This window comes from Pholis gunnellus, assembly GCF_910591455.1.
Source record: "Pholis gunnellus genome assembly, chromosome: 7".
Classification (NCBI taxonomy): domain Eukaryota; kingdom Metazoa; phylum Chordata; class Actinopteri; order Perciformes; family Pholidae; genus Pholis; species Pholis gunnellus.
Window position 1 is genome coordinate 20,762,674 of NC_136533.1, and position 140,336 is coordinate 20,903,009.

The 140,336-nt window shown below is 41.7% G+C and overlaps 18 protein-coding genes across 19 annotated transcripts in view; 7 read left to right on the plus strand and 11 right to left on the minus strand.

The window, feature by feature from the left end:
- Positions 1–1,732: 1,732 nt before the first annotated feature.
- Positions 1,733–16,243, minus strand: LOC306698776 (matrix metalloproteinase-15-like). The gene is made up of 10 exons (XM_079163250.1): positions 15,452–16,243; positions 13,197–13,345; positions 11,766–11,888; positions 11,354–11,676; positions 10,702–10,863; positions 7,661–8,082; positions 7,258–7,396; positions 5,832–5,982; positions 5,521–5,636; positions 1,733–4,498 (listed from the first exon to the last, which is right to left on the minus strand). The coding sequence occupies exons 1-10, from the start codon at positions 15,569–15,571 to the stop codon at positions 4,023–4,025; spliced, it is 2,181 nt and encodes a 726-aa protein (XP_079019376.1). The 5' UTR covers positions 15,572–16,243; the 3' UTR covers positions 1,733–4,022.
- A 9,632-nt stretch (positions 16,244–25,875) lies between these two features.
- Positions 25,876–28,852, minus strand: zpd (zona pellucida glycoprotein d; the record flags this gene model as incomplete). The annotated part of the gene is made up of 9 exons (XM_079163551.1): positions 25,876–25,997; positions 26,082–26,187; positions 26,346–26,529; positions 26,627–26,754; positions 26,832–26,946; positions 27,197–27,351; positions 27,474–27,682; positions 28,596–28,647; positions 28,832–28,852. The coding sequence occupies 9 exons, from the start codon at positions 28,850–28,852 to the stop codon at positions 25,876–25,878; spliced, it is 1,092 nt and encodes a 363-aa protein (XP_079019677.1).
- Positions 28,853–33,736: 4,884 nt separating this feature from the next.
- nup93 (nucleoporin 93) lies at positions 33,737–59,232 on the minus strand. The gene is made up of 22 exons (XM_079162233.1): positions 59,110–59,232; positions 57,691–57,871; positions 56,940–57,057; positions 47,306–47,368; positions 45,154–45,282; positions 44,020–44,094; positions 42,748–42,840; positions 42,462–42,601; positions 42,146–42,278; positions 41,695–41,852; positions 41,430–41,595; positions 41,202–41,295; positions 37,579–37,770; positions 37,356–37,482; positions 37,116–37,188; positions 36,642–36,686; positions 35,527–35,643; positions 35,310–35,428; positions 35,100–35,217; positions 34,646–34,729; positions 34,415–34,543; positions 33,737–34,138 (listed from the first exon to the last, which is right to left on the minus strand). Exons 2-22 carry the CDS (start codon positions 57,867–57,869, stop codon positions 34,028–34,030), a joined length of 2,463 nt encoding a protein of 820 aa, XP_079018359.1. The 5' UTR covers positions 57,870–57,871; positions 59,110–59,232; the 3' UTR covers positions 33,737–34,027.
- Positions 59,233–62,999: 3,767 nt separating this feature from the next.
- On the minus strand, positions 63,000–63,947 carry mt2 (metallothionein 2). The gene is made up of 3 exons (XM_079162502.1): positions 63,805–63,947; positions 63,622–63,687; positions 63,000–63,239 (listed from the first exon to the last, which is right to left on the minus strand). The coding sequence occupies exons 1-3, from the start codon at positions 63,827–63,829 to the stop codon at positions 63,148–63,150; spliced, it is 183 nt and encodes a 60-aa protein (XP_079018628.1). The 5' UTR covers positions 63,830–63,947; the 3' UTR covers positions 63,000–63,147.
- Positions 63,948–66,042: 2,095 nt separating this feature from the next.
- On the minus strand, positions 66,043–67,114 carry steep1 (STING1 ER exit protein 1). Its single transcript, XM_079162433.1, has one exon. It carries the CDS (start codon positions 66,997–66,999, stop codon positions 66,322–66,324), a length of 678 nt encoding a protein of 225 aa, XP_079018559.1. The 5' UTR covers positions 67,000–67,114; the 3' UTR covers positions 66,043–66,321.
- An 807-nt stretch (positions 67,115–67,921) lies between these two features.
- On the minus strand, positions 67,922–68,876 carry LOC306698287 (metallothionein). Its single transcript, XM_079162532.1, has 3 exons — positions 68,740–68,876; positions 68,559–68,624; positions 67,922–68,163 (listed from the first exon to the last, which is right to left on the minus strand). Exons 1-3 carry the CDS (start codon positions 68,762–68,764, stop codon positions 68,072–68,074), a joined length of 183 nt encoding a protein of 60 aa, XP_079018658.1. The 5' UTR covers positions 68,765–68,876; the 3' UTR covers positions 67,922–68,071.
- Positions 68,877–71,729: 2,853 nt separating this feature from the next.
- Positions 71,730–76,702, plus strand: LOC306699088 (lathosterol oxidase-like). 2 transcript variants are annotated; one of them, XM_079163593.1, is made up of 6 exons: positions 71,730–71,787; positions 74,300–74,517; positions 74,658–74,790; positions 74,963–75,063; positions 75,709–75,837; positions 76,065–76,702. In XM_079163593.1, exons 2-6 carry the CDS (start codon positions 74,308–74,310, stop codon positions 76,332–76,334), a joined length of 843 nt encoding a protein of 280 aa, XP_079019719.1. In that variant the 5' UTR covers positions 71,730–71,787; positions 74,300–74,307; the 3' UTR covers positions 76,335–76,702. The 2 variants fall into 2 exon arrangements, with proteins under 2 accessions (XP_079019719.1, XP_079019718.1); XM_079163592.1 differs by lacking the exon at positions 71,730–71,787 and adding an exon at positions 72,527–72,634.
- A 262-nt stretch (positions 76,703–76,964) lies between these two features.
- On the minus strand, positions 76,965–78,338 carry anapc13 (anaphase promoting complex subunit 13). The gene is made up of 2 exons (XM_079163594.1): positions 78,031–78,338; positions 76,965–77,306 (listed from the first exon to the last, which is right to left on the minus strand). Exons 1-2 carry the CDS (start codon positions 78,127–78,129, stop codon positions 77,181–77,183), a joined length of 225 nt encoding a protein of 74 aa, XP_079019720.1. The 5' UTR covers positions 78,130–78,338; the 3' UTR covers positions 76,965–77,180.
- Positions 78,339–80,998: 2,660 nt separating this feature from the next.
- rspry1 (ring finger and SPRY domain containing 1) lies at positions 80,999–94,706 on the plus strand. The gene is made up of 15 exons (XM_079162487.1): positions 80,999–81,320; positions 81,838–82,457; positions 84,831–84,883; positions 86,336–86,448; positions 87,437–87,563; positions 87,767–87,825; positions 88,827–88,893; positions 89,418–89,549; positions 89,686–89,801; positions 90,080–90,223; positions 90,313–90,424; positions 90,697–90,799; positions 91,002–91,154; positions 92,150–92,254; positions 92,478–94,706. Exons 2-15 carry the CDS (start codon positions 82,060–82,062, stop codon positions 92,572–92,574), a joined length of 1,779 nt encoding a protein of 592 aa, XP_079018613.1. The 5' UTR covers positions 80,999–81,320; positions 81,838–82,059; the 3' UTR covers positions 92,575–94,706.
- Positions 94,707–95,240: 534 nt separating this feature from the next.
- Positions 95,241–98,221, plus strand: arl2bp (ADP-ribosylation factor-like 2 binding protein). The gene is made up of 7 exons (XM_079162211.1): positions 95,241–95,273; positions 95,651–95,717; positions 96,083–96,144; positions 96,591–96,697; positions 96,871–96,956; positions 97,171–97,267; positions 97,502–98,221. The coding sequence occupies exons 1-7, from the start codon at positions 95,255–95,257 to the stop codon at positions 97,589–97,591; spliced, it is 528 nt and encodes a 175-aa protein (XP_079018337.1). The 5' UTR covers positions 95,241–95,254; the 3' UTR covers positions 97,592–98,221.
- Positions 98,222–98,301: 80 nt separating this feature from the next.
- On the minus strand, positions 98,302–106,751 carry pllp (plasmolipin). The gene is made up of 4 exons (XM_079163356.1): positions 106,252–106,751; positions 101,801–101,974; positions 101,011–101,130; positions 98,302–99,919 (listed from the first exon to the last, which is right to left on the minus strand). Exons 1-4 carry the CDS (start codon positions 106,414–106,416, stop codon positions 99,812–99,814), a joined length of 567 nt encoding a protein of 188 aa, XP_079019482.1. The 5' UTR covers positions 106,417–106,751; the 3' UTR covers positions 98,302–99,811.
- A 2,999-nt stretch (positions 106,752–109,750) lies between these two features.
- Positions 109,751–117,174, minus strand: LOC306699052 (protein-glutamine gamma-glutamyltransferase 2-like; the record flags this gene model as incomplete). Its single annotated transcript, XM_079163552.1, has 15 exons — positions 109,751–109,925; positions 110,378–110,514; positions 110,898–111,058; positions 111,204–111,333; positions 111,528–111,673; positions 111,970–112,069; positions 112,195–112,337; positions 112,621–112,724; positions 112,867–113,008; positions 113,515–113,692; positions 114,053–114,181; positions 114,575–114,693; positions 114,952–115,182; positions 115,963–116,133; positions 117,159–117,174. 15 exons carry the CDS (start codon positions 117,172–117,174, stop codon positions 109,751–109,753), a joined length of 2,082 nt encoding a protein of 693 aa, XP_079019678.1.
- A 5,668-nt stretch (positions 117,175–122,842) lies between these two features.
- On the minus strand, positions 122,843–123,253 carry LOC306698714 (histone H3.2; the record flags this gene model as incomplete). Its single annotated transcript, XM_079163170.1, has 1 exon — positions 122,843–123,253. The coding sequence occupies one exon, from the start codon at positions 123,251–123,253 to the stop codon at positions 122,843–122,845; it is 411 nt and encodes a 136-aa protein (XP_079019296.1).
- A 4,426-nt stretch (positions 123,254–127,679) lies between these two features.
- Positions 127,680–128,371, plus strand: LOC306698715 (histone H2B 1.2-like). Its single transcript, XM_079163171.1, has one exon. The coding sequence runs from the start codon at positions 127,689–127,691 to the stop codon at positions 128,067–128,069; it is 381 nt and encodes a 126-aa protein (XP_079019297.1). The 5' UTR covers positions 127,680–127,688; the 3' UTR covers positions 128,070–128,371.
- Positions 128,372–129,842: 1,471 nt separating this feature from the next.
- On the plus strand, positions 129,843–130,223 carry LOC306698716 (histone H2B 1.2-like; the record flags this gene model as incomplete). Its single annotated transcript, XM_079163172.1, has 1 exon — positions 129,843–130,223. One exon carries the CDS (start codon positions 129,843–129,845, stop codon positions 130,221–130,223), a length of 381 nt encoding a protein of 126 aa, XP_079019298.1.
- A 3,585-nt stretch (positions 130,224–133,808) lies between these two features.
- LOC306698717 (histone H4) lies at positions 133,809–134,658 on the plus strand. The gene has a single exon (XM_079163173.1). The coding sequence runs from the start codon at positions 133,821–133,823 to the stop codon at positions 134,130–134,132; it is 312 nt and encodes a 103-aa protein (XP_079019299.1). The 5' UTR covers positions 133,809–133,820; the 3' UTR covers positions 134,133–134,658.
- Positions 134,659–134,923: 265 nt separating this feature from the next.
- LOC306698713 (histone H1-like) lies at positions 134,924–135,553 on the minus strand (the record flags this gene model as incomplete). Its single annotated transcript, XM_079163169.1, has 1 exon — positions 134,924–135,553. The coding sequence occupies one exon, from the start codon at positions 135,551–135,553 to the stop codon at positions 134,924–134,926; it is 630 nt and encodes a 209-aa protein (XP_079019295.1).
- A 4,076-nt stretch (positions 135,554–139,629) lies between these two features.
- setd6 (SET domain containing 6, protein lysine methyltransferase) overlaps positions 139,630–140,336 on the plus strand; it is a 2,683-nt gene continuing 1,976 nt past the window's right edge. The window contains 3 exon segments of the mRNA XM_079163167.1: positions 139,630–139,700; positions 140,117–140,197; positions 140,325–140,336. The exon segment at positions 140,325–140,336 is cut by the window's right edge and continues 133 nt beyond it. Of these exon segments, the coding sequence (XP_079019293.1) occupies positions 139,674–139,700; positions 140,117–140,197; positions 140,325–140,336 (120 nt within the window). The 5' untranslated portion in view covers positions 139,630–139,673.

A 140,336-nucleotide genomic window follows, 5' to 3' on the forward strand; every position in this document is an offset into this window, starting at 1 on the left:
AGGAGAGAGGGGCCAACTGAGCTCAAATAGGGGTTTTAAAAAGAGTGCACTGGCACACAGGACCCCATGTGTTGCCAGTGTCGCTGATGAGCTCAGGTGTTTCCACTCTGCTGATGAGCCTCTGCCACGCCCACCTCCCATACCCGCAGGGAACGCAGCCACACAAACGGAGTAACAGGCAGACAGGACAGAGAGGGTTATCACACTAACACAACAGTGATGACGCTAACATGCGCTTGTTTAATGGGTATACACTGTTAACCAGTTTAGTGTGTTAGCTAACATTTTCCAATTTGTGTTTTCTATTTTTACCTGATGATGACACCAGATTGAAAGTTAAGGAATCAACAAAGTTATTATAACTGAGGGGAACATGAACGTCTGTAGGCTACAAAATTTCATTCTAATCAATTCAAATCCCATCAATCCAATCGAGATATTTCAGTCTAAATACCTCTGTCACCATAGTTTGACAGTGAACGTGCTAACAGGCTGCATTAAAGGGAGACAAACAGTATTGGGGATGAGGGGAAGAAATAAGGATTAGAAATCAAGATAAAGATGGAGAGGATGGGGATGAATGGCATGATGCTTGATAATATTTAGGATGCAGGACTGCCCTCATTACCTGATTTTCTGGTAATAGGATTTGACACATTTGAAGTCAAAAGTAGAACTGTAACAGTGAAAGAATAGCTGCTTTGAAGGAAAGGTTTATGGGGTTCCAAACAAACAACCTGTGTAAGCATCAGTCAGGGTAAATTATACACGTTTGACAGACAGACAGGTAAAGATCCCATTATCAGCTCAGCAGGGGATAAGCTGGGCGAGCAGGTCGATGACACAGACCCTTGGCCCATGACTGGAATATGGGCACCACCATAGCGGCCTCAATCCTAATTGGAAATCTGGATAAGACACAGGACATTATTGTTACGGGACAGGGGCCGTTTGAACACAGACTCATGGGAAAGGAGGAGAGTTAAGGTAAATGTGTGGAAACTGAACAACTGTTTCATGGGTAAACTTCTCAGGAAACCAAAGCTGTTTGCACTATTTAATTGATTGTAGAGGAGATTAAAACAAACAATGAACTGCAATGGTGTCAGGAGAGAGAATTGCCATCAAGCAAGAAAAACAGAGAGAGTAGACGAAAGAGAAAGCAGATGCAGAGGTAAAGCTGTAGTGGATGATCTGTGATGGAAGCTAATCCTGATTACCTCTGACATAAAGACATTCAGGAAGGTGCTCTCTAACACACACACACACACACACACTCTTACATTATATCTGTTTATTGGTATATTGGGATATGTACTCGGATTCTTTACTATTTCTCTATTAAATATATATAATGTTTTTAAAAACTATTGAAATGGATTATTAAGTAGCATTTCATGGAAATCGTACAATTAACTCCAAATTGTACCTATGTGCAGTGGTTATAGTGTGCATTCCAGCACTGCCTCTGTGTACACAGACATGATTTTTGTATGAGCTTTAACTTTAGTTTCTCATCATTGTGTGTGTATATTGTGCTGAAAGTGATGAACATTATTAAGATTTTGTTTTTAACATTTTCAAAGCAACCATCCCCTCTTGTGGCCAAAAGTAGAATTAACTCCTTGAACTTGATGTGTGCGCAGCTGATTATAGGTGTACAGTTACAATAACATGAAGCCAAAAACTGCACCAAAGAAGGCTTTTGTTGCTTTTACCTGTAAGTTTTATTGTGAAAACTTTAACGTACTCTACACAGGAGTGCACAGGCCTTACAGAACATGCCCTGCATGCATCAACTTTGTGATAATCTAATAATGTTCTTACAGAAAACCTGAACAAAAACAAAATTTACAAAACTACAAGTAATAAGAATTAAAAAAAGGAAAGAAAAACATTTTAAAAAATGTTCCCTCGTGCTATTTATAGTAAAAAAAAAAAAAAAAAATGCCGCCCCATTATTCACAGAAAAAAGGCACAATACTGGCAAAAAGAAAATATAGGCACAATGTAAAGACACAAGTAAAAAGGTAATGATTAGCATGTCAATAGTGGCTTTACACCGACACAAGCAAGGTATAGACAGACAGATAGATAAAGGGAGACTCAATGAACACTTTCTGCAGATGTTTCTGTACATTAAGTATAAATGCTTGAGCTAACTTTCCAGGAGAGTGGAGAAGAAAATGAATACATCTGGGAGAGCATTAGTGTGGTATGGTATACAGCAATGAGACAAAAAGAAGACTCAAAATGAAAGAATAAAAGAAAAATTGGAGAGGACGACAGATAAGGAAGGGAGGAGGGGGTCGCAGAGGAAGTCACCTACAGTTCATGACAACAAACCGAGCAAAAACAAGAAGACTTGAAAAGGAGGCGTGGACTTAGTGTCCCAATCTAGGTCAGGAGGTGCAACGCCAGCGCTGTTCCTCCCAGAGATCCTTCCTCCCTCTTTCCCTTGCTCCTCCTTTTCCAGAGAAAACTGGCCAGGACATTTTGGCAGAGCCCTCCCTCTCCACCTCCTCAATCTGGGCCTCCCCGGGTTTATTTCTTTCCCTCGTCATCTCATTCTCTCTCATTTCCCCTTTCTCCCCACCATTACATTTTATACCTCCTTCTTTTTGCATTTTCCCCAACTCCCCTCTCTCTCCTCTCCTCATGCCACTAATAAATCAGCAGCATGTGGGCTTAATGGAAACCAGACCCTGGCCCATTCCTCTCTAGCCTGCAGGCTTCTCCCATGTTCACTTAATTTGCTTCGACGCTATTTAGCCTTAGCCATGAACAACAGAAGAGGACATACAGAAAGACGGATACTGCTGCTATGATTTTACTCTCGACAGGTCGAGCTGAGATGGCTATCATTTGTAAAGTACCACAGCACTTTTCAAATCTTCTCGTTAAGTGTGAATAAATCCCCCCTTGCTGTATTTTATCCAAGCCCTGGCACTAGACGTATATATCAATGCGTCTCCACTGGGATTGTGTTTTAGTGGTGTAGTTAGAACAGTTATCGAGGCCGCGGTGGGAGGAGGGGAGGCTGGAGCCCTTGTGTCTGTGTGCAAAAACTATGTGCCTTTGTTTGGGTAAGTGGTCTCTATGTCTTAGTGTGTGCGTGTGTGTCTGCATGTGTGGACACGCATGCACAAATGAGTGCAGTTCGAGGTTTTTTGGAGATCATGTGCTGTTGGAGGGAGAGGGCAGACATAATGGGCTCAGTGGGAGACGGGCGGTCATGGACGCACACAGCTGTCTGACATTCCTGCTCTGGTCGGAGGACGTGCTAGTGTCAGTGGGTTTAATAAAAACACAGACACACACGCGTGTATTTGCAGTAAAGCAAACTCAGCAAAACAAAGACGACAAAAACAGAAATGATCTGTTTTAAAACTAAGAAAAATGTCTAGATTGGTTGAGGCATCGTCGTCAAGCATATGGAAAACCTGTTCATATAAATGCATGTATTTGTATAGCTAATTTTATAGCCTTAAGCTCTCATGTTTGTGTGTATGATGTGTACGTGTGCTTCTGTGTAATTTATGTGCATTATTGACTTGATCTGCATTTAGACTACGAATAAATCACTGGTCCCTCCTCTGTACAATTAGAATTAATAGAAACGGACCTTCCTAGTGTGACATGTGTTTTCTAGAGTACACATCTGGTGGCTGACACCAGATGTGTCTTTTTTTTTTTAAGCTATGATGGAACAAACGTGATTTTTTTCTTAAAGAAATAGAAGTACCCTTTTTAGACATTTGGAAGGCACAAAGGAGAAAAACTTCAAGAAGAGCCAGTAGAAGGAAACTTACACTGCAGCTCCACGGGCACCTATTTTACCACGTATGCATTATTTCACATGAGCGATAAAAGTTCTCACAATGAATGGGGCCCAAAACGGTGACTCATCCTCTGCTTTCTTAGACTTAAGTACTGCGTCAGACCCATAAGTAAAAATGTTGACGCCTGTAACGACTGTACCAAATGATGAATACCCGCTCTATCGCTTCTCATTCTGTGCCTCACACCCAGTCCTGCAACGAACGTTTGCAGTGCACCAAAGCCCTCGGGGTCTCTTTGTTCTGTAGAGTCCTGAGGATGGTGTAGATTAGGACCAGGATGCACAGGACCAGGACCAGAGGAACAATCACCATGATCAGAGTCATGACCTTTGATTCATTGTCGGCCACCGTCACGACTACGTTCACCTCTTTGTCCTCCTCCTCTGTGCCGTCAGGCCGAGAGGACGTGTCTTCCTCCGGGTTCTTGTCTTTGTCTCGGCCCCCGTCTGGCTCTTTGTGCTCGTCTTTGCCTCGGTCTGAAGGGTCGACCGGTTTGTATTTTGGATCCTGCTCAGTGTCTGTATCGGGCTTCGGGTCGGGGGCTCCCATACAGCCCATGAAATCCTTCAGGATGGAGCGAGGGTAGCCTTTCTCTGCTTCTGTCTTGCGGTTGTCAAACCTCCAGTAATTGGCGCCTTTGTAGAAGTAGGTGTAAGCTGCATGAGAGGAAAAATAAAACAGAATGAACTTATTCAACTAATGTACAATGGATTATGATGTAAATATACTGTAGAATATGTACAGTGTTGATATTTGGTGTCTCGGCTCTGAACTTGTCACTGACTGACAGTAATGACTTCCAAACAGGGGGAGGTCTACAGGTGGGGCTTTTGAAATGACACAAAAACATGAGATTTTGATGACGACACCTTTAGACAGAGCCAGGCTAGCCGTTTCCCCTTGTTTCCAGTCTTTATGCTAAGATAGGCATCTCGTGCCTGTAGCTTGTACAGACATGAGAGTGATATCAATCATCTAACTCTTGGCAAGAAAGCAAAAATGTGTATTTATCAAGATGTCAAACTGTCCCTTCAGAGCTTTTGGAGAAGTAGTGTTAGGCTAAATGCCTAAACATATCACATATTGTCTCATCACTTTACTATTTGTCTTGACAGGGTAAATCTAAGTAACATTTTTGTGTGAACAAGAAGCAGAATAGGGTATGTTTCGTTAGGGACCAGTTAAGTATAATACCAGACTATACCTAAAATGTAGTAATAGGAAACTACACAAAGCATAAACCAATGACATGCATTAAGATTTGACAATGGGATGCAAAATGAAGTACAAACACTCCTCTAGGTCTTAGGGTACCTTTAGCAGAGACATTCTGGGTGGAGATGAGATCTGACTGTTACAGAGTGCATGTAGAGCAGCTCTGCCACAAATCTAATTTCCAAAAGGAAGGACGGGCCAACCCCCAAACCTCTCATTCCTCCCCTCACCCTTCTTTCTGCTCTGCTTGCTGCAGCCAAAAATGTAATTTTTTCCCTTTCTGGGAACACCCAATTTCACCCCTCTAACCTTTCCCTCTTTTTCTCCCTCCCTCACTCATGTTATTCCTCTGCTGTCAACACTGTATGTACAGTGTTTGGTGTCTTTGTGATTCTCATAAACAGAAGCTGTTTATAAATGCAAATAAAGGCTGTATTTGCTTAGTTGGAAAGTCCTTATTTACCGCCGTCATCGCTGAGGAAGGCTCCCTTGGGTGATGGAGGGATCCTGCCCCATCTGTTGATTGGCTTGGGGAAGTCACGGTCTGTAGTGCGGGTCTCCTCGCTGTATCGCCAGTACCTGCACACAGACAGTAAGGTATATTAAGACAAATAGAGATTCAAAGCCCTCTTTAGATATCGAGAGTAATACAAAGTTCTAGCGGGGAAGGTGACAAAAGGTCTTCTTCTAATCATTGTCTTAATTCCTCATGTTATCATTAAATGTGTTCAAATCATGTTGCATGCATCTGTGTGTGTCTGTGATATGGTGTACCTGTCTCCACTGAAGAAGTATGTGTATCCGTTGGGCTCCCACCAGATTGCTGTGTCAATCTTGTGTGCAGGAACTCCTTGTCCGTACTCATGTAAGGGCTGCGGGTATCCCGGCAGCACATCAGCCTCCCTGAACACCCAGTATCTATCATCTGCAGGGGCAAAAGGATAGAGTTGCAATTTGTTACCTGGCTACAAGAAGGGAAAGAGAGATGAAGAGCAGGGAGAACAAAGCAATGGAGCAAAAGCAATGGCCAGAGCTACTGGGGGTTTACGCACTCCAGGAGAGGAGCAGTAAGGACAGGCAAGGTAGAAATGGTTGGCCTACTTATTTTCCTCATGAAATGAATTGGTGCACACTGCACACCTGTTTTAACATTTTGATCAGAGGTTGTTTACTACAGTAGTTCATTTCTTTTGGACTTATATGGGCAACATTTCTGCAGGGTTTCGATGCATACACGATCCAAAATTCTTTGGAGAAGAGGCAACAATGTCTCAAAATCAGCTTGTGCAGCTTTCCTTACGTGACAAAAAAAAGAAGGAATAACGACAACATCAGAAATCAACACTTACAAGAATCATCTATGAGCGTCAACCCTCGATTTGGTTAAAGAAAAACTCCCCCCCAAAAAAACTCTAACAGGGAATAAAAAAGAATCTGCGATCCAAAGCCCAGAAAATCCTGAAAAGCATGACAAATCACCTTACGGCCTGATGTTAAAAGTGAAAGCTGTGCGGCTGTGGACATCTGGAGCAGTGTGCTGGGAAGGCTGATGCAATCCTCCACCTCTCTTATGAGGCCTTTTGGGGCTCAGCTGGAGTGAAAGACTCATACTGGGCCTGCAACAGCCGCCACGCTGCACAGGCCTCATTCAAAGCAGACACAAACACTAAAATACAAATGTGAACTCTGTGATGCAGTTATACACAAAGACACACAGACTCAATATTCTCCATCTGCAGTCATATTGCCCAAATGTTTCACCAGAAAAACACGATTTTCTTGATCACATAACTTAGTTAGAGTTATATTTCTGTGTGTTTTTCTGCCAGATACCCGAGAGTTATAGCTGTGCTGAATTATTAACATATCCTCGTAAGTCACATTGTGCGGAGGGGAAAAAAAATGCTGAGTTTGCGCTGTTTCCTTTTAGTCTGCCTGGTTCAAATGAAAGCACAGAATTGTGTCTCACTCCCCATTTCATGTTTATAGAAAACAAACTCCAAGTTGGCTCCAGCTTTGCGTCGGGGTAAAGTGGCTGAAAACATTGCGGAAACTAACAAGTTGTACGCGCTTCCCTTAACCACGGTGCTGAGCCATTAAAAAAACTCAGCATGGTCTTCTAAGAAAGTTTTTCCGTAACATGTGGATGCCGGGTTTGCAAAGTGACAGGTTTTGTTGGTATTTAACAGCTTTGGCATACCTTTAAAGAAGACAAATTTGCCATCGTGGCGCTCATAGGCGGCGTCGATGTCACTAGGCAGGCCGTTCCAGAAGACAGATATTGGCATCGGGTAGTTATCCAAGACCCGGTTCCTCCGCACGCGCCAGAACCAGCGACCCTGTACAAGGAAAATAATCTCATCAGAATGATTTATTGTTTACTTTGGCTTGCATGACTGGAATGTTGTTTTGACTCTGAGCAGGGTTAAGCTAGTTCATAGATTTCTACAAATTCTTTCAAGTAGGTCAGGGGTGTTAAAAACACCAGTGACATGCTTCATGATCCACAACATGAGGGGAATTTGAGTTTATAGCTGTCCAATCCAAAGCAAACCCTTGAATTAAACACACACAAACATGATCAATAATTTTTTACTTCTCACCTTGAAAACAAACATCTCTCCCCTCAACATGGTCACCGTATCAAAGTCCCCGTCACAGATATCGGGGGCCTGGTGGTCCGGCAGCTTGGGAGGTCGGGGAGGGGCAGGGGGCCGAGGAGGAGGCCGAGGAGGGGGGACATCTTTTCTTACGTGCGGGGTGACAGGTTCCGGCTCAGGCTGCGAGTCGGTGGGGGTGGATGTGGGGAGGACAGGAGGTGAGGTAGGGCTGGGACCCGGCCCTGGGGGTGCTGGGGGATTCGGGCTGCCGTCGGTCGGGTCGGGTGATTCGGGTGGGGGGACGCTGGGAGACGTGGAGGTGGGTCCATCTTCAGGAGGAGAAGGGGAGGTGGGGGAGTCATCTTTGGGTTTGTCATCAAGGACCGGAGGAGAAGTTGGTGGAGCATCACCGTGGAGAGGGGGGCCTGAGAATGAAAAGATGGAGAGGCTAAGTTAAACAGTTAAAAGAAGACGTTTTTCCCCCTCTCATATTTTCACCTAAAATGCAAAAAATAACTTCCTGAAATGAAATAATTCTGTGTGGCAATATACCTCAATCATGTATTTTATACTCTCCTCCATTGTCCTCACAATGTTCTCTCTATCTCTATCCCTCCTTCACACAAAGAAAACCTAATTTTCCATTATGTGGCGCGGCTATAAGCTCACTTGATCGACTGCGACTGTGCCGCTGCTCGTTGGAAAAATCAACCCTGCTGGTTGCTAAGAGAGGAAAACACACAGATACAGCCAGTTATGTAATAAGTACGGACAGCTGATGGGCCTGACGACGTATTGAGTTACACTGAGCCAAAAATACTGCTCGGAATATATGAGGGCTGATGTTGGCCATTGACTCAGCTATCGGCGTGTGGAGAAATTCAGCATCTGCAGCATTTTAATCTGCAATAGAATTTATAGACTGTGAAGTCTTACTTTTTGTTGTCTTAAAGCAGCAATAGAGGCAAAAAATAAATGTCTATAGAACAAATAAAATATTCAGAGTCATGTACTTTACATACATGGCCCATCAAATTATATAAAAAAAAAGAACATTGACAGGATTGCATTAGCAATTGTTTAGTAGCCTTTCCGCGTCTCTCAGCCTTTTTGTCCATGTGCGTATAGTTCTGAGCCTGCCTGAGGGAAGGCTGGTAAACAGGAGGGCTGCCCCCTTCTTAGTCTATTAGTCGACGAATCGGTTGTTTTGGTCTTAGTCCACTTATATTTCTTTAGTCAATTCAAGTCATTTTTGTTAAGAGCAGAATTCTACAGTAGTAAACACAATATTTAAAGTGTTGCTTTTGTGTGATTCTTAGTGGAGAAATTGAACTAATTGATCAGTTGACAAAATTGTAAGAGTGTTAGTTGACAAAGAATGTCTTTGGTCGAGGACAGCCCTAGTAAACAGAGGGTGTCGGAGCGTGAGGGGTCTCTCATGACGTTAGAGGCCCTTTTAACTATCCACTGCAGGTCCTTACTGTCTGCAGCGGTGCAACCAGACGGTATGTCAGTACGTTAGGATACTCTCAATTGTCTTTTCTGCTGTTTGGGGCTGTGCAGGTAGTTGGTTGTTGAAGCTAGTTAGCTGAAAACAACAGCTTACTATGGTCGAAAAAAAGAGGCAGATGAGAGTGAACCAAAACAGTAAAGCTGCGGCGCCATAAAGTCTAAACAAGGTGCTGAAAGAGGCAACAATGCTGTGTACAGCTGAGGGGAACTGCAGAGGTGTTAAATTCATTAGGTTCCATGTTAATATACAAATATTGATGAGCACAGCTTTAAAGTAAAGATACATTTATTTAAAATAATGAAGAGCAAAAGAGTTTTGGTTTTACCATATTTATGGTATCTTTATAACAAGTATTTAAATACTTAGAATTACTTATATATTATTTCACAAGTTGGTTTGTATATAACTGACTACCTTCTACTGTTGAGAGTCTATGTCTCTCACCTAAATAGTTACGGCATACAAACCTCTACAAAGGAACTCAATGTTTATTCCTACCACCAGCGTTTATGCTGTCTCTATTTAAACACTTCAGATCTTTTTCCTCATGCAATGCAGGGCTTTTCTATTCTGTTCTGTTTGATTAAAGGAATTACTGTGTAATTTCAGTCAAAACATTTACATTTCAGTATTTACAGCAGCGAGATTATTCACATCTAGTTTCTAAAAGCTCTAGTTTACTCTGGTGCAGATGTCTAGTGTAGGCGGCGCAACAGGCCAATTTATTTATTTATTTCTATCTGTTATGTCATGTCAAAGATGTGACAACACATGAAATGCATGAAAATAAACATGTTTTTGTCTGAAGCAAAATAAATCATAAATCAGTCATTCAGTGTAAACAAGGTCTGTAATGAATCTACGTCTGCAGTTTAAGACAGGAATGAGTGTTTGGGCCTGTAATTACATCTCTTACAACAGGGCCACAGCAGAAAGAGAGACCAGCAACGACATACAGTACACCAATACACACATGAGCTTACTCTAGCCAACATGCACACACACACACACACACACACACACACACACACACACACACACACACACACACACACACACACACACACACACACAAAGATGCCATCTGTCAATTAACAATGGCGTCTATTCACCCAGGGAAAGCATGAGAACATCATCACGGCATGCTTGATATGCTGTTTTGAGCGAGGTTTCCCTGATGTATGCGTGCGGTTGGCACAAAGCTTCTTTACAAGGCTTCTTTGTTTCATTTGACGGGTGTCCAGATGTGATGTTCTGATATAACATCGAATTACAGCTGACATTCTGCACTTCAACCTCAGTGATTTTACACATTTCCTTTGTTTGCCTCCTGGTGAGTTCGCTGTCTTTCAGTAGTATGTCTTTAAGAAATGAGACAAGTATCTTTGCAATAGCTGATGTCGAACAATAAACCAATGGACTCACTGGCTCTCAAGTTGTTTAGTCCAAATTCTGCTGGTGGAGGCTTTAAATATCATTAAATATAGTGATTCAAACAGGTGTGTGTGTCAGTAGAGTGCGTGCTTCTTACCGTATATGTACTGTATTCCTCTGATGTCATCCTCGTGTAGCGTGAAGTTGTGTGTGTGAATCCACTGATAGAAAGGAGCCATTATGGCACTGGGGTTATCCGAGTGCTCCAGACCCAAAGCATGACCGAGTTCGTGGACCGCAACCAGGAAGAGGTCTATACCTGCAGTGGCACACACATCGTGTGAACATATTTGTCAAAAATATTTGTGTAAACTAACATGCAACAAAGGAATGTTACAGTAATGAATAGAATACATCAAATATAATACACTGTAACTTATATTAAAAATACACGACAGTAGACGACAGCTATTGATACTTACTAGATTAAATAGAACATAAATGAACCAAAGAGGTATCATGTCTCATTAATCCATGACAACACTATGAAGATGGTGTTTACCTAGCCCAAGCCGAGGAAAACATTAAAATAGAATTTAGCTAATACATTATTCTCACAAGCTAATCAGTTGGTTAGATTGTATTATTATGGCATCACAGCAAGTAATTGACATGCACCCAGTGAACCCTTCAGGTTGCAGCCCAGTTGACCAGGAGAGACAAGACCACAGATAACCAGCTTATTAGAGAGATGATGCCGCTACCAGAAAGTCACAGGTTCAATTCCCACAGGACATCAGCACACTAACCTTCTGGGTTTTGGTTTTCCAGTGTCCAAGGCTCATCAGCATCAAAGTGTGTATCCCCACCGATTCCTGGTCCGGGGTAGTAGGCGTGGGCCAGCGACCCTCCCTCGCCATCAAACAAAGACATGTCACCATGGAAACCAGAGGCAAACAGCAGCAGGATGTCAGCAAGCTCTGCCCGGCTGCTGTTGATGCTGATGTGGTTTTCAGCAGGTAACTCCTCAAAGGTGAGCGGCGTGACCCGTCTCCACGCGTCAAAGGCCTTGCGGATCGCATCGTACGTCCGCTCCTCGCCCAGCGAGGAGGGGATTTGCTGGTTCATTATACTGGAGCCAGAAGAAAAAAGCGAGTTAGAGTTGGTACGTTAAACACTCTGCTTTGCTGTTTTATTTTTATACATTTCAATGCTGTAAACCTGTAAGTGATGTGGTCTTTGCCCCACTGCTGTCCGGTGAGAGCGTAGCGTTTCTTCCTCGCGCCATCGTTCATCTCCTCCGCTTTTCTGTCTGGGAGGCCACAGCGAGGACGACGCATGGCCCTACACACACACACACACACACACACACACACAAAAACAAACACACACACACACAAACAACACACACACACACATTACAAACTGTTCGCTGCAAAAAGTGACTGCAGCATTTCCTCAGTTCCACAAAATGCAGCTAGCACAGGTAGTATAATTGCCATATTCTCTTGGCCATTGGATCAATCTATATACTGTACTTTAGTCCTTTTTTTTCAGGACTTGTCTCTGAAAACTGAAAATGTTTAAAGGACTAAACATCAAGTAACAAACTCAGTTTGTTATGTTTAGGAATGTTTCGACATTTTGGGGAATCCACTTGTTACATTTTTTGTTGAGCACTAGATTAGAAGATTCATACAACTGTCATATCTGTCAGCCTATTCTAAATATGAGCCTGTTAGCTTAGCTTAACACAAAGGCTGGAAAGAATGGGAAACAGCCAGCATCGTTCTGTCAAAGGAAAAAGAATACAGCAAACGTGTGTTATTCACACAATGTTTTGCACAGATTAAACAACCAAGATATTATGTTTCTTTGTGAGGCGCTAGTAGGCAGATTTTGTATCATTTGCACAAAAACCGGATAGTTATTTCCCTTTTTTTCCCAGTCTTTATGCTAAGCTAAGCTAACCTGCTGTTGTAGATTTACAGTTACACAGTGAATATTCTCATCTAACGCTCTAACAAAGCGTATTTCCCAAACTGTCAAACTTCTGCTTTAAGACCTTGTGATGATTTTTCCATCAACCTTACATACAGTGTCCACTCTGAGAGCAAAGGTCTAATAATACCATGAATCTAGTTCACAGTTGAATGTGAGGATATAACACAATAGCCGGACTCGCCTCATTAGCCAAGATGTGATATAAGCAAAATGAAACTATAATCCAAACCTTCTGGGCATAAAAGTTATTACAAGCTGGCACTGTTTCAGGAGCCCCTGGTAATACGAACACATTAATCTGACAATGTTATTATGTGACGGTGTAAAGCCAGTGCTCTGAAACAAATTGCTTCACGATGCTTGGTTTGTTGAGTTGAGGTTTATTGCCCAGAATTCTCAGATGACAAACAGAAATTTGTGGTAATTTCAAGTATACCATAGAACGCGTCGAAAATGAGAAACGTAATTTAAAAAGAAATGCAAATTATTGTAACAAAAAAAATCAGAAATGCTGTAAAACATCCCGCAAGATCCCTGGATTCAGTTTGTGGTGACTGCCCACCCACATGTTAAGTGGTGTTACATGTTTTTGAGGCCAACATCCTGCAGAAACAAAAAAACATCGCAATAGAACAATAAAACGCTTACACAGCAGTAGCAGGGTCCATCTCTCCAGTCACTTCTAGGCCATAGAAGCGCTGCATGTCGCTGATGGCTTTGGACAGAATCTGAGCCGACTGCATGGTGGACATCTGACCGCTCGCCTGAGACAGGTAGCCGAACTTACGAAGCCATGCCTGTGAGGACAAAGCGAGGAGTCAGTTTTGCATAGTCTAGCATGGGAAAAGTTGCTTAACACATGCGTCTGTTTTCGTGTGTGCGTTGCATGGTGTATCAATACGTATGACAGCTACAAACTGTTGTGCTAATCCACTGTCTAATGACTGGAGATAGCATCTGAGGAGTTAAAAGAAAAGAGAGAGAAGAGATAGAAACCAGATGGCTTCTATTAACATTACGACATTCCTGCTCTCTCATTCCTCTCGCCTTCTCCTGACTGACAGCCAAGATGAGGAGAGGAGACGAGAGGAAGAACTGGAAACAGGAGAACTAAAAGGACGATAATTGAGCAGTATGTCACTAATGTAGCACACAAGGTAAACACAAAACTCTGCATGTGTGTCCTTCAAATTATGGTAAAAGGCTGACACATGCTGGATTTACCCTCTTTGTTTCGTGTTTGCTGCCAGTGAGGTTGAGCGTGCAGAGCCACGTAGCCAGGGAAACAGGACGATGGCTCCAGGGGGGGAGAAACCTCTGTGAAGTTTTGAGTTTTGCCCTTTAAGAAGCCTCAAGAGCAGAGCTCAAAAACAACACTGCAGGCCCTCTCACACAGCTGGATCATGGGACTCGCATGTTCATGCATGTACGGGATGAAGACAGGCCCAGAGCAAAACACACACACGCAACACACTAACCCATCATGCGTGCACACACAACAGAGAAAATCCTTGAGAGACCATTTCTGCATAGCATGACAAGTCTCAACCAATGTAACATTAGAGTGGACTTGTTCACATGCAGGAACATGAAAGAAGAGCAGCAAAAGGAAAATAGCTAAATAGGAAAATAGCTAAAAATCAATGTTGTGATCTCTATATTTATCCCAATATGGCAAATATAGAAAAATGACATGAATGAAATTGGTGATCACTAAAACAAACTGTGTTCCACCATTATGTATTGAAACTGAATAAGATTTTCACATGTCAATAATAAAAAAAAGACTTATTTTGTTATTTTGACAATTTGCTCAGAATAATGGTAACTCCTCAATTAAGCATTTATCATCAGGGTATAAACACTTAATAACATACTATAATGTAATTGTAGGTAGATATAAGGACTTTAAAAAATGTTTTTTATTAATGCAACAATCAAAACTTCTATCCATCTGTAACTGGTCTTAACAGTGTGTGAATGGTTGATAGCACAGTATTTAATACAATTATATAATATTCACATGAACCGATCCTTACCGTGTGTTATAAAGCATTAATTAACTCTTTATACACATGTACATATATTCAAAGGCCAGTTTAAACCTGTCTCATGAAGACATCCCTAACTCACAAGAGTGAAGACCAAGAATTCATATTGATAAACTATTAAGACATATTTTATATTCACCCGTATTACATTATATTGTTGATCAATTATATGTTTATACCCCAGTGATGTAAACTTCATCCAAAAAGTAGCAATTTGTGAATACATTAACAAACAAAAGAAATGGAAATGTCCTTATTTCTGCTTAAAACTATGTTTCAGTGTGTTAAAAACAATGTATGTTGTTAAAACTCTGCTTATGAATTCTGCTCGCAAACATGTTTAAGCGTGAATTTCGTTAAATGTGACAAAAGTCAATCAACAATAATATTTAATTATTTTTCAACCCTACAGCTGAGTTTTAACTTGTACTACAATCACACTCCTATTACTAATTAGATAGATAGATAGATAGATAGATAGATAGATAGATAGATAGATAGATAGATAGATAGATAGATAGATAGATAGATAGATAATGTTGCTCTCTTTTCATGTGTGTACCACATGTACTGTACTGTATTATTTGGAAAAAGGTCAAAAATGTCAAAGGACATCCCTACAGTGCAACAGTAGGGATGCTTTGAGGTTTTACCAAAACACACATGAAGATTTGCACTCATAACCTATGAAAAGCTACATTTATGTACTACATTGCAAACAGAATTTCCTCTATAGGAAACATGATGACATTTGTAGATTCATAAACTATTGACAAATACCAAAAAAGGAATATTTTGACCATCTACATGGAAAATGTGGTCTGTACCGTGACCCACAAGACAGCACTGTACCTCAGCACTGAAGCCTTCTTCCTCCGGGACATCCGCCGCTGTGCTGCACAGGGTCAGGGAGAACAAGGACGACAGTGCGATGATCTGAGTCCAGGCTTGTTTGGATGCCATCTTCTTCATGATGTGCTGCCTGTTGTTGTTGTTGTTGTTGTTGTTGCGGAGTGATGACAGAAAACAGCCAAACAACTTCCTCCAGCTGGCAGGAATACAGGACAAAGTGTTGCGGGACTTCTTCTCTTCTGCTGCTCTCACATTTAAATCACAAACCTCCGCAACAAGTGGGCTATCTGCTCGTTTCTGGGGTTCGCTCAACTGAAAAAAAATATGTTGCGCAAAGAAAGGTGCATTTACAAACCCTCGGAAAAGAAAAAAAACATAGATCAAGATGATACTAATCCGTTCCCGGTTGAGGGCAGTCCGGTTTGTCCTGGGCCAGCAGCCTCATGGCTCATTCTAGTGTTCATGCCGCAGATCCTCTCGTGCAAACAGCTCAAACTGTAGCCGGCGGGCACATAAACTAGACCTTGCCCCTTTCCCACGTCCACAATGGCTGATCGGCAGCACAACAAGAAGTCTCCTGACACTTTGTGCAAACACGGGCTCCGCAGTTAGCAAAAACGAAAAGTGACTGTTAAGTGAAGCGGTTTCTGAACTTGCTGCCAAATGTTGCGCACGACAAAAGAAAAAAGGAAAAAATCGGAACTCAGTGCCAGCGATCAAATTTCACCTCCACTGTTTGGCACCAACAAACGTCCTCGACTTTTATCTCGGAGCGGAAACGCGTTGTGTAAATATTATTGAGACCGCCATCTAACAGCTGTGTGGTAGTCTATCTGATACAAGATCTGTAGCGGTCTCAAGTGAAGAGAGGGCCCTCCTCCTTCTCCGTCCTAACGCACCAGACCCACATCACACGGTCACTGGGACATCTGCTGTCGTTACAGGAAACTACAGGCTGGTCCACACGAGACGAACACGGAATAAAAAGCAAGTTTGTTTTTAATGTGTGGAGGCACTATACTTGAGTCAATGTATATGATATATGCTAAATAAACTATGGCATCATTAAGTTTGTGTTACAGTTGGCATTGTACTTACCTTTAAAAACGAGACATGTGTCACAGTGACATGTCAGATCAGATGGTGGCTCAGTTTAATTACGTCAGCTGAGGACAGTGAGGCAGAATGCACAATACGAGGCTACCAGAGGTCCAAACCCTGTTTGGAGTGCTGTGTAATGAATTTGGGATGCTTTTAGGCTTGACTAATAGTTGGGGGGCGGTATATTAATTTGGGGTCCATTATTACCTAATATTTAAGGTCATGTATATTCTTGCATATATTGTATGTATATTTGTGGTATTTAAAGGTTTTAAACGGCTATTGAACAGTTTTGTAAAATAATTTTCAGATTTTAATGCAATTAATATTGATATTTAAGGTTATATTTTATTTAATTTATCTGTTTTTATTTATTTATTAAGGCTTTTTTTTATTTTGAGAGCACATGAGGACCACCATCAACTGTTAAAAGAACCCTTTTACTATAATACAAATATTTACACACACACACACAAACAAACTGGTTTCTTCTTCTCTCTATACGAGTGCGGCAACAATCACCAGAAGCTCATTTATCATCCTGGCTGTCATCCAGGGAGAGGAAGTGGAGAAGGTGGACTCATTCAGGTACCTTGGGGTCCAAATCAATGCATAAGTGGACTGGACTTACAACACTGAAGCCCTCTTCTTGAAAGGACAGAGCAGACTGTTGTTCCTGAGGAGACTCGGATCCTTCAGTGAGAGCAACAGGCAGAGATGGGCAGTATTTCTATTACTTGTAATTGAAATACGTATTTCAATTACTTTTGAGTATTTTGTAATTTGTATTTGATAGGGCCGATTAAAAATCTAACGTAATTTGTAACAAAATACTTTAGATTGGAGTAATTTTGTATTTAAAATACTCAAAATACTTTCTCCATGAATCAAAAAACAGTTCACGAGTTCAGTCTTCAGATCTTCAAGTTCAACGGATTGTCTGTCAAGTTAATTATTGTATCTGAGTGTGACAGATGTCAACTAGCTTGATGTATAATGTATGTCTGGGTCTGGCTACATAGCCTATTGTATATACATGGTGAATATCAAGCTAGCGATCGATGCTAACATGCTAGCGATCGATGCTAATATGCTAATGACGCTAGCATGCTGTCTAGGCTAGTGCATAGCCAGTGTTTAGCAAGTTAACTTATCAGTCGAGTAGCTAGCTATTTAAGCAAAGCAACTTCACGTGGAGAATCTCCAGAAACTGAGCAGAGTGGATCTGCTTCTGTGTTGAAGGCATAATGATATGAAATGTTCTTATTGTAGAACATATGATGTGTCTACTGAACTAATCTACATCAAATTATTTTTATTAAACATGTTTCTTTTTGTTAACTTGTTTAGAACTTTTCTTCTTTTAGTATACAAGTGTTCATGACAATAAAATCTTAAACTGCCTTTAAATATTAGTCTTGGCCAACTAAAGTCCAAAGAACCTGAAATGTACCTGAACCTGATATTTCTTTAAATGTGCCTGCTGGCAGTAGGCTTAATGGAATGCATCATCCAATGAGATCTTATAGCGAAAATTATTATCTCAACTCTTTCAGAATAAGTAGATAAAAACAAGCCCAAAGAGTATCTAACTGATACGAATTAATATGAGGATATATGTACTGTATGCGCTTATGTATCATGTACTATATATATGTGTATATACAACTAGGAGTTTGAATGTGCGTGTGCAAATCTGTGTATGGGCATATCAGTATATGTATTATTCATAATCAGTAATTCAATCAATTGAAGCAGTGAAAATAAATTGTGTGTGATTCTCTCTATTCTTATCATGAGTCCACCTTAATCATTTTCTACAATAATGATATGCTATGGTGTACTAATAATACTGTCATATAATTATGAGTGCTTTCAACCATCATGTAGTTGCAACCCAGCTATCAAGAGGACATGGGAGCGAGTAAAAACTAAGCACTAAAACATTATTCAGAATGGTGAGTCAATATGAAGGCAAATCACTGTCAAATGAGATCCATGCGCGCGCGAAAATCAAACAGCCGCGCTGTTACTTTGACGAGCGCTTTTATATCACTCAGCGAGCAAAAGTCCGTCTCGCGCGAGCGAAAGTCGCTCGCGAAGTTTAAACCTGCTCGCTCGTGAGTCTTTTTCCTGCTCGCTCGCGAGTAGTTTTTCTTTTTGACAGTAAGTGGGTGGACCCAGTCTCCCTTGTATCTCTACATATAATTGGTTACAAACCTCGTCTTTGGATAAACCGGATATCACTCTGACTTTTCAGATTGCACTACAGGTCAGGGGCAAATAATGTACATTTTACTGCACGGGTACTTTTACTTTCTGCACATAAAGTACATTTTGCTGATAATAACATACTTGACTAAGGTTTTGATTGCAGGTATTTTACTCGTAGTGGATTATTGTTTCATCAGTATGTTATTAGTACGTTTACTGCAGTGAGGATCTGAATACTTTTTCATCCACTAATTACTTGTCAGTGATTTAAGTTGGGCAAACAGTTAATATACAAATAGTGGTCCCTAATCTCGGCTCCAGATCCTTGAGCGGGTCCAAATTGTTGCTCATATTATATCTCTTAACTTCTGTAAACACAACAGTATGATTAAATATGATCATCATGTTTTAATCAATTAAGATCAAAAAGTGTCTTTGAGCTGTTTGTCACAAGAGGTTTGACTATCAAACACACATTGTCTGTAATAGAATGATGGAGTGAATTTAAACCAATCTGAGCAACTTGACTTTAACACATTTTGTATTATTGTATTTAATAACGCGATTAAATTGAATTGAAAACCACCTCTATCAGACCTAGCATCTGCGTCAGAGTGATATCCGGTTTATCCAAAGACGAGGATTTTAACCAATTATATGTAGAGATACAAGTGAGACTGGGTCCGCCCACTTACTGTCAAAAAGAAAAACTACTCACGAGCGAGCAGGAAAAAGACTCGCGAGCAAGCAGATTAAAGTTTCGCGAGCGAGCAGGTTTAAACTTCGCGAGCAGGTTTAAACTTCGCGAGCGACTTTCGCTCGTGCGAGAGTGAATTTTGCTCGCGCGAGACAGACTTTTGCTCGCGGAGTGATATAAAAGTGCTCGTCAAAGTAAAATACGCTCGCGGCTGTTTGATTTTCGCGTGCGTATGGATCTCATTTGCGCTCTCGGATTTTGACAGTGATTTGCCTTCATATGCGGCGTGTGGTGTTAAATGTATGGCTTGAGAAGGTCTTGTAAATAAATGATTCAGTGTCGGCAGAATCGATAGCGCTCGTACAGGAAGTCATCGTGATGTGATAACGGATCTTGGCGATCTCGAAGAACTCTCTCCCTATAAAACGCTAATCTAACTAATATCGCTTCCTCTTCGATGGGATCTCTGAGGAAGGGAGCTGACACTTTTTCCGGGGGAGTGGCAGCTTATCCAGCTCAAGCCTGCGCTGGAGCAGGTTCAAGCATATGGATGTGTTGCTATGGTGATTTTGCCAAACTTGCTTCAAGGAACCGAAAAGCCTGATTTATGTAATCTCATCCTGAAAATGATCCTGCTAACTCAGTTAGCCACGTACGAGGAACGGGGCCCAGGGCAGGATCCCACACTGATCCTCTTAACATTAATAACAAAGTTAATTTGATGTCAAAATGAAATAAATACGTGAACAATGTGACTACATCCTGTATGGGTCACATTCTTCTGCAGAAGAATGTGACCCATACAGGATGTAGTCACATTGTTATCCCAGAACAACCCTATCCCAAGAATCCTAAGAATAACCCTATCCCAGAAGATCCCATGGGATCTTCTGGGATCACCCCAAATATGAATACAAAGCACATCACATGTATTTTACAGCATCCAAAATATGCTTTCCAGGTCAGATCAGAGTTGAATCACTGAATCCATGGAAATATTATAATGCATGTTTGATTCCTATATTTAAAAATGTTTGAAAATTATCATCCCACAAATATGAGTTGCTGTCAAGTGCACCTTTAAAATTTTAAAGTGATATTCAGAGATTATTGTTATTGGATTGTTATTGATTGTTATTAGGGTGGATATGTATAGATATGTTAATTTATTATAATCTTCTAATAAATGAAGTATATTAAGGGGTGAAGGGGTCAGTTTGTGTTTTCTTCAGGATTTAGTTTGGTTCATTTAAAATGATCAAGATTAAATAACATTTACAATGCACCGCCAGTAAACAACATTTTCCTTTATAATGTATCAAATCAGGAGTCGGTTGTTTTAAAACAGTTATGTGAATAGCTCTGAAATGTAATAGTGTAGTTAGTTATGTTAGCAGGTTGTAATGAAGTTATTTTTAAACCTTTGTTCTAATTCTAACTGATGTAAAAAGAATGACTGAAAATACAGGTGGATGGACCATAATAAAACCAACAATAACAACTTAAAGTTAAAAGGAATTTTATTCACAATGTAATACAGTTCAACAGAACATGTAACAATATGTTAGAAAATGAACAAGTACATTCAGCATTTCACATCATAATACCGCGGGCACCACTCCGCCGTCAGCAAATGTCATGGAAACGACGTGTATAGTAAAGTATGCTCATCTATTTTAATGTTGAAATGTTTACATTATTGTAAATTATGACGTGAAATGCAGAGCCGACAAACTCCGCTCCGCCGAGTCTCCAAGTTCAGATGCAAAGTGACAATCTGAGGTCCGCTGACCTTTTATAGTGCCGTGGTGTTGTCGTTTCCATTACATTTACTGAGGCGCGTCCATTGTCATACACCCCATAGCAACAGAGACTGTTTTTATTTAAAAATCTCATATTTGTTAATATATATATACATATATCAAGGTTCAAGATCAAGGTTCAAGGTTCTTTATTTGCCATTTGCACATAGACCAACAGTCCAGGTACATTGGAATTATTTGTGCAGAGCTCTCTGGGTCAACATTAGAAGATAGTGAAGATAAAAGTAAGGATAAAAACACTTTATAAATAGAAGAAGGATATACAAGTATAAAAACACTATACATAATAAATAACGTAATATGGAGAATGAGTACCTGTGTATGGGAATATTGCACATTTTGAGAGGTGGAAGAAGGTTATGGGATATTGCACAGATAAGAATATTGCACCTTTTCATAGATAATAATATTGCACATGTTAGGTGAGGTGAAGTAAAGTGGATTATTGTTTTACACATGTTTCAGCCTTTTTATTTTGCCATCATTCTGACTGTGGCAGGGAAGAAGCTGTTGAAAAAACGTGTTCTGTGGGTGATGATGCTGTCCGCTCTGCTGTGCCTCAAGTTATAGGTGCAGTGTTTGTGTCTGAGCAGAGAGTGAGCTGGGTGGAGTGATCTCTCTGATGATTCCCTCTGCTCTTTTCCGGCAGCGCTGCCCATACATTGAGTCCATGGAAGGAAGTGTTGTCCCTATGATTCTCGCCGCTGTCTTTATGACTCTTTGCAGAGCCTTCCTCTCTGCCTGTGTGGTGTTGCCATACCAGACAGTGATGCCTGTGGTGAGGGTGCTCTCTACCAGTCCTCTGTAGGCCTGGGTGAGAGGGCGACGGCTCAGACCAGCTTTCCTGAGCAGCCTGATGAAATAAAGCCTTTTCTGGGCTTTCTTTACTGTGGCTGTGGTGTTAGGAGTCCAGCTCAGGTCCGAAGTAACCTGCATTCCCAAGAATCTGTAGCCGTCGGTCCTCTCCACCTCGGTCCCCTTGATGATAAGAGGCTGTAGAGGGGGAGGATTCTTCCTGAAGTCTATTATTATTTCTTTGGTTTTGTCTGTGTTGAGGATGAGGTTGTTCTCTTCTCCGTAGACAAGAATGTTATTTACCAGGGTCCTGTAGCTACCCTGACTCGTCCCCTCTGTATATATATATATATATATTTGTGAGCTGTGGCCAGGTTTTAACACGTCAAGCACTTCTACATATCACAATTAGAAGAGCAATATACACTCTAAAAAGCACAACACAGCAAATGTAAACCATTCACCGTCAAGTCAAGGCTCCGCTCCGCCGTCAACTGCCGACAGGCTCCGCCCCGCCCCGTCCCGCTCCGCCCCACCCTGCCCCGCTCCGCCGTCAAGTGCAGACAGGCTCGACGGGCTCCGCTCCGCCGTCTAGTCCGACAGGCATGCCGACAAGCTCCGCCGAGCCACAAGCTCCGCCTGGCACACAAGCTCCACCGAACCGACAGGCCTCTGCCAATGCCAACAAACTCCGCCGAATCCGACAAACTCCGCCGATGCCGACAGGCTCCTCCGATGCCGACAGGCTCCGCCAATGCCGACAAGCTCCACCGATCCGACAGTCTCAGGAGACTGTCGGATCGGCGGTGCTGCTCCGCCGAGGCTAACGCTCGGCGGAACCTGTCGGATTGGTGGAGCTGCTCCGCCGAGCAGGCTCGGCGGAGCCATGAAGGCAAAGCTCCCGGCGTCAAGGCTCAAGCGGCCGCCGTCTAGGCTCAAGGCTTCACCGTCGACACTCAGGCTCCAGCGTCAAGGCACAAGGCTTCGCATTCAAGGCTCAAGGCTCCGCTCCGCCGTCGAGTCAAGACTCCAGGCGATCCGCTCCGCCGTCAAGGCTCCAGGCGATCCGCTCCGCGGTCAAGGCTCCGCTCCGCTCCGCCGTCAAGGCTCCAGGCGATCCGCTCCGCGGTCAAGGCTCCGCTCCGCTCCGCAGTCAAGGCTCCAGGCGATCCGCTCCGCCGTCAAGGCTCCAGGCGATCCGCTCCGCGGTCAAGGCTCCGCTCCGCTCCGCCGCCAAGGCTCAAGGCTCCGCCGTCAAGACTCAAGGCTCCCCGGCGTCAAGGCACAAGGCTTCGCCGTCATGGCTCAAGGCTCGGCTCCGCCGCCAAGGCTCAAGGCTCCGCTCCGCTCCGCCGAGTCTCCAAGTTCAGATGCAAAGTGACAATCTGAGGTCTGCTGTTGACCTTGTATAGTGCCTTGGTGGCTTCGTTTCCATGACATTCACTGACGTATGCGCGTCCGTTGTCATGCACCCGATAGCAACAGAGACTCTGTTTTTATTTAAAAATAGATAGTTACACTGACATTCCGTGACTGTTCTTCCTTTTTGTGGGGTTCACCAGAGCTTTGTGTACATTATAGCCCAAACCTGAATGCTCTGCTATACCAAATTGTGAGAAAACAGAAAATCCAGAAAAAAGTATTTCCTATATTTTAAATACAAAATACATGTATTTTGTTACATTTTCTGGCACCAGTATTTTGTATTTTGTTGTAATACATTTATTTGGGGGGTATTTTGTATTTTGTATCAAAATACATTTTGATGTATTTTTGCCCATCTCTGGCAACAGGCTCCTGTAGATCTTATCAGCCAGTGCTCTCCTCCGTCTGTCTCTCCTCAGGACACTCACACTGTTCTTCTCCATCGTCTCTCTGTTGGAGTGATTTATGTATTCTACTATATATTCTACAATTCTTTATTCAATATTTCATGTGATATTGCTGTACTATTCTCTTTATGGTTATACTGTATCTTATATCACATATGTTATACTATTATAATACATTATATTAATATTACATATCCATATTAATAGAGAAACACTGAGGATCCTAGTTTATTCATATCATATACACACCATTGACAAATACTAGACTTGCTGCTATTGATCACGGTCACTTTGCTTTGTAATTTTGTCTTGTCATATCGTCTTTAATTGTTCTTGTACAGTTTCTAATGTTTATTATGCCTCTGATTTAATAAATCCTCCAAAATATTACATAGGTGCTCAAATTTGACAAATGAACTGATGTAAAAAGAAGGGCCCTGTTATCTGAATTATTGACTATAAAATATGTTCCGGTAACCTAACAGAGAGTCAAGGAAGTCACATAACACGCAACCATTTTAGATGTCTGATGGTGTCTTTTATTGAATTAAACACTAGTCAAGTAGTAACACATAGCGAACACGAACAGTAGGTTGTGTATGAAGGCTCAGTCTGGACCAACCCGCTGTCTGAAGCCCAGCGGGGTGATGAGAGTGGCCCACTGGGTGGACTGATGTGATGCTCAAGTGTCCTGGGACGATCGGCTGGTCCACATTCACTCTCAGATGCCCCCGGAATACTATAGACACGGGAAGAGTCCTGCCCTGTGAAATGAAGACACACGAGTATAAAGTGTAACACCACATTTCCTCCTATGAGTTGACAGACATGATGTTCTGCTTTCCTGCAGACTCAATAATCTCCAAATAAAACATGTTTAATCTGTATTGTCAGATTTATACAAATGTGTAGGCTAATTATATCCTATAATATGTTTGTGTATCCATTATTACTTATAGTTTATAATGAACTGTGTAAGATATTAACGGTGTAAGACATGACGTTAGCCAGTCACATACAGATTCCTGACCAACCAACTACTTCCCTCTCTTTTCCTTCAGATGTTAAATACCACACGAACAAACTCATTAAAATGTCCAACATGTCAAATACAAGCTTTAAGTGGGAGAATGACTTTGAACTTAAAAGCTGCTTCAGCTCTGGATATATTGACGGCTCTATTTGTACTGGTACCGCAGACCATCGTCATGACGTTTCAATGACGCATGCAGGTACGTGTGCGTGAGAGAGATTTGTATATTAAAAATGATTCAGTTTTCAGGAATTTGTCACTTTCATTATTGTTTGACTGTTAAATTTACACAGTGTAGTTATTTTTTAGATCTGCAGTTGATAATGAAAGACTCTTAAACCGCAATCTTTGAATCCGTTTACATTCACTTGCAACACAAAATAAAATGGATGAAGTCAACATTGGAGCTTACTGAAGGCACTTCATTTAATAAATCTTAAGTGATATCGTTACTTCTGACACAACTTGTATTTTTCTGTTGCAAGTTAAAGGTCATCTTGTCGCAACACTGAAACTTTAGTCACAATTTAAAACTTAGATTATTAACCCTGCTATGACACATTAACACAGATTTTTTTAATTCATTTTTGTATTTTTATTATCTTAACTATACACTACAGGTGTGAAATGTGTTGGCTGGTGGCAGTCTTTTGCATGTACAGTAGGTACTGTGTGTGCGGGTATGTGGACTGCCGACAGTCTGTGTATGTAATGTATGTATGCATGCATGCAATATGTTACTTGTATTGCTTTAACAGCAGACACTATGTATGTTTCCAAGACAAATTTCCTTCGGGACAATAAAGTCTATCTTATCTTACATGTTTAAGTTTTGATTGATCAGGACAGGATTAAAAAAAAATAAAAATAATGACATGAATGCTTTTTTTAAAGTTTTATTCAAGCTGCCAACAGCAGCAACATTGTGGTCAGTGCTCCCCAGTAGGTTTGAGCCTCCTGCTGCCTGCCTTGACCACAGTGATGAGGATGATGAGGAAGAAGCCCAAAGTCCAGACACCTGCCACAGGCAGCACCACCATCGTCAGTATGCCTGAAACAAACACCAAAGAGATCACTGTGGCATCGTACAGCGACAGAAGTAAACAACAACAGTGATGGAGGAACAGGAGTTTACTGGATTGAGCTCTGTCTGGCATTTCAATCCTGATGGGTCCATACGATAGGAGGCCCAGAGAGGGGTCTGCTCGCACCGCTTCTCTCTTACTGACTGAATTACAGTTCTGTGAAGAAATAAATGAACACATGAAAGACTAAAGTGAAAAAGAACACTCAAGACAAATACTACGATACAGATCCTTTAGGCATTTTATGTTCATTTTTACAGCCTTTTCTTTGAGGGCCTCTTAATACGAGTACAGAGTAAGATGAGCGAGCTCACAGGTTTGCAGGACTTGTGGTCTTCTGGCACGCACAGTTCAACCGTGCAGTGCAGATAGAGGTCGTGAGGTTCTGTTGTGAAGCGAAACATGTCGAAGCTGTAGCGAATGGTGGAACTTTCTCCGTTACGGCCAGACTGTCCGGCGCTCACGTTATGAAAGGAGACGGTTTTGTCCTTCACACACCTGCATAGAGAGACGGAAACAAGGAGCAGGAAATGGGTTTGACTGGAGTCAAAGAGAACAGAAGTGAGATGAGCCGACGATAGAGAGCTCTTCTGACCCGTTCAGAAGCAGAGTGTAAACCAATCCCTCCGTCATGTTCGGCTGGGGAGACTGCGTGGCCCAGCACTTATCGACCCGGAGCAGGAAGAAATCTGCAGGCTCTGTGACGGTCACCTCCACATACACCTGGACACAGAAACACGGCGCAAATAGCGTCACCAAAACAGGATTAGTATGTGGATAGTTGATGAGCGTTTACCTACCTTGTCTCTGAGTTCAATGGTGGGGGCACTGCTGTAGGCCTCAGAATAGGACTGGTCTGGGTACAACATCATCTGTATGTTGGCATCAAGTTCATTGACATGCATCACCATCTCACTGTACGTGTGCAGAGAAGAGGCGAGAAAATAAAAGGGCCCGTTCGATGACTTTGAAATAACTAAATGATCATGTTTTCAGATTGCAGTGCAGGAGAACCAGAAGGCCATCAGGGGGTTCTCTGGTTTGGGACAAATTAAGGCACATGTTGAATCCTGTACGTTTCCAGGGCTTTGCTAAAGTATAAAGAAGATGGATTGGAGCAGAAATAAATGTAATTTAAGTCTTTCAATTCAACATCCTTCCTTACCTGGAAAAGTGGATGACTGGGAAAGGCAGGCTGACTGTTCTGATGGATGGATAGACGCAGGTGTAGTCCAGCTTAATGACTGGATTTCTGATGATGTTTCCAATAATCTGAGGGTCTGACTGTAGACTCAGGGAATAGGAGATGTGATTTTTTTTCTGTAAGACAGTGGGAAACAACAAAAAATGCACTATTTACAGGGATAACTGAATAACTTTTTACTCGGAACAGTGACAAGATCAGAGCTTGACATTGTACAGATTTAATGCTCCAGTTGTACCGTCAGCGGCTTGCCGCCGCACATTTGATATTGGTCTTTAGATATCTTGGACATGTAGTACGACACACCATCGATGAACTCCCTCTGAGGACGGCAAGATTTGTTGGGCAAGTGCAGGGACTCCAACGGCACGTTATGAAACTTGAAGTAATCTTCTTTCGCTCTGATTGTTATGAAGTCCTTGCTGCATATAACTTTGATCTGCGCATCTGTAAAAGAAAAAAAAAAAGAAACATATAAAAGACAAGTTACTGCTTGAGATTCACAAGAAGACACGTGCTGTTACGCAAACACAGTAAACAGCGTACGAAATTGGAAATGAAAAAGAACGAAGATCAGATTCCTTCTTTCTTTTTTGTGAGAACTTATTTGAGTTTACAAACACTTCATCAACTTGCATTTAAGTTGAAGTAGGATGTGAAGCTACAGTGAAGGCATCCATTTTACTAATTTGATGAATGTGTTCATGTCATATGTACAAAGCAAATGTTCATCATTTGCAGGCAATTGAACTACATGCTTAAAATCTGTTTAACCGTGTAGGATGTAGTACTTCTCAGCCTGAGACTGATGATGGGATCAAAGTTAGTTGTTGGCTTATTTATGTTGGTGCCTCAAAATAGGCAACAGAAAGTCTACATTACCAACTGGGGCAAAGAGTTGGAAAGATGTGAGATTGTCAGTAGTTGCATTGTGGGAAATGTAGGATGCAATGTTTTGAGAATCCGGGATTAAAAAAAAAAAAAGGAAAAAAAGAAAGCATGTCGATTTTGACCCATCTTTTTGCTATAGGTGCAATACTTAATTGCAGAGTTGTTGTTTCCTTGGAAAAGTTAATAGAAGATTCAATTTTCCACAATGTCTGTAACACAGAGCCGGAGTGAACTATGGGAACACATCCGAGTAAAAAGAATAAAATTGTGCCCACCTCTGTCACATTTTTCCGCATAATATCCACTGGCACATTTGCATCGCCTTTGGTCTTCAGACAGGACACACCTCGTGCTGTTGTTGCAATGCTCCAAACTGCAGAGTCCTATACAGAATAAAGAAATAAATCGTTCATATTTTTGAGAAGCTGAAAACACATTCGACATTTTTATAAAAGGTAGACACTCTTACCCTCAACAAGGTGGCGCGTGAAGCCGAAGAGAAGCACGAGGGCCACGCCCAACTGATAGGAAGAATGAACATTTCCACTTTAACCGTTACATTATTGATTTTTACCGAGCTAAGCTACATTAGCCTGCCATCATTTTAGCATGTCCATGCAAAAACTGCCCACCCTAAACTACACAAACATTAGTTTTCTTACATGAAGGATAAATAATGCTCATCGTATTTGTATCTGCACCCACCTTTAAGCCGTTTGGGATCATTGATGTACAGTTTTGCGTAAAAATATATAGTTAATCTGACTCCTGTTTTTAAATGTGATAATGTCAGTCATACGGGACGCTCTCCTCCGTCGTCCTCGTTATCAACACCTGCTGCTCTTCAATTACGAACACCTGTCGATTTTGACTGTGGCGCTCGTGCTTCTTAACGCGATAAAAACAACAGGAGATTATACGTTGTATTTATAATTGATTAACAATTAATTGAATTAATGGGTAAATTCAAAATTCCAAGCTAATTCTAAAACAGATAAATACATAGTAAAACTCACTGTCACTCACTTCCTGATGCTTTAATATTGTTGATTATCCTAATCAGGCCTATTATGCCTTTTTGTTCTCATTCTTAGAGTTATACAATAAACATTGTTCATTTAGGAGGCACTGGGTGAAGGATAAATGTAAAGGAAAGCCATGGATGGCCAAAAGTTTGCAAAGGGAATGCAAAAAATAAGATTTACTTTACATGAAATATTTACAATTGAGAACCATTGAAAGTGAAGAAAAATATAAATTGTATAATAGTAAACTGACTTCCATTATGAGATTACAGAGGAGTGAACACTATAATAAAATATTTTAGGATAATAAAAATAACATTCAAAGGACTTGGAAAGTAATCAGTCATATTATTTGGAATAGATGCTACAAATCAGAATTTCCACGTTATTTTCTAAACAGCTCTGATGCCACAGTGGACAATTAGAAAGCATTGTTTTTGATAACGATTATTTTGTGGGTTTTGGCAATACTCTGGCCTACAAAATTGTTGTGCCTGATAACAAAAACATATTTGATTTATAATCGTATTAATGATAATATCAATACAATGTTCCTTTGTGGAGTAAATTAAATTGAAATAATTGAAATTGTAAAACAAATTCAAAAACATAAGATCATCTGATATAAATTCTATTGACATGGAAATTATTACAGAAGTCATTGATTGTATTGAAGGACCTCTGACCTATATCTTTACAAAGAGGTGTTTTTCCTAACAATATGAAACAAGCAAAAGAAATACCAATATTTAAAAATGGAGATAAGCCGCTATCCCTTCTTCTGGAAAACATTTAAAGGAACTTTTGTTTGCTGTTGAAACGGAGCTGGAAATCATCAAAACTTGGTTTGATGTTAACAAATTGTCTCTTAATATAAAGAAAACAAAATGTAGTTTTTTGGGAAATCAAAAACATTTAGATGGGGGTATTGAATTAAAAACGTGTGATGATAGAATTGAAAGTGTTTTTGAGACAAAAGTCCTGGGGGTTCTGATTGATCATGAAATAACATGGAGACAACATATTGACAGTAAAATGTAATAGTTAATAGCAATATTGTATAAATCCAGAGAGGTATTAACTTATAAGGCCTTGCATATTGTATGCTAGATTGTTTATCGGCTATATTGTATTGTATGTGATAGCTGAATAAAAACACTACTACTAGCACTGCTACCAGCAGGGGCCTTTCCAGCTTCTCACAAGTGAAGAGTTGCTGCTTTTTCTATTATAATGAATTAAATAGTTGGGTGTTTGGACGGTTGGTTGAACATAACAAGTTCATTGACATTTTAACTATCAGTGAAAAGAGCCTGCAACTGTATAGTTTCATTTATCAATCTGGAAGGAAGGAAAAAAGCAAGATTTATTTTAGAAAGTATCCCTAACTCATACCTAGCATGCAAATGTGATTTGGGGTGTCTTTTAATATGAAAATGTAATAAGTGATACTCTCCGAAGTAGGCTACCCCCCAAACCTCTGCACTGTGCGACCAGTGGTGAGTCCACTTCATAACCTTTTGCCTTATTTCATCACTAACTTTATATAGAAACTAAATGCCAAGTACCTCCACTAGATGTCACTATTATCAACACAAACCGGTTCAGTGCTTTGGAATGTTCACCCCATCACCACCTCTAGTATTTGAAATAGCGCTCCAAATAAACAGAACAATATAAAACTACAAATCAATACTTCACTGGATCGGGGAAATCTCTAAGATGTCTTCTTTTGGATTCCACATGTACTTAATTAAACCATATAAACACTAAAGGGGAACTAGAGAAATATTTTGTGAGAGAAGGAATATAATTTATGTGTGAGCAGGTCAAAAACAGTGAGGGGCTCAACAGTGTCTTAAGGGAAAGCCATAAGTAGGTCACTGTATTTCCAACAGTGCAAACTCGACACACCCGCAGGCCACACTCCATATTCTCAGACATCATCCGGCAGGCCTCCCTCCTATTTGGTAGCAGACCATCTGCCTTCGATGGGACAGATCAGAGCCAGAATAAGTTGTTGATGGGGGAGGCCCCGTGATTGATGAGGCAGGTTTAAATCAGATCTGATGGCCTGGGATAATAACGTGTTGTATTTGTTTCTTGTCCATTAACGACGGCTCCCATCTCAAGTCCTCCTTCTCTGATGGATCATTCCAAGGAAAAGAGTAATAATATGGTCTACAAATATTCAGATGGGAAAGGTTGTTCGCACAAAGGATGGAGAAACACAACTGCTTATAGTTAATATGAACAACAACAACCAAAAACTATTCTATCTATTATCTTATCTTATCTACTCTGTTCGGAAGCCCATTAACCACAACAAAAGCATAATGGTGAGGTTCATACACCCCAAGAGTCCACTGTCTGACAGTGGCTTTAATTATCATATCAAACATTGAAATGGATCCTCTGAAACGTCACAGCACACATTTCTGGCCTTGTTCTTCCTGTACATTTTATCGTACTGATCATACGTTTTAATTCATGATTTGTAGCTGTAAATTATCATTTTATTATGCTGTTACAAACTCAACTTCACAAATAATTTGGACCCCAACAGCAACAGAACAAATCTACAGAGGAAATATTGGTAATGTTATTTATTTACAGAGCAAAGGGGTAAGAAAGATTTCACAAGTTTGTGGTTTACAACTGTGACTGTAGCTTGGTTCTGTCTCAACACGGAGAACGTATCTTCACATTATGTAATCAGTATGAATAAGCGGTTCTGATATCTGAGTGAATGCGAACGAGTCCAACTCATAATGTGGGAGGAAAAAAAAATCATGTTATGATCGGGTGGAAAGGTTATAAAGTCAGCACAGCAGGTGTAATTAACAGAGCCTGCATAGCAAAACAAACATAACAGTTCACTGAAATAATTTCCCCAGGTTTTTAAAAAAAAGCACCCTTAGTTGTGTGTGCATGTCACACCACTGAACACAGGGTTTTTCCTTGCAGCCGCTGCATCTTATCCCTCAGCAGCATCGTGTAGTCATTCTTCGTCTCGTCGGCAGTGATGCGGTGCCACCCTGGTGTTGTGAAATAGCCGGGTTATAGGAGGTGTCTGTCATCGGCCTGATTCACAACACCAGCTGCGGCACACACACCTGAGAGGCAGGTCTTCTGCTGCTGGATGTAAGGAAACACACACACAAGGCGTGTTGTACAAAAACCTCACTCCATTGTGACGGGCTAATCAGCATCTGATTTCAGTTGAGGATAGCTACTCTGATGTTATTTATATGGCAGGTGATGTCCAGATTGTCGGGCATATTATTAAGTGTAGGGGGGGGGGGGGGGGGGGGGGCACTGGTGTGTCTCTGCCTACGGCACTGGGAAGGCGTAAGACAGCATGGCTCCCATAGTACTTGGCTCAGCTTTGTCTCAACATCTCAGTACAGATATGTGGAGAAGCCAAGACAGAATGAGCCTCCATCTGTGTCCTCTCAGGCCAGACTGAAGGACAGAGAGTGTGGGCCACCAATTTAACAGAGGGGATGATGGGTGATTGTTCTTTGAAGATTTGCATGTGGTCGGTGGCTTGCAAACCTCAACCGAAGTCAGTTCCTGCTGCTAAATGTCCAGGTAGGCTGTTGCTGGATGCATTCACAGTGTTGTTAGGTTGTTACAGTGGCATCTCTCTGCAGTTACTAATGTGTAAATGTCAGCTGGGTAATACCAGTTGCTACATTGAAGCATTATACTTCATCACAGTGCAAAGTGAAACTGTTGAAAGCGTAGGGACTTGTTTAACGTTGAAATGACATTTGGAGCCAAATGATGACTCATGAAGTCCAGCAAACAGTGATTGTGAGCATTCTTCACAACCCCATTTGCACCGTTTTCAACAGTAAAGACATGTAGCGCCAAAACTGTGGGGAAAATCCAGCATTAAATTAATTAAAACAGGCTTTTCGTAAGAGGATATGTCAACCCACAACTTTTTCATCTGTCAAATAGTGATTGAACAAGACAAATGTTTTAAAAACAAATCGTCTCTCCCTTCGTTACCCCAGAAATCACCCTTCTGATACTGAGACAAACAGAAATATCCCTCCAGTCCTGCAGTCGGCTTCAAGCCAACCAACCATCTGCCGGTGTCACAGAGACGGCACTACAGCCTGTGGAGACAACATGGCGTCTGCCTGCTACACTCAGGACCAGGAATTGTAGACAGTAACTAGCTCATATTAAACCAGAGGGAGCGGAGATGTCTAAAACTGACAATCAATCGACACTTTACTCCGTGAAGAGATGAGCTCTGAGGTCTCAGACAATGTTTGAGAGTTAGCAGTGTACATTATATCGAGGCCAATGTTGCATCAGTGTTCCTATTATAAACTCTCCACTTTGAAAGCTACAATGATTGAACATTTACAAGACTTGTGTTTCATAATAGATGCAGAATGGTTTACTTGTCATACTTTGGAAATGAACATTTTTAAACTGACTGCTCTGCACATGCAACAATTACTGTGAAAACGATGATGTTTGTAAAAAGTAAGGCTAAATGGGGAAAAAAGTAAACAGAATGGACATGGAGTGGGTTAAAAAAAAAAAAAAAGACAACTTAAAAGTATACTTATTTTTTATTCCAAATCATCAAAGATACAAATATGAAACAACAAAACTGAAAAAAGAGAGAACAGAACAAAACAACAACTCAGGGGAACTCAGATGGATGATATAAGAATGTATCTGTTAACACAATGATGAACGTTGTATTCTATACAAAACAAAAATGGTCGACAAGTGAGTGTGTGTGAATATGACTGAGTCTGATAAAGCCAAAATGATTCTGTTTGTAGCTGTGTGTGTGTGTGTGTGTGTGTGTGTGCGCGCGTGTGTGTGTGTGGGGGATGTTGTCTCAGTTCATCAGTAACTCCATCTGCACCAGTCTTGCGTTGGTGTCTCCGGCCATGTTGTAGGGAATCATACCAGCAAAGGTGATCAGGGCTCTGGCCTGGCTGCGGAGTTGCTGTTCCAAGAAGAAAAAGACAAGAAGAAGAAGAAGAAGAAGAGATTAAAACACTGTCAGGATAGACTGCTTCTGTACATCTTATCGGACGGTTTGAGCAAATTTTGTTCTGTTTTTCCATTTGTTTTGAGAGTGTTTGTTACGGACTTCCTCGACGACTAGACGATACATCTCTAGGGGTTTATCCCGAAACAACAAATCTTGCTCTAATTTAATATCCATCTCTTTCAGCTGCTTCAGTTCGTCCCTCTGCTCCATCAGAGCCCGTCTTCTCACCATGTCTCTGTCCTCTATGGTCCTCTGTGGCCGTCCTGGCGTGCCTGCTGGCGCCCCCTTCAGGCGTTTGTGCTGAGTGAACAGGATGTTCATGGTGGCCAACAGCACTTCAGACAGGTTGTGGCGCACCTGGGGACACAGAGGACACTTTTAGAAAGAGTAAAAGAATAATGCTGCGTATTGTGGGAAAGTCTGAAAGTCCCCTTTTGAGCGTTCAGATCTTGATCTCACCTCATCACTGAAGTTCCTGAACGCAGCCACTCTCTCCTCCACACTGTCCTGACTGAGCGGAAGGAGCTTCAAACGCTCCATCACCTGGTAGAGGAACACAGAGAGGAACGGCATTAACAAGAGGAGCTGCGCATATTCAGCAGAATTTAAACAGATGGATCAAGGAGCTCCTGTTAGAAGGACTTTTATCTCTGCGTAACGTTTCGAGCACCAGGCTCTTACAGAGAGTCGCCACATTAAATACACAAATAAGCACACGTGACATATCAAATATTAGTAAGAAAATACATTGTATATCGATAGTCCTATCAGACTCTGGATGTGCGAGTCTTTGTACTGATTTTTAAATAAGCTTCACATATTCAACATATATCCCTTCAACATAGTAATCTTGGCATCACATAGTAGGTGTGTGACATATGTGTCTGTATCGGGACTGTTGTGCTGCACTCACGTCGTAGGCTCGGTCAACGTGACCCGCGTGGTACTCGTCAAAGAACGTCGTCAGGTCCAACAGCAGGTAGAAAGTACTGTCGACGGACTTATCTCCCGCTACGCCCTGAGAACGATACCTGCAGCGGAAAGAGGAAATGATTCAGTATTTTTTCAGATTCAGATGCTCTTGATTAGGTTTGAACTCGTGCACGGTGCGCACGTGTCCTACCTCTCGGCAATAGCCACTGCAGTGTTTTTTAGCCTCTCCTTGTTGGACTGAGGTGCGCTGACCTGGGCGATGACTGGACTCAGCAGCCTGTTCATTAGCTCCAACACCTTATCTGAGTTCTAGACAGAGACAAATGGAAAAAGACAGAGAGAGGCAGTGAGATAGGAACACAGGTTCAGTCTGTGGACGAAGAGATCACATGAACAGGTGCGCTCACCTTGGCCAGCTCGTAGAGTTTGACTGCCTCCTCAAACAAGCCCTTGTTCTCGGCCTCCAGAGCCACTTTACTGATGATAGCTCTGGTGTCCCCGGCGAACTTATCTATGACTCCAGGCTAGAGGGAGGAGGAGAGAGGATCAGAGTGAGACTGAGGATACCACAAGTTGCGATGATTGAGCAGATAGATGGCGACTATCCTTGAGTGGTTGGTTTGATTCCAGCAAACAATCATGAGATTAAAAAAATGCATCAAACAAAAAGCGGAAAACTAAATAACCAACGAAATCGCAGACATGTGATCTATTAACATCTATGAAATTCCATTTATATGACAATTTTTCCAAATAGTGAAAAGGGTTTCTGTAAGGGGAGGATTGGTCATAACTATATTCATAACCACCATCACCAAAACACGTGGCCCTTATTTGCTACCAGTGACTGACGAACCCTTTGGCACCAACAGCCACATACTGCAGCTCCTTACCTCCACAAATGCCAATTGGACTTTTTTTGCATTTTTAACTGACGGACTTTGTTTGCTAGTAGCACAGGTCTTAATTGTTTCAGGTACACGCTACATGACCATCATATTGATCTAAAGCATAAACATGTTATATATATATATATTATATATTCCTTCGATGAAATGGACAAAATTAAAGAAGTTCTTTTCATAATTCTCAAATCCAGCAAACGGCAATCTTACAATCAAAACATAACGTCTTTATGTAGAGGATTATAAACCACTGGAACATTAATTTAGCATGTCATTAGCTTAGTTAGTAAAGATACAACCCCTGATTGATCAGTATGTAAGTAGCAGATTCACCAGTGTGTTTATCACGTGGGTGGAATGAAACGTACAGCGATGTGAATGTGCTGCAGGCACGGTGAGAAATGTGAAGAACATTTTGTAAGCAAAGGATTCAAGGAAGCATTGTGAAGAGCTTTTGGATCCATGACAGAGGAACAAAGTGCTGCCAAACGAGGAGCGTCAAAGAGAGTCAGCGAGAAAGAGTGACAGACGAGATGTGTGAGGCAGAGCGAGAAGTCAAAGCATTAATAGAAACACAACCACAGAATAGAAAGAGATCAAAGACACAATCTTCTTACCTTCCTACTGCCGTCCTTCTCTAATCTCCCCAACAGCATGTCAAACTGTAAAGAAGACACAAAAACACATCAAGTATACAGTGTAGAGCCAGAGGAATAGAAACACCTTTAACAGCCCTCAAATAAATCCTACATTATGAAGGGTTACATTTTACTCTCTTTTGTTTTGTTCAGTTTTACTGGATTGTAATATGACACGAAAGATCTTTTCAAACCTATATTTTGTCCACTTATATTTACAAAGCTAAAAACAAAGTCTAAAGTTAGATTTTAAATTAAAATTATTTAAAAAAAGTGAAGTGTTGGATGAGACGAGATCAGGAAAAAAAGAAAAAATACTAAATGGATATGCTCGGTCCCTCTTTAAGAAACACTTGGTATTAGTCGATGCTGCACTAACGGTGTTAAAAGGCATTAAACAACTGTAGATGCATTTTTTCCCACAGGGTCTCTGTGTATGTGTGGGTCACTCACCTCACGACTCTCAATAACAAGTTCACTGACACAGCGCATGAACATGTTTTCTCCCTGGCTGTCTTTCTCATTACTGCAGAACAGACATACAGTAGGAATTAGCAACAGAGGCATTATGGTGAACATCACTAGAGAAAAATAAATTAATTCATAATATTCATCACACAGTCTCCCTATCAGTATGGTACAGGGTCATAAAATCCCAATACAGGATGATTGTGAGAGTGTAATACTATTTACCGTAAGAAGTAGAAGTACTGCAGGGCTTCCCGTGGATCAGTGGACTCAAACTTGCGAGTGTACAGCATGAGCAGACGGATGAAGTTGAGGCGGCGCACCATGGGAGGGTCCCCGGGCTCCTGGCTCACTACAGAGAACACGTCGGCACATTTTAGTTTCTGCTAAAATCTCTTTCTCAAGGGTCCTGCGTCACTCTACAAAATAAAAAGGTGAATGCACTCACACAACTGAGCGCTTTGGCCGGATGACTTCAGCAACAGCCGCAGCTCGTACAGGACCAGCGCCACGTGCACGGCGTGACTCCGCAGTCTCTCAGCGCGAAACAAGAAAGCCACCGCCGCCTCGAACTGAGCCGTCAGGAACAACACCTGGAAATACAGGAAGGGCTGCTGGCTCGCAGAGAAGTGGGACTCTCCTGTTGGCCACAAGAGAGGAGAGAGAGAGAGAGAGAGAGAGAGAGAGAGAGAGAGAGAGAGAGAGAGAGAGAGAGAGAGAGAGAGAGTGAGAGAGAGAGAGAAAGAAAGAAAGAAAGAAAGAAAAAAAAAGAGAGAAAGAAAGAGAGAGAGAGAGGGAGTATTTCCGCATTAATTAAAACCAGCATATCATTTCAGGAGGAAAAGAGGTCACACCTTTAATGTCCGATTGTGTTCAGACATATTTCAGTTTTGAGTCATTTGTTTTTATCTGCAGGACTCTACTCAAATCTACAAAAAATGAGTCGAATCGAGTCGAACCATGCGGTTGAAATGAGCGTAAGGCTACAGAGTGCCTGTCAATTAAGGTCTAATCAAGTGAATAATTAAAATCAACTGTGTGGGTTTTTCAGCGTTTATCTGACAGTTGCTATAGAAACTCTCCTGCTGTGTTAAACTATAACCATTTAAGGGCCCCGTTCAACTCTGGGTCTATACATGCCACGGTAACTTTTTGACAGTTGCTATGGCAACTAACATGTAAGAATTTGAAAATATGCCGTCAAGTGCAGGTACTTAGTCATCAAGTTTACTTTTTAATTATAATCCTTAATCCTCTTGCTGGCTGAGGAGTAGAACAGGGTGGACCATGTCAGCCATTTTATAGCCTTATCTCAGACTTACAGCACTATAGCTCAAAAAGGAGAAAGCGCATGAGAGAAGAGGAGAGGAAGAGAGTGATGAAGAGGAGGAAGAGGATGAAGGAGGCAAGATAAGAGCGCGGGGGGGGTGGGCTGCAGCAGATTGTACAAACAAGAAATGAGAAAGAACACATGGAAGGAGAGAAGATGTAAAAAAGGGGACAGAAATCAGTGGGAGGAAGGAGAGGAAGCGGTGGTGCAGGTGTAAGGAGAAACAGGGATAAAAGGAGGACAGGAGAGGAACAGACGGGGCTTTGGGCTTTACGTCCCGCTGTGAAGCAAGATGGAGTACAACAAGGAACACTGAGCAAGACAACCGACGGAGCAGAGCAGCATGAGGGAGAACAGAATGTGGCTTCAGGCTGTACTTTCCAATGAGCAGAGAGAGAGGGAAAGAGAGAGAGAGAGGGAGAGTGGGAGAGGGGTGAGGGCTACCGAGAGTGGAAAAGGAAAAGAGCAGTCTTATCTGAACGGAGCAGGATCGACCCGTGGAGAAGGCAGCACCCAGGGGAGAAAACGGCTTTCTCAATCTGTGGGAGAAAAAGGCCTAATGCCCTTATGCTCCCATTTATATATTTTGTGTGTTTCGGGGGCATGTGGCTGTTTGAGGCCCTGTTCAGACAGAGTGACATTTGAGCAGCCTGGGGAAGCTTTTGATAATTGTTTTCAATGAGAGTGTGGAGCTTTTTTGCTCGCTGCTGTTTTGAGTGCCTCATGTCTTCACTAACTCTCCCAGTTGAAAAACTTCCACTCAGAACAGAAAGGGGCCCCACGTCCTTCGCATTTTTCCCCCAATTTTACAGACCGCTACAGTGACTCTGCTTTTTCTTTCACCTTGCGAGTCTGTGTCTGGTCCCTGATCCACTTCTGTACTAGGAACTACCACAGAAGAAGTTTTGATCCAGATGTTAATGTTTCTGTCTGTGGACAGGTTTTGTCACAGTGATGGCGTCACAATCGTGCCAGATGCAGTCATGTAGTTGAAATCAAAATGATGGTTTTAAAGGAGCCAGTTACACCCCTGACACCCCTGGTTTGGCGTCGCAGCTGGTGTGATCCCACCGCAAGATGGTCATTAGTATTTGTTGTATATTCTGTATTGTTATGCAAATTGTACTGTTGTATACATTGTATTTTTTGATTTATATTTCAAGCACAGTGCTGGAGAAGACAAACATTTAACGGCACAATGTAGAGACATGTTGAGTATGTGACAAATAAAAACCTTTTTTCCGCTCACGCTAAACTACTTCTGTCAGAGAGGGGGGGGGGGGGGGGGGGGGGGCGCTATCCTCTTCTAACATTCATTGTGTTGAAACATCAAGGGCACAGAATTCGTGGGGAGCAGTCAGGGACGCAGTGAGAAGCAGCCAGCAGGAACAATGGTTGGATGAGAGTTTAAGCAGCAGCTGTCTCTTTTAACTTCACTAAAAGGCATTCGATAAGGCCGACAGAGAGACCAGACGGGAGGCGTAATCTAATTCTCTGCACAGGCAGCAGGTGACTGGCAGGTGTAGCGCTTTCAAGCAAGAGACTCCCCTGGCTGAATCCTAAGTAGAAATGATGAGAAACTGTGTTGCTATTTCTACATTTGGTAGTTAAAACTAAATAAATTCTCAAACAGATTTTGGCACATTTTCCTACAAACTAATGAACTTTGGTTCCGGTTTACTTTGACGAAGGGTTCAGACTTTGCTGCTGCTCAGAGTCATACTCCTGGCTGGCTTGTTGTCCATAGATACAGTTGCTGAGGCTCATGGGTACTGTAGTGTTTAAAGCTGTTCGACAAACCAAACTAAAAGGAACAAACATGACTTTTCAGGAACTCAAATTAAATATTCATAGCACCACCTTTACTTCCAGAAGTTGCTCATTTTGCTACACAAATTTAAGTTTATTGATTTTTTTCTAAGGTGCTTATCATCATCTCCAAATTGAGGTTTCTGTGTTCATGCATGTGCATACACACATCTTTTGTCTGCGGCCTCCTTTAAGATTAAAAAACAATGTTTGAAGCAAAGGGAAAAATAAGACAAGGAAAACCAGCACTGAGACGGCTGGAATGAATGAGAATACAGTTCAGAATGCACAAAACAAAAAGTCAGAAAACTGGACGTAAAAGGGATGTACCCTTATAACATGATGTGTTCACATGTAATCTTGTAAAATGTAGTTTTGGGTGAAAAAACTTGAATAAAAACAGCTGTTTGAAGGAGATGTTTTCACAGCAATATAAAGAGAATTATGACCCGTTTAACTTGCTCACACTAGCTGTAAGCAGCTTATAATACATAATTAAAACCACTATTGCCAAGATGATTGTTTTGTATTTTAATTTTAAAAAAAACAATCATTTATTTCCTAATCATTTGATTTGTGTGTTTTTAATGCAAATAACCACTACAGACGACAATAAAACAGAAAGAGGAAAACATTTAGAATATTTGACAGATTAGACCGACTTACTGACTGAATTATTTTCTGGGACAGTGGTAAAGAGAAAAGGTAGTCTGGAGCCTTGCTGTCAATTATAGTTCTTAGAATGAACATTTTGATTTGTGCATCTCTACAATGAGCCAAAGACAACCAAAGGAAAATGTGGTCCCCCTGAGGAAAACATAATGGAATGGAGGTAGGCGGGGAGGCAAACGTGATGCATCACAATGTCGAGAAACTAAAGTTGAAAGATCTGTGGTCATTTGTAAAGCTGAAACAGAAATGCAGTTCCATACCATAGTCCTCCAGCAGCTGTTTCTGCAGCTGTGGCAGGGTCAGCCTGTCCTGAGAAGAGCTGCTGCCGTCATCATCAAAACACACCTGGTTCAACTGCAGGGACAAAAACACGGCACACACACTCTGTTAAACAAGCCGTGGAACTTTTAATGATGATCATTATCTGGGCCAGCATCTCCTCTGGACAGTGTGCTAATGCTTTAGGTTTAAATACACATCCGCTGTACCTTAAGCCAGAGGTAGTCTTCAGTCTTGTCTGCCACCTCTCCATGGTTATCACTGATGTCACATTTCCCGATCAGGCAGTAGACGGCTCTCTTGTAAGGGTCGGCGCTGTTCCTCAGCACCCTGCGGTAGTGGAGGCGGAGCTTGTTCTCTGAAGTCGGAGAAAGGCTGAAGGGAGAAGATCAAGAGGCATAAATGATGATTCAGTTTGACCTCTGTGTGCATCTCAACATACACATACAAGACAAGGAGCCAAGGGGTTCTCACCGCCTGTCAGGGCTGTTCATGTACTCCTGAAACCAGGTCTTAAAGTCTCCCAGCTGATGTTGCACTCTGTTCACAACCTGCATGGCTGCATTCAGATCTCCACATCGCAGACAGTAGTAGATCACAGCCCACACTGGATGGCCCTCTATCTCACCATCCTGAAAAGACACAAAGACATTTAATACACTGGAGACAATATTAATATACTCATTTCAAATAAAGATCCTGTCCAAAAATGTGTTTTTGACCTGCACATTAATGAAGCTTGTTCTAAAAAACTCATCATGTACAGTCTCTGGTTGCAAACATCAGTGAAGATCCGTTCACAATCGAGACTGGTGGTGCGATACATTTGGAAGGTTTTCCAAATATTAGAAGATGAATGACATTCTGACAGATTTAGCAGTGATATTATTGGTAGATCAAAGAAAACATTGTGAATGTGTGTTACCTGCATGCCAGGCAAAGGCCCTGGTAGTTTAATGTTGAGGAAGCTGCGGACTAGTTGGTACGTTCCCGGCACTCCACCTAGTTGGGCCTGATGGAGGTTCCCAAACACAGTCACCATGGTGTAGTTTTTATAACTGGGAGAGAGGAGACACACACACACAAACACACACACAAACACATAAACACAATGAGTTCATCATCATGGTGCAGTCCGGCTTAAATTTTAACTCCTGTATGCCCTCTGTTAACTTGGCTGTACGGAAAGCTTAATCTCTTCAAACCACTGCACTTTAGAAAAAGAAAACAATCAACGCTACCTGTTCTCTAGGAAGCTGAGCGCCTGGCGTACGAAGGCCATCTGCATTTCAACAGAGGTGCGACTTTTCAGAGTGTCTTTGGCTGGAACCAGCAGCACGTCTGTCATCTGCTTCACCATCAGCCACATGTCTGACACGTTCTGGAGGGAAGAGAGAGGGCGACGGTCACAGTTACTTAAAGGCATGTATTGGGGAAAAAAACAGAATGCATATTAGCTGTATAAGCTACATCTTACAAAATAATTAAATCTGAAAACAACTATTTCATGGTGATAGATGTTCTTACCTTGTCATCCAGGCTTTCTGCGACAGACGCACATAAGTCTCCCAGATTAGGCTGAATGTGACCATTCACGATCTTCTCATTGAAAATGTAAATCTGGAGGAAGAAGACGTCGTCGTGGTGAAACGGACAGAGGGAGAGAAAAAAGGAAAAAGGGTTTCGTCAAAGGCTACATTTTCATGTTGACTTTCTACATTTGCAAATTAATGTTTCAAAATAAAATCCGCCTACAGCTCCATCCTCAGCTTCAGACGTAAAAGCAAACACTATGACCATCGAGTGAAATGGTTCACGACGAAAAACAAGAAAAGAAGGATCAAAATGTTTAAAAGGTCATCGAAGAGGACAAAGAAAACGAGACAAATGACGCCGCATGCAATGTGTCGACACATTGTCAGAGGAAAAGCCACAATTAAAGTACTGCGTCACGTAGCAGTTCAGAGACAGAGAGAGAGACAGAGAGAGAGAGAGACAGAGAGAAGGTCAGACAGGATGAAGAGGGAGGAGGGATGGTAGAGAGACAGAGAGACAGAGTGGGAGAGAGAATTACCCAGAGCCCCCCTCCACTGCCCAATCAATCGATATGCTTGATCTCCCACTTCCTGTTTGGCTGTGACCCCATTTTAACTGAACAATCAGAACGAGGGCATCACAAACAGACTCGTTCACACATCTGTGTTCAACTCATTTTATCTACAGTCAATTAAAGAGGTGAAGTTTGAACACACTTGTGTTGCTACAAACATTTACTGTATATATGAGACCGAAGCTATCGCAGTCAGATATATAATCTCTTTTAATATATAAACTATGAAAGTGTTTTCTTCAATTTCCACATTTTGGAAGTGTTAACACGATAATAAAAACCTGCTGGTGTTTGTAACAATGCCTGACTGGTAAATAAAGCGGTAAAGTGATTATGTCAGAAACTGTGTCATGAAAATAATGAATATCTGCAAATATTTAGTTTTCAGATTCTGACTGACGCTCCCCAGTGGCACAGTAAAAAAATAAAAGAAAGAAAGACCCAGCAGCACTGAGACAAATGGGATGGAAGTTATTTTTCATCAAATATACATTTGCACTCGTGACGAAGGCTTGATGCCGAAACACGTCCGAGTTTGTTTTTAGGTCCAACGATGCCATTAGAATAAAAGCATTCTAATGGTTTAAAAAGAGAGTGCCTTGGTGTTTTCTTGTAATGTTTCTGTACATTAATCTTCATCTAAAGTTTATTCCATGTAACACAAAATGATCAGTCCGACATCGACTCACCTGTCGTCCATAGGCCACCTCCACGCTGTCCAACGCACTCCTTCCTGGAGCGGTCACTTCACTCACGAAGCTCGGCTACAACAAACAGAGAGGCAGCAGAGGACTTCATAAACACGCTGCATTTTCAATAAGGAACGTAGCTAAAGCTAGAAAATATAGACGCCAATCACGTACCAATGAAACTTTTCATTTAATCCGATGTGACAATCAATTAGCATCTGAAATAAATCCTCTTTTTTTCATGCTGACTGTTCTGTGTTTTGAGATAGGAGGACCATAATGTTTCAACGCTTGTTGCCCAATGCATGCTGGGATTGATTTCAGCAGGAAGACACACAGGATGAAAGTATTTTACTTTATTCAGGAGCAAAGATAAAAATAGCACCGATGAGTCTCAGATGAAACAGTTATTCTGGTTGGTTTAGATGAGTGGGGAGACAGTGAGAGACCTAAGACACATGAAGCCCAGGAAGTTAAATATATCATAAAATCAATGTTTGCGTATGTGACTAAATTGAAAACGAAATGATAATGCTGCTCAATGATTCTTGCACAGAATACATGTATAATGTAATATTAATATAGCAATCTTTTACACAGACCACAACTTCAGTCACTAAAATGAGGTCACTTATATTCACACACTATGTTGTAGACAGACTGAGGAGCAAACTGAGACTGGTTTAAATTAGAATTGAGCGCTTTAATTGTAAAATACGAGAAAGTAGAAAACAGACTCGCTCTGGAAGTAAAATCTGTAATCTCAAGTCTGCGGAAAACTAAGAAATTACAAAAAATAGACAATTTCATCTGTCGTCTTTGTTGTGTGTGTAAGAAGAAAGTGACGGACCTGCATCTTGGTTTAGGAAACATATTTGTTTTTTTATAACAGATCTAGTCAAATGGCAGAGGGCCTGTGCAGAGCTCGGTCCATGGGGACACCTAAATTTAGCCGACTTATGAATACAATATACTCTCAGCCGCATAAATAATATCAATTTTTAGCAAGAAATGTTCTGGAAAACTAGCTTCCCCATGAGGTAAAGCAGTGTTATCGAAGCAGAGTAAGACAGTTTGTCTCTCGTTGCAGTCACGATATATTTATTTTGCAGCTCTGTGTTGTGTTTCCCGTACCTCCACGTCTTGACTGAAGTCCAGTGCGTCCTCTCCTGCTCCGAGCAGCGTGTGCAACACTCTCTGCTTCACCTGCTCCCACTGGACCAGCATGGACTCACGGTGGTACTCCTCGGCCAACAGGAACGTCTGCAACACATCAAAGTAGGAAACGGGAACCCGATTACACTTACATTGAAGCTCACATAAGGCCTTGACTCACAGGCTAGGTGCTAAATATCATGTGATTACTTTATGCACCCATTTTCCAATGATTTAAGATGCGCTAAATGTCCCTTTTTTAATCTTAATTATTATGGATCAGAACTATTATTGATCACATATCGAAAACCTTGTTTCCAATCTGAAATCCTGTTTCTCTTTCCAGGCGAGAATACGTTTTGACCTTTATTGCAGTGATGTGCTCTTCATGAATGTACCTGATTAGCGCCTAAAGAAGTTTGATGCTGAATATCATTGTGCTGACTTTAGTGGTTTGGGGAAATCTTGTACGCCTCTGTACCCAGTATGCTGCCGCTAAATGCCCCTCTCCGTTTGTCACTCTTGAAAAATAGATTTGAATCTCTTTTACCTGATTAAATAAAGAATATATATGACGCACACACACACACACACCAGATTTAGCAGCTGACCCCCGTCATGATTGTACTACTCCATCAGGACACAGTGTCGTCTATTTTAACCCTCCACAGAGACTCAAAGTGAGCTAATGGGAACGTGAGATAATTGAATCTTTCCAACCTCCAGGTCAGGGAGACGCAAATGTAGACCAGAGCCGACATTAACTTGGTTAACTTGGTCACTGCCTGAATGTCAAAGCGTTTACTTTTAACATTTCTGAGTTGACCGACTGTCGTCTGTCAAAAACTACGATGGAATCAAGAAATGTCAGTGCAGAGATGACAGGATACAGTAGAGCAGTGGTTCTCAACCTTTTTTCAGTGATGTACCAGCGCAAAGCATTTTTGGTTGAAACGATCATCAGTGTCTGATTTATTAAACTGTCAACACTGAAGATTGCATCGTTTAGGACAATGACTACTGAATATAAAATTCAGTTTATGAACTTACACTTATATTTTATTGAATATTTAATAAATAACTATTTTTCAAGGATTTTTGAATGCATGCTAATTTTAAATATATATTTTTTAAATCTCACGTACCCCCTGGAGTGCCTTCACGTACCCCCATTTGAGAACCACTGCATGAGAGGTTTAACAGTGTTTGTGGACCACAAAGAACTGTAAGATGTTTTAACTGTAAAATGTTCCACTCAGTATATATATATATATATATATATATATATATATATATATATATAAAAAACTCTTTTTACCAACTGCCTAATAATCGTATTGAGGAGATTCCTGTAAAAAAACGTGTTTAGGAGGAGATTAATCATTGAATTGACCGATTTATTGTTATCAGATTTTTGCATTTCTCAAATATTTATATTAGGTATCCGCCTTAAAAATCCAAAACCAAAAGCTTTAAACTTAAATGAGATCATATTCATGTCAAGTGATCGCTAAGAGAGTGGACAACTCAACTACATACGCCATTCAGCACAACAGCACACAATTCATGTGATGAGAGAGGTACAGAAGTTGAGATAGAAATCTTTAACATCCGCTTTCTTCTTAATCAGTGCATTTGAGCCCCCCCCCCCCCCCCCCCCCCCGCACACGAGTCCTTTTTTCGTCTCTCAGGGAGAGGCGAGATAATGGGAACGGCAGCTAATTAAACGCCGGGCCTATTAGCTCTGCACGCCAGGGAAGCCATTTCAGAACCATTCCCTGAAGGTTCACACCAGAAGGACTTTTAGACCGCAGCAAGCAGAAATGACTAAACATTGAGGTTGTGAAGTGTTTTTATATTGGGATGTGTTAATGTTCATACACGCTGCAGTGCTGAAGACTCATCCGATTGTGTAAAACTAAATATGAGGCAAAGAAAGAACCGCTACTGTCTGTGACTATAGAGTCTAATCACTGCATCTTGTCCTTTACAATTTAAAACAAATTCACCGGTAAAGAATGAAAAGAATGGCCTGTGATCTGCTTTTCCACACTGTAGGATTTAGATTCCGTCGACCATCTGTAGCTCTATTTCCACCCGTGAAGCAATAAGACACTCGGCAGATACTGACCCTGCGGCGAGACTCCTCGATGGCTGACAGTAGGGCGTTGTCCCTCTCATTCTTCAAGAAGCCCTGTGGACGAGGCAGAGAGACAGAGAATGAGACGACACAAACAGAGAGAGAGAGAGAGAGAGAGAGAGAGAGAAAGCAGGAGATGTTAGCTCCAACATCGGGGACAAAATGAATCAGAGATAAACTGTGTGCAGAGAGTTCTAGGGGGACAGATTTAGGAGGTGCACCATCATTTGCTCTACGGGAGGCAGAAGCTGCTTCTTTCTGCCATTCCTAGACAGTCTCACGTCAGGATTAGGCAAATGTTTAATCGCTGTTTTACACACACACACACACACACACACACACACACACACACACACACACACACGACCTCCATTTTGAAGTCGTCTCAAGATGGCTGCCCCTGCACACACCCACTTCCTCTGGTCCTTCCTCTGAAAATCATATTGATTGACATCCTACTCAACTGATAATAAAACTACTTATCGTACACACATGACCCGAGCTATCAAGGTGAGTGAGTGGTACTTCTGGAGTACACAGGAGAGGACACGAGAGCGATCTTCGGAGGGAAAGTCGGTGAGCGCTGACGTGCATTAAAAAAGGGACGGCCATCTTGAGGAAGCACCAAAATGGTGGCTGCGCTGTGATTCATTTGGTTACTGGCAGACACAAAAAGTGGGTCACTGGCAGCGTTACAGTATCAAAAAAATATATATACAAGTTGATGTAAGAAATCTCTTCTTTCCTGTGCAGAACACAGTGACACGTGTGCAGCATCTCAACGGAGGAACAATGACAGCTCCTTCGCTGCGAATGAGTCACAGCCAGAGAAACGTCGCATCATCTCTTTATTCAGAGATATTGACAAAAGAGCCTTTCCTGTCATCGAGCTGACGACGTGGGAATGCTTTTGGTTCTGTATTTATAGCTACACCCGGTTTGATACCAGCGGAGACAGAATATCACATGAAAAACAGGGCGAGATAAAGTCGAATATTAAATATATTTCACTGCTTTGAGAACAAAAAGATGAGCCTCGGGCAAATTTCACTAAATATGTTGGACTGTTCACGGATTAGTAGCACTTTAACAAACAGATGAACTCTTCTTTTCTTTGTTCAATCGATCCTCAGGACCACAAGATCTCAAAAATGAAACAAATACAATTACTAAAGAAGGAAAGTCACAGTCTGTGATGCCTTGCTTTTGCTTGAACTATGATGAGCGTGTAAATGTAAAATGAATGCTGCTGCTGCTCCCTAATATGCAAGAAAGTCCTGCGATATGTTGCATTCTTAGAGTAACCATGTGACTTAATAATCTCTTAAATTGGTAGAAATAGTTGTTCCTTCCGACAGACAATAGCATTTAAATTCACTGATGACATTTCTAATGCCTTACTGTCTTTGCGTCTAAAGTGCGTAGGATCCTTCGAGCACCTGGTGAGACCATTTCTCCATCATCCTACTCTCTTCATTCTCTCGAGCCCCCCCCCTCACCTGCTCATTACTCTGCCTATTTGAGTCTCACTTCCTCTCCTCTCTTTCACTCTCATCCCTGGGTTCTGACGAATGAGAGCAAATTGGCGGCACAAAGGGTTCACTGTGGGAACAAGTAACTTCTTGAAACAACGTTGATACTAAAGCAACCGATAATTACTGCATTGAAAGCTCATCAATGCTGGAAAAGTGTGAAGACGACGTATGATCCGGGCCGGGCCAATTAACCTGCCCACAATGCATTACTCCATCAATGTGCAATTAGGAGGAGACAATGAAGTGCCATCATCTGACGAGGGGAGGAGGAAACCTTTCAACTCCGTCTTGTTCAGTGACAGTGGACAGCAGGCTGCTACAACTCTAAATGGGTCAGTAATGTGTCTTTAAATATTTAAATAAGCAATCATTCAGGTCACAAAGAAGCACTAACAGAGAAAGAAATCAGCGGTGACTTCAAGTTTGTGAGGCCATTACAATGAGGCACAAACTACAGGTTGTACTTGGTAAAATGCTTTATACTATTAGTCTATTTGAATCAATTAAGGAGGAAACTAAGTTTCTCTCATTTACCCCTCTGGTCCAACCCCTTCTGCCCTCCCTCTCGCTTTCTTTCCCCAGGAGATGCTGAGAATAGCTCTATATTTAACCAACCAGAGGAGAGCTCAGGCCAACGCTCACTGGAACAAGGAGGAGAATAGTTGGAGCAGAGGCTTATGGGAAATATGCAGCACAAGAGACATGAGACTGGATTTAGTCATTGGTGATGACTGACCGTTATTCCGGTAAATTGGAGGTGAAATGAGATGGTCCTCTTCTCCAGAAACATGTGGGAGGGGCTTAAAGCATTGACGGCACATTGGGCGACGCTGAAAGTCTCTGCCGGGCAGTGGCCTCAGCAGTTTTGCTTCATCGCTGTCATTTAGCTGCCAGCTGCACTGGCACTGCCAACAGCTCTGCCTATGCAACATTTTTTTTTGTGCCAAATGTAAATTAATAAACTTAGCAAACAGCTGTGGCCAACATTCACATTTGTCGGAAATGCAAATGCTCTTCACTCTTTATGAATAAGAAACGTCACGGCTATCAGACATTACTGAACAAAGAAACGGATCTAAATATAGATATATATTTTACTGTAACAAACTTTGGATATTTGTTGCCCTGTAAGGATTGTGTCCAGTTTTACAAAATTCAGAGGATTTATCACAAAAAAGGCAGAAGAACATCGTCACGACTGCTTCGTGTAATTTAGATTTGCACTGATCAGCTGACAGACATTGGCATGCTATTTAACTCTGACACACAGATTATCACCTGACCCAAACTTAACACTGCTGATGCTCCAACTCCTCGTTTTCTTTGTCCCCAATTTAAAAAAAAAAAAAAAAAGAACATATAATAGCGTCTCATCAAAGAGCCCTGAAAAAAAACAAGACATTTAAAACAGAAGACAGCGACATGCTTATCACTCTCGAGGATCAACTCAGTGCTGGGCTATAGGCGAATCTAAAGATGAACGTTTCCAGTTGCCCCACCCCGGTATTGTGTATCCTCAGAGATCTGCAGCCCACCGTGAACACCCACCGCCTGCTGGCCAGACAGCCCAGATTTACAGGAACAAAGCCACAAAAAATATGAAATAATGACACTTCATTGCTGTTAATTAACGTGCGTCAATAAAAGCTGACCTGGGTAAAGAAGGTAGAATCGAGGGCTAGTCCGCCTTTATTTGAAAATACATCCGACGGAAATTCTAATCCTTTTTCTCTAATTTCTGCAATAATCTATAATGAAGATCTGTCGGCAAATCACTCCTTTAAAATGTCTGTAAGAGTGTGAGCGTGCGTCCTAGAGACTACGCATGTTCACATCCTCTGTGCCGGCACACGCAGGCCCTCGTTCCATTAGCCTTCGGTCAAGATAGTCGCCCTGTCTGCGTCTGACCGCAACCTCACAGCGTGTTCGGGGGGAAACCAGCAAGTCTGATTTTTCACCCTTTGGGTCTGGCTCATTGCACACTGCGAAATATGACGGAAGAGATAAATGGTGTCGAGGAATCCAAAGGCTACGTAAGGACACAGTCAAAGAGCAGTTAAAGGGGGAATGGAGACTGGGAGCCTCGCTCTCTGTGCCAGTCATCGTGAAAGTACGAGTGGGAGGCTTTCTGTCCTCATTTGCCACGACACAATGAGTGTGTGTGTGTGTGTGTGTGTGTGTGTGCGTGTGTGAGAAACCACACCCTTCACTTTCTGTGTCATATAAAACATACATGTAAAGTACTACAGCATGTACACACATTTGTGTGTGTATATATATTGAAACAGTGATGTTTGCCTCCAATTACAATCATCGCCATGTCTGCCGTACAGCCACAGACACTGTAGCGTAACCGGGGAAGAGACAAACAGGTGAGGAAAAAAGTGTGACAGGCAAAAAACATGCCTGTCTGTGAGCGGGTGTGCATGTCTATGTGTATAAGCAATACTCACTCATGCTGAGCTCCTGCCTGCCTGGCAGACAGACTGACAAGATGAGAAGCCAGGCTGAGGCAAGCAAAGAGTTAAAAAAAAATAGTTTTTTCGTTTCTTTGTCTGTGCCCAGGTATCTGGGCTCTGACAGCCTGGGAGACCCGCTTCTCCCCTCTGTCTCTCCATCGCTCCCTGTCGCTGTGCCAGGGCGAGGTGGACCAGTGGACGCCATGCTGGGGCGTGTTGCCTGCGACCCCGTCGAGCCGGCACGCCGCTCCGCTCGCAGCCTTTTCCCCTTTTTCGAAATCAAGCCGGCGAGTCTTGTGCGTTGAGCCGGAGTACCGAGTGAAAGTGCCACATCAAGACTCACTGGTGGTGGGTTTTATTGTCGGAGGGCCGTACCAACTGAGCACTCAGACACGGGGGGGGATCCATGAGAAGGAACTATGGATTCATATAGAATACCAGTTCCTACCATTTAGCTGCCCCCCCCCCTCTCCATCCTTTCTCTCTCTCCCTCCTTCACTTCATCCCAGCATCTCTCATGGCTCTCCTCCTCCCTCAATCCCACTCATTTTCTTCCTTTTTTTATCCATCTATGCATCCTTCCTTTCCTCCCTCCCTCTCTCCTCCCTCCCTCAGCTCAATGCAATTATAGTAATGGATTTTTTCCCCCTCGGTTGATGGCTTCCGACATCCTGTCTTGAAATGAGGCTAATCATGCTCTTAAGGGTCATGTTTTGTTAATGAAGGGTTTGGGAGGCACATGTGGGAAGCCGATGCGGGGGGGGGGGCATTCCTATATGTAGGCCTACCATCACAGCACACACACAAATGTGAATACACACACACACCTCTCCACTTGTAGACTTGCGCACATGACACACTCATTCATTCACACACACACTCATTCACACACACACACCTTACAGCCGCATCATATGTGCGGGCCAGCACAGACGAGATGAGAATGAAAGCACCCACGTGCAGCCAGATCTACGCTACACACACATTCATTCATGAGCACATGGAGAGACAGTTTATGCCAGCAATCGATCGTGACTGATACAGATACAGGCAGGCAAACACAGCACAAGGAGCCAGTACACACACACACACACACACACACACACACAGTGAAGCTATGTCAGTGGTGTTCGTCTATCTCAGCAGATGCTCTGGGCTTAGCCAACTGCATCCGCTGAACGCATGCCCTCACTGTTGAGGATTTTGTGTGTGTGTGTGTGTGTGTGTGTGTGTGTGCGCGCGCGCGCGTGCGTGCGTGTGTGTGTGTAGAAGGCACCGGAGAAAGGAGAGGCACCGACTGAAAGGCACCGGCTGAAAGAGAGGGAGAGAGGTGAGGATAAAAAGAGAGAGCGAGAGAGTCCTGGCAGAGAAAGATGGAACAGTGAAAAGTGAGACGAGGACACAGACAGAAAAAAATTGCAGTCGCCATTTTTCTACCAGCCCTCCACTTCTACAGTTTCATTTTTTCTACCTCCTCTTCTCTTGGTTTCAGCCTCTCTCTATACTCATCATCCTCCTTTGTATATAATATTTTATGACACAGAAAACAAAAGAACCCAGAATTGCCAAACAGCAGCCCAAAGCGATTCCCCCATGACAACCACCGACACGGAGAACATGCGACGCTAACGCCGACCTGGCAGAGCAAAGAACAAGGACGTGAAAACGTCTACTATGTGCTGATGACAGCTGTTGGAGCCTAGTGTGCTTCCGTCTAACTCCCTGTTTACGTATGCATCCATGTGTGCTGTAGATAAGAACGTATAATCAGGATCAATCCAATCCAAATAATACCAAACTCCACATGGCGAGCTGTGCAAATGCTCATCACTAGGATAACATGATACCCATGACCAGATGTCCATCCATTTGGACTACATTGTAATGTTAATTCATACAAATATACAATTGTATCACATTACTTGGGACACAAAATGATGATTTACATTTTCTATAGTGTTCACTGAAATAATTGTGTGTCAGTATTGTGGAGTATCTGCTTCCTCTACATTTGAGCAGAGAAATCTGAATGGGGCGAGGCATAAATGTATCCACGTCTAACTACATGAACACCTACATGAACAAACTGCATGTAGTCCAGACACGGCCTGCACATAATTAGCCCCTCCCACGTCCATGAAGCCCTGAATATAGGCGTAAGTCATATAGTATGAGTGTGTGTGTGTGTGTGTGTGTGTGTGTGTGTGTGTGCTCCACACAGGAACCGCAGAGGCATCCAGTACTCCGCTGATCACGTGGCCTTGGACCATTTAAAGCAATGATCATATACAGTATAATATGTTGTTGTTCCCTAACAATGTTTGACACAAAGCCTATTTAAGGTCAGTTGGTGTGTGTGTGTGTGTGTGTGTGTGTGTGTGTGTGTGTGTGTGTGTACGCACTTCGGTTATAAGTGGAGGATGTTGACGTAAATAATAACAATGAGAATTTTATATATCAAAGGGAAAATCGGCCAAATATCGTCTTAAAATTGGCAAAGGCATCGGCTATTGGTGATTGCTCTGAACACGGTCAACTCCTGAGATCATCGCCTATAAGCATAACCTCAGGTTAAAAGGTACTGCACTGAATTAGCATTGCACTTCAATGAAACTGTCGGACTCACGGTGGACACTTTACACCAGAGATGTTGTGTCTTTTATTCCATGTTTTCTTCTTCCTCAAAACCTGGCAACATAATCACCCACAGTACCCACAACTCGGACGCTGACAGTTCAGTTCAGTGTTATGCTAGTGGAAGCACCACCAGTCTCCGTTTTGACATCTGGCATCACGTTACATCGTGTGGTGAATTTTGAGTAATAAAAAGATTTATTTCAAGATGTCTGGGAATGTTTTGTCTAATTTGTTTTTATCTAGTTACCTACTTTCAACTGACATTCATCAGTATGATACAGTATGCACATTTCCTTTGATAGCCAACATTTAACTACTAGACCAAAGCCTTTACAGTGTAATGAATCTCATGTCTAACAGTGTTTTCTTGCCTTTTGTCCAACAAGTTGGATGTCCATCCTGTAATATCTCAGCTCCAATTGACTCTTTTTCCTCAGTGTGCTGGGTGATGTAAAGTGACTGAACGTCTCCCAGCAGGATGTAAAATGCAGATGTGTAGGAGGAACTAAAGTGGGCTGCATTGCTGCCTGGTGTTCTTGATCAGAACAACAGAATTCACCACAAGCTTTCTGTGCGGTTTGGTTCATTCTTGCTGAACGGGCCTCCTGAGTACCATTCTTTTCTTTTTTTTTGCTTCCTCGTCATCGGGCCAAATACACTAAGTGAGATTAGAGTCACAATTGGTTACAATTTGCAATTAGAGTCAACAGTTTGTGTATCATCTCATGATCTTAATTAGAAAAACAAATTCCCAAAGTACAAGCAGTCAGCTTATTAGAGTCCTACTCACATTGGTTTTGGCCAGCTAGTCAGACATGCTGAGTGACCAGAAAAGTAGAAACTCAAGATACTTTTTAATGCAATAAACTACAAATACTGCTTCTGAGATTAGAAACATTTTGTAGTTTTTAAGACACCGTGCCAGAGAGATGTCCATTGTCATTTTTGTTAAAAATATGTATCTGTATAGTTCAGTTCAGTACAAAGTATGGCATCACAACATTCGGACTTAAACCAAGGTTAAACAAAAGTAAAAGATGTTGAGGCTTTGTTAAACTATGCGTTTAGTCTATGAGCCTGGTTTAATCCTCACTAGATCTTGGTAGCTGTTACTGTGTTCACTGAACATGGTCTGCAAGGCTATTTGTTTTAATAATCACCCACATAAAATATGAATGATATACTGTATGTATACAATGCAACTATCTCAACTGACTCGTCTTTTATTCTCACCACCTTCCTGGGATTTGCTTGTTCAAATGGAGCTTTTCTGTAACACAGCAGAGGAATTGTTCTACTGAATGAGATATTGCACATTTCTTCTGAAATGAAACTTTATAATGTACGGTCTTCTTATAAACCAATAACGGTAAAAGATCAAGAGTAGAGAGGGTGTGTCTGTGTGTCTGTGTGTGTGTGTGTGTGTGTGTGTGTGTGTGTGTGTGTGTGTGTGTGTGTGTGTGTGTCCATGTTGCCAGAAGCTAAGTGCTCTTCCAGTCAATCACTCAAACCCGCCCAGGCTAGCGTACATCCGGCTGACCAAGAGGAAGTAAAAATTAGTAAATGTAAAAAGAACGAAAGGCGGAAAGTGACGGAAGAAAAGCAGAAATATAGAGAGAGAGTGAGAAAGAGTGAGACAAAATGGTGTCTCAGAGAATAGAAGGGGATGGAGAGAGAAGAAAGAACATAGGCGGAGGATTAAGCAGGGTAAAAAAAAGAGGGATGAAGAGAGAGAGAAACAGATGGAGCTCAGGGAAAAGCAGAGAGAGAGAGAGAGAGTAAACTGGGTGAAGAGAGGTAAAAAGGAAAGCCGAGTCAAGTGGAAGAAAAAGTTAAAGATCCTCGTTGAATCACTACAAAGTGCAGCATTGTGAGGAAATATGCATAACGCACTGTTAATAAAATGAACACCACAAATTCATGAATGATTTCAATAACCCACTGTTAGCCAATTTGGGAATGCATTTCTATAGGTTAGTTTTTTTTAAAGCATCAATATCATTACAGCAGAGCCATTTTCATTCTTTTTAACCTGGCGCCTACATTACTATCATTAGATTCGGGTATTTTATGCTGGTAGCGACTAATGTAGCCAGAGATGAGAAGCAAGCAGAGGTCTGGTGACTTCTTTCTAACTCCACACCCCCAGATGTTTTCACATTCAAACTGTTAGTCTCCAGCCCCGACCGACGCTAAAGTGACATCACTTGAGACAAGTCACCACACTTAGCGTCTTCTCGACCACTCTGACCGCAACTGTAACGGCGTCTGGACAGTTAAGCTTCCGTTAATGCTGAAGTAACACTTCCACCTGCTTCAGTCAAAGCTGCCCACCAGCTAACCATTGTCAACATTTTTCACTGTCAGATATCCAACTCTATTCCCTTCTTACGCCCGAGTTGAGAAAGTACAAACTACATATCTACTAGAAATGTGACACGAGTTTATTCCGACACAGTTCCGGTGTGGATCGACACAATCACAGCGTAGCCTTCAGAACCATGTAGTGTGTGTCATGCGTCACGTGTCATGTATGGAAAGGAAAAGGCTCATCACAACATCTTCCATGAGCAGAAAAATCTTTCATCTAAAAAGGAAAACCCTGTCAAGCTGGAAGCCTCTCCGTGGGAACAATAAACTCATTGAGGTTCCAGTGTGTGTGTTGAACATCTGTTATCCCAGAAACATCCACCCCTGCCAGCCCCTAGTGACGAATTTCAAACCAGACATTGTTTTTCAGACCGAAACTAACACACTTTGAGGGCAGAGCTTATCATCTATAGCTAATTGATGTTACTACCGTGGCTTAAAAACACATTGTACTTCCTGGTTATCTGGTTAACGCAATCTCCCCGCAAGCCAATGTTTAAACAATTCATGCTCAGCCAAAGATGGTTCCTTAGAGCCATTACTCTCTCTCTCTCCATTGTGATGATATCTGAAAAACAAAGCTAGCACCCCAGTTGGACTCGTGGCCCGTTGGGCCCTTCATACCTGTATGTCCGTGTCTTTGACCGGCTCCAGGGGCTCAAAAGTGGTGGCTGCACTGAGACTTTCCAGCCTCTGAGAGATGTGGAAGATGTCTAAACCTCTGGAACCAAGGAGGATTGACCTGAGAGTAAGACAAAGAGGGGGTAAGAATGAATGAGTGGAAGGACTAAACTGAGAGCAAGACTGACAATGAACTGTAGTTTTGCTTGACAACCACTAGAGGTCACAAGAGGCTTTGCTATGATTGTTACCCATTGGCTAAAGATCATGGCAGCTCAAACCTATTACACAGGGGTTGTATTAGGGCCTTTATAAGGACAATAAAACAAATTATAAAATATATGCTGTTTATAAAAGACTGAATCTGTTAAGCACGACTCAATGACACTTCAATTCACATATTTCTTAAAACAAGAAACCTGTATTGCACAGATGTGTCAGAGGGGATCAGTAAAAAAAAAAGAAATGTACTGTTGTATTTAAAATGTCATCAAGACTGTGGCAGTTAATTGTACTAACTGCTTTTTTTTTTATCCATGGCCACTTTAAGAATAAAACATAATATAATAAATATATGTTAAGTTAAATGTTGATCTTCGGGTGAATTTCACCTCTTATAAAAATTAATTTAAAATGACATACAATTGTCGATTTTTTATTACAACCTGTACAGGTTTTGTGAACACTATACAGGAACAACAGAGATGTTCGGACTGTGCAGCATGACTATGTGCATTGGGGACATATTCCTTACGCTTTCACGTCGGCAGCATCTTGTGAGGTGCGGGTCAGGGTGCGGGATCGAAGCCTCTCCCCCGCCTGCTGGATCTCCTGCAGGTTCCTCTCAACATGCGGCAGCTCTGACACTGCTTCTGTCTCGGCAGCTAGCTGCTCTGCCTGCTGCAGCAGCTCCCCGAAGCCCTCTGCATCCATACCTATAGAGAGAGAGAGAGAGAAAAAGAGCGTGTGAGTAATGACGACAACAAACGAGAATTAGTTGGATGAATACAGAATTATACAAACACATTTTGTCTGCTTAGATTGATGCAACAACAGAAGGACCCCTAACATTCGGAGAAGCGATAGGTGAAAAGTTAGTGACCAGTTAATATGCCCTCAACTCAACAGATGGTGGACTTCACTTGCTGAAGAACAGGCTTAAGGTACAAAAAAAAAGTAAACAAAGTGTGCGCTGATGTTTGTGGGTTGTATCCTTCAAGGATTTATTGACTGAATAATTCAAAGGAAGGAGTTACTAGTAGTAAACAACTTCATATTCAAACTAAAAAGGTAGCACTCTAACCACGGTCATAGCTGTATTTGAAATCCAACACGCTGGACTACGAAGTAAACACAACAAAAAAGACGTGTCTGTGTAAATAGGGAAATTGTATAAATTGAGACAACAGAAAAATAAATGTATAAATGCACACGGACACATCAGGAACAAAACTGATTCACCAAAGTTTACATTATCACAATGAACACTGATGAAGCCATGTTCGTTGTTGCTGCTCTATCTGACTCCATCCCTCATAGGGTCTCTTCTGTGTTTCATTTCACCACTTGACATATCGACTGTAAATAAAGCTGCACATAATTCAGATTGTATGGCATTTGCTCTATACTTGATTCTTTTAACATGAAGGTTTCCTGTAGTGGTCTGGTCAAAGACATCTGTACAGACAGACCTGCCCACTGCCATAAACCATCACATTAAGAACATCTAGTATAGAGCCTATATAGCCTAGACACGAACCGATCCCAGAACACCTTTTGACAGCTGACATAAACAACATGACAACTGCAGCGCGCGCATGGAGTGCCGTGGTTGTCAGATAAGTTTAGCGTTAGCACAATGCTAACACCTCGGCTAGCTAGTTTAGAAACTCGCCTTACTTGTGACAACAGCAGCAAAGAGACGGAAAGGCAAATTCAATAATTGCGAAGTTAGCTAGCAAAGTTACAACCGCGACGACAACCTCGTGTTTAGAAAGCTTTCATTTCCGGCTCAGAGTTTAGTTTGCTACACTGGTTAGCTTTGTGTCTAAATGAATGGCGCTACTAGTTAGCTAGCAGGCTAAATGGCTAACACTCTCTCGCATGCTCACAGTTGCGTTAAGTTAAAAATCTTAATATTTGAATATGTGTTACAGGCAGACAGACTTCATACCTATTGTGTGGGACTGACGTAAGTGTGGTCCTGTCTGTATCCCTCAGTTGAATGTGATCAGTGTATTCAATTTTGCTCAGCAGTGGTAACGTACAACATGCACGCAAGTATGTTATTTGCCCCGGCACTTCTGGAGTCGATGCTGATTGGACAATAGCCGCACCGTGCCGGATGTCGCTCTTCTTCTTCTTCTTCTTCTTCTTCTTCTTCTTCTTCTTCCTCTTCTTTTTCTTCGAGATGAACCGCGCTGCTCTGGATGGGAGGACTTTGACAAACTTTTTGTTTTGTCTTGAACATTTTTTTAAGGAAAATTACAATGCTATCTAAAAAATAGAATGTAACTTTGATAAATACAGCATGGTGAGTATATTGCTTAATGCCCATAGGAGCAACATAATTCCACCATCCTCTATGCTTGCACAATATGCATTAAGCTTAAGGCAGAAATACACATGTACTATGCAAGGTTGAGATATTCACAATTTGTTTTTGCAAGGGAATCATACATCATAAAAGTCAGATTTTTTATTGATAGCTGTTTCATTGTAAACATGTAATTATCTTGAGATGCATTTCTTTATGGTTCCAACATATAACAGCTACCCAAATATGTTCAGGGCCAGCATGTTAAGCAACACTGCACCACTCAACTCAGGTCAACAGGTCATGTGAAATAAGAGATGTATAGATTGCAGGCTAAAACACCAAAATGATTGCTATCAAGGGCAGTTTCAATGTAAGTTAGTAAATGAGTAGACTGACTTTATCTCTGTTGAACTCTTGAGTGTCTGCTTGCAAACAGTGACGTATAAAATAAATAATGATTGTGTCCCAATCTGCCTCCTCTTGTTTTTTAGTTTAGTAGGCTAACACAGCTCTGCAAACTGGTGAAAAATGGCAAAAGTGAAGTTAATGTCTGAGTTCTTGCTGCTATCCAAACATACACAATGTTTACATTTTTTTCATTCCAGTTGTTAATTATTCTAATTTCACTTAATATAGCATACTACATTATAAAACTATACATTATTTCTCTGTTCACAAAGATTTTTTTCCCATTAAAATCTTGTAAAATAGACAGATAATATGTTTCTTCACCATAAGTTATCTGATAGTCCAGCCATCTAAAACATTTGCTTTTGATAATAGCTCAAATATTGTGCATGTTGATTCCATATAGTCGGTCAGTGGTTTCTTTGATGAGTGACTAGAGGTTATTATAATAATTCTCATATTTAAAATATGTCATTTCTTACCAAACTTCAATGACTAAACTTGTCTGCTCTACATTTTTACTTTTACTTAATAATATAGCACAATTTCACAATTAACTCTTCCATCCAGCCCAAATGCTAAGACTTGTTACTCTTTATCAAACGCACCTAATACTGCCTTCCGCTCTAAAAGGTGACTTTCAGTACATTAGTCCTGAAAATATAGTTCAAAGTGTGTCAATCCTGAACAACTGTCTGGATGGTCCCCACATGCAGAAAGGCCTCGTCAGGCCACTGCTAATTTATTTTAGCCCTTGCTGTTGCCAAATGAGAGGAATCCACTGGCTGCAGCTTGAATCACAAAGCCCAGCTGATTGATGAATGACTGCTTCCAGGCTACAGTCTGTTGCTTAGGACAGATCTAATCATGTGGGGCCAAACCCCCAGAGCCACTTCATTATATAATCCAGTACTGTTTTCTCTGATAAACAACACAGCAGAGAGACTATCACAGCCCTGCTTGTTAGACTGTTTACAAAACACAGATCTTTGACCTAAAGTGACCGAATCATCAGTCAAACTGGTGCCTTTGGAAAACACCATCAGCAAATTACCACAGGCTTTTTGCATGTGAATGAGTTTGAATTTAAAAAAAGGGTATTTAATATTTACTTGTACTGCTGAATTAATTTACATTTTTTTAGCCATTTTTGGAACATCACCATGTACAGTAACAATGTAATTTTGTAGTTGCATTAACTATCTCTAACTATTAAACATGTTCTTTGCCATGAGACAGACAAGCCTACAAATGCTTCAGCCTTTAATACTTTTACCTTTGCATAAACTGTGTCCAGGTGTGATCCAATAATCTGATGCATCACAAGATGATTTAAAGAAACAGGCTGTGCTTTAATGTTTGAAACTCGTAATTTATTCAGACTTGTAAAACGCATACAAAAGAGTGTGAGAACATCAAATTAGCTTTTAGTTGACGTGCTTTTGCTTTCTGAACAAGCGTGAGCCATAAGCCCAACGAGAGCTTGAGCTGCCACATGTAACCCAATAATTGTGCTGTGCCAATTAATGTCACAGCCTCATTTTGTTGACATGAAATGTGGGGTCTGTTTATTCAAGAAAATAAGCCCCTTTTGATAGTTCCCCAATTGACTGTCTTAAATGACTTCCACCTGGTGAAGGAATTGTCTCTTTGATAATGAAATCAGGACTGAACGTCTTTAGCCTCTGTGAGAGTGACCATGGTCAGATGACTTTACGCTGCATCAGCATATCTTATCACCACACCTCAGTTAATTTTATACTGAAGCTTGAAACCCTTTACACTGCTTTGACCATTTTAAGCTAAACCAAGACATCCATATTAACGAAACATGTTTATTTCAACATTAAAGACAAGTACAAAATACTTTGTTCTCTGTAGACATTTGCAACTGTAATTAACAATTCATTGTTCACACTGGCTCCATCCCAAGGACAGAAGAGGGCTGATGTTACAGGCTCCTCACTGACAGCAGCTGGTGTCGCACGTTTTCCCTTTGCACACGCAGTCAGAGGCGCATTTGGTGCAGCTGGACGGGCAGCATGGGCAGCAGCCTGAAACAAGAAATTAGATACATAAAGATTCATTTAATCAGAAAAATCCCTTTGAGATAAACTGAGTTCCAATAGCCATATTACCACACCAGCAAGTGTGCCAGAAAAAGATCCATCATGTTCAAATATTCAGCATGCCAAAAATACCAGAATGTCAGACTGCATCGGGTCAAAGTTTTATGGTGCAATGTTATGGCACAATATTAAGTCCCAATTGCACACTGCATGCAATAGTACATATTTATCTAAGGGCATCTGCAGTGATTATTTTGTAAAAATAGAAAGTGTGATTTGGAACACAGTCAATGATCTCACTTCCAAGAGTACAAAGGTGCATCAATAGAACATAAAACCAACCTGCCTAAAATGTCCATCATGATAACACGAGGTGTATCTAAAGCAATAATTTAAAGTAAAACAAATAGTCAAAGCTGAGCTAAGATCTATCAGGACATTAACTGGATTCCTCAAGTGACCCTTTGGAAACAGTATCAAGCTTCAAAATACACCGCTATAGTAGATTTCAGATAGGCCTAAACAAACAACTGAATCAGCTGTAGTCTACACCACAGAGTGCTGAGTAATTATATCATATAGCCTATTTTAATGATTCAGGGAAGAGACCTTCAATGCAGCAAATAGTCTTTGAATGGGTGAAAACTAAATCCCCAATACATTCCTCTCATGGATGCGATGTGAGGTAATTTGACTTTCTCTTCTTGCAGGTGGTACAGGAGCAGCTTTTTTTAGTCTGATATGAAATAGGTAGATGAAAGAGCCCCTTTTTTGGCACCATTACACTACTGAGCAGCAACATGTTCCTACAGTGAACATCTTGGCATGACCAAACTGGACCTGTCACCTGGTGAGGGGATTTCCCCTTTGAGAATGAAATTAGGACTTAACAAAATAAATGTCTTTAACTGCCTCTGTTAGAGTTTGACCTTGATCAGATGACTTTAAGCTGTATCAGCACATATAAATCACCACACCTCAGTTTATTTTATACTGAGGCTTGAAACCCTGCTTTGACCATTTTAAGCTAAACCAAGACAGCACATCCATATTAAGGAAACGTGTTTATTTCAACATTAAAGAAAAGTACAAAATACATTGTCCTCTGTAGACATTTGCAACTGTAATTAACAACTCAAAGTTGTTCAAACTGGCTCCATCCCAAGGACAGACGAGGGCTGATGTTACAGGCTCCTCACTGACAGCAGCTGGTGTCACATGTCTTCCCTTTGCACACGCAGCCAGAGGCGCATTTGGTGCAGCCGGACGGGCAGCATGGGCAGCAGCCTGAAACAAGAAGTTACATAAATATTCAATCAGGCAAATCCCTTTGAGAACAGAGTTCTGATAAATTAGTGGCTAAATTCCACTAGACAGACACTGCATATTAGAGCAAAACTGTTCAACTGAGTGAATTTAAATGTACACCTTTTTGTTATAGTTAATTAAGCCAATTAGAGCCACCTGGCAGTTGCCAACATTTAATTCAAAGAGGCAATTTTAGATACCAACGAAACCAAGTGACACATTTTGAATTATAAATCACTAGTAGGCTTAATTACAGAGTACTTCGGATATATATCGCATCCAATAGTCTTTGAATGGGTGAAAACTAAATCCCCAAAACATTCCTTTCGTCGTGTACTCGTAGGGTGGTCATTTGACTTACTCTTCTTGCAGGTGGTGCAGGAGCAGTTTGTGCATTTGCAGGATCCTCCACAGTTGCAGGTTCCAGCTGGAAAACAAAAATCAAACAGATCAGCTTCATATTGTCTGCTGATAACAAATAGTCAAAATAGACAACTAACATCATGAGAAGCGTTGAGACCAAACGTGAACAAAGAACACTTACATTTGGAGCAGTCGCAAGGGTCCATTTTTCAGTTGATGTCTCGTGTCTTCGTCTGAAGCAGCTGTGTCGGGAGTCTCAGATGAGTCTGTGTTGTGGAAGTGAGGGAATGGGCGGCGGTTTTATAGGGTCCTCGAGACAACAGAACCGGGTGCAAACTGAGCATGTCACGCAGCACGCGGGCAGTAGATGATTACAAAGAGGTTTGTGCACACGACCTCTTGGTTAACTAACAGGAGCGCGTGACGAGAGACTCCCAGGCGAGGACGAGTTGTTGTGTTGTCTGAAATTTGCATAATCCCCCCCTAGAATGTGCGGTACCGAATTGCGGTATGCACAGATCAATCAAGGCATGCACACACAAAGTTCTGGGGTACTGTTGCGTACGCGCAAAACGGGGCCTGAAAGAGGCGCACACGACTTCCTACGCAAACGTTCTGATCTATAAAAACGACGCAAATGGTGAGGTGAAGCCAGAATTTCAAAATTAAAATTGAGAGATATCATTATACGTATGATGGCTCTTACACATTTAATTTCGCCTCATATCACACGTTACTTTGCACCTTTGTCATAAACAAAATCAAACCAGCAGTGTTATTTGTGCTAGTGAGCTATAACTATTCCATAAGCAGCTTTCAATTGTAAAATATATAAACCAATCAAATCAAATTTCACTTAATATTTCATGAGCTGTCTGCTCTCTTCAGCACAGGAGAGACCGAACTATCGACAGTCTTGGCCAGCTGATGTAATTATCATCATCCGCAAGATAGCGTCAACTAATTATAAAGAATCGCAGAACAGAGCGTTATTAGTTTTCAAGAATCTTCTAATACTGTGCATAAATCACCAAAAAGTTTTCATAACGTTTTTGTGAGTAAAATCGCTACAGTGAACAAGACTTTATTTATTCAGAAACATAAAAAGCATACTGCACACAGACAAACTGTAAACAGCGATGTGAAGCGAGTATCAGAGCTCAGTGACTGGCACTAGCTCTGCCTTCTCCAGTCACCTCACCTGGCAAATCTCCATCACCTGCACATAACGATTGTATAAAAAGTGTGGAAGTATAGCCAGTGACAGCTCTCGCACGATCACTCCATGTCCTCAGTATCAGTCTTAATCTCAGTGCCATAAGAAAACATAAATAAATACATTAATTAATAAACTGTGCTCTCCTGTCAAACGTACTTGGTGCTGGACACCACTGATTGTAGCGATCATTTTGAAAGCAATCAGTCTGATTATTGTAAAACATATAAATACTGCGGTGACACTCGTGACTTGTAACGCTGCGCGATGGACACTATGGCACTGATAGGAGTGCGTAAATGGAAGAATTAGGAGGGAACGAGTGTTCGGGGATCCCTGTATAAATATATGAAATATATTCCTAATTTTTTCTTAAATTTTGGAAATATGTAGTGCTTTAAAAAAATCTGCTAACCTATTAAATGTACAAATTTGATAGGCCTATATATATATATTCACATATATTTTGAGTTTGACATGTTGAAAAATCTGAATTTTGTGGGTTTACCTGAAAGTACAGCTCTTTTTACAAAATAACTGACGTTAAACCTTTAAGAGCATCAGAATTTATAAATAGCATAGAGTTAGCTGCTGCTGTCTACTGTCAATGTAATAAGATTAAATACGGCTCTGTGCTATTCAGGCATATACCCATAAATCCATGACAGTGTGACTCATGAAACTAAAGCAGCTAAATGGAATTCAGCCACCAATGATTTCATTGTTACACCCGTGCTCTTCCTTCTGTGAAATGTCAAAATGTCTTCTGTGGGTAAAGGCCTATACAGCATTTCTAATCCTGTTCATAAGACTGCAACACATTATTTTAAATACTGATTAATTCTAGCAAATTATTTGTTCAATTAATCATTTAGTCAATATGAGCGGATGTCTTGCAAAATCTTAGTTTGTCCAACCAATGATCCAAAACACAAAGATATTCAATGTAGAACATTTGGTAATCATTCTTGATAACTTACTTGAAGGATTTTCTTTAGATTTGTTGCCGTCATTGATTATTCTATCATTCAAAGAGTCATGTTTAAGACATTTTAAGCAGTGTGCACTAACACATATTTTTAAGACCTCAGCATATTTGACAGTTTTTACAGATCAGCCACCTTGAACTCACGATTTCAAACACCTGAAGACTTGAGCAGGACTAACAGACACCACGGTGAACATAACACACAGGACACATGCTTTAAAGAAATACCAAACAGGTTAGTCTGGCCTTTTAATTTTTGTACAAAACAACATTTTAAACTAATTTAAAAAAAAAGGTCTATAACATCACTCCCAAATCATCATCTGGACAACACATACACACATCATCATCATGTCCACATATTGTCCTCTCTGTGTACTGGAGTGCTGTCCAGCGCTGGCTGAAAAACTACTGGCCAGTACTTGACATAACATGTGGATCTCCAGAGGATAACTTTGTGTCACCGTGTGTGTGTACCCCCCATTGAGCCTCCTCTACTTGAACTGATTATCAATAAGAGTGCCCTTCATCTTCGCCTTCTTGGCCTCCAACTCTGCCAGCTCCTGCAGCCTCCTCTTGCTCATGCCCTTCCTCTCCAGCTGCTTCTCGATCACTTTGGCGTTTTGCGCGTACGAGTCCGCCACCTCCCTGGCCTCGATCTCCTCCTCCTCCTCATCGATGGTGGAAACCGTGACGGAGCTGAACTTGCCCATGTCCTTGGTCCGCTTGGTCATCATCACGCGGACCTTCTTGGGAGCCTCCGGTTTACTCTGGCTGTAGACGCTGGTGTTGCCGAAGCCCAGCCCAAACTTGACCACGGCTCCATCGACGATGAAGGTGGCCGGGTGGTTCTTCGCCTGGTGCTGATAGAAGAGCAGCAGGCCGCACTTGCTGCACTTCTTGCGGTACTGCCGCTCGATGCCCTCGGCCCGCTTGAGGTACGCGCTCTCGTCCTGCTCCACGTTGCAGAACTTGTGGGCGTGTTTGGCCACATCGATCACCCTGGCTCTGTCCCGGGGCCTCATGGGCAGCTTCTCCACCTGGCAGTCCAGCACCAAAACCATCTGTCCGCACAGGCAGTAGTAGACATGTAGAGGCTTTTCTCCGTCGTCGTACTCCTCTCTGTCTCTGGTGTCTGAGCAGACGACACTTCTGGACACGACCTTCGGCATGTTTAATCACTTAAATGTGCTCTAATATGAGTGAATCACCGCCTAATTCAACCCTATTGTTGAAACACCATGTCGACGGAACACTGGTTGAAATGTTTTCCTGATTGACGCAACACTTCCGGTGTCCGTCACTATTACTGTTCCTACCCGAAACAAACATCTCTCCTTATCGTTCCGCGTAATTACAACGTTCCGCGGAGTCGCAGGTCAAACTAACCCACCTGGGTTGCTGCCACTCACTCGATGACTCAATCTATTGATATATTAATTCCATGCATTACATTTCTGACCTACATGATGATAAAGGAAGAGAACGTAACAGGTTTGTTTGAAAGTTAGGTAAATTATTCAGGCTTGTGAAAAGCCTACAAATGAAGTAAAATCAGTTTTGGGTTGACGTATTTGACTTTGACCGCAAGTCCAACCAAAACCTGGCTTCTACCACACAGACTTAATTTGGCTGATCTAACAAATTACGCACGTTTTTTTATGCCACACATTCCCTTTGGTTTAGGCCGGTCTAGGTTTAGGAACATTTTAGTTAAAGTTAACATTTCTGGAAGAAAGCCCTGCAGGCAAACTTCTGTGCACAAATGACCATCTTTTTTAGTTGGATGTGAAATAGGTAGACTAAAGAGCCCCTTTTTTGGCATCATTACACCGCACTACTGAGCAGCAACATGTTACAGTGAAAATCTTGGCATGACCAACCTGGACCGTTCACCTGGTGAGGGGATTTCCCCTTTGATAATGAAATTAGGACTTAACAAAATAAACGTCTTTAACTGCCTCTGTTAGAGTTTGACCTTGATCAGATGACTTTACGCTGTATCAGCACATCTAAATCGCCACACCTCAGTTTATTTTATACCGAGACTTGAAACCCTGCTTTGACCATTTTAAGCTAAACCAAGACAGCACATCCATATTAAGGAAACATATTTATTTCAACATTAAAGGAAAGTACAAAATACATTGCCCTCTGTAGACATTTGCAACTGTAATTAACAACTCAAAGTTGTTCAAACTGGCTCCATCCCAAGGACAGACGAGGGCTGATGTTACAGGCTCCTCACTGACAGCAGCTGGTGTCACATGTCTTCCCTTTGCACACGCAGCCAGAGGCGCATTTGGTGCAGCCGGACGGGCAGCATGGGCAGCAGCCTGAAACAAGAAGTTACATAAATATTCATTCAATCAGGCAAATCCCTTTGAGAACAGAGGTCTGATAAATTAGTGGCTAAATTCCACTAGACAGACACTGCATATTAGAGCAAAAACTGTTCAACTGAGTGAATTTAAATGTACACCATTTTCTTGTAGTTCATTAAGCCAATTAGAGCCACCTGGCAGTTGCCAACATTTAATTCAAAGAGGCAATTTTAGATACCAACGAAACCAAGTGACACATTTTGAATTATAAATCACTAGTAGGCTTAATTACAGAGTACTTCGGATATATTGGTATATATCGCATCCATTAGTCTTTGAATGGGTGGAAACTAAATCCCCAAAACATTCCTTTCGTCGTGTACTCGTAGGGTGGTCATTTGACTTACTCTTCTTGCAGGTGGTGCAGGAGCAGTTTGTGCATTTGCAGGATCCTCCACAGTTGCAGGTTCCAGCTGGAAAACAAAAATCAAGCAGATCAGCTTCATCTTGTCTGCTGATAACAAAGTCAAAATAGACAACTAACATCATGAGAAGCGTTGATACCAAACGTGAACAAAGAACACTTACATTTGGAGCAGTCGCAAGGGTCCATTTTTCAGTTGATGTCTCGTGTCTTCGTCTGATGCAGCTGTGTCGGTAGTCTCAGATGAGTCTGTGTTGTGGAAGTGAGGGAATGGGCGGCGGTTTTATAGTGTCCTCGAGACAACAGTACCGGGTGCAAACTGAGTCTGGCATAGTAGATGATTACAAAGAGGATTGTGCACACGACGTCTTGGTTAACCAACCCAGGAGCGCGTGAAGAGAGACTCCCAGGCGAGGATGAGTTGTTGTGTTGTCTAAACATTACGTAACACCCCCCCCCCCCCCCCCCCCCCCCCCCCCCCTCGCGACACCAATATGGCAGAACACAAACGGAAGTTATTTATTGTAGTGTTTTTCAGGTAGTCTATGGGGGCAATAAATAGCACGTGTGTCTCCCACTAATGTAGCTACATTGTCCATGATGTGTGCGATCAATAGGCTTGTTAATTAATGTAGAGACATTGCGTTATTCAAAGTTCAATAATCTCATAGTTTGCACACGGATTTACAAAATGAAATGTCAAGATACGTGGCGGAGTGTATAGATCAAGATGCGTCACGTGTGCAAGACTTCTGATACAGCATGTGTCCCCTCGAAAAAAACGCATGTGGGTTTGCGGGCAGAATATTTAAAATAGGCTAATGTAATTATGTATTTAGCTACTGTCTAAATGAAAGCTGATACAGGTAAAATTAGAAGCGATTCAAGTCCTATAGCCTATCATATTCATTTAAAAAAATTAGGTACAATCATTTTCAAATATAAATTCTTCTTAATTAATCGATGAGGACTTATACAATGGCTAATTCTACGCAATTTAGTGCATCTTATACGATGTAGATTGCAAATGCATTTCCAATACATTTATATAGACCATAAATGACCTTTTAGTTATTATGTCTCGATATAGGAAACAGCAATGTCATTGTGACGTTGAACAATTCAAGATGAACATATCAGGAACAGTTTCACTCTCCCATTCATATTGCTCCTGTCACATGTTCCGTAGTGTTTCTCAGTAGGTCTGTGCACACGGTGCAAACAAACTGACAAGTGTTGTGGTGTCTGCTCCCCGCGCTGCTCTGCACCCGGCCGTTTCACCTAGCGCCCGTGAGCAAACCACAGTAAATAGGCAATTGTAATATGCCGCCTTTACGTACGGCGTAATGTAGGAAATATCTAAATCTAAGTCTTTTTTTAGTTTGATAGGCTACTGCAGTGGCCATATATAATTAAAGGTCACTACACAAAGATCAGCGAGGTTTCTTTCAATAACCATCATCACAATTTCATGATAAAACTGAAGTTAGTAGCCTAGACTATTTGTGTAGGCTACTTGTCATGTTGTTTTGAATCCTAAAGGGATCAAACAAGTATCACATCAGCAAATAACACTACTGTAGACTACTATCATGTGGCTGGCTGTATGTTTACTATTCGTTTGCTACGTTTAGCCGACAGACATTTACGCAGGTGGGTGACTATTTACCTTCAATGCTCTCGGATGTAGGAGCTTGTAGTGGGAACCTGAAGGCAACATTGTCCCTTTTTTGCGCTCGCCACTGTTTGGCTGCTCTGAGTGTTTTTCCACTGAATGCGTGCGTAATGAGCTGTCGTTATGGGAGGATGTGACCACTGTGTGAATCACTTAACGAAAGAAAAGATTTAGAGCTGAGTGCAACTTTTTTTATTTTATTTTTTTACAAACAACTATAATACCAATGAATAGAAAAGAATCACAACACATACATTACAGTCTACATGGCGTTACGAGAAACGTGCCTCTTGGAAGGAATATACATGTTTAACATTAAGAGCCAACATTCTGCAAAGATACCAAAATCACACAGAACAATGAGTAAATGACACACATGTAGTACAACCATAACAAATGTACCCTCAGGTTTGAATAATTCACTCAATTTAAGTGAATTAGCCTACTTTCAATGGAAATAGAGAAGGTGTGATGCTGTGATGAAACATATTTTGTAACTTTAAGGATGATTAAGGGGAAACTCAACAAATACTGAAACATAAGCAACCTAACAAGGTGTAAACACTGTTAGGGAGATTAATGTGACAGTTACAGTTAAAACAGCCTGGACTTTCTTGTGTAACTCAGTTTCTGTAATTTCTGAATACACAATCAGCTGAATCGACATAATTACAGATGGTGGTTATTGTCACAGTGACTCATCTGCAGTGATTACGATATATTATTTCAACGGTTGGAGCAGGTGATTAGTGAAGTATAATACATGCAAAAACACTTCAGAACACCAACCAAGCTCAGTGAGCCCTGATTGTTCGTTTTGTCTGTTAAGACTCAGTTTGGATTGTGGTGTAGTAACTTGAACACAACAGTATTAATGTGTCATTTAAACTTTGTGCATGAATCCCATGTCACTGGTTGGAAAGACATGAATGCACTGCACACTGCACAGGTGCTGTTTGTGCCAGAGAGCTCTAGAGGGAGACATCTACACATTTATACTTAGAGAAGGTTTTCTTTCCCTTGTGGGACAGTTATGAACTACATTTCCTCATTAGGTATTTGAGCCATTTGTAGTTCAGGGGCACATTATGAATCAGTTAAGCCACGTGAATGGAATCAATCAGTGTCAGCATACATTACTATACATTTACTCTATTATTTAGAAGTTATTGAATGGGAAGTTGAAGGATGACACACACTTATGACATGTAGTACACTTTGTACTTTCACGCTGAAGGAGCACATAACCAAAACATGATCACTGTGTATTGTCACCTCTCACCAACATATATAACAAATGCTTGTGTGGATGCTTGTTAAGCAATATAAGTGTCAATGGACTAAAAAATAACATCAACTACAAAAAGCATAGGGTGGAAAGAGGATCTCCTTGCATGAGATCATTCCCCATCTTGTTTAGATTCTCTGTGCAAGCGTCGAGATCACGTCGTCCACTTGTATTTCTTGCTCAATGTCGATGTACACGTCTGTGTGAGACAGGTTGGAAGTGTTGACATACAGACCAGCCACAAGACAGGTAAATACATATATATTTGTTTTCCTCCTTATCAAACTCACACTTCTTTGCTGTGTGCATGCATGTGGGACGTGTACATAGTGTGTGTGTGTGTGTGTGTGTGTGTGTGTGTGTGTGTGTGTGTGTGTGTATAGGGCAGAGTTCAGGGAACGGTTCAGGAATTGGAGCAGTGTGGGGCAGGGAACATGCACTGCAAAGATTACATACCAGTGATTTTATTTTGCACTAAAGCAGATGTAGGGTTGTTGAAAATAGGCAATGCAAGGTTTAATTCCTGTTATACCATTTCTGATGACTTACGGATGTGAATATAAATGCATCTGATAAAGACATCAGTTGATTTTTACTTGTTTCTTATAATAATCTAATACGTCATATTATGATGAAGCACATCCTATTACTTGGAATCACACTATTCAAATTGAACAAATTAAAAACAACTATTAATAAGCAAGTTTAGAAAGATTATGTCACCCAGACCCAGAAGAGCAGATCTGACTGGAAGATCGAGTCCTGCTGTCACTGAGCTCCGTGTTATTTGCGGAGCGTGTCGAGATCTTGTTTCACCAGGACCAACGCTTATTTCTGTTTCTCTCTGAATATCTTCTGGCTTCTAAGAAAAAATGTTCTTGGAATGCATGTTGAATTAATATCAGCAGGACGTGTTTCTTTCTTCAGTAAACAGTTTGCTACATTAAGCCACATGCTTTCTGTGGCAAATCAAATGCCGGTGGACACGCACGTGTGTGTGTGTGTGTGTGTGTGTGTGTGTGTGTGTGTGTGTGTGTGTGGAGGAAGGAGGATCCAGTTGCAGGAAGGCTCACACACATCTGACGTCCTCAAGCAGGTCAGTTCAGCAGCAGTAACCAATTCACCAACGAGCTCTTTTGAAAGTCCTGACAAAGTAATCCTTGAAAAGCATGAAACAGCTTTTTGAGATTTCTTAGAGTGGCCATAGAGATTGCCAACAATGTGAAAATGCTTTTAGAGTGTGTGATATATTTTGTTTTGTTGGAAGGCACATGTCCTACATTCTGTCCTACAGAATCATTGATATGCTGCTGTATTCGTTTCCAACTCATACCTGTAACATTTGTTTTGCAGTGCATGCTTATGGTGAGTGTTCCTGATTCATCCATTTGGGTGAAACAAAACTGAGTCATTCTGTATTTGAAGCATACATATGAGGTGAAGAGCCATAAACAGTTAATAGGATTGGACACCAAACATTATAAATCATTTTTGAAAAGGTCAAGCTTACATTTTTTGAAAACTATATCACTTGTGCAACTACTTTGCAGAGAGAGAGAGAGAGAGAGAGAGAGAGAGAGAGAGAGAGAGAGAGAGAGAGAAGCTCTATCCTGCATGGGGCTCCTGCACTTTCTACTCATTGCATGAACTTCATTGTGGCTGCTTAACTGCTAACGGTATTTCTTACAGCTTCCCTGCTTCCACAGTGATTTGCATCGTATGGTCATTCCACAACAGAGGTGTCGGGGGACCACTGTTGAATGGTCTGATTGGGTCGGTGAGAAGTTCATCAATCCTGTTAAACAGAGCACATCAGAAACCAGCTCAGGACTTTGGTCTAATCAGCAGCAGCCAGGGTGAAGAGGCGCTGTCATTTGAAACCAGAGTCTAGTTAACAAGCATCCACTCAAACAAATACAGTTGTATCAATAAAGGGGTTAAAGAAGGGGACATTGGAGCATTTCGAGCTGTTGTGGCACAGCTTATAGTGGCTTGCATTTCTACAGGTATGATGGTTTGATTCCATTGTCTTGAAACTAAACTTGTTTCACCTTGCTGTGTCATGCAATGCTGAATGTGTATGTGAGCTTCCTGTCTTGTCCAGGCTATAGTCTCAAAGGAAGACATCTAGAAAACATGTCGACCCTAACCCTCCCTTATCTGTCCGTCATGTTTTCCACATGTACCTGGTAGCAGGGGATCGCTGTGGTCCACCGGCAACACTTGGGCCTGGTGTTCCTGGTTGACCTTGACTGTTATTAGCAGCCTCCCTCTGTCTGCTTAGCTTATCTCTCTGCTTCTTTTCTGACTAGTTCTTTTGTTTTGTTGGTCTACGTTTATAGTTTGTCTTGCACATTTACAATACCTGATATTATTCAGTTCACCTTTTAATTTGGTTTAATTAAAACTTTCTTTTCTTGGAACTTTAACACGGTGTGTCTCCTATATGTTGTGCATAGTAGTAGGACGTTTCTTTTAAAGGTTGATTTATAAACCATAAACTCAAAGCATGGACACATCATCCTGCAGCTTCTTTTAAATTGCAAAAAGCCATCTGATTGGGATGTACAAGCCTCTTACAGAGTCCTCACAAAGAAGCAGAATATCTAACTTTGTTACCTTTGCACATTATGTCTTTGACATGTTTTATCCAGTTCTTTCATGTCACAGTGCTGTTGGGTCATTATCTTTCACACACATCTTTAGTAGGCTGTCACGGTGGATAAGCGTAAGATTGATCATACATTCCCTCTCTTCACAGACTGTGCCATGGATCATGTGCTGAACATTGCTGATAGTTACATCTTCACTCCGTATGTTTACCCAGCCTCATGGCCTGAGGATGGGGCTCTGCGGCAGATCATCAGCCTGTGGGTGGTGACCAACCTGGGAGCAGTGCTGATTTACCTGGGCTTTGGTGCTCTCAGCTTCTACTATGTGTTTGACCATAAGCTCATGAAACATCCACAGTTCATCAAGGTAAGCTGCTTAATGGGTAGACCAGTTCAAGGCCAAGGAATTGATTGGGGTGTGTAAACTAATAGTCACTGGGGCTGTTTTTATTATTTAAGAAAACATCAGACAACTATTCCAGATCTTTGTGTGTGATCCAACAACAGAACCAGCTAAGAAAAGAGATTCAACTGTCAGTAGTCTCCATCTTCTGGATGAGCTTCCCCACAGTGGCCATTTTCTTCCTGGAGATCAAGGGAAACAGCAAACTTTATGACAACATCAGCGAATCTTCTCTGGGTGAGACAACAGTTTCCTAAAACATTCAAACCCAGGGTTGAAGTCACAATTGACTGACTAAAGGTCAGCTGATAACAGCCACCAATCAAGTACTCCTCCTTTTGTTGAAACAGGTTATAAAACAATTAGACCGAATGAGCTCCATCAGCCAGCTGGTTTGTTTCTGTTTCAGGCTGGCCTGGGTTGTTGCTGAGCATTGCTGGTTTCCTCTTCTTTACTGACATGTGTATCTACTGGATACACCGCTCCTTGCACCATAAGAACCTCTACAAGGTCAGCTTGTGCATGTTAGTGGCTCGTTTAATGCTGCTCCCAAACAATATATTTTATTGAAACAATTAACCACACGATGTGTAATTTGATAGGGGTCACTCGTAGTGACAAAAGCACTGAGAATTATCACCTACAGTAACTATGCAGTTCCCCTTCAGCTCCGCAGATCATTTCAGCATCTTTCACTTCATTGTTTTGGTTTTACAGCGAACTTCTTAACTGTACTGTTTTGGTTCAGTCTCACTGTTCTCATCAACTGGGTTTCAGCAGCTGGTTTCAGCAGCTGTTTCCAGCGAAAAAGCTGTGATAAACCCACTTTACACTACTTGCGTAAAGAGCAAAGTTAGCAGCGAGCAGATAAAAGAAGTGGAGCATCCAGCTGCTAAAGAGCCAGATGTTTCCTTCAGTTGTTGGTGAAGACCAACGCAGAACTAAAAGGAGAGCAAATATAACATTCATTAGAGGAGCAAACATAACTCCATTTGTAAATAAGACTAAAGTAACAGTATATGGGCAATGTCTTTTCCATCTGAAGACTGTTTTTCATCATACTTCCTGATTCTTTTTGTACCTCGTTTGCCTGGTGTATGTTTTCACTGAAAACAGTCCTAATATTCAGATGCCATTTGTGTTCCTGTCCCTCAGCACTTACACAAGCAGCACCATACATTCAAGATCCCTACGCCTCTTGCCAGCCATGCGTTCCACCCAGTGGACGGCTTCCTGCAGAGCTTACCCTATCACGTCTACCCATTCATCTTTCCCCTGAACAAGGTGGTGGTCTGACACTCTGTGCTAAACATTTTGACATTAGGTCTGAGGGGTTACAGTATTGATAATTACACAAGCTTTACTGCATATTTTGCAATGTTAAAACTTAACTTAAATTATTTCATGTCCAGCTGCATGTGAACACATTTTTATGACATTTGATGGAAAAATAGTGTAAAAAAAAAAAAAGAGCAATGATATTAAATGACATTTATATATTTACATTACAGGTGGTCTACCTCTCACTCTTTGTCTTTGTCAACATCTGGACCATTTCCATACACGACGGAGACTACCGCCTCCCCGGCCCCCTGATATGTCTGATCAACGGCGCTGCGCACCACGTAGACCATCATCTCTACTTCAACTACAACTACGGACAGTACTTCACGCTCTGGGATCGCCTGGGAAGCTCCTACCGGCACCCGTCGGCCCTGTTGGGGAAGGGGCCACATGACCACGTTCGCAAGCTCATGGCAGAGGTTGCACACATACAGTGATGACGGAGCTACAGTCAGGATGTTCTTTACTGGTTCAAACTTCCCCAGGGATTCCTCAGCCTGGGTCACGATGTAAAGAGACAGTGCTAGTGCAATCAGATGCAAAACCAGCCACCAGCAACTGTAAGCAGAGCGTTTCCAAATGGAAAATGTTACATACAACACAATTGAAGGCAGTTTTGGAGGGAATTATATTTTCCCTAAATAGCTCAGCATACGATGGATAAATACACTGCCTAGAGACAAGTAGGCTAGAAATAAGACTGTACCATAGTGCCTAACTAAAATGTACATATTAGTTATCATACTTATCGAGATTATAGAACTTTTTTGTCGGTCTGAGATAACCTTGAGAAAACAGATTGATTTTCAAAGCCTTTGATCTGACTGCCGGGAATGTATTCTGTATTCATCCAACTGCCAACTCGATGCTCTGATTTATGATCACCACTCTATAAAAGGAGGTCAATGTTCCTATGATCGAAGGTTGACAGACACATTGTTCTTTTCACACAGAGCGCACACACAGTATGTGCAAATAAGTGAATGTCCACCACCCTCACTTTCTGAATTCAGCACAAAATAAGAAAAAACTTGAAGGACATTGAATGTAACTCTTTTCCATTTATGTTATTATGAAGTTGTTGTTTGACATTCATATTTACAAGGACTACAATACAAACCCAATAGCAAAGCAAAATACATTTTCCATCCTTTCAGCTTAGTTGGAACATAATTCAAACCATTCAAAAGACACAATACAACGCAAAAAAGACATCACATGTGCCTCTGAATCCAGTGTCCACTTTCTTTTTCTGTCCTACAGTCGGATTCCCGTTTAGACTTTCAGCTCCCAGTGCTTGGTGTGTTTTCGTGCAGGCTCTGCAGGGCGAGGTCTGTCCACTTCATCTCTTGTTCTTTCACAGACTCGGTGGAGCCTCCGTTGTCCTGCTCAGCCTCAGGCAATTCAGTCTGACAGAGAACAGGAGGGGAAAGGGTGTCATAACAAAGAGCAGCACTTCACCCTACTTTATATCAACAGTACGACGGCGTCGAGACATAGACTGAATATTGGAGGAAAGCAGAAGACAAACCTATATTCAAACGAAACAGGAATGTGTTTACGTCAGATATTTAGACAGGGCAGGAGCTTTTGGTTGTTCATTATTGACACAACTGCTATGCATGTACAACACAAATCTGATTAGTAACTTAGTGTGTGAGCATTTGAAAGCACACAGCGGCAAGTTTGTAAGCTCTGCACGACTTATGAAAGTATGTAAGGCCTGATTTGCAAGCGTCACATGTGTTGATCCTGAAAGAGGACTACTGTCTTTTCTTACCAAACAACTGTCTGAGAGCAGATCAAATTGAGTGGATTTCACCTGAGCTTAAGTCTCCTCCATTTTCGGCAAAGACTAACTTGAGGCTGCTTACTAGCATGTTTAATTAGTTTGTCACGTGCCTAAAATACTGTACTGTACCCTGTTTAAGACTGGAAGCCCCCCAAAAAAGCTAGTGAGTGCCCTGTCATGACCTCCACTGGCATTAATACAATTAGCTGAATTGACAGGAATGCTCGTTTTTAAATAACATATCCTTCTAAATGAAAACCTAATCTTTGTTCAAAATGTCCATGAGACATATAAGAAAGCTGTTGCTAGTGCTGACATGAATCGGCTTGCACAGCATTTACCAGAGGGATGGTAACGTCTTCATACGGCAGTCTGTCTTCCCTCCAGGCGTCATCGGTGAGGTCCAGGACTCTCCCGTCTCGTTGGATCTCACTGTCCATCCTCTGAGCACCGGATCGAGCTGCAGATCTTCTCCCCTTTGGCCGAGTTAGCAAAGTCCACTGCTACCCTTACAAATATAACAGCAAGCCTAAAAAACAACAAGTAAATAACACACAGTTCAGCAAAGCGTGTGAACGATTGGGTTTGAGTATGGTTCAATTAACAACAAGCGGATTTCAGTTTCTAGTTTTTATCTTAACCGATAGAGTGAAGCAGACGCGGTAATAGCACGAAGCAGCTGACGCTTGGTGATGACGTAGACATTGATGCCTTCACGTGCCGGGGAAAATATTAGTATTAACTATATAAATGATGTGTTAAATTGACAATTCAGTCACAGTCAATTAATAAAAGCAATGATAATAATAATAACATTTGTAATAATAACATATGAAATATTTCAATGACATATTATGTATTCATAATGATGATAATAATAATACACGTAAAATGTATTCTGTATTCTATATAAAAGTAAAAAGATGAGGGTTTTAATATCTAGGAAACTCTACTAAACGGACCAGGGGTAAGATTATTTAACTTAACTACATTTCCAATGACGTAATGAATATAACCGAAAATAACGTCTCACATAATGTTTTGAGGTTTCCATGGTAACTAGACGCCTTTTCTTGGAGTCGCGCTCCGGATAAAGTTGTTGTGTTGGTCACCAGCATTTGAAGGTAACGTTATATTACACTGATAACATGATAGGAAGTGCAGCACTTTATTCAGGGACTAGTGCATTTGGTGTTGATGCTACTTCAGTAAGTTAGCTCGCGAGAACGTTAGCTTAGCATCCAAAGTTGTCATCATTTTCAGTTTTATCTGGAGAAGTCTGTAGCGTTAGGTGTGACAACCTTTTCTTTTAGAGTAACGTTACTTTTGGAATAGATACCCAAGTTGATTTCAGGGGAAACTTTATCCAAAGATGTCTAAATTACTTGTACAATATTAAAGATTTATCAAATCCTTCTATAACTAAATAATTTAATTCTCATTAACACATGTATTTACTACACTTGATGTTGATGTTACTGTTTGTAAAGGGTAAACGAAATGAGAGAAAACCTTTGCATCACTCAGTTTTACTGTACCTCTATCTGTAAATTAGCTTGGTTTTATATCATCTGGTACTAAAGTTTGTGGATTCTGATGTCACTTTCTTTGTGTAGGCACTGCAATGACGTCAGCCTCTGAAGAGCAGCAGAGAGAAACATGCGTCAACCCTGGAAACCCAGTGTTCTCCTGCATGATGACTGCAGCAGTGAAAGATGAACTGCCAGCGCTGAAGGCAAAGCCCCAGAATCCACTGTACAGGACCACCTCCAGAGAATATGGACGTCTCCCTCCAACCTTTGAAAGCTCACCGTGTACCTTCCACCCGAAGTCCCAAAGATTCTCCAAATACCTGTGCAAGAGTGGGATGTATTGTAACACCACCTTCAATACTGCCCTAGACCGAAGCAGGGTGTACGACTGTCCCAATTTGCAGCACACCCTATAAATGCATGATTGACTGTTTGAAGTGGTATTTTTCAATTTATGAGAAGTTTTAGTTGAGAATAGATGGACCACTAAGTGAATCAGTGTGAATAAAAAAAGAATACCTTAATGTACAACCATCGTCTTTGATAACAAGACTCTTTTTATTACAACATTACATTAGTTAGGTTATCAGGTCAGAGCATACTGTATGAGGTTATTCATTATTCATTCTTTTTTATTTAAATGTGTATTCGTCCAAACACACCAACACCATAAACAGATGTAGGCCTGCCAGACAGCAAAACAAATAACAAATAACAATAAAAATAATTAAAAAAACAGCAGAATAAATAAATACAAATACAAATCATTCATTATTCATTCTTATTTACTTTATGAATGGCAATTAATGAATTCAGTGTTTAGTCCCTGGCTGTGAAGAGCAAAACCAGATTTTATTTATTTCTGGTCTCTCATATTTGTGGACGCTTTGATTTACCCAGTTCTATCTTTTAAGGATAATATTAAGTATACCACCATATATATATATATATATATATATATATATATATATATATATATGGTGTATGTATATATATACATACTGAGCTCTCATTTATATATATATATATATATATATATATTTCTGTTATGATTACACAGAGAAGGACATTCTTATTAAAATTAACCGCTAAAACTGAGTTACATTTTCTTTTTTTCATTTATTCTGTATTGTTCCAGCGGTCAATGTGATTTCATTATTCTTACACAATATAGACTCAAATATTCAAAGTTATGACACCATGTATTTATAGGTGCCCTTTAAAATGGAAATATTTTACCTGCCTTGTGCATCACATATACATGTATATACATGTATATATATTTTAATCTTGTGACTTCTGGTGAGCGTTCAGGTACTCTGGGAAAGTCGCCTTCTGGCATTCACGTGCCTTCATATGATTTATGTTTTTGCTGGATGAATTACTTACATTAAACAATCGTAGGAGCTGACTTGTTTGGTACTCTTGTCTAATGTAATTAACATTACTTTATGTAACTTTACTTTGTGCATTTTCATCTGATGTCATATTGTATTGTTATAACTTGTTGCATTTATTCTTGCCTCTCGCCATCTTTCTTTCTATCGTAAAACATATACATGGTACAGAAATAAAACACACAAAACAAACAAACAATGATGTCTAAAGTAACTCTCCTTGGGAGATGAAAGAAAGAGAGAAGGGGAGATACAAACAAGGGGAAACGTTGTTGACGTTGTCTTCAACAGAAACCCTCCTCCTCCTCCTCCACAGCTGATGATGGACAACCTTTTAGCTGCTACGGAACTAAACAGCTAGCGGTGCACCCTCGTTAAGATGTGTGAGCGGTGTTAGCTGACCGTCATATGAATGTGCTGTTTTAGAGTTCAGTAAAGGTGTACTAAAGAACATAGACGGGTCATGTAAACGTGCCCATATACCAAACCGGCGTTTAAGTATCACGCGTAGATCAATGCTACTCATGTTAACTCACTGGTGTAGTTTGACAGTAGCACCAGAGGAGTGAAACCGGCTAATCGGCTAACCGCTAGCTGTTAGCTGCTACACTTAACCTAGCAGGCTAGTTAGCTCTGTTCTGTTCACTACTTCGGTCTGGACCGACCGAGTTTGAATGCTGCTGCTTGTCAAGTGGTAGCAACGTAAGTATGCGTTTCGGTTCAAACTGGACCATTGTAGTTTACTAACGAAATTATGAGTTTGTGAGACTTGGGTTTTCAATAGGAACCGCTAATGTTACAATGCCTGCTTGGTGGGTGGGTGGGTGGCTAGCGTGCTAGCCGGCTAACTGAAAATATCTTGTATATCAACAATAGTGAAATGTCTCAGTAATTCAGTACACGACGAGCTGTCTGCGTACACAGCACAACTATAGGTTGAAACAGCTAATGTTAGACATATTACAATAACATAGTATTAGCTACTTTGCTTGAGAGATAAACTTCTAAAGGGCCAATGTTGATTTTATTTTATTTTTTCTAGTTTTCACTATTTTATTTCTCCCAGGCTTGCCATTGGTGTGTATCCTCGGCTAGTTTTAAGCTTTGCTGCTTGAAGAACACGATCAGCTACTAAATAATAACCTATACTGCTCGAACAGACCTAATTAACTTAGAATGTCCCTCTTTGTGTTGTGTTTTGTTTGTGTTGCTCTCACAGCCACGCGAGCCCCGGATGAGATCTGGACCCGAGCCTAGGGTTGTCTATGATGTTCAAAGCTTTTTTTTGTTGCATCACCTGACCCCTCCTGGTCTGTTTGACTAGCCATTATTACTCCCAAACCAATCCCACATCTCTGCTTGGCAACAGTATGATCATTCACGTTGACCCCACCCAGCCCACTGGGACAAGAATACCCCCAAACCAAGCTCGCCAAATGATATGATAGTAGCCACCTGGATCACTTTTTGTGCTTGCAGGAGCCTTGCAAGGGTTCTGCTCTTCCTTTCCTCCTCAAACTCCCTCTGTCCATTCTGGGAGACCCTTGCCAGTGTGGTCTCCGGCACTGGAACCATGGGTAACAGCTGTGTGTGCCGGGAGGATAGCGACTTGGAAGATCATCACCATGGGTCGTCGAGGGCTACCCGAGGACAGGCCAGGCGGGTGGATCACGGTACGGGCGTGGGTGTTGATGCCGGAGAGGCGCGGAGCAGCAGACCCAGGGACCCAGTCAGGCCGCCACGGCGAGGGCGAGGGCCCCATGAGCCGAGGCGGAAGAAGCAGAATGTGGATGGCCTGGTGCTGGACACGTTGGCTGTCATCAGGACACTAGTGGACAAGTAAGTCTTAATGAAAGTATATTATATATATAGATGATGGGTGGAAGAGTCGGAGTGGACTGTACAGTTTAAAAAACGAGTTTTCTATAGTTTCAATGAGACGAACAGTAGATTAAGTCTTATGTGAGTTCAGCCAACAAAATAATGCTATTGTCATTTACGTTGAGATACTTTAGGAGCAGTAATTAAATGTGGATATAAGGCATACGTGGTCTGGAAAATAAATCGAGGTGTACTAAGTGTTGGCTTGGCACGTGTAGATCTTCTTGATGGGGTTGTTTGTTTTCATAACTTGAGATACAATAACATTAGGATCAGGTAGACCAGACGGGGTAAAATGCCATCCGTCGTCACTGACTCCTCAGAAGCTCCTCATGACACTGAAGCTCAGTCAAACTCGTGCCCTCTAGAGCCAGAGAAGTCACACAAGGTTGGTTTGTTGTCAAGAACACACAAACATCACATGCGTGACTTTTTGAAGGAGTAGAAGGGTACACAGTAAAGTCCCGCCTTTTGAGATGACTAAGTCCTGTGTCCTTTTATTTGGAACCAACGGCACAGTAAAATATTTTGTGCAGAAACCCGAGCAACACTACTTTGAAGTCCCTCGTGGGAAGTACTGTAACGAATGCCGTTAGAGATGCTCTGATGTCGTATTGTGTTGGCTTGGTCGCGCTTGTCTCTTCGACAATGCCATTTATATTTAAATTATTGTTAAAATGTGCTCTGCACTCAGCCGGTTCTGTAGATTAATGATATATTGTCTGCAGACTGAGAAACCTTTCTCATCCTCCACAGAGGTCTTTGTTTTGTAACGGGTAGAACTACTCAGGGAGCACTTTGTGCAAGTCCGTTTCCTTTATGGACTGCATTTCCTCTCTTGATGTAGCGATGACTTGCTGCAACGATGTAGTAAGATTTGTGGTTGCCTGCGTAGATGCTGAAGCCCTTTTTTCCCCCTGATCCTCCTGTTCCCCTAAGCTATCATTCTCTGTAGAGAAAAGCTGTTCAGCATGACCCATTAGGACTTACAGCTATTCTATCAGCACAGGTTTGGGTGGCTTTGAGAAGAAAATATGAGTAGGATGACTGTTTGAGTGTGTCCAGGAAAGAGATATCTAGTTGATATGAAATCTTAATGTTAAAATAGGTCCATGTAAATGACAGCTAGTGTAGTCTGGTTGTATTCCTGGCAGCAGCTAGAACGCAGAATGTTCTCCGCCGACCTTAATGAGAAACAAGTTTCAGATTTGAGTTCCTTTCCAAACGTTTCTTTTCTCTCCACCTGTAGCGTTTCAGTGGTTTGACCCTTTGGGTAAATGTGTTTTTATAAACTCTAGTTTATAGTTTAAACAAGCGGACCACTTTCTTCATATTATCAGCATACGTCTGATCAGCCACTGTACATTTACAGATTCACTTCATTGACATTTATTCTCGCACAGTTTGTCCACACAGATGAACTGTAGTCTACCGTTTTAGCAGGACTGGTACATAAAAAAAGTTCCCCCAACTTTGTTAATTAATAACCGAATTTCAAGGTTGAGGTTTAGTATTTGTGGCAGCTGTAACACTAATATGGTGGAGAATGTGTACATCACTTTTTGTTGACTCTCTGTAAGCGCTGTCGGTTTGTCCGGTTGTTTCTGAAACTATAGTTTGTGTTGGATTCGGTGCAAAAGAACATTTCGATTACATTTGATAGCCTCGATGATTATTCTATCAAGTAACCAGATGATTTATTGATGGTAAATATAATATTCAGTTTCACCGCTAATAGAGCTGCATTACGTTGTACACCATCTGTGTGTCAAGAAACTAAAATAATAAAACGACGGTTGCGAGATTAAGCAAAAAAAAAATCCACTTTATGAGAATACTGATAAATACTGCAGCTTGTCTTTTGAATACTTCTCCTGCTCTGTATGAAACATTCATGTACATTTCCCAAGAATGCGTTCACGTGTGACTCTCAGAAAACCTAGTCACAGTAATTCTTAGCTGTGTTCGGAATCTTGAGGATCAAGTTGGCTGAAGTAATAACGAAAGCAGTTTTCCTCTCGGGACGAGTCACGACAAGCATTCGGCAGCGTCATCAAAAACAACAACCACTGAAGTAGATATTTTCCGCTTCATTCCCCTCTCCATGGGATCACATTACTCCCCACAGCCATTAGGCGCACAGAGGCATGAATGATTTGTTTGATAATGTTTCATATGCAGTGATCAGAGTGTCATAAAGATGAAGTTGCCACCGTCATTTGTGTGAAGTATGCACATAAATAATATTACAGAAAATAGAGCAGAGCTTGTGATGTAGAGCATTCAGGTGAAACCCGTTATCACATTCTGTCCCAAACTTTTGTTTTTCAGTGACCAAGAACCCCCTTACTCCATGATCACTTTGCACGAGATGGCAGAGACGGGTAAGGAAACAAATAAAAGCACTCATTCACTCACTGGGCATGGCGTTTCTTGACAGCACTTTGTCCAGTTAAAAAGCAAATACAGACATGGTAAGCACTGTGACGTAATTTAATGCACGTGTTTTGTAATGAGACGATCAGAGGTTCTAGAATGGGAAAATGTTGGAACGTTGGCTCTCCTCAGGAACAGGGCTAATGTCTCAACAGACAAAAAGATTCCCCGCTCGGTTCTTAGTCATGTGCACAAGACATCCACTGGACTGTAGCTGTAAACCTGAAGCTTTTCACACATTATCTACAGGATTTATCATTTCTACTGACAGGTGAGGAGTCCCATGAATTCAGACGGGTCTCCTCTGAATATGCTGTCCCCCCCTCGGGCTGAGTTAGTGGGTTGTTTTTGAGAACTGCTGAGGCGATGATATTTCAGTAGCTTTGTAAGCAGCAGACAGTCACAGTCCTCTTCCTCTGTTCAGTGATGGTTTTTCCTATTTAGCCTCTTCTGATTGTGTGTGTGTGTGTGTGTGTGTGTGTGTGTGTGTGTGTGTGTGTGTGTGTGTGTGTGGCCATTGATACGTGTTGTTCAAAAGCAGGTCTAGCAGTGAGCATAATTGGGTTGTGTTCTGTTTTGAAGAACAAACAAAGTTTTGATGGACAAAATGTTAAAATAAAATAGGTCATTGATGTCAAACTGAAGTGTTTGCTGCTTACAGTCCTGCAGTACTATCGCTGCCTCAGCATTTCTCCAACACATTACATCACCTGGGGAAGGGCCGTGGTCACGAGGTGAAACACTGCAGCATCATGTGTTGGTCGCTGCTCACTGACTGGGCAGAATTTCATTTAGATTTGTTTCTATTTGAAGCTTGAGTCGATGTCGGTGTGCTTTCTTCTGCGTATGGGGAACGATGCTCTCACTCTGTGTGTGTGTGTGTGTGTGTGTGTTTGTGTTTGTGCGTGGACGCGGTAGCCTTTTGAATCGTCGTGTTTGCACATATGGTGTTTGACGCTCTCATGGCGTGGTGGTGTCGAGTGGTTCGACAACAGCCAAGTTGGGTCTTAGCTTGCAGACACTGAACCGTGAAGGCAGCCAAGCTGCAAGCCAGTCACTTTCTGTTTGACATGTGCCGTGATGTTACATTATTCATCAGCCAGTTGGCCGGGGGCTTTCATAAGTGTTAAGAGAGAGCTTCTTATTGAGTCAACTAATGGACAGGAAATGGATGTTTTAGTATGTTAAGCTGCAGCTGATAGTCATAATCCAGAGGTCTGTCAAAGTGATTTCAGCACAGTTCAGTTACCTTTTGAGTTATCAGTTTTCATTGGGACTAACGGTGCTGATTCCTTTAAGAGTGTTATTATAATGAAAGAACAGGACAACCGTCTGAGTGGTCAGATCAATATAATCCGTTGAGTCTCAATTCAATAACTTCCTCTCTTCTTCTTCTTCAGATGATGGTTGGCTGGAGGTTGTCCAGTCTCTGATTCGAGTGATCCCATTGGACGATCCGCTTGGCCCCGCAGTGATAACCCTTCTGTTGGATGAGTGTCCCCTGCCCACCAAGGTTAGTGGCTAATAACTGTGTATGACACAGAAGGAGTCATTTGGGCTAATAACTTTAAAATGATATGACTTGTAACCTAGAACTTTCTTAAGATGAAATCTCAAAACTAACCCAGCTCTAATAAAAAACATCTTTGTCTTCCTCTTTCCCATGGCCTTTTCTGTATTTTGGTGATTGAGTTTATGTACAATGGCTAAAACCCCCCCATGATCAGCTGTTTTTACGGCTTGAAGAACTGGCTTCTAACTTCATCACATGTATTGTTTTCATTTGGCCTCTGCTCCCTCCTCTCTCTCCCTCTCTCCCTCCCACACTACCTCCTATTTGTCCCGTTGGACAAATACGATCTGTTTGGGACCCCCTGCCTCCTGGTCCAAAGCAACCTGAGGACAAAGGGCATACTATGACACTCTGAACAGTATGAACTCTGTAGTCATTCCAGTATTTGAGCAGAATTATGCTCCACCTAACAAAACACATTTTGCTGGTTTAAAATAAAAAAATGCAAAGCCTCAAACACACAGCAGCTTAAAAAAATGAAATAAGAACTTCTTGCCTGCAGGTGGTGCGTATAAGTAGCATAAGTAGGCTGGACTCGAACTGCGAGTGTGAAAGTGCTGATGCTGCAGCTCACAGATGGACGATATTGTCTGATGGTGCTTTCTGCTGCGTCAGTAACACTTCGCCTCTGTTAATAAAGTAGATTTCATTAACTTTTGGTGTGCTTTCTCCAGCTGGTCCAGAGAATCACCGCTAGCAGTATTAAAAGTGTATGTGTGTGTGAGCGTGAGCGCGCCCACTTGCATTTAATACTTAGTAACTTGACTTTTTCGGGGAGTTCCTGTCACAATCATGTGTGGATTTGGGAATATTGTGACTGAAATTGTAACAATGTCATCTCTCCATCCTCTGGAACGTTTGTATCGTTTGCTAGAAACTGTGTGTATGTGACTTTCGTCAGAGTAACCGCTCCGTCTCCTCTCATCAGGATGCTCTCCAGAAGCTGTCGGACATGTTGAGTCTGAGTTCGTCGGTAGCGCGACAGGACGCTCTAAACCCAGCTAAACACAGAAACACGACAGCTGTCCTGGGCTGCCTCGCAGAGAAACTGGCTGGTAAAGTCCACATTTACACACGAGATACTCTTTAATCTTTGAGTCAATAGTCTTTGCTCTGCACCACCTCCATTGGAAGGTTACTTGCTCACTATGGACTTGTAGATGTTCAAGCTCATTGCAAACAGCAGATTGTTTTAGGTTTAATTCTACTATTTCTGGTTTAAATACTTTATCCTTGTTTCTTTACATTTCTTCTTTAGGTCCGGCTAGTATTGGATTGTTGAGCCCTGGAACCCTTGAGTACCTTCTAGAGAGCCTGGTAAACACACACACACACACACACACACACACACACACACACACACACACACACACACACACACACACACACACACACACACACACACACACACACACACACACACACACACACACACACACACACACACACACACACACACACACACACACACACACACACACACACACACACACACACACACACACACACACACACACACACACACACACACACACACACACACACACACACACACACACACACACACACACACACACACACACACACACACACACACACACACACACACACACACACACACACACACACACACACACACACACACACACACACACACACACACACACACACACTTTTAGCAATCAAGCTACATCTTTGTTTACGAAATGCCTGATCAACAACAATGCTTTTCATAGATGAAATGACATGCTGACTCTGCGTAAATGTAGCGTTAAGATGTCCGTATCCTTCAAATGAACATATGATGGGAAGTCCAACCATGTCAGACGTTCAGGGTGGTAGTGTTTACAAATGTTTGTCAAAGCTATAAGGTAGTCAATTCTGCAATTTAGTTTCATACTGATCCAACAAAAAGCAAGAGACAACTTGAGTGGAAAAAAAAAGCTGCTTCTCAGAAACAGCCTTTCAGTTCTGCCTTTTGACAATGTCTTTTTAATATGAAGTAGTTGCAACACGTGTTGAGGTGTGTAAGGAAAATAATATGTTTTGTTGCTAGATTTCAGTTACATGACTGTCAGTGCGCTGACAGAGGAAAGCAGACCATTGCTCTTCGTAGAGTAAATAAAGTGAAGTGGCATCGTGACTTGTCGGTTACAAAACTCTCAGCCACCTTGGTTTCATCCAGCGTCTGTCCTAGGAAGCACGCTCACCGTGATTTAATAAGAGAAGGCCTAGTTATATACGACGTGTATTGTTATCGAAGTGTCATGAAAGAACATGTTTCAAACTGATGATGATTTCTGTCCATCTTCCTCCAGAGCTCTGAAGCCCACCCTACGGTCATGCTGTTTGCTCTCATCGCTTTGGAGAAGTTCTCCCAGACCAGTGAGTTCACAAAGGCCAGCTCATGTTGAAGATTCACGATGCGTCCGTTGAAATGTTGTGACTTCCTTACGAAAGAACACAAAGATGAAACAGAAAGTGCCCGTTTCAAAGGAATGCCGTGACAACGGGCACGGCCAAAGTCTCAACTTCTGCTTTCTCCGACTTCCCTGTTGGTGGTTTCTTTACTTTTGCATCTGAAAAATGATGCTGTGAGGTAGAGACACAGGTGTTCTGTTCATCAACAGCTTGTTCCTGTTTATTTTCAAACCGATATGTAAATTGCTGATTGGTACAAATGCAAAAACCGTGATCCACCTCTCCACCTCTTTGTAGTCCCCACCAGCCAATTACCTCAATCAGCTTATATTACATTTCTACAAAGTTTTACAACCGCTTGTTAATCCGCACATTGCTTCTCCTTCATCTGCCTTTAAAGACGTATTACACTGATGTCCCTCTCATCTCTGACACTGTGTTTGACTGTTTTTAAACCACACATGCCTGGTGCATCTTCTTGCCCTCAGGTGAGAACAAACTGACGGTGTCCGAGTCGTGCATCAGCAATCGACTCGCTGTCCTGGAGTCGTGGGCGGAGCATCCTGACTACCTGAAGAGGCAGGTTGGCTTCTGCTCACAATGGAGCCTCGACAACCTGTGTGAGTACAAGTAGCCACGCTGCTTCCGACCTCGCACGTTTGTGTCGGATCGCATGCCACAGGCTCTTTGAGTTGGCATTTGTGTGTGTGAGTCACTCGAGAAAGAAATGTGAAAATGTTTTCGTCCTCCGTCCAGTCCTAAAGGAGGGTCGTCAGTTCACCTACGAGAAGGTCAACCTCTCCAACATCAATGCCATGCTCAACAGCAATGACGTCAGCGAGTACCTCAAGATCTCCCCGACTGGACTAGAGGTGTGTGTGTGTGTGTGTGTGTGTGTGTGTGTGTGTGTGTGTGTGTGTGTGTGTGTGTGTGTGTGTGGTGTGGGTGTGTGGGGGAGGGGGTCTATGAGATTGGCAGAATTCATGGATGCACAACAGATCCACTTCTTGGGAAATTATGCCTTTTCCAACATTGACATTTCAATAGTTTATTCCCATTAGCCTGATTCTAATTGTTTTCACCTTTTATATTTAATATCTGTATGATTTATGAGTGTTCTCTCTCTCTCTCTCTTTGCTGCCCTCCTCAGGCGCGATGCGATGCCTCGTCCTTTGAGAGCGTGCGATGCACCTTCTGCGTGGATTCAGGCGTTTGGTACTACGAGGTGACGGTCGTTACATCGGGCGTGATGCAAATCGGATGGGCCACCAAGGACAGCAAGTTCCTCAACCATGTACGCCTCTTCAGTGTCTCTGCTGTTCCACTCTTCCACATCCGGTCCTTTCTGCAGTAGCATCATTTTGCGTTTTGTGTGTTTTACAGGAGGGCTATGGGATAGGTGACGATGAATACTCGTGTGCGTATGATGGCTGCAGGCAGCTCATCTGGTACAACGCTCGCAGTAAACCTCACTCTCACCCCTGCTGGAAGGAGGGTATGTAGTACACACACACACTTGCTGACTACTGTTTCTCAACCATATACTTCAAAGAAAGTTTGTCTGACTGAACATTGACGCCACGCTTTAAATATCGGACTTATTTGTTTATAAACTGCTTTATCGTATTTAGCGTCTCTGGGGTGTTTTTGTGATTTTTTTAGCACCCACACACTGCCGCTCTGATAAAGCTCCCACACGGAGTGTTGGATAATAGTAATAACAGCGCGCCAAGACTTTATTCTTCTGCGTGTGTGTGGCCTCTTTAGGAGACGCCATCGGCTTCCTGTTGGACCTCAGCAAGAAGCAGATGATTTTCTATCTGAACGGACATCAGCTGCCACCGGAGAAACAGGTCTTCTCCTCAGCCACGTAAGCACACACACACACACACACACACACACACACACACACACACACACACAGTCCTGTGACTGGTTTCAACTGTTGAAACACATCTTTCCTTTCTCTTTCTGTCCTTTTCTCCCTTTTTCCCTGTGTGTGTTTCCTTTTTCTTTCTTCTGTCCCTTTCTTGAATGAACCCCCATCTTTCCTTCACCTCTGTGTCCATCAGGTCCGGTTTCTTTGCAGCAGCCAGCTTCATGTCTTACCAGCAGTGCGAGTTTAACTTTGGGGCCAAGCCTTTCCGTCACCCACCTTCTGTGAAGTTCAGCACCTTCAACGATTTTGCGTCACTGCTGCCCGGTGAAAAGATCATCCTACCCAGGTAAACAATTGAAGCTGGTCCTCAGAGGGATTCTTAGGGTCTAAAATAGACTTAGAATTTGGGAAGGCAGTCTGTTGTCTTACCTAACCGTCCCCCGACTAGTGAATCATTAGTCTGCACACAGCGTCCAACACTTCTGGGGTCGCTCCAGCGTCCATGGAGCATTTTGATCTCTCTTTAGTTCGCTGGCTGCATTACAGCATCTTTCGACTCTTTGTGACTGTAATGACTAGTTAAAGGACGACTTGAAGGAATACAACAATATTTGTACAAGAGACGGTCACTCATCATCTTTACTGGCTAACGTGTACAAAGCAACAGAGCCGTCTTTTGGCAGGCACTTAGTGGTGACTCTTCAGTTCAGGGTTTCTAGTAAATCCTGGCAGGCACCCAGCATCCACAAATCTCTGGCAGTGGAACACTGAAATGAAATGCACTATTAATGTTACTTATTACACCTGAATGTGACAAGAATAAATGTCTGCCATGTAAAGGGTCTGCCAGCCTGTATTACATAACATCTTTAGTGAAGCTTAAAAGGATCACATTCAGTTGACTCTGTCAGAAAGATGTTGACTCAATTCTATCGCAATCACTAAACATTCACATCTAGACATAGAAAGGATTTATTACACTTCTGTTTTCATTTAAACAAAGAGGTGTACTTATTATTTGACATAAGCTAAAAAAAGCTACAAATGTGTTCACATTGTATGCTCTATCTTGAATATTACAATTAGAGCAAACTAGGTGAAGAACAAGTAACAAAATAAGTGTATATGCACAGAAGAAAACAGCTTTAATTACATGTAATGTAAATGTTAACCTGCTTTTTTTTGTGTGTGTGTGTGTGTGTGTGTGTGTGTGTGTGTGTGTGTGTGTGTGTGTGTGTGTGTGTGTGTGTGTGTGTGTGTGTGTGTGTGTGTGTGTGTGTGTGTGTGTGTGTGTGTGTGTGTGTGTGTGTGTGTGTGTGTGTGTGTGTGTGTTTTTCACAGACACCGGCGTCTGGCCTTACTAAAGCAGGTTAGCATCCGAGACAACTGCTGCACGCTGTGTTGTGACGTCATGGCGGACACGGAGCTGCGGCCTTGTGGACACGGGTATGTGTGTCACAAACTATTCTGTTGAAATTAAAAATGTCTTGGGTACAAATAGTTGGATAGAATATCATTGAGAGCAGCTTGTCTTTGTAAATAATATGTTGGTTAGACTATTACTCAAGTCAATTTTCTTCCGACTAGAATTTTTCTTTGAGTGGATAGTAAAATCTTCCTTCATGTCCCCCCCCCCCCCCCCCCCCCCCCCCCCCCTCCTATCCTCCAGTGGTATGTGTATGGAGTGTGCCTTACAGTTAGAGACGTGCCCCCTGTGCCGCCAGGACATCCAGACCCGCGTCAGACTCATTGCACATGTCTCCTGACGAACCTCCTGCCCCTTCTCCAACAAGGAGAGACACACAAGCCCCACAGCATCGCCCTCCTCCTCTAATCCCCTCTCACCCGGCAGGGCTACGAGTGCCGTGCCCCGACGATACCAGAGCTAGGACTTCTGGTACGAGGAAGCGACGATGGAGGGGGGGGGAGCAAAGAAAAAGAGGAGATGAGAGGAGGGGGATTCAAACCACAGCTGGATCCCCGGGAGCTTTCTCCCATTGGCCTACATCTCCTCTTTTGTACCCTTCTGACAGCTCGCTGCAGAAGCCGGGCCAAGAATCAAACTTTCTATATAAACAGCGTTTATTTCAGAAATGAGGAGCAGAAACAATTTAACAAGATTACAGATGGAAGCAGTCTCTCATCTGCAAGCCCCTGTGTAGTTATCAGACATCCTTTCTATGATATGAGGATCCCACCGCGCTTTCAGCCCACAGGCTACTACTATTTAATCCCATCATCGTCATGCACACGTCTGCAGATCAGAAAGGGTAGCAGAGAAGATCACAGCCTGTCGTACAGTGTTGACCCCAAGGTACAGATACTTTTGCGATGAATCTCACTTTCATGTTTTCGGGGTGTAGATAAGCGAACTGTGGTGTTCTCGAGGTAGCATTTTCATTCTCTTTTCTCCAGCTTATACCAACACCTCTCCCCTTGTCAGCCTTGCAGTCTGTACTGATTGATTTCCCACAGCGGAGGGTTTGCCATTTGGAAAAAAGAAATGTCCGATTTTACTCAAAGTCAGAAATCTTTAAAGTTGCAGAAACGATTCCAATATTTGAGTTTTCTGATTCGGTTTACAAATGTTAGAAATAAAATCAGCTGTGACGCCACCGAGAACGAATTGTTTTACACAGCTGACCCTGCTGCTTCTCAGATGTTATGTCCTCAGTCTCGGTCATGTATGCAACAAACACAGCAGATAAATACAAGGAGATCAGAATTGACAGAAAGTTACAATTCTAACAATTCTAAGTGCTTATGTTTGAAGAGCCAGTGAGGGAGAAGTGTACAACTGAATTTCCACCACCGTCACAATTTATCTGGGATTGATTGATTGGTGATGACAATTTGGCAACAACCTTTAACGCAGTGCCACCACGAGTCAGACTTTGAGTAAATATGTCTTCATTTTTTTTGTTTATGACACACAATAGTCTGTATTAAGAAGACTATTTTCAATCCTCAAGATGTGATTTGATTTTGTTTTATTGATGATGGTGAACGCTGATGTAGTAACTTGGTTGAGAAGCACAGCAGGTTTTGTTGATGGACAGTGTTGTATTAGCAGATCAGTAACTTGCTTCAAACAAATGTGAAATGTTTAAGTGGATCGTTTTTTTTTCTTCAATATCGGTTAACTAAATATCCCAGAGTCATTTTTAAGATGTTGTCGTTTTGGGTCTGATTTGGCGGAGAAATACTTGACATCAATTAGCAAACAAACTACCCACAACACAGTAACAGGAGCTGAAGAGTGTGAGCTGATTTAAATTGTGGTGACCCTATTTGTGCTTTATATATCATAACAGTACATCTCGCTGCTCTCATTTAGACATTTCTCCATCTTTCTCCTTCTGTCTTTATAAGAGCCTCTTGTTTTCTATCCATCCTTTACTTGAAGCATCTCTGGGTTGATTGAATGGCGTTTGTACTTTGGAAACGGGGGATGAGAGATTGTGACTGCAGAAACATTCTATTTGTACAACTATAGAAATATAATCTGGTGACATTTCAAATTATCACAATGAATAATTTTGAATTTGTTCATGAATAGTTACTACTCCACCAAATTGCATGAACAGGATCCGTAAAATCATTCAGACTATACTGCAATGATTTCTCAAAGGTAACTTCTCTCAGTAGGAGACTGAAGACTGGTCCAGTCACTGTTTGCTCTCTCTTGTATTTCCTGGAGCACCTGATACTGTACATGCAGGTGAGAGAAATTATATGTTTGTCTCTACGGCTAGAGATGAAGTTCAGGATTGTAAAGATTAAGTTGTGGATCGTATTTAAAACGTCTATAAAGGAATTCTGCCCCAGAGTTCCCAAAGATGTGATTGAAGAATTATTGTTTCCTGGATTGTGATATTTGTAATAAATGTATGTCCATGTGATATTTTTTTTGTCTGACTGAGTGGTGTTTATTTACATCTCAAATCTTTTGTCTCAAGAATAGGTAATCATCAGATTATCACCAATTTAAAGTTGTACACAAACACTTGGCATTAACATGTGATGAAACAAAAGGCTTAAACACTATACTTTTATGTTCACAGACATTGATTCTTGAAAGAACAATCGATTACAACCAAGGAAGGTGCAAATACATAAACTGTTGACACAAAAGATTGTAATAAGATTATTTACTACTATCTACTTAATTTGAGTGAAGTTCAAGCAAAGGGAGCAAGGGTGTTTTGTGAGATCTTGGAAGCCAGCTTTGTCTCGGAAATCTCTGTTAAATATAAATTAATTAATAAAATTGGTCCGCAAAGTCTCATTTCTATAATCTCGTGGAAATGTCCTGAGGTAGGAACCAACGTGCGCAGATATTGTTCTACCGGACGGGACTCCGTTGCGCACATACGTTCGCCGTTTCCTTGGTAACAACGTTACCTTCGCTATTTACCACGCGTTAACGATATTATATTTATCAACATGGACATCCAGAAACTAAGTAAGTACATTCAAATCCTTTAACTGTCGTTAATTTAACTTGAGGGGCTGTAAAGTAATACTTTTGGTTCAAAATACAGCTCACACACTCTGTTTGTATTCATTCAACGCTAACTAACGTTATAGTTATTATGTGTTTAGCTAACGTTGACTAGCCTTTTGCTTACCTAGCCAGCTAGCGGTAACTAGCTGTGTTAATGTTATCGTTCAGTAAGGACCAAAACCAGTTAGCTAGGCCTGACAGGCAGCTTTGTGATTGATCGAAGTATCGCGTTTGTTGTATTGTTGCATTTGCTAACGTTAGCTAAAGTTAGGTGTTTTGTAGCTAACAGTCACCGAAACATGCGTGTTCACATGTAGCCTGCCTTCACTTTCCAGGAGACCGAGGCTGTGATGACATCGTAGAAATGCTCGACATGGATGAAGAAATCTTTGCTATTTCCAGGTGTGTTTCCAGAGTCACAGAGACGCCGCTTTTGAACATTTTCCACGCAGAGCTGTGTAACTAACACGATATAACTATTGTTTTCTAACCCTACTTTGTGAGACAAAGTGCAATGCAAAGGCCAAATAATTCAATGTTCAAGCTGTGTGTGCCATGGGACGCCAGTTTATATTTATTTTTATTGGGACTTTACCAGGTCAAAACTGAATTTACTTCCAAGGCTCAAAAGAAGTGTGAGGGCATCTCAAGTCTACAGCTAGAGACAGCACACTTAATACATACAGTAACTGTGATATTGTGATACACTGAATATAAAGTCTACCTTTAAGCCTTATGATCTTTATCTCTTGTTTTCCTCCCTCCAGCTCCTCGGATGCAGACACAGCTTTCGATGCCGTTATTGGCTGCATCGAGGACATCATCATGGGTAGGATAAGTGATGAGACCGCTCTGGTCAATCTTTTCTAAATCAATATTTCAATCTCACCATTTGTGAAACACACACATTCTTCAGTAACCTGACATTAAGAGGCGATTGTAATAGTAATAGTCTGATGTTGTAAAAACACATCTCAGCAGTCTGTGCTTAGAAAACAAATGGATAGATCTTCTGAATGAGAGAAAAGTTGCCATTTTCCTAAAAAAAAATGAAGACCTCTGTGACTTTATGAGGCAATGTTATCTTATAAAGAACTCAGGATTTAGATTCTTCAAGTTCTTCATCCATTTCTCTTAGTCTGGTATCTTTTTGTTCTGTTGGCATGGTGAAAAGTACATGACGGAGAAGTGTGCAGAGTAAATCTGAAGTGTTTCACCCGTTGGTGGTGAAGATCTGTGTTGTTCTACATGTCCGATGCTTTTCAATGCTTTTAGAGGAGGAGTTCCAGCAGCTTCAGGAGAGCTTCATGGAGCAGCACTACCTGGAGTTTGAGGACTCCGACGAGAACAAGCTCAGTTACACACCCATCTTCAATAAATATGTGAGTTCACATCTCGCTACGTTCTAATGTAACTCCCACTCCCTTCTTCAAGGAATATGGCGATGGCATAGTCTAATTTACAGCGCTATCGCAGATTAGGATTTACTGAACTGTCTGCAGTAGTCAAGTAAACTAAGACCTCGTTCATGATAACATTCGTGGCTGTTGTGTAGGTTGACCTGCTGGAGAAACATCTGGAGCAGCAGCTGATGGAGAGGATCCCCGCCTTCAACATGAACACTTTCATAAAGTGGCTCATGTAAGATGTGACATCTTAACTCTCCCCTGAGACCATCTTATTCTGGCTGTTTTCCTCCTCCTACAACAACCAAACCACTTCATTGAAAGCAACCGCTCTGCTCAAACAGTAGTTTGTTTGATGCACCTGTTGCGCCTAAGAAATATTATTTTGCAGCCAGCCACTAGGTGGCACAAACGTACATTGCATTGATGTTGCTCTCTTCCACCTGCAGGCAACACAAAGAGGAGGTGCCGGGTGACATCTTTGACCTGATGCTGACGTTCACTGACTTCATGGCTTTTAAGGAGTTGTTTCTGGAATACAGAGCAGTGAGTTGTCTGCAAACTGTAGAACATCTTGAATCCCCCTTTTTTCACTGACAACAACATAGAAATGTGGTGAATATTTTAATTCACCACATTTCTATCTTCTAGTCGGTGCATTGACAAGTCGGTGCCATATTCTCTACTTCACACTGTAAGGCTCATGCTGCATTCAAGTGGCGATGACTCACGTTTGTAATGCTTTGCTTTAATACCAGCCGTATGACTGTATGTTTCTAGGAGAAGGAGGGCCGAGGTGTGGACCCGAGTCAAGAATTGGTGATCACCTCTCTGATCCCTGCTGGCTCCAAACACACCGGGCTTCACTGAACCACAGCTCACACACATTTGACTTGCCTCCTTCTCTTTATGTTTGTGTAACACTTTGTTCATGGGCCTTCAGAAAGTTAGGGTCAGCTTGTGGTCACTTTTTTGGGGGAGTTTTGTGCTCTAATGGTGAGCTGTTGGATACATTGCCCATAAATCTACAGTCTGAACAAATGACCCCCAAATCATATGCATTCCTCTGTGTTTTTATGTGTTGGGATGGCATGTGTGTTCAAGAGCTTCTTTGTAGTTGAAGATGGAAGGTGTTCTGGGGCTGGTACTAGATCTGTGTGTTTCAGTTCATCCCACTGGTTCTTGTGTAAAAGGCATCAACACATCTTGTAAGCACGGGGAACAATTTGATATGATTGAATGTTTGACTCTGCTCTCTTTGCCTGGAATGTGTTTTTTCACAAGAAAAGAATATTGCTGAATTATTGTTTTATGAAGTTTTAAATTATTTGGTCAGTTTGAAAACTCTTTGAATTGAGTTTGGTGCCTGTGAAAGTGATTTTTTAATGTATTAAGTGATTGTGTGATGTGTCTGCAATTGAAAATAAGATCTACAGTATAGTTTTCAGTATTTTCTACTCGTTTTAACATGACAGCTGTAATTGTAAACATACACTTATGTCCCTGTTGAAATACTGTTGATGTTTCATTTGTTAATAAAGATATATTTTAAATAAACAGGTACAAGCCGTACATTGACATCACCTAGTGCTTTATTTGAACACGTGCAGGCTTGAGCTGCAGCACTAGCCACTGGATTTCACAAGTCTTCAAATTATTGGTACAAAAAGACACATAATATGTCATAAAGGCACATACAAAAGGAGTTGAGCACTGTATCTGGAAAATCAAAAGGACAAATGTTACACACCTTTTTACACAGCAAAGAGTCATTAATGTCCTGCATCTTTATAACATGCGTACATTTTTCAATTCGTTATCAGGGCTTTGGCTTGGTCTATGGAGAACTTAAGCGTCAACGTGAGCCTGTATATCCAGGAGGGACAATGTAATTGGATTTCTGCAGGACAGAGATACTTAGCAAACAGTCATTCTTCACACCTTCTGCACGGCCATGTTATGGTATTAGAGCAACTTCTTAATACGAGCGTCACAGAAAGCAAACGCGTGGAGTCGAGACGGTCATGACGTAGACCTACAGTGCTGCTCAACCAGCCTAACCAATGCAACACATACCGCTCTCTGTAAACAAGAAATACGAAACAAACAACTTCAATAACTGTGGATCTTCATTTGTCTCCTTGATAAAAGTCACGTCATAGTACCACACACATGGAGGAAATGTTTAAAATCAAAGTTTGGTCAGGTAGTCAAATTTGGAGCAAGTTCTTGTGACCAGGGTGTTTGATCTCTCCCTCTCAAAGCCCACATTCCCAGGAATGGAACAGTTTAAACTGCCTATCTGATCTTTCCATCAATAACTGACCAAGGACCATTGTATAAAACATGTTTTACAATGTTCTTATATTTGTTAGAATGGCAGAGTATGACATTCAGAATATGAACAGAAAACTGCATTTCCTCTGCAGTTCAAATTATTATTTCCTTTGAATTGTAAAGTCCTCCATAGTTGGGTGACCTGTACCTTAAAGGGGTAGTTTAACATTTTGGGAAGATAACCCGCTTTCTTGCAAAGAGTTAAAGAAGATTGATACAACCCGTTAAGTATGACGCTACAGCCACCAGCCAGTTAGCATAGCTTAGCACAAACAACAGCTAGCCTGTCTGTGTTCAAATATAACAAAAATGAATCAGTGAGCTTTGGAGGAGCTGGTGAGGGGGGACAGAAACAAGCTAGCCGTTTCCCCTTGTGTTCAGTCTGCATGCTATGCTAAGCTAACCGGCTGCTGAAGCTTCATATTTATCGTACAGACCTGAGAGTGATACTAATCTGTCTAAGAAGGTGAGATTTGTTTTCTAAATTCACTGCCTCAACATTGTGTTGTAGTAATACAGTACATTTTACACTTCCTTTTCATAGTGTGACGGCAAAAGTAATGAGTTGGACAAAAAGCTAATATAATAGAGGATATCTAAGGTTTCATCTTATTGTTAATACTGGGGTTGAGAAGAGGTCAGGATTTGGGTTACCAGAGTCAGCAGTAATACGTATCAAGTAGACTATCCAGAATAACTACAGCATCTTGAGGGAAAGAAAACACGAGGAGATCAGCATCCCATGTTTGAGTCCTAGGTCGGCACTGTGTTGGTGGCAGCGTTGCCTCCATCTCCCTTCCAGCTCAGATAGGAGAAGAAAGCACTGGCACCGTACGCCACGGTCACCACAGCACCAAAGAACTGAACAGACGGACAAAGAGCCAGAGAAACAGGGAGGGAGACATTCAGAGGAAGTGAAAGGGGGAGAAGAGATACAATTATACCTTTTTACATGACTTCAGGAAGCAGGGCAAAAGTCTCAAACCTTCAACAGTCTAAATAATTCAAAGATTTACACCTTTATATACTCACATCTATAAAGATCCCGGGTACTTGTGATTCAATCACTTTAACAATGTCTTAATTGACCAATATACCTGCTAAATGCTAATTTATCTGGACCGGTGTGCCTCAGTGGCAATAAAATGGAGCTGATAAGAGTGTGTGGGTGTGTGTGAAGTCATGTGTGCTAAATGCTACCGTGACTGTAAACCAGCATGGACTTTATCCTGTGGAAAAGACTATGAAGCAGCATATCCAGCAAGCTTTTCCTGACACTGGTGATCATACACACAAACACACAAACACACACACACACACACACACACACACACACAGACACACACACATACACACTCACACACACACACACACACACACACACACACACACACACACACACACACACACACACACACACACACACACACACACACACATTCTCTTCCCATATGATACCCTGCTTCCAAATTCTTTTGGGTTGTTCATTGACTCGGCAGAGGGGAGGAGCTAGTGGCAGCTCTGGTACAAAGGTAACTGGACTGGCCTTAAAAACACGTCTAATCAGGCGACAGGCTGCAGCCATGTGAGCAATATGAAAGCCTCGCCTTGCGTCTTATTCTGCCTCTTTCACATCTTAACTTGGAGGTGTGTGTCTACCTCTCACCGCCTGATAAGTAAACCTGCCATCAGCAACACACCTATAGCCAAACAGTGGCGGCAGTGATAGGGGAGGGGGGGGGGGGGAGACGCAGAAAATGTGCAGAGCGTTCAAACCTTGGCTCACTGAGGACTGCAGGCCTAGATTTTTATCTGGTGACCAAACTTTTGTTTCTTCTCACAGGGAGTTGCCTTTGCAGACATAATTATCAGAGAATAATGTCCGACTGGTTCTTGCATATTCAACCAGGTCTTTGTGTGCGAGTCAGTGTTAGTGGTGTCAGGCGTCTTACGGCGGCAGCTGCCATATGTCCGTAGAAATAGCTGTAGTAGCGGTAGGGATGCACGGATGCTGCGTTGGCCAGGAAGGCGGTCAGATAGAGGACCGTGGCTGCGGCGTGATACACCATCACCTAGCAAAAGAGGAGAAACATTAGCCACAATCTGAAAGCTTCTGTCCCTGTGTCCCCTTTTGTCTATTGGCCCACACCTTTCTATTGTCTTTTGGCATTCTCCTTTCATAACCTACTTCACTGTTCTATTTCGTCAGCCTCTTTTCATTTGATCAAACCTCAAGTGATCCTTGATCCTTGACAGGGATACTTCAGTGTAAATCCGTCTTGTTTTTGAACCATTTATCAATGCATTTAATGACCGAATGCCCTAATGTCTTGCTTAGGAGACAGAAGAGAGAGAGTGTACCTTATCGGTCAGCCTGCATCTGAATATGACTAATATCAACAGCCCGGAGACTCAGTGGTGTCAGTGGTATCATTTTAAATTAGTTTTGAGGATTTCACATGAAAGATGTGCTCTTCTCACTGGTTTGAAGGATAGATTTTTTTAGGTATCAAATTCTTCTCAAATAATAGCATAGAACGCCTTTTTTCAAACTATAGATTGTTGTTTATTCAGCCATCACTGTTTAATGTTATAAAGACGGCTTTAAGGTCAGAAACTGATGAATAAAATTACATTTGATCTAGTTTCTCCACACCCTGGAATACCACTCTCAAAACCTATCATTCCACTTGTCTCCCTTTCCCTTCCCTTCCTCCCCCCTTCCCTTTTGTCCCATCCTACCGTCAGGGGCCAGGGGACGAAGGTGAGTTTTTCCTGGGCGCCGAACAAGATCATGAAGAAGAGGACGGTGGTGAGGATCCACAGGGTGACGGCCACAAACATCACCCAGCCATAGGCTGGCACCCACGTGTAGGGGGCGCTGGCTATCAACGCCCACTGGAGCAGCCCCAGAAACTACACAGGTGAGAGAGAGCAAACAAGCTAGACCAACTAAGAAGAGAGAGAGAGAGTTGAAGTGCTGACATTAAAAGACATTAACTGTTAATAAATGAAAAGTAGTCATTTTCAAATTAATGAAATATGTGTTAATGAGATCACGTTGGGGACAACTTCGAGCCTCTACCTCACACAATTGCATCCAAACACAACTGTTAGAGGACAGGTTAGCATTTTTTCCAATTACGATAATATTCACACGTGCATTTCAAGTGTTCGTACCTCCTCCTCCGAGGATATATTTTGTGACATCGCAAGCAAACATGGAAGTGACTGAGCCACAATGGCGGCTAACGGTGCTCGCAGCCCAACAGGACCTGAGTGTGGGCGTTACGCTTCCACGATGATGCGATGTCAGCGGTAACCGCTCTATGAGAGCAGTGCAGAGCGGTGTCGATTAGCTAGCTAGTGGGACATGAAGGGAGGGACTCGCCTTCTACCAGAACAAAGAACAGAGAAGCTCGGTTTATAAGACACGGAGAGAGGGAGAGCGACTTCATTCTCTGCTCAGGCTGCATTACTCCACTATACTATATCTTTACATATCAATTAACATTGAGTGCCATCTGCAGTCTCTTACTGGAATGAGTTTACGCAAGGCAGATCCGCTGGTTACATTTTGTGCAACCAAGGCATCGGACTGTTGTAAAACAACAGAACCCCCGATGCTTATGAGCAAATCAAACCTGTTGTTTTTAATTATTATTTTACAGAGCTGTTGAAAACGGACCCATTGAAAGCAGTTCGCAGATCCATGGGAAGTTTTCAATGTGTCGGCATCCAACACGCCTGCTGATGTTCAGAAGAAACTGTGCAGGATAATTCCTCAAAACAACATGTTTGATGTGCACATAAGCACGCAGGGGTTCTGTAGTTATTTTACAACGGTCTGATGCCGGTTGCACAAAATGTAACCAGCGGATCTGCCTTGCGCAAACTTCACAGTGCGCAACATCCCTCCAGTAAGAGAGTGCAGATGGAACGGATACCTGCTGCCTTCAGATAAAGGAGAGGCCTTCGGTATAGTAGTACTGTCACGACAGACAGAGATTTATTCTGCTATAGCTGGCTGCCATAACCGCAAATTGAAAAAAAGCATTAAAAAAAGCATTGTTACTGTCACAACAATGAACTAAATCATACATGTTACAAAACTGATTTTTGTTTGCAAATTCATGTTTCTGTTCATGCAACAAAGGGTAATTAATGAAATATATGTGTTCACCATTGACCATGATTGTTGATTTGGCTTTTATCTACAAATGCTTAGAATTTGTGAATTTGGCTGCTGAACGTTTTAAATATAAATGTATTTAAAAGTCATTACAATTCATCCCAGGGGAACATGAATGTGTGCACCAAATTTCATGGCCATCCATCCAATAGTTTTAGAGACAAATGTCAACCTGCTGGTGGCCCCACAGGAAAAGTCAGGGGATCACCAACGTCAGTAGGATTCATCCTCTGGAGAACATGAATGCCTGCATGGAATCCATCCAGCAACTATTTTATTTTGACAAAACCAAACATCCTATAAACCATGGTCAATGTAATATATAGAGAGTGATAGATGCTGCCAGCATCGTTGGGCATGGTCTTTATAGTGTACAGTACATTTATATCTGAAATCCATGCCTAACATTTTTCACATATGGCTCTTTAAAACAGAGACGTCATCCAGACAGAAACCCCACCAGAGCCTCTCTTTGCCTCTGTGTCTCCCTGCTTCTGTCCCACGAGAACGGACACGAAAGAACAGTCTATTATGTATGCAGAGATCGAGTTTCACTTTTTACACACCTGATACACACACACACACACCCACACACACAGTGGGCACTCTGATGTTGACCTTTACTCAGCGCTCTGTTTTGAACTGGAGCAACAGCAGATAGTCTGAACTTCCTGAATGAAACTGTAAAATGTTCCCACTAAGATCCAAAGCATATCTATTACATCATTAATATCGCCACACTGCCAGGGCACTAAGGGCTGTCACACAATTACTAGCGCAGGAAACTAACAAACTTAAATTAAACATATGTATCCCACCTTTTTATTACTTTAACACTGAATGTAATTCTGGACAAATCAGTCGCAGGAGAAAGGTGAAATAATGTCTAATTGTGTGATAAGGAGGACGTTTAAGCATCCATCAAGTCAAACCATGCACACTACAACAAGTTCCAGTATGTATTTATTATGCAGATGTATTTAATTACGCTGAATGCATTGGTCATATTATTTATCAATATTGCATTAGGAGCTGGACTATGAATGAGCGCAGTGACGTAGACAAGAGAGACGTTTGGTTTCGAAACATTTTCAAATAACTTTTCTGCCACTTCCCTTTTTTTGCTCCTTTTCTCTTCCCTTTCTGTTGCTGTTGGGTGGGTAAAATGGAAAATGACCTTGCCACACACACACACACACACACACACACACTGCTGTGACTGGTTTTGATGCTGCCAGCCGGAAATAAATTCTCTTATATGTTTGACTTAAGTAACATAATACAAATGAATACAGTTTAATTTACTATTATTGTGTAATTATGGAAATGGTATCATCATTTAAATATGTATCTGGTTTTACTGAAACCTGCCCATGGTTAGCTTGAGTATGAAAAGTCTAACCAACCTTTTTGAAATTCTCTTCTTACTCCTTCTGCGTAAGACTTAGTTTGCGAATTGAGTTTGACAAGTCAGCAAAATGAAACATTTCAGCTCAAATGATGACCTGATTAAAACAAATCCCCTGAGACTAAAAGTGCCACAATACAAATGATCAACATGCCTGTACAGACGATGATCCTGTATGGGTCAAATCTGGCCATGAAGATTTACTGTCTAGCTAGTTTAGTGTTACTGGTGTATTCACATTGGAATAAGCCTGTTTATCCGTTCACACTACCAGAAACATCATAGGCCAAGGTTGTTGCTTATTTTCACCAATAGTTGGGCTGAAACGATGGCTCCTGTAGCTGTCGTTTGGTAGAGAAATGTTGAAATTCACCTCAGGGTTTACCTGCCGCACCTCATAAACTTAACCAGAGTTAAACAACTTTTTGATACTGCTAGATAACTGGCCCGACTACTACAATGCCATCAAAAGCCAATAAAAGCTTGCCACTCATAAAGCACAGAGAGGCAACATGTTTAACAATCCCATAATTTACAGAATGAACATTGTAGCTCGGTCCTTAATAAAGGAGAAGCTACTGTATGTGTTCAGTGTAATGAAGGGATGGTCAGAGGGGTGTGATAGGAGGGGACAGCGCCTTCAGGGGACAAAGATCTCCAGTCACATGTCCTCTGTGTGGACAGAGTTTAGTGCAAATACATCACCGGAGAGGGGAAATGACTTTGAGCTGAAGCTCGGTACTGTTTTCCTGATAGCCTCTGTGCTCCATTCAATCTTCATACCCTGCATTAGAGCAAACATAACAGTCCCGCTGACTCTCACGATCAAATGTTATCTCAGAAATGCCTCAGTCAATTTCATTTTCAGCTCTCAGCTCTATGCCAGTTGCTAATTTGAGCAGACATGACCGTGTGTGAGGCTTTGACCACTGAGTGATATTTATGGTGCACCAACTGAAGCTTGTTGACACACATTCAAATTCCCGTGGTACCAGAAAAAGCTATACAAATATCTTTATCCGCAGCTGCTGTCATGTTTGACTGCATGTTGGACAGTTTATCATGTTGTGTGGTTTGCCTTTAACTCATCCTCAGTAATGACAGGTAAAACAGGTTGGATAACCCTATCCACACATTGGCTCTCCAACATATCGTTGCTGGCATTTTATGGGAGCAGAAAATGGACTGTAGTGTATATGGAGTTGATCCCACATACACCGTCCTGCTGCCTTAAATTCTCTCCAGAGCACTAAATGTGTATTAATCCGGAGAAACTAGCCCGCCCCCAAAATGCACTTTTGAGGAAATAAATGAGCCTTTCTGAAAAAACCCACTTCAACTACATAACTGATTCTTTTAAAGATGGGTAAGTGGGGTAAGGAAGTCAGAAAGTACTGGGAGACTAAAGCATTGGTTTTGGTCTTTTTTGACTTTAAGAAAAATATAGAATATCACCAGCCTTATTCTTTGATAACCTGGAAATTTGTCCAATAATGGCTTCCGTCATAATGAATACATTAGAATAGAATAGAAGTTTGCACTGTACACAGTTGAATCAAGTAGAAACCGAACAGCTCTGCGTCTGTTACATACTATTTCAGCCATCATGAGGACGGCCGGGATGCTTCGGATAAAGGACATGTCCAGCATAGTGGTGACGTTGGCGGCCATCCCTCGGAGGCTGCTGCCCCCCTGCTGAGAGCTCTGGGAGTTGGGGGAGCTGGTTTCCGTGGTAACCTTGGACGGGAAGTCTGCCATGATCACGCAGCTCAGCTGAAGACGGGTGTCTCAGAAACAGCGGCACCAACAACAAACTCCTTGAGAATGAGATGCAGTCGCAGGATAAACGTCTGAGGAAAACTTTCCTCCTCCGACAGTTTTTTACTCCTCAAAAGAACACCTGAATGTTGGGATTCAGTAACCATTGACTTCATCCACTGATGGCAACAGCAAGACTGAACCTTCAGATTAAAGTTAAGTTATGTCCAAAACACAAATATGAAATAAAACACAAATGTACAATGTCCTTAGAGTCATAAAAGAAAACTGTCGAGAGAGTTAAAGAGGAGCCCTCCAGTGAAACCTCCGATATCCAGCAGTTACTCTCTCCACCTGCACTAACAGGTGTCTAATGGTGCTGGTGTGTGAGTCTCTGTACACCTTGCCCTCTCTCTCTCTCTCTCTCTCTCTCTCTCTATCTCGCTCTCTCGCTCTCTCGCTCTCTCTCTCTCTCTCTCACTTACACACACACACACACACACACACACACAGTGAGTATTTCATCATCCTGCTTTAGTCTCTCCCTCTTTTACCGTCTTTATCTCCTCCTAGCACCTCCCATATATCTGACAGAGGTCTCTGACTCAGAGTGACTCAGTGTTTGAAAACCAGGAGGAGGTGGAAAAAACACAGAAATTGACACAGTGACACCCTCTTGGTGTTGATGTATGTTCATATTTGTCTTCTGCATGTATCATGTTAAGACAAATGGGTGATCTGCTGTTGCACTCAGTTTAATAATTGACACATATGACCTGATAGAATGCTGCAAATGTGTAACTCAAATTAGAAAAATTCCTACAAGGAACCAGCATAAAACAACAGTGAGGAAGACTTTTGTGTGCTGGTGTTTCAAAGTGAAACTCAGTCTTTTAGGCTACTGGAAAAAATGTTTCATCTCATTTCTAACATTGAAAGTCCAAAATAAAGAACAGTTAAATAGTATAATAGCAACTATCATTCACTCCATCACTTTTACTAAACACACACTATGTCATATGGGTCAGACCATACGAACACAATACGAACACACAAAAACAGCCAAGAATAAATGACTATAGCCTAGTACAATAAATAGATCACAACTTGTATTTATTTATGTATTTTCAATCTCTATTATAAGCTGATTCTTTTTCTTTCTTTATGGAGGTAGGCCTACATATTGATTTGTCTTTTCTATTCTGCTGAGTTGTAAGAAGTCAAATACAAATTTCCACTAAAATGGACAATGCAGTTTGTATTGAATATGTAATGTTATCATGTACATTGGTCAGATGTATGGCAAACTATGCTATATGGCTAAAACAAGTCGTAAACACAATGTATGGTAAGGGTGTAGAAACTGACACGGTATTTATATAAATGTAAGAAAACTTTGATGTCAGAAGTGGGATTCGAACCCACGCCTCCAGGGGAGACTGCGACCTGAACGCAGCGCCTTAGACCGCTCGGCCATCCTGACCTGAGACAATGTGAGTGACAACAACAGTATAAATAGATGGTCATACTCTCCATTCTACGATGGTTTATGTATTTATGCTAGACCGTTAACTAGCAGACAACGTCATGTTATTCAATAGCAACAACGGCTCAACTTTAAACACGGCTCTGTTGCTCTCTCTGCTGGTGTTTTAGCTGTAGTGGTACAATGTCCTTGGTTGTAGGTTAATCGTCAAACTCCGACTATGTACAATAAATGCTTTCACTAAATTACCATTAAACGTATTAAACTCCTTGTTTTGAAATAGGAAACTGACGGGCGCAGGCAACTAGGTGAAGAGTTGTCCAGTGAAGTTCATGTTCATGTTTTAACATGAGTAATCTCACTGTAATAATGTAATATGTAATAAGGAGAGACGACATTTTGCATGAATCGGACTTAATTCTCACTTACAGGGTGAGGCGCTGTCTACTTGCTGAATTATAAGTCCAGTTAAGTCCAGAGTTTGAGGCCCTTCTGTCTGGTTCCTCTGCTGCTTCTGTGCTTTCCATCTCCAAGACTGCAGACCTGATTGAGTGTAATCAGCAGCATTGGACACATCTGGGCCCGGTTTGCATTTCAAGCAAGAAGAATATGTGTTCTTCATGTATCAAATACAGGCCATCACCCATTTTGACACATTATGAGCCTTTTATCATCCCATATGGGTAATCAAAGAGTGTGAGGAATCATTGTGTAATAAACTGGTAACATAAGATGTTTGCAGCATGTGAAACATTAAAATGTTAATTATATAGAAAATACTTGTTATGCAGCTCGCAGAAGTTTAACAACTTTTCTTATAGATGCATTCAATCTCTGCAGATGAAGGCAACAAATGTTGTTTCAACCACCAGTGTACTTAATACATCTTATGTCCCTACACTATTTTAAACTCCTACTCTTTGACTGACAGTATGAGTCCCTCTGATGTAGAATAACTTCCTCTGTACAGTTTCACATCCCCATCCCCTGGGGATCCATCCCCATCCCCTTCGCCTCGCTCAGACATCAGTGTTACAGTAATAACATGTCATCAAGTGAATACTGGTGAAACGATTATTTTTATTGAAAGCATGCTAGCATGTATCATATCAGCTTGAACACAGAATTATTATGAAAATCATAAACATATTAGGATTAAATTATATGAAATTATTGGTTTCTTCCAATCATATTTAGATTAAAATAGGATTGAAAACATGCAATAAGGGACTTAAGAAACACAACATGAAACATACATTTTTGTGAAATCAGACACTTTTCAACAAGTGTGCAAAACAAAGCATATAGCACAATGTTTTTAACCACTGATGACCATGATGGTTGTCATTTCATTATCGGGGACAAAAAATCTGCTGTAAAGTTGATCAGGAGGAAAAAAAAAAAGATGGAAGGAAACTTGGCTATTCAGTCAAGTAAGAAATAAAGAAACGAAATGGTACAGAGGAGGAACATAAGCACAAAGCAAATCATTCTGTATTTACATTATTTCTAGAGGCGTCACCTCTGTGCATTTCCATGTAGTGCCAGGCATAATGCAAAGTCAGACATGTCCTAATATGACACATAGGGGCTTAAACACTGTATATTTATAAGTGGATAAGGTCACAGTCATCATGGAGGACACATCTCTAACTGCCTCAATTTAATACTGATGACTTACATAATTAAATGGGACCGTCAGCGAGAAGATGTCTATTTCTATATAGTTATTCTTATTGCTCGTCATCTGTGCCACAGAGTTGGAATCCGGCAAAATCAGATGAATGATGGGGCCTCCAGCATCAACCAACCCACCGCGGAGTCGTGTCCCAGTCAGCGCAAAGGTTTTCAATAACATTCAGTGCATATAGGGCGGTATTTCTTGTGGACAACCACAGTGGCGACTCCCTTCACGTCCTTCAGTCTGTCAGAGTCAAAGTCCACAAGGAGCTTCTTGACCCCCGGCCGCACGGGTGAGAACGAGAGCCTGACAGACACCTTCTGGCTGGGAAATATACTACCACTGAAAGAGAGAGAGAGAGAGAGAGAGAGAGAGAGAGAGAGAGAGAGAGAGAGAGAGAGAGAGAGAGAGAGAGAGAGAGAGAGAGAGAGAGAGAGAGAGAGAGAGAGAGAGAGAGAGAGAGAGAGAGAGCAGTGCTTTAGTTTTATATTGTAGTTTTGATCTGTTGCCATCGCTACATGAAGGATATTTGAGAGTCATCCTCAGGGGAGCATGAATGACAATCGAGGCAGTGGCTGCTTAAAAGTTTATGTCACTTTGAAAGTTATCATACAACATGACCCACTGATCGAACACAGCTAGTCCGGCTACTAAAGCTAGTTTTTGAACTGACAGTTTGTTTGAAAGGATGATTAGATATAACCACTGTCTTTGATTCTAGTGTGTGTGATGCACGCAGTGATGCCAATTCTTTGCACGTGCTTTGCAGTGAAGGTGGCTGACTCAGTACTCACTTAACAGGGATCTCAGTGACCGACAGTAGGCCGGCCCCTTCCAGAGTGAACATGCCACCCTTCAGAGTAACTGGTAGAGGATTGGTGAAGGAGATGAAGGCTGTTACTTGTTCCTGTTGAACAGCCTTCCCAGGCACCTGGAAAACAGACGACAGATGTTTGATCAGGGTACAAATGACAGTGTAGGAAATTACAGTTTCCGATTTAGAAACACAAAATATCAAACATCAGTAACTAAATCTAGAGCCCGGGTTCTTCAGTGAAATTACAGGCAAGGTTCTTGAGTTCCTAAAATCTGTTGAAACATCCTTCAAGAATGATTTGTGAGATGTTTGTCACGCAGTTAAATCTCATATATGAAACATCAAACTCATGCGTAAATCTTATTTTAGACGTGCACTCGCAGTTTCATTCTAATCAGTCCTCTACCTTTCATAAACACATCACACAAGCATATTAAACCTTATAAATGCTTTCATGGTCCTACTATGACCTCTGGGCGTGCTCAGTGTGTATTCACCTGTACGAGGAGTTCAGGCATGCTCAGTGGGATGTTGGCCACGGTCATGATGGGCTCGCTCTCTCCCGGAGCCTGTAAGAGGGCTTTCACCCTGATCGGATTATGTTCAGAGACACACTTGGCGTAGTCGTCATAGTGCAGACGCAGCACTTCCTTGTGGGCTGAACACACACACACACACACACACACACACACACACACACACACACACACACACGCACACACACACACACAAAGAGAAAGTATTAAATGGGGAAATTGCATATCATGGCGCACCAGAGACCTTTTGTGTATATTTTGAGCTACCTTGGTAAGCTGGCACTGTCACACTGACTGTTTGTCTCTTGCACTCCCCTCGGTGGATGGAGTTGTAAGTTACAGCGGTGATCAGCACGGTCAGCTGACCATGAGCCTCTCTGCCTCCTTCATTCTTCACCTGCAGACAGAATGGATTCATGACTGGATGAATGGACTGACCGCTGTGTGTGATCACTCTGATGTTATATCACACAATGCCCATAAATCAGAACAGAGTACAAGGAGGAACATGAGATACATGACGTAATTGAGGCTACTTATTCTATCATGTCATCCATCCTTTCATTCAGCTACAGTCGGAGCACGACATACCTCAACAATCACATCAAAGTCCGTCCCAAATACAGGCTTAGCATGCTTGATTGACAGCTTCAGTTGTCCTGGTTCTGCGCTCTCTTTGGTCGGCTCCGTGACCCGGCGTCCCGCCTTCTCGTACACCTCTCTCTCCTTCTTGGAGCCTGTGAAGAAGATGTTGGTCAATGACAACTGATCCTAAGCATGAGCAGATATTTCACACGTTAAACGGTGGAAGTTACAGAAAGCATGGAGCTTCAGATCAGTTTTATGATTTCTCTTGAATCACAAGTCTTACAGTCAGAAGAATAAACTGGGGGAGCCTACACATTGTTGGCGAATGCTGTATACTGAACTGAATGTGATTATAGTCAATAACATACTGATAGTTTATCAGTATGGCTTATGTACATTTCTGCAATCACTGATCTACTCCTCTGTGTGGGACTTTCCGACTAACCTTCAGGATATTTGTAGTGTAGAGTGATATCTTCTCTCTGGTTGCCATAAACACTTTTGGTGCTGATGTTCCTCCCCACACTCGCCTGGTCCACTTTGATCTGTAACGATAACAGCAACAATCATCATCAGCACTGTTCTTTTTTTAAATTCTTTGGCTTTAAAAAGTGCAGACGCTTTTTAACTTGAGCACATATGAGTGTGAATCAAAACAAAAGACAATCACCTTCTGTCGTCGGCCATCGCGTTGGACGATCCATTGGACGATGTCAGCGTTCACCTCGGCGAAAACAAACGGAGCGTCGTACTTTACTCCTAGATTTCCCTCCTTGATGGCCGTCACTGGACACGGACCGCAGCAAAACTCACCTAAAGAGTAGAAGTACAGTTTTCTTTCAGCCACTTCCTGCATGCTTTTTTTTAAAGATGGTATTTCAATTTGATTATCAGGCCTCTGATCTAAAGTATCACAACATGGTCCCACAGAAAGCTAGCTGTGACAATCCTGGGAACGGTTTAAAGCGATGAAAATCAACAATGAACAGGTGGGATGTACATTGTTTAGTTTTCAATGTGGACACAGTGAGAAATGTCTTGTGAAACCACAGATAGACAGTTAAGTAGGAGAGAGAGGTGAATAACAGGAACGTACCATCACTCAGTTCTTGAGGGGTCGGGTCCAAAACCTGCCAGCCGTCATTTCCTTTGGGAAGATCACCTCTCCTCATCCAGGACTCGACCCAGCAGTGGAAGTTCCTAAATTTGTGAGGAGAGGAATGGAGGATATAATTCATTACATGAGATGATGTAACGTTTTCTGCTAAATGTTATTCAGAATCTATGTGTGAGTGTGTGTGAGTGTGTGTGTGTGTGTGTGTGTGTGTGTGTGTGGTCCTACCAGCTACTGTCCGCCTTGTTTCTTTCATCAATTCTCTCCAGTCTTTCATTTAGCAGGACGTCGATGGAGAGGTTTCCGTCGACGTCATGGGCTGAAGCGTAGTTGGTTATGAGGCGTGTTGGGATTCCCAGACAGCGCAGCACTGTGAACATAACACAGATCAGACTGGGACAACTCATTCTTCTGTCCCTACCTACATTCCTTTCCATCCTTACTTTCTTTTTTTATTTGTCCCACCAAATTGTCTTTTGTCTGTTGATACTAAGGTTTTAGAATATTGGAGACCCACACTTTATGCTAAGCTATGTGTGCCAGCTGCTGGCTGCAGCTACGTAATCACCGTAGAGAGGGGCAAATTCACAAAAGGATTCTGCGGCTGCTAAATCTGCACAAATTGGACTTTAAGAAAACATGTAATTCTAGCATCTCGGGGCTCCTGCGCAATGTGCACATTTTTTCTAAAATTAGATAACATGCATACATTTCTTTGTGAACCTGAGAGTGGTATCCGTCTTCTTAGCTAACTCTCGTGAAGAAAGCAAATAAGTGGTATTACCAAAATATTCCTCTAAAAACATGCCTTATACAGCCAGTAGCACTCATGCGGATCGTTCAATCATGTAGCAATGAAATCTGTGGAGGCCTCACCTGTGCAGGCGACGGCAGCAAACACCCAGCACTGGCCATATTTGACCGCCCTCACCCCGGCCTTGCTCCACTGTTGGAGGATCGGCACGCTGCCGTTCCATTTGTACGGTGGGACTCCACCAGAGTACGGCTCCAACCAGCGACCGGTCAACACACCCCGGTCACCGTTAGAGTTCACCTGGACGGGTGGAGACAACATGTCGAGGAGAAATCTTAAACGCTGCATGAAGCAAAGGGTTGAATAGATGCGACATATCTTCACATATCTTTTTGACAATATGTGTATAGGATTGTATGGAGGGATCATGTGAGGTAAGTACCATGACAACTCCTCTTTGGGGTCCTATTGATCTGGTTTGATGGTATTTCTGGGAAGGAGCTACTCTCCCCAGGTGTTTATAACAATGAATGTAAAAGGGCATATTGGTTAGATCAGTAAAGTAACATATGTGTTCCCACTCAGACAATAAAATGCCTTTTTTTTTACTGTTGTTAAACCTTCAGTGTCGTTATAGCAGAGAGTGAAAGAGATCGTCACCATCGCAGTGATTATCCTGCTGACATAGACGGGGTCAGATCTGAGCTTGATGTCCATCTCTGAGTTTTTCAGGGCATCCTTGGAGTTGTCCAAGACTTCAAAACAGATGTCCATCACATAGTCCTCAAACTGAGGGACAGAGAGTCACAGTGAGACGGACAGAAAACACGAGGGATAAGCAAAAAAAAGTAAGGTTGGTTGTTGAACAGGAGAGGCTTCTCAACCTTTTTTAAAACAGATTTCAAATCACATTTGTTTCCCATCTGTGTCTTGAACCACCTCCCTGTCTGGAACAAGCCTTTGTTTATGTGGTTTGGTTACATTCTCTCACCTCGTCCAGAAGTTTCCTCCGTCCAACAAACACATTTCCTGATCCAGCTGAAGCACCCAAGTGTCCACTGTCACACTGCTGTGACAATTCACACAGGCCAACTACTGGCCTGACAGACACAGACGTACTCAACCCATTCACACAGTGTGTGCGTGTGTGTGTGTGTGTGTGTGTGAGAGAAAGAGAGCTACCTGTCCATAACTCCAGAAAATACTCGTTATGCTATCCCAGGACCCCATGTAAATGACTCCATCTTCATTCATAACATACTCCTGGAGCAGACTCTCATCAGGGAGGTACAACACGTCATCTGGTACACAAACACACACACACACACACACACACACACACACACACACACACACACACACACACACACACAAAAAGCAGAAATAACAACATCAATTTGCAATATGAATTATATCATTATTATCATAGCGTTTGAGGACCTCAATTAGAAAAATGTCAGGCGCTGCATGATGACGTTTAAAAGCTGTCGTCTGTGAATGTGAAGTCAGTCATCTTGGAGAAAGCACATAGCAGACAGCGTGTGCACAGCATGTTTTACCTTTGCACCACGGGTTGAAGAGCAGGTGGAACTTAATTTTGTCGTTCTTCTCTAAAATGCGTCCATCAGGTGACGTCATCAACACAGCCAGACGGTACTGGCCAATGATAGCGTCCGGTGGACTGTGCAGAGTCAGCAGCATTTCATCCTGCGCTCCTTGCTGGTTGAACCACCACTTGTCTCCGGCCCCACGCTCCTTCTGAACTTTGATCACCACCTCGTCTTTCTTACCTGAAGAAACATTAAAAAACACTTATATAGTTCACGAAACGGAGTGTTGTACCGTCGATTCAGCTTCTTGCTGTTTATCTGAGCCAGAATCACAAAACGTTAGTTTTAGTGGTCTGCGTAGGACAAGTGAGGGAAATACACTTTGTCACCATAAATGAAATGGAGGATTCAGGACAAGAATTGTATTGTTTTTACAGAAGAACACTGTAGTTTGGTTCTAGGGCTGACTAACTATTAACTAACTGTAACTTAACTACATTTGTTCTCTATTCTTTTTTTATGGGGCGCAGGATATCTAGCAACACACAGGTTGTCTTACGAAAGCTGTTTAATATTAGATAGAAAGTTACTTTATTCATCCCGCAAGGGGACATTTTTCCACTACAGCAGCATTTATGGTACAGGTAAAGCAATAAAGTGTGAAACGTGTTTCATGTTCATATTCGACATGATTTAAGTGTTGGGATTCAATAATAAGCTCCTACCACTCTGCTGTAGCAATGACATGGTAGTGAATCTGGTAAAAGTGACTAGTTATTCAAAGTTATAGAATGATGGAGCTCGCTTGGAAGAGAATAATACACTCCGGTCCAGAGGACAGGTAGAAGGGTTGAATCGACTGCAGTCAAAATGTATACTTACTTGCTAATTACGTTTTTTGTTTTGTTTTGAACATATTTTTGTCTTGCTAGGGTTCATCATTTACTTTTTAAATGGAAACTAGCTCAGATTGACCCCCCCCCCCCCCTCCCAGTATCTTCTCAGTGAGACTGTACTCACCAAGGTGCAGGACCAGTTCCAGGTGGTGTTTAGGAGGCAGAGTCTCAGAGCACTGCACAGTTATGGAGAACGGTTGACCCCTGCGGACAATCAGGCGCTCCCTATCGATCTCCCTGGTGCGGTGAGCCAAGTTGTTTTCCCGACTTCTCAGATTCACATCCATAATCAATCCTAAAAGAGAAAAAGATTAACAATCCATGAACTGTGTCTGTGGTCGGCTGTCTTGTTGCCAACTAAAATATTGGCAGCGATAGAAGAGTTTCACCTAAGTTTTGACCTCACTCAGTTGACATAGAGTTGCATTGTGGTTGAACTTGATGACTAAGTTGTGGCCTTCAATACATGTGTTCTCATGTGGGGAGGAATGAGGAAGCCTAATAACATCTACCTACCAACACCTCTCAAGCTCACTGATAAACACGTCATATTTCATATTTTGTTTGTTTAATCCGTACAAAAACCTATGTGTCAAAACGACAAGTTGTGATCTAACAGAGGTTTGTGTCAAAATTTGTTAGCTTTTTCCATGCCAAGCTCGGTGACTTCCTGGAGTCTTGACGTCATTATGACATTTCCAGGCAACTAGTGGAGATACCAATGAGATCCTGTTAATTAGTGAGGCTTAAAGGTTAGATTTTGTTACCCGTTGACAGAGCCAAGGTAGTTGTATCCCTGTTTGCAGTTGTTATGCTAACCTAAGCTAACTGTCTCCGAGTTCAGACATTAGACATGTTCTAATCTACCTCTCCGCAAGAGAGTGAATAAGCATTTCTCAAAATGTTGAATTTTCCTTTAAAGTAAAATCAATAAATGTACTCACCTGGGGAAACTGAATGCGCTTGAACGATAAATGTAGCTCAACCAACGTACTGTAGCATGGTGGTATGCCAAAAGCAAACACATATATATTTTTAAATGTTCTTTTAAATGTTGCCTCCTTTGGCGAGTCGGATCCCTGTCTTAGCCAGACTTGTACTTGCTGCAGGAATTAGGATGGGTCATATCACACCCAAGTGTCGAGTCATGCATCAGCACATTATTCACACACATAATAATCTCCCATACAGTTTGTAATACGGACTGCAAGGAGATAGAGGGAGCAAGATATCTAGACAAAAAGCACCAACGTTAGATAGATAGATAGATAGATAGACAGACAGACAGACAGACAGATAGAACAATAAATAATCACTTACCCCTGATGTTTGCCATAGCTTCTTCCTATACACGTCTAGTAAAATGTTGCCCCTCGGGTGTCTTTGCGCTCTTCTTTTTGGTGTCCATCCCAGTCCTGTATTTATACACTAAACTGTCCCTCCCACTTCTCTGACACACACTCACCCTAAAACACTCACTCACTCCATCCCATCTCCCCTCTGTGACCTCTGACATCACTTCGGGTGTGTGCATGAGTGAGAGTGTTTGCTGTGTTTGAGTGATAGTTCAACATTTTTTGAGGGGCAATTGCTCTAACTTGAAAAAAGGCATCCAGCTATAGCTAGTATGAAAACTTGTTTTAGTTGTTGTTTGAATTATTAAGACTGACAAAATTTGTACAAATATATAAATGTATAGAATTTCAGCACATTTGATGCTGAGCCTGGACCTCAGTATGGGGGTTCTTCTCCTGGAATTTCTTTGCTTTAGAAACAAGCTCTATTGTTTACTTTTCGGACTAATTATGAATTATGATGTTGAAAATATTAGTAGTTGTTAGTAATTAGTATTGGTAATAAGTATAGTTATTAGTTAACACATGTATGTATGTTAACAGTGGTGGAATTTAACTAACTACATTCTCTGAAGTATTCAGGTACTTTTTTATTTTTTTAATTTTTTTAATTTTAATTTTAATTGTCTGATTCTTCTACTCCACTACACCTCAGATGTTAATATTGTACAATTTATTCCACTACATTTATTTAATATTTTAAGTTACTTTGCAGATCAACTAATACATGATGATGTAGTATTATAGATTAAACCACAATGCAGTATATAAAATAATTTAAATCAGCTCCAACTTCATCAGCTGCAACATTAAAGTGATGAACAGATTAACACACTTTTGTACTTGATTGATATTCTGAATGCAGGACTTTTACTTCTAATGGAGTATCTTACACTGTAGTTTCACTACTTAGGTAGAGATCTGAGTAATTCTTCCATGTTAACATTAGTTTATTGAAATAAAATAGGAAAAAGGTTCATTTCACTCACTCACACAATTTTCAGAAATAGTTCATACAGTGTAGTGTGTACACTGTTCTCCTCTCCTACTCTTACGAAAGTAATTATACAATTTGAGCTACTGCTTAGCATTGGCCTCTTAGTTTGACTTGATATATTCATTTACCCATTCATTCAGTTGAATCACTCAACAAATCTGAGGTGTGGGTGTTGATTTGAAGGTCCAGAAAAAGGCTGGTTCTGCTTTGCATTGTGGAAAATATTGCAATTGCAACATGACCTTTCAGTCAGCATTTGGGAAAGAACCTGCCTTTTTCCCCAAGAAAAAACATACCATATGTTTTGCTGAATACTTGCTAATAGTCAAGAATATACTCATCAAATTCTGGACTTTTGAACCACTACACTTCCTCACCTTTCATTTGCTTCTAAATCCTGAACAAAACTCCTACAACGGTACGTACAATATTCCAAAATGGATATAAAAAGCTACAATCAGCATAACGAAATGAAGAAGTTAAAAACTACAGCAAGTGATCAGTAAGAATGAACTTTAAAACTAATAAACACACACACACACACACACACACACACACACACACACACACACACACACACACACACACACACACACAATGAGCACAGAACAACAAATAGCATAGATGACAAATATAACCACCCAGTCCACACATATACAGACATTGAATAGTGAGGATAGTCACTACAGTGCTACAATGGTGACGTACACTGACACACACTCTAACGCTTTCACTGAAAAAGTAATGTATCATATACATGCCGCTTGTTAGTGACTGACTCAGCTCAAGATACACGTCCACATGGCCTCATTGTGGTGGATCAGGCTACAAAAATGCGAGAAACTACACTTCCCATAAAGCAACTCCCTAGCATTCCTGTCTGCGTTGTAAACACCTGCATCTTTACATGTCCATGACCTCAGACTTGAATTGCACAAGCCCATCCTGGAATACTTGAAGTCACTTGAATAATTTTAATTTGACAGAAGACATTATACAACTCTGGTACACCCCAGTAGGCCTACCAGTTAATTCTTTCTTTCTATGAGTGCCATGCCTCTTTTACGCATTTGTGCTTAAAAATGCCTGTAGAAATGCCTTCTCGTGACAGATCGGACCGTTACATTAAGCAGAGTAGCAAACATTCCGTTGAGTAAACATCTGCTTCCGGAAAGTTCAGCTGTGAAAGGCTGGGACGGTCATGTTTCGGGAAAACGAGGCAACTGACCCCAGCCTCACGCAATCACACCAAAGTGTCAGGGACTTAAAGGGCAATGCAATGCTTTATTGGTCTCTACCTCTCTTTCTGCACAATGCTAACACACACACACACACACACACACACACACACATAGACACTGACGCATACAGAAATGTCAACTCTGTGACACAAGAGGAAGTGCTTTATTTTCAGCACCCGTTTCTCACAACAGCATTAGTGTGCCTATCTCAGACGAGTTCAAATACGGGACAGTACATTGCCGTATCAAAAACACACAATTTTCCTCTAACATGCTATTTATCAATCTATGTTGTTTTGGTGAGAGTTGTTTTGGAGATATCGGCCATAGAGTTGTCTGCCTTCTCTTTCCAGTAATCAACAGTTACTCAAGATAAACCATAGACCTGGGCCCTATTCCTCGTACGTGGTTGAACTAAGTCGATCAAATGTCCTATTATCCAGCTTAAATTAACTCGATGATTGACATCAGGCTATCTCGGTTCCTCAAAGGCTGATCCGCGCTCAAACAGTCTCGTTAATTTGAACCAGATGTCAGTCAACAGGATCGTTGCGCGTGTCCGTCCTACTTCAAAAGGGGGAAGCGTCGATCACCGAAACCATGATTTTCTAACAGTACAAGGGCAAATAAACGCAAAGAAAGAGCCTCTTTTTACTCCGTTGACGAGCAGGAGATGATCATGAACGCATATGAGGAATTCAAGACCATAATCATGGCGAAATCTAACGCTGCGAGGGCTAGACAAGAAGCATGGCAAAATATCGCAGACGTCGTTAAATGCGCAAGTGTTGGGAAAATGTATAGGTTAATTTTAAGTGCCTCATCACCCCAATCAATCAGATGATATTTCTTTAAATGTGCCTGCTGGCAGTAGGCTTAATGGAATGCATCATCCAATGAGATCTATAGCGAAAATAATTATATCAACTCCTTCAGAATAAGTAGATAAAAACAAGCCCAAAGAGTATCTAACTGATACGAATTAATAGATACTTATGAGGATATATGTAGGTGTATGCACGTATGTATCATGTACTATATATATATATGTGTGTATATACATGTATGTGTAGATTATCATATAGAATAGGAGTTTGAATATGTGTGTGCGAATCTGTGTATGGGCGGATCAGTATGTGTGTATTATTCATAATAAGCAGTAAAAATAAATTGTGTGTAATTCTCTCTATTCTTATCATGAGTCCACCTTAATCATGTTCTACAACAATGATATCTATGGTGTACTAATAATGTGTAGGGCCGAGATCCTTTTTGCGGCACTGGCACCCAGTGGCAGGTGTCGGAAATGTGTCAGTCAGGTGCCGCAACTGTGGCAGTCGAGCGGCACTGAGCGGCACTGTTCGGCACCTGAGCGGCACTGTTCGGCAGCTGCCGAGCTGAGTGGGCGGAGCCACATTTCTAGAGAACACCCATTGTTGTTACGACAGGTCAGCTGCCATAAATCAGTTTTATGATTTTAGTTGAGTCACCGGAGCCACCCGTTCTCTGTATACATCCTGTGAGTAACCATGTTGTACTTTTTTGTTTCTTATTCATTTTATTTAAGTATGATTTTGCTGGTTTTGCAACAAAAGGAAAGATAATACACTCCTTCCAAATTATTACTTTTATAGTCATTTGCAACAATCGGCTAAAATAATGAAAATAAATCATCCATTTTATTATCATTTAAAAGTATATATGTATAAAAACGTAAAATCTCCAATCCAAAAATACATGTCTGAAAATATCTTCACTCTTCCTCTGCTTATGTGTAGGTGTCAGTAGTAGCCACAAGTTGCCAGTGACAATAGTTGTCACAGGAGTGCCGCCAGCAGTCGGAGGGGTGTCGGAGGGTGCCGGAGAGTGCCGGAGAGTGCCGGAGGGTGCCAGAGAGTGCCAGAGAGTGCCGCCAGCAGTTAGAGGGTGTCGGAGGGCAGAGGAGTGTGCCCCCCTGGTCTGTGTATGTTTTGATAGTCTGTTTTATGGTTTATTTGTTTTTCTTTTCAAGAGCGACGCAAAGTCAGACAGGTAGTTCGGAAGTAAGAATATGTCAAAAAAGGTAATAGAATGACCATATACAAGAAAATGGTTCGTCTATGATGCAAGCACATACCAGGGTAACATTAGGAGACAAATAAATAAATATAAATGAATAAATGTGGGCTGATGGGAGTGTGTTAGCAACAATAGTTGACTACATGCGATTTAATATTATATTATATTATTAATATTTATCCATGTACACAGCAAGAATGAAGTTTTCAATTAATCTGTGGATTGTTTGATGCAATACAGTTTTTAATATAGTTTAATCAAGGTCATTTTTGTGTGTGCAGAGCTGTTGCTATTTATTCTTCCACCGTATTGCTTTGCTGCTTGAGTGAACGCACAGCATAGCCTGTAATAGCCTGAATAAGAGTGTTTACCATTTCTACCACTAGATGGCAGTATACGTGTATTTCAACCATAGATTTGTCATATTTACTTGTGTCTTTGTTAATTGTCTAGGTTATTGATACAGATGGATTTAATGCTGATTATTTCATCTGATATTTGATGTTGATGGTTAATTTGCAACCTAGTTGTATAAATCATGTGTTTACTTGTTATTTGTATATAATATAAAGGTGCGCATGTGTTCATGAAGCAATACATAATGACAATTGGAAAATAAAGAGCCGTTTGGTTCATTCTTTTCAAACACTTCGCCTAATTTATTATAAGATATATCTCTTTTCAATTTCAATATCAGGTCCTTTGCGTTTATGTCATCCTGAGATTCAGACATAACCAGCGCGTCACTCGGTCTGCAGTGCAGATCAGTATCTTCCATTTTGGTTTGGTCAAATCAAAAATAAATCCCAATATGATTTTTTGTGCTTAACCGGTACAGAAAGCAGTGAGAGCCTGATCAACTAAGGCATTACAATAGTTTGTTATCTGGGATCTAGGACCAAGGATCTTAACACGGAGTATTCACAAAGACACTTATTTGAAGTAAAACAAAAGTCAAGTAGTTTACTTGAATTCTACAAAAAGATAGAAAAGACAAAAAGGAAATATTTGCACCAATGTGTGGCAGCAGCTCTTAAAAATGATCTAATCATGTTCAAAAGTGTTTTTTGATTAGTTACATACTAACATCACTTTTTCACATACATTTAAGTATATACCATATTTAGTTAGTAATTAATGTATTTTGTAGATCATTATACCTGGTATTGCCAAATCTTTTAGGCGCAATATGCATTCCAGTACATTTGTAGAAATGAATATCAGTACAGATCAACTTAGTTGATTTATCGTCATTTATGGTGAAACATGAATTTGCAGAAGAGGAATGAGCTCTTCAGAGAGAGTGAGGTGGCTCTTAAAAGAGCCGTTGTGGTTTGTGGATCAGCAGACAGCTTAAGCTCGCTCTCCGCGGATGCGACGGGCCAGCTGGATGTCTTTGGGCATGATGGTGACCCTCTTGGCGTGGATGGCGCACAGGTTGGTGTCCTCGAACAGGCCGACCAGGTAAGCCTCACTGGACTCCTGCAGAGCCATCACAGCGGAGCTCTGGAAGCGCAGGTCGGTCTTGAAGTCCTGAGCGATTTCTCTCACCAGACGCTGGAAGGGCAGCTTGCGGATCAGCAGCTCCGTGGATTTCTGGTAGCGACGGATCTCTCTCAGAGCCACGGTACCAGGCCTGTAACGGTGAGGCTTCTTCACGCCGCCGGTGGCCGGGGCGCTCTTACGGGCAGCCTTGGTGGCCAGCTGCTTCCTGGGGGCTTTGCCTCCGGTGGATTTACGAGCGGTCTGCTTGGTTCTTGCCATGACTTCTTCTTCTTTCTCTGATCAGCACAAACATGCAGTCGACGAGGAGACACGCTGCTCTTAAACTGTGAAATGGTGACGCAGCTCAGACCTCCGGCTCCTGATTGGTGAGGGGCTCCTCCTGGAGCTCAGCCCCGCCCAGAGCAGCGACCCACCGCCCGAGTCTCCGCTGCTCATTGGCGGAAAATGCTTTCAAATTGTCCGCCAAAATGTAGAGTGGTCCGCCGTCTGTTCTTCTGCAGAAAGCCTCCTTTCTGCTTGGTCTGTTTGTCAGGAACCGTCCCACGCGCTCCGCGGACATATAACAGAGGGTTTCGGTTGTTGGTCAACATTTATTTTCTAAAAGCATCTAACGGTGAGTGGCAGAGAAAAACCCGGAGGTTTTCAGTGGTTTAGTGAAAATGTCTAAAGTCCAAATGCTGAGATGTTTAGTCAACCAGCGACTAACTGCGGCTGCGGAAGAGATATTTGGTCTGTTTGAAAGAACGATAGCAGAGCACGAGGAGGAACTCTCTGCTGTAAAAGAGGAGAACGAGCGACAACGGAAACTACTGGACGCTGTTTTAAACCCTCAGCTTCGGTTACACAGAGCAGACGTCCAGCTGTTGGTGGTTAAAGAAGAGGTTCCCCCTGAGCAGCAGGAGTGGAGCTCCAGTCTGGACCAGGAGGAGCCAGAGCCCCCACACATTAAAGAAGACCAGGAGGACCCAGAGCCCCCACACATTAAAGAGGACCAGGAGGACCCAGAGCCCCCACACATTAAAGAGGACCAGGAGGACCCAGAGCCCCCACACATTAAAGAGGAGCAGGAGGACCCAGAGCCCCCACACATTAAAGAGGACCAGGAGGACCCAGAGCCCCCACACATTAAAGAGGACCAGGAGGACCCAGAGCCCCCACACATTAAAGAGGACCAGGAGGACCCAGAGCCCCCACACATTAAAGAGGACCAGGAGGAACTCTGCACCAGTCAGGAGGGAGAGCAGCTTCAAGGGCTGGAGGAGGCTGATGTCAAGTTCTCATTCACTCCTGTGAAGAGTGAAGATGATGAAGAGGAAGCTCAGTCCTCACAGCTTCATCAAAGACAAACTGAACAGATGGAAACAGATGCTGATGAAGTCCATGTCAGTGATTCAAGATGTTGTGCTGGTGAGAAATGTGTTAGATGCTCAGAGTGTAAGAAAACATTTAGCACCAGAGGAACTCTGAAGAGACACATGAGAATCCACACAGGAGAGAAACTTTTCAGCTGCTCAGTTTGCAAGAAATCTTTTAACTGCTGTTCAAATGTAAAGACACACATGAGAATCCACACAGGAGAGAAACCTTTCAGCTGCTCAGTTTGCAAGAAATCTTTTAACCGCTGTTCAAATTTAAAGACACACATGAGAATCCACACGGGAGGGAAACTTTTCAGCTGCTCAGTATGTAACGAATCTTTTTACGATGCTTCAACTTTACAGACACACGTGAGAATCCACACAGGAGAGAAACCTTTCAGCTGCTCAGTTTGTGATAAAAGATTTAAGCGCAATGCAAATCTAAAGGCACACATGAAAACTCACACAGGAAACAATCCCCTTTAGCCCTTTTACCCAATCCCCCCTCCGAGCGGTGGGCCCATAGGGCGGCTCAATGTAAATTTTTCGGATTGTTCCTGGTCACAGGTCACACACGGCCCTAAACCTCGTTACGGTGGAGATTTACTGTACCCACCCTCCATGTTTTTCCTCTTGTATAACTTGTTTTGAGGAAATGTGTCATGATTTAGGTTGGATGTTTTCCTGGTAATTTTAATATCCCTTTTCTAGTAATGTGCATTCTGAGCTTAGTAGCCTACATACTGTAATGTCAAAAGAATGTTTCTAAATTAAAATTGGCTACAATGGCCGCTACGCCATTCCATCAAACTTAAAGCATTGAGTAACTTTTAATTTGAAAGGTCTTTAGATTATACTGACGAAATTTGAAAAGGATCTGACAAAGTCCCTAGGAGGAGTTCGTTAAAGTGTAGCGACTAGAAATCAAGGGAAAATTCACACAAAAATGAAAATGGCCGACTTCCTGTTAATTTTAGAGCATTGTCCCAAGACACTTTGTTTTAAGTCTTCATGTGATACATAATCCGACCAAATTTCATACATGTAGGTCAAACTTAGCGCTGGGGCAGCGTTTTGTGGAGTAACATCAGGTTGTTGTTTAACGGCGAATCACCTATGACACCTATGCAAAGTTCCAAGGCTTGTTGATCATCCTAAGCCACAGAAAAATAAGCTTCATTTTTCATGGCGAATGACGTGTTGCCACGGCAACAGCGTTTAACGACAACTCACAATATTCATGATGAAGCATCATTGTCTTACAAATTACCTTACCAAATTTGAGAGTGATCTGGGCAACTTCAGTTGGAGTACATCAAAGTATAAAACTTGTCATTTCCTTGTGCCAATAGGTGGCGCTGTGACTTTGTGAAAATGTTGGCATGGAAATGTGCTCAGGCCTGGACCAGCATCATGCATAACAAATTTGGGGCAGATTTAATAAAGTACCTGGTAGTTACAACAACTTCCTCTTTCATGGCGAACGGCACGAAATGTGCGTGAAATGGGCGCCACATAAAACGAAGGTCGTTCAATGTCAGTACACCATTTTAGCAACTTTTCATCATTAATGTCTTTAGATCATCTTGACCAAATTTGAAGTTGATTGTATAAATTCTGTGGGAGGAGTTTGTTAAAGTACAATGCCTGAGAAATGATGAAAAATGCCTAAAAATGCAAAGAAATGGGAGTATTACTGCATTATCCCCTAGTGGTTGTAAGGAATAAAAATGTGAGGGTATGTTACAGGACACAATATGAACATATGCTACAGAAGTTTTGAAGTTATATATATTGCTGTAGAAGGCCACGCTCCTATGAAATTCATTGGTCCATATATTCTTAATGCAATAAGATATCAACAAACTTTTCATAACTGTTGATGATATATATCCAATAATGATGCACAGCAAATTTGGTACCAATCAGACCCAGGGTCTAGGAGAAATTTCTACAAAATTCAAAATGGCGGAAAATGTTGGTAGGCGGAGCTTAGGGTCCCAAGAGGATTTTTTGTAGAACTCATTCAGTTGCTCATGTCTGTAAAATTGTAAGTCATTTGGACATGCGGGCTGTCGGGGCTTGCCTTTCTAGCATCTAGGGGGCGCTAGCGAGTCATTTTGTCATGCTCGAGCATTGGACCCATAAAATATCAAAATTTCCCGCAGTCCTGATATGCTCGCCAAATATGGGGAGGTTGGGGACATGATAAATACCCTTAAACGGTTTTTCATTCGAGAGAAGAATAATAATTCCTACAGATACAATAGGGACCTCGCAGCCCGACGTTGTCGGTGCTCGGGCCCTAATAAATATATATACCCACAATGTGGGTCTCCTGCTCTGAGGTGGACAGGAGACCTTTTCCACCAGATACTGGTTTTCTTGCAGTTCTGTAAAAACCTCATTATGAAAATACAGTGCATCAACAATCACTGTTATAAACTGTAATAACAGAGGTTGTGAAGGCCGTCCCTCCCTTCACAATAAGCCACAGCAACATTAATTCAGCAGCCCAACATGGTGCCCTGTGTATGTCAAGAAAAAGAAGTCACTCAACATAATAAGACTTGATTATTCCAGTTCAGAAGGAAAGCTTTCAACTGGTTCATGTGGCCATTGTTAGGTTGAGGAACTGGTTTTCATGGATTGTAATGAATTAAACAGTTGTTCTGTGGGTGTGTTGGAGAAGAGGTAACAATTTACATTTAATTGTGCAACCCTGTCTTTTGAAATAACAAACAAAAAAATAAATCTCATTTTAGGAACCGTTAAAGTTATTTATTCCAGTGAAGGAGTCGTTGGTAATGAAATCCTTTGTTCTCGGCTCCCTCCAAAAATGCTTCTACATAAAGGCAGTTTAGTGCAGTACAAAACCTTTCATGTCTCATAATTACACTATTATAATAAGCTGCAACTTTTTTTGCCTTACTTACTGTTCTTGTCAGACAATAAATCATTTTCCCCCATTTGTTCTCTCTAGAATCTAGAGTCTAGATTAATGTAAACCTGTATGTTTTGTAACTTTGTATCACTCAAACACTAAAGACATCTGCAAATGAGTCTCACGGGAACGGTAACCTGTTCAGCGCATGCTCAGAGCCACACCAGGAGATAACCAATCCTGTGTAAGCAACAGCACAGTACTTTAGTCACTCAAACACTAGAGACATCTGCTCACAGAAACGTTTAGGTCTTTGGCGCATGCTCAGTCCCGCTCAGAAGACAGCCAATCCTGTGCAAGCAACAGCACAGTGCAATTTGCATCAAGTTGATATATATAGACCATCCTGTGCCTCTGGAAGTATCTTCCGACTCAGAAGAAATCAAGAATCATGCCTGACGCAACCGTCAACGTCAAAGCGCCCAAGAAGGGCTCTAAGAAAGCCGTCTCTAAGACCGCCGCCAAGACCGGCAAGAAGAGGCGCAAGAGCAGGAAGGAGAGCTACGCCATCTACGTGTACAAGGTGATGAAGCAGGTCCATCCCGATACCGGCATCTCCTCCAAGGCCATGGGCATCATGAACTGCTTCGTGAGCGACATCTTTGAGCGCATCGCCGGTGAGGCCTCTCGTCTGGCTCACTACAACAAGCGCTCCACCATCACTTCCAGGGAGATCCAGACCGCTGTCCGCCTGCTGCTGCCCGGTGAGCTGGCGAAGCACGCGGTGTCTGAGGGAACCAAGGCCGTGACCAAGTACACCAGCTCCAAGTAAACACCCGATGGAGACCAACACCACAAAGGCTCTTTTAAGAGCCACACACTTCATCTGAAGATGAGTTCCTGGTGTCATTAAGGTTTAATGAAGTTAATTTAAATACATTTAAATATTAACTTGGCAGACTTAATGAATTGCCCTTAATGTTGAATATAGATATTACTGTAATGGTGCAATGTTCCAACAAGCACTGGCACACACCAACTCTGTAAGCTGCACTGTTTTCAACAAGCACAAAGTATCATTCAATTTCTAAAATTCCTCTACAGATTTTGTGTTGTATTAAATTATCATTCTACGATTCTGTTTTCTTCTTCTGCCAATATCTACTGAACATGTTTACAGCACAAACTGCATTTCTGTAGAATATTAAGCACTGATGCCAGAAGGGCTGAACTTGGTCAGTAACGTTACATTTACGTCTGTAGATCAAAGACCTGTTGATGGTCGTCTGTGTGTGAGATACGGATCACTAAGTTACATTTAACAGATGTTACTATAACCTGCTTTATGAGGCTGATGGCCGAAAATATCTTGAAAGAAGTAAAGGATTTTAGGATGTTAATTAGGATCTTAATGTAGGTGCTTAGTAAACTTTGAAGTTCAGTGGATACTCCTGAAGACATCAGGCCACTAACTGTCTGAGATCTGGTTTTGAGTTTTATCTGTTCTTTTCTTTCACACTTTTACATATGATTTCATTTATTTTAAATTGTACATCCCTTATTTTAATTGATGTTTTCATTTCTATTTTACATTATGAGCACGAAATGATTGGTTTTACTGTATATATTATTAATATATATATGGTTTTACAGAGCAAGTATTACGGTTATAATCCATCCGTGGCAGGTTTCTCAGCCTGTCAGCGTTCTGTCTCTCCTGTGAAGCTTTGCAGCACATTTATCATGTTATGCAGCTCAATCTTGAACTTCCAGACAGATGAGTTGATGCAGCTGCTCACGTTTACTGTAAACTGGATTTAAAACACTGACATTTGTTTCGTCTTGTTTCCACCTACAATCAGTCATACAGCTACAAATAAGTCCATTTACAGGCTGCATCACACAGAAAATAAAACATGAATACAAACTAGTTAGTGTCTAATGTGTCTGTGTCCTTACAAGTGGATGTGTTTTCGCTACTTTATTCTCCTCCTGTATGCATGTTTAGATTTGTTACTTTTTGATACTTAAGTATAGTGTGTAACTATATAAACAATGGGACGTCCTTAAATTTATAATTTTTCCGTCTCGAATGAGTAACTTACTTCTGCTGAACCATGTCTATTTTGTGGGCCTTAACTAAACCATCAAACAGTGGTCTTTACTTAAGAAATAGTTTTAATGGAGGACTTTTACTTGCAGCTGAATATTTCTATGCTGTGGTATAGTAAACTCCGAACGTATCAACTTGTGAGGTTCTGATGTTAGTCTTGACTTCCTGTCTTCTTCAGTCAATAAAACACTTTTCACACCTCTGATCTACAGCAAATGAGTCTCACGGGAACGGTAACCTGTTCAGCGCATGCTCAGAGCCACACCAGGAGATAACCAATCCTGTGTAAGCAACAGCACAGTACTTTAGTCACTCAAACACTAGAGACATCTGCTCACAGAAACGTTTAGGTCTTTGGCGCATGCTCAGTCCCGCTCAGAAGACAGCCAATCCTGTGCAAGCAACAGCACAGTGCAATTTGCATCAAGTTGATATATATAGACCATCCTGTGCCTCTGGAAGTATCTTCCGACTCAGAAGAAATCAAGAATCATGCCTGACGCCAACGTCAACGTCAAAGCGCCCAAGAAGGGCTCCAAGAAAGCCGTCTCTAAGACCGCCACCAAGACCGGCAAGAAGAGGCGCAAGAGCAGGAAGGAGAGCTACGCCATCTATGTGTACAAGGTGATGAAGCAGGTCCATCCCGATACCGGCATCTCCTCCAAGGCCATGGGCATCATGAACTGCTTCGTGAGCGACATCTTTGAGCGCATCGCCGGTGAGGCCTCTCGTCTGGCTCACTACAACAAGCGCTCCACCATCACTTCCAGGGAGATCCAGACCGCTGTCCGCCTGCTGCTGCCCGGTGAGCTGGCGAAGCACGCGGTGTCTGAGGGAACCAAGGCCGTGACCAAGTACACCAGCTCCAAGTAAACACCCGATGGAGACCAAATACACAAAGGCTCTTTTAAGAGCCACCCACTTCATCTGAAGATGATTTCCTGGTGTTTCGAAGGTTGAACGAGGTTCAATTAAATTAACCACACTATTAATTACTAGGGTGAATTGGCCTTAATGTTTGATATACTGTTATTAATTTAAGTGGGATTTATCTCAAGATAACATGAACTATAGATATTCAGCATCATTATTATTCAAATATGCTAACTGGCTGAAATTGGGGAAACTGTCAGGTGGGACGTCTGAAGCTATCGGTCATAAAAGAGAGGCGCACACAGAGAGAGAGTGAGGAATCTGAGACGAGAGAAACTGCGAGGTGCGTTGGGGAGAGACGGAGGAGACCGAAAAGGAGGAAGGGATAGCGCAGACAAATCGGGAGCACATAGGCCCATCGCGGCGTCATGGTGACAAATGAGGAAACGAGAGCGAGTATCAGACTGGGGGAAAACGAGAGGAAATATGATATCTGGGCTAACAGCTGTCTGAAGCCCTCTTATGTACGTCGCCACCTGAACACCAAGCATGCCAGTGCAAGTCAAAAGCCCCTTACATTTTTTTATATCGAAATTGGAGGAGTTGCAAAACAGCCCAAAACAACTGCAGTATCATTCATGTGTTTGGTCTACAAAAAACGCACTATGGGCTTCATATCTGGTCAGTTACAGAATAGCAAGATACAATCGCTGAAGACGTGTGTTGGCCAGCTGCCAATGTAACCGCTATGTTTGGTTAATTGTAAATTGAATGTGATGCAATCTGCCTCTGAGCCTGTGCGTGTGTCCTAGCCATCCTTATTGCTCTTTAAAAGTGACTCCTTGTGTAACTGAAATGTATTGAAACATTGTTGCAGTGTTTCAGAACGTTTTCACACATGTAGCTTTGTTCCGATTCAGGGATTAATATGATACAATGTTGCAGTGTTCGGTTTGTGTTCACACTGCAACAGGCTCTGTTGCTTTTTTAAAAAAATGTTAAGGTCTGGGATTGATGGTGCGTGAACCCGGTCAGGATGTAGAAGGGGGTGCATGGCCTGAAAAGTTTGGGAACCGCTGCACTAGCAGATACTGCCACGCACTACATAATTGTCCACTCTCTACTCTAATAGGCCATCCTGGTAGAGGGATCCCTCAGGATGTTTTATTTGCAGTAAATCTCAAGGACCTGTACCACATACCAGCAGAGTTTAATAAACTACATTTATGAAGTCTCCAACCTCGTGTGGAATAATATTTTATTGTTTTGTGTTAAACAATTAAACTGGATTAAGAAACAAAGTGAGATAAAAGAACATTTTGAGAAATGTTACAAAGCCAAAGTACCCTCCATTTTTTTTATCAATTATGTTTCCACCACCCCTAAAAAAAAATGATCATAACTGTTACGTATTCATGTACTCATCTTATTCTGAGGAAAAAAAATCATGTAGTCACAAATATAATGTATGAAAGTAATCAAAATGGATCTCAATCTACATATTCAGCTCTTTCAAGTGAGCAAAGTTTACACTTTACACTGATGTAAATAGACAAAAAGTTGTTAAAAAGTTAAAAACAAAATATATTATATATCGTCTTGGTGATTGTATAACTAAATACAAACATCTGAACACTAAAAAGATTTACAAAATAATAAATAAAAATACAAATGGTGGCATATAAACTTGTGTCTGAGGCAGAGGGCCCCTATGGAAGCCCATTTCAGTCACTGTGAGGCAATAATTAAGATCCTGTAAGTCATTATAATGAGATACTATCTCAAAATAATGACTTAGCATCTCATAATGAGACAATGAGTCGAATGAACTCAACTTGACATATGTGTCCTTTGCTTTTCTTGTTGCCTCTGATGCGTTATTGTCCACATTATGTATTTTCACCTCATGACAACATCACAAACATCTGCCTCATTAATTTGCAGCGCTACAAAGATTTGTCTCAGAAACCAGCTGTATTCTAAACTGCTCCGTAGTAGGCCTACACGTCAAACTGCTCCACGGTAAACACGCAGCGTGGTCACAAGTTGATCTGGTTTCCCTCTGCTCTTATAGCTACTGCTGACTGTGCTTTGCCTTGTTTTATTGTAGGTCATGTTTTTAAAACTGTGCTACAGAGCAACTTGCTCCCTTCCTGTTTCAACACATGCGACAATTCAAACGTGAGTGGACTCGTTTCCTCAAAAGACTCTCCAACGTCAAGTCCGGTATGTTTTGACCAAAGACTCTATATGAGAAGGTTTGACACTGTATTGCAAAATTAAAAAATGCAGCATTCACGAGGACAGCTACGTGTTCTCTTCCTGTTTTCAACAGCTGCCGTTAATACGACAACATGAGACGCATTTGGCTGAAGGTCGCCAGTTAACAGGGTCCCTTCTTAAACCGTAACCCTGCTCTGCTACGCCCCGCCCTCAGTCACGAAGTCATAATTATGGCTGTTAGAAAAATTCTCGCAAGACTGATGGAAAATCATTAATCAGTTAACATTTATTCTTTGCAAAGAAGGAGACGGGGTTGATTCACATACAGTATACATGGATCAAGGCTGTTCAGAGGTCTGACTCTGAGCCTCGGATATTTATACCAAGTAAACAATACAGTGTCACAGGCAATACGTCACGAAAGCATAACACACACACAAAATGGCTTCCACGCCATGTCGTAGTCAGGAGGTTAAGTTCTCATAACATAGCTCTGTACCCATCTTAACGCTCCCACAGTCCTTATTATCATTTCAATCCAGGACATGCTGCTGAGTGTTCTTTCGCATAGACTAAACAACTGTGGTGAGGCAGTTCACACAACAAGGACACATAAGGACACCAAGCTTTTAAAGCACACCTTATAATTAGTCATTTAGATTTTCCCCAACAATGGCATACGTATCTCATTATTATGAGATGCTAAGTCATAATTATGAGATAGTACGTCGAAATTATGAGATAGTAAGTCGAAATTATGAGATAGTATCTCATTATTATGAGATGAGAAAACCTTTGTGATACAGTGTGGCTGATCTTTGTAAACAGACTTCCTGCAGGGCGGTAGTTCAGTGGAGCTGCTATGTGACCACGATAAATATATATTTATCATATACGTATATCATAATATGTTTACGTATATCATAATAAGTATAAAAGTATAATAACCATGTTTTCTATAGGATATACAATTATGACAGTGGCCTGGACAAATATATTTTACTGTGTGGCATCAGAGATTTAAAGCACTAAGAGAAACTAGTACACCAGACAGAATACTAAAGTACTGTCTGTCAACATGTCTACATTGAGTCACATCAGGATGGTCCTTGATATTGTACTTTGGTTAATTTGTTAAGTACATTATTGAGTACCAACGTCTCACTCTTGCTTGTAGGAGACATGGTGTCACTGATTTAGGCTTTTGTTCAGCAGGTGGCGCTGATGCAGCAAAGAGATAATTATCAACTGTAATTAAAATCCAAAGAAGACTAAAAGCCCCGCCTCTGTCTTCTATCACGTCCTCAGACAGGGTCTAAATATCAGTGAACCTTCAGCGATCTTCATCTCGTTGTTAAACTTCAACCAGTGAAAATGAGCGGAAGAGGAAAAGGAGGAAAAGGACTCGGCAAAGGAGGCGCTAAGCGTCACCGTAAAGTGCTCCGTGATAACATCCAGGGAATCACCAAGCCCGCTATCCGCCGTCTGGCTCGCCGCGGTGGAGTGAAGCGTATCTCCGGTCTGATCTACGAGGAGACCCGCGGTGTGTTGAAGGTCTTCCTGGAGAACGTGATCCGTGATGCCGTCACCTACACCGAGCACGCCAAGAGGAAGACTGTGACCGCCATGGATGTGGTGTATGCTCTGAAGAGACAGGGACGCACTCTGTACGGCTTCGGCGGTTAAACTCTAATCACACGTTGATTATAAACAAAAGGCCCTTTTAAGGGCCACACACTTCCTCAATAGAGAGCTGGTATCCTGGAGAAATCAAATGGGCAACAATCTCACCCGATGTATTATAGAGTTAGTTTTACCTCACTTTAAACCCCTCGACTTTATATTGCTGAAACATGCTTTGAGGTATTAATGGGTTCTAGCAGTGCATCATTTCTGATTTTAAAGTTCTGTAAGTCAACATTATCATCAATAAGTTATACTTATTAATGATGTTATAGTTGTTATATAATAGTTATACTATATACTAAGGTATTGCTGTTTTACAAAATGTGCGTGATATGTTTTGGGTTATAAATGTCCTTTGCAGCACATTCATCATGTTATGCAGCTCACTCTTGAAATTAAAGAAATTGATTCAGTGGCTCGCGTTTACTTTCAACTGGATTTAAAACACTGACATTGGCTTAGTCTTGTTCCCACAATCAGTCATACAGCTACAACTAAGTCCATATAGGCTGCATCACACAGCCGATACAAACTAGCTAACGTGTTTGTCTCCCTAAGTGGATTCATTTGTGCTACTTTATTCTGCTCCTGTATGTATGTTTAGATGTGTTACGTAACTATATGAACAATGGGACGTTCTTAAATGTGTCACTTTTTGGTCTCAAATAAAAAGTAACTTATTTCTGCTCTTAAAAACCTCTGAACAAACAGGAAAATGCTCTTAAGGAAGATGTGGGTGGCTCTTAAAAGAGCCTTTTATAGGAGCGTTGGTACTTCAGACTGAGAACAGCTCACTTCTTCTTGGGTGCTGCTTTCTTGGCTTTGGGCTTGGCAGCCTTCTTTGCGGGGGCTTTCTTGGCTGCAGGGGCCTTGGCTGCGGGGGCCTTTTTGACCACCTTCTTGGGACTCTTGGTCGCCTTTTTGGGCCTCTTGGCTGCCTTCTTTGGGCTCTTGACGGGTTTCTTGGCCGCTGTGGGTTTCTTTGCCTTCTTGGGTGATTTCTTAGCAGCTACTGGATTCTTTGCTGCCGCTGTCTTGGCCTTTTTCACCGCTACGGGTTTCTTTGCTGCGGGCTTCTTGGCTTTGGGAGCGGCTTTCTTTGCCGGTTTATCGACAGCCGTCTTGCTTATCTTGAAGGAGCCTGAGGCCCCGGTCCCCCTGGTCTGGACCAGAGTCCCCTTAGCCACCAGGCTCTTGATGGCGGTCTTGACGCGGGAATTGTTCTTCTCCACATCGTATCCTCCGGCTGTCAGAGCCTTCTTGACGGCGGCAGCAGACACGCCGTTCCGCTCCTTGGATGCGGCCACAGCTTTAACGATGAGCTCAGCGACGCTGGGACCAGCCTTCTTCGGCCTGGGCGCCTTCTTCTTGGCTGCTTTGGGCGCCGCGGGGGCTGGAGCTGGAACTTCTTCTGCCGGCATTTTCTATCGTTGATGTGTTTGTAGTCACGAGAACACGAGAGTCTGACTGACTGATGAAGAGCTCAGAGCAGGGGGCTGGACTTAAACACACCATGAGAACCGTGGAGACTCAACCCATCCCGGGACTCCTCAGTGCGGTCTGAAAGCAGAGTCACTTGTGTTTTCTCTTCACTGATAAAGACTCAAAACTAAATGTGGAAGAAGTACTGAAGGCTGACGGTGAAGGGAGCCGGTAGCGGACTAGTGTCTCTTCATATTGAAGTCATGTAGAGCTCTGATGATCTCTGTGTTCTGTTTGAGGAGCCTCCAAACCTCACCTCCTCACCGCCGTGGACAGCACTGATCAGCGGCTTTTCCCACTAATTTCTCTCTAAAAACGATTTAAAATGCATCAGAGCTCCATCAAAAGTGGTTTTCCAACTGGTCCACATGTTTGTTCAGGGTCTCTATGTAAAAACAACCGTCTGATGTCGATCAGTTTTTAATAAGCTGAAGTTATTGTGGGAGCAGCAAACACACTGATGATGGTCGAGGCTTATGGTGCAGTTCAGCCAGACTTCCTATCAGAGCTGCTCACAGTGAACATGTCCTCAATCAAACTCAATGACAAATAAATTAAGTAAGTGGCTTTAAATGTTACAGTAACATTGTTTAAATTATGCATGTATCATTGAATAAAAACAACATTAAGTGTCAACAGTTATTCTGTTAAGATTTAAAGTGAGATGAGTGATTTAGACCTCTTAAAAAAAATTCTGAGTAGAACAGCTCAGATTCGACAGAGCTCAGATAAACTATTTGGCATTTTTCTAACAGCTAAAAACCACATCATTTGGACCTATTGACCCCGGGTCAAATAGTGTTTTATATAACTGGGGGCAGAAGTCTCGGTGCCTCGCTCCTCTTTGCTGTATTTAAGTTATCTTGAATATTATGACGGTTACTATATTATTTTTTGCTGCAATAATTACAATATACCGCATATATTTACACTATATCTTGAAGTACGTGAATATATTGACCAAACAACACACAAGACTAGCAGTACTGCACATAAAAACATTTATTTCTCTACATTGTAAAAACATCCACAGATTGCATTTTGTACTTTACATCAGAACAGAGTTTATTCTAAATATAATATAGACGCAGCAAATTCATTTGTGAAGACAAGAAAATGTTTTTATTACAAACTCGCTGATGTTGGCTTCCATTGTTGTTGTGCACAAGTACTCACTTGTGGTCCTTTTGATTGATGAGTCAACAATTAAGCAATCAGCTGTTTGGCAGGTGTATCGTAATAATATGATATAACTGTGGTTAATGTGTCATTTTAATGTGGTATCAATTTAAAAAAAAATAATTAGAATGCGTGTTAGCTGTTGCGACATATTTGTTATTTAAGTGAACAGGACAAGTATCTGCTTAAGCAGTTGTTAGCAATGTATTTGGACACTTCCAAAGCTCCTGACAGACCTCCGACGTTGCTGACAATTACCTCCTCTTTTCCCCAGCCTCCCTTTTTTTCTGCACTATATTTAATATATATTTAATATTTTTATTTCACACATATTGTATCTTTGTACAAATTGTATTCCTGTATAATATTGTATTATATTTCAATCAGAGTATGGTAGAGGCACAAGAAGGTGTGGTAGTAGCTCAGTCCTTAGGGACATGCCATGGCAATTTAAGGGTCAGTGGTTCAAGTCCTAGTAGGGACCAAGTACACTGTCACTGATCCTAGTGCCTGTATGCGTTGAATACAGAGGCAGATTTTTTTGTTGGTGCCTTGATTTGTACAATTCAATGAGTGTCAATAAAGGTTGATCAACATTAACATGAAGAAAACTTTGGTTGCTTGATGGCTCTAACTCGAGCATCAAATGTGTTTGGCAAGAGTTTGCACACACTGTAAATTTGCACTGTTAGCAAGTGAGCTCCAATGGATACCGTCACTGTAACACAATTCAATCGTTTTAGATTTATGTAAACTGTGAGGTTCATCTGGTTATTGTTTCATGTGTTCTATCACAATGAAGCACAATTGTTCAAAACAAGGGCTCGTCCGGGATTTGAACCCGGGACCTCTCGCACCCTAAGCGAGAATCATACCCCTAGACCAACGAGCCATGCTGTAACGGTCAAAAGGAGGTAACAAAATCTTGCTTTCCTACTCTTTCCAGACCTGTACTTAGGTTCTGTTCTGGTGATGTGGCATCTTACAGACCCATGTGTTATCTGGTCAAAGAGCGCCCTCTGCTGCTCAACATTTTATATCCCATTCAGCCCTCGGAGCTCTTCACAGCCTTCTCATGTTGAACGGTGCCTCACTATTGAGGTTATTTTGGGCAAATTACATCAACATATGCTGCATATCTCATGGTGTGTGGGCCGGCACCCAAACAGACCTCAAGTTGAAAACTCACCCATTTGGGAGTGTGATATGGCTGCTGGTTGTCCCCCAAACTCTGCTAAGGATTTGCACCTTTTTGTTCATCCAGCTTGGTGTTTCCATTATTTTCCCTCAGCACGTGAACTCAGACAACAGCTTCACATTAAAAGAAAATGTTCTTATGACATAAGATGTCTTGATTTTTCTGTCAAGGTCTGTGGGTTTTATTTCATCAAAGCATATTTCTTATGACGTTAATGGAGGTGGGTGCTTGGAGTGTGCTTGGCTGTAACTTTGTAGCAACATAGCTGAAACATTTCACAAACATGTTGCCATTTTTAGCTTTGCGTGTCCTTTTCTTTGGTTTCATCACAGATGATTGTTCTCACAGACTGTTTAAGAAGATGACTTCTGATATTACTTTCTTGGATGTTTTTTTTCCTCAGATTATTGTCACTTGGATTTGTAGGCTTGCTAATTGTTCATCTTCATTGACACATTGAGGTTTTACCAAATTATCAGTCAGAGTGGAGTTGCTTTGTTAATGTTAAATTGCCCATTTTTGTCATTTGTGCAGTGGATAAGTCAAAAGTACTGTGTACCTTACACATAAATGACAGCCTTTTTATACTCAAATTGAATGTCATATATTTTTGTATCATGTGAGAGATCCAGTATTATTTTAGATAATATAAAAATGAAAGAGAGGCCGAGAGGCTTTAGTTTAGTGTTTGTGCAATTAAGTGTGATAGATGTTATAAACCATATATCTTGTTCGCTGTCAGTGTGGGACATGTGTAAACTTACTCTATTTACTGACTTTGTGACTTTGAATAACAACTTCTTTGAACTAAAAGCTTCAAGTCTGTTGTGAATGTATAGCCTTTGATTTAGAAGTCTCCAGGTTAAAATCAGGTGTTGTAATCTGCAGATGTAAGCGGTGATTTGGAAGGCTGCACAACAGAGACTAGTGGCCGTCAGTGTTAAAACAGCAGTCACAGTAGACAAACCTAATCATGCTATGAGAACAATTATTAAATTGCACATAAAACCAAATATTTATATTTGTACAAAACGTTTTTGGACACATATGACGATTGATTCATAGGTATTCCAATAATGTATGGCCTCTTTCTGACATATTTCTCTAATCTAAAATCAGGAACAATTTGCAGGCCCAATCGTGATGTCGCCCCTTAGCTTTCATTCCTCTGATTTAATTTGTTTGTTTGTACCATCACAAACCCGTAATGTCAAATGTATCTGTGTAAATGTAATATGCTGGGCTAAATACCCATGTGGCATCTTCTTTGTTTGCCTTTTGTTACGCTTCCGGGTTTCCCCTCTTAACCACGTGTTTAACGTAATATCGCTATGAATTATGGGTATTTAACCCAGGCAAAGACTTACGGAAAGTTTTAATGAAAGGCTCGAAATGTCTGTGAGGGCGCCCTCAAGAACTCTGCTATTTGACAGATGAACAGCCATAAAACCCTGTATGGACTTTGTTAGAACACGTCTTAAAGTCCACGAGCGTGGACGTTGGGAGGTAGTCCCCAAAAAAGTCAAAACGCCAGATTATACATATCCATTACTTGCCTGCAAGCCTACGTTTGGGTCACATTAAACCCTCGCTCTGTCACAGTCCGCATGCTCGAGCTGGTTCTTCACACACTCGTGTAGAGACCCAGGACCCACTGAGTCCTGAGGAACTACATCGACAAGATGGCAACCAAAGCGAAACGACCCAAGGTTACAGTTTAATTTGTATTAATAAAAAACCAAACAGTCCGTACAATGTGTCTGTGTAACGTTATGCACTAAATTTGCTACACTGCACAGTTAGTTAGCTTCAGGTGTGAGTAGTTAGTTGCTTCTGGTACATACTGATGGTACAGCTTCTGTAACGTTATGTGGTGTAAAGTTGGGTACCATCTAACGTTACTGAGCTTTCTAGCCAAAGTCATTAACGCATGACACGTTGTGTTCCAGCTGTTGGTGCTATTTATTTCCTAATTACTCGTTCACTCACAGCGAAGCTAATGTACAGCGATGACTGTCAGTGTAAATGTAGTTTTACGGTGAAACCAAGTGCTCCACAGCACTAGATCCCACGTGTTATTGATGCTTGTGTGAATGCTCTTTTTTATATATCCATGCGCCGACAGTTCGATGATGGTTCAGAGATTAATCCGCTGCAGGACTTTCTACAGTGGTGCAACAGAGTCGGCTTGGTACTCAGCAATAAGGTGTGTTACCCTGAATATGAATCAGTCTGTCAACCAGGCAGTCTATGTATTTTGTTGTTTAGGCCATTTAGTTTTTCATTGTTCAGTATTTGTCAAAAGTTTCTGAAGAAGGTGTGTCTCTCTGTAGGTGTGTGTGAGC

What these genes read in the sequence shown, in the direction of transcription:
- arl2bp (XM_079162211.1), top strand. An exon ending in GAAATCTTTGCTATTTCCAG is followed by an intron (nt 95,718 to 96,082) that starts GTGTGTTTCCAG and finishes TCCTCCCTCCAG; the next exon opens with CTCCTCGGATGCAGACACAG. An exon ending in TGTTTCTGGAATACAGAGCA is followed by an intron (nt 97,268 to 97,501) that starts GTGAGTTGTCTG and finishes GTATGTTTCTAG; the next exon opens with GAGAAGGAGGGCCGAGGTGT.
- nup93 (XM_079162233.1), bottom strand. Translation starts at nt 57,869, where the DNA reads ATGGATGCAGAGGGCTTCGGGGAGCTGCTGCAGCAGGCAGAGCAGCTA. An exon ending in AACTCTACGAGCTGGCCAAG is followed by an intron (nt 35,429 to 35,526) that starts GTGAGCGCACCT and finishes GTCTCTGTCTAG; the next exon opens with AACTCAGATAAGGTGTTGGA. An exon ending in CCATAGAGGACAGAGACATG is followed by an intron (nt 34,139 to 34,414) that starts GTGAGAAGACGG and finishes TTCTTGGAACAG; the next exon opens with CAACTCCGCAGCCAGGCCAG.
- steep1 (XM_079162433.1), bottom strand. Translation starts at nt 66,999, where the DNA reads ATGCCGAAGGTCGTGTCCAGAAGTGTCGTCTGCTCAGACACCAGAGAC.
- pllp (XM_079163356.1), bottom strand. Translation starts at nt 106,416, where the DNA reads ATGGCAGACTTCCCGTCCAAGGTTACCACGGAAACCAGCTCCCCCAAC. An exon ending in TCCTCATGATGGCTGAAATA is followed by an intron (nt 101,975 to 106,251) that starts GTATGTAACAGA and finishes TCACCTGTGTAG; the next exon opens with TTTCTGGGGCTGCTCCAGTG. An exon ending in GACATATGGCAGCTGCCGCC is followed by an intron (nt 99,920 to 101,010) that starts GTAAGACGCCTG and finishes CCGTCTGTTCAG; the next exon opens with TTCTTTGGTGCTGTGGTGAC.
- anapc13 (XM_079163594.1), bottom strand. Translation starts at nt 78,129, where the DNA reads ATGGACAGTGAGATCCAACGAGACGGGAGAGTCCTGGACCTCACCGAT. An exon ending in AAGACGTTACCATCCCTCTG is followed by an intron (nt 77,307 to 78,030) that starts GTAAATGCTGTG and finishes GTTCTCTGTCAG; the next exon opens with ACTGAATTGCCTGAGGCTGA.
- LOC306699088 (XM_079163593.1), top strand. Translation starts at nt 74,308, where the DNA reads ATGGATCATGTGCTGAACATTGCTGATAGTTACATCTTCACTCCGTAT. An exon ending in AACATCCACAGTTCATCAAG is followed by an intron (nt 74,518 to 74,657) that starts GTAAGCTGCTTA and finishes ATCCAACAACAG; the next exon opens with AACCAGCTAAGAAAAGAGAT. An exon ending in CATCAGCGAATCTTCTCTGG is followed by an intron (nt 74,791 to 74,962) that starts GTGAGACAACAG and finishes TTTCTGTTTCAG; the next exon opens with GCTGGCCTGGGTTGTTGCTG.
- rspry1 (XM_079162487.1), top strand. Translation starts at nt 82,060, where the DNA reads ATGATAGTAGCCACCTGGATCACTTTTTGTGCTTGCAGGAGCCTTGCA. An exon ending in TCTCCCCGACTGGACTAGAG is followed by an intron (nt 89,802 to 90,079) that starts GTGTGTGTGTGT and finishes TGCCCTCCTCAG; the next exon opens with GCGCGATGCGATGCCTCGTC. An exon ending in ACAGCAAGTTCCTCAACCAT is followed by an intron (nt 90,224 to 90,312) that starts GTACGCCTCTTC and finishes TGTGTTTTACAG; the next exon opens with GAGGGCTATGGGATAGGTGA.
- LOC306698776 (XM_079163250.1), bottom strand. Translation starts at nt 15,571, where the DNA reads ATGAAGAAGATGGCATCCAAACAAGCCTGGACTCAGATCATCGCACTG. An exon ending in AAGAAGGCTTCAGTGCTGAG is followed by an intron (nt 13,346 to 15,451) that starts GTACAGTGCTGT and finishes TTGTCCTCACAG; the next exon opens with GCATGGCTTCGTAAGTTCGG. An exon ending in GGAAAACCAAAACCCAGAAG is followed by an intron (nt 10,864 to 11,353) that starts GTTAGTGTGCTG and finishes GTGCCACTGCAG; the next exon opens with GTATAGACCTCTTCCTGGTT.
- mt2 (XM_079162502.1), bottom strand. Translation starts at nt 63,829, where the DNA reads ATGGACCCTTGCGACTGCTCCAAAT. An exon ending in CCCTTGCGACTGCTCCAAAT is followed by an intron (nt 63,688 to 63,804) that starts GTAAGTGTTCTT and finishes TTTGTTTTCCAG; the next exon opens with CTGGAACCTGCAACTGTGGA. An exon ending in CTGCACCACCTGCAAGAAGA is followed by an intron (nt 63,240 to 63,621) that starts GTAAGTCAAATG and finishes TTCTTGTTTCAG; the next exon opens with GCTGCTGCCCATGCTGCCCG.
- LOC306698717 (XM_079163173.1), top strand. Translation starts at nt 133,821, where the DNA reads ATGAGCGGAAGAGGAAAAGGAGGAAAAGGACTCGGCAAAGGAGGCGCT.
- LOC306698715 (XM_079163171.1), top strand. Translation starts at nt 127,689, where the DNA reads ATGCCTGACGCAACCGTCAACGTCAAAGCGCCCAAGAAGGGCTCTAAG.
- LOC306698287 (XM_079162532.1), bottom strand. Translation starts at nt 68,764, where the DNA reads ATGGACCCTTGCGACTGCTCCAAAT. An exon ending in CCCTTGCGACTGCTCCAAAT is followed by an intron (nt 68,625 to 68,739) that starts GTAAGTGTTCTT and finishes TTTGTTTTCCAG; the next exon opens with CTGGAACCTGCAACTGTGGA. An exon ending in CTGCACCACCTGCAAGAAGA is followed by an intron (nt 68,164 to 68,558) that starts GTAAGTCAAATG and finishes TTCTTGTTTCAG; the next exon opens with GCTGCTGCCCATGCTGCCCG.